Here is a 121,896-nt window from a genome sequence, read left to right as displayed (position 1 = left end):
CCATGTCATAACTCCAATAAACTCCTTAATCCCTAGTAATCTGTCTGTGTTCTCTGGAACTACTTACTAGCTCCATTCACAATTTAGTTCTGAGGGCCCATTTCCACTTGTGCTGAGCAAACTGAACCCCTCCCCAGTAGAAACAACCCAGATTGTGCATCCAGGAAGATGTGTCAGGTATCTGGGTGAATGATGAAACACTGGCTACAGGGGGTAGTAGCCATCTATGCCTCAAACATATCTGGCAACTTCTCTCACCTTTTCAGATAGAAGCAGATAGGGGCAAGGGGAGACTGACACCATAGGAAAGCATTTTAACAATGACAAACATGGGCCCTCATAGAGAAACAAATCAAGATTATTGCATTTGGGCCAATCAGATTAATCTGGCCTCATGGAGGTCAAACTCGAATTATGAAGGGGTAAAAACTAGGGGAAAAAAAGAAACAACTGTAATGGCAACACTTGAAATATCTCTGTTCAACTGATTTGAGAACACCTCTAAGAATCTGATTAGCATTTCCTGTGATAAAGGATTGCATGCAAAGAGAAACATTACTTTCACATTTAAAAATTATATTCAGGGCCAGCCTGTTCTACAGAGTGAGTTCCAGAACAGCCAGGCAGGGCCACACGCACACACGCGCAAGCACACACAAACACACACACTGTAAAAATGTTTTTAGATGATATTAAATGCAGAGAGATTAATTAGGAAAATGTTTTAGGAGCTAGATGAGATGGCAAACACCGCTAATCTAGCACTCAGTAGTTACAACCAAGAGGAGCGGAAGTTCAAGGCCAGTCTCAGCTCTGCAAGCTCTAACTAGCCTGAGTTCCATGCAAGCTTGTCTCCAAAACCAAAACGAGAGAAAGAGGTTTGTTCTGTTTCCGAGACAGGGTTTCTCTGTGTAGCCCTGGCTGTCCTGGAACTCACTTTGTAGACCAGGCTGGCCTCGAACTCAGAAACCCGCTTGCCACTGCCTCCCAAGTGCTGGGATTAAAGGCGTGCGCCACCACTGCCCAGCAAGAAGAGTTTAAAAATGGAATTACAAAGCTGGAAACTGAGTCAGAGGTTAAAAGCACTTGCTGCTCTTTGAGAGGATTGGAGTTCTCAGAACCCACAGCAAGCACCTCAAAAACCACTTATAATTGCAGCTCCAGGGGACCCCACACCCTTTCCTGGCCCCTCAGGGCCCTGAACATGCACATACATACATTCTTAAATATATAAAATGAAATGTAAGTATAAAAGGAACCCTTTCATTTTCAATACTGATTTTACCTCTGCTAGAGAAAATAAAAATGTCCAGTACATTCTGGTATAATCAAATTTGTCTTAATTACATAACTGTAGTATTATCAGTTATACACTTCAAGTACAAAGCATCAAAGTTTTATTCATAAATTTTCTAAGATTAAAAAAAAAGAAAGAAACTTAGGCAGGTCCAAGGATGACAGCAGAGGACATGCTAACAAAGGCCCAGACCTAGACAGAGAGCTCTAGGCAACTCAGCAATGTTGCAAGGGGGTGGGGGGGGTGGGGGGGGAGTCTTCCCCTGGGAAAGTTCATCAAATGGTTGGTTATCCAAAATACGGTCAGTCCTGAAACCATATCCATGTAACTAACATCATATGGACTGAGTAGGTTGTGTTTATGTATTTAGGAATAAACACAAACACATACAGAAAGAGGCTGTTAATTTGAGGAAGTGCAAAGGGAGGGGGGACAGTGGAGAGAGGGAGGAAGGGGAGAGAGAAATGGTATCATTCTATTTTGATTTTAAAAATTAAGAAATTATATAAAAGTGAAAAAGATTTCAAAAATGTATTATAAACTGGGATGATAAAATGGCTCAGCAGGTGAAGGCACATGTGTGTGTGTGTGTGTATATATATATATGGAGAGAGAGAGAGAGAGGGAGAGGGAGAGGGGCGGGTGGGGGGAGACTGGCTGTTAAGATTGCTTAGATGGCTCAGTGGGTAAAAGCTCTTGCCCCCAAACTTGAAGATATAAATTTGATCCCAGCACCGCAGGGTCAAAGGAGAGAAATGACCCCTGAAACTTGTCCTCTGTCCTTCACGTGTGCATGCCTGCCTCCCAATAAAACATAATAAAAATAACATAATTCAGCTTTCCAGTCATAATTGAAAAAATTTGAAGTTTGCCTTTTTTATTATCCCAGCAAATATTACACTAGAGGGAATGATTGGGAAAATACAAATAGATTCATTAAAAACAGACTGATTATTTGTTCTAGTACATTCAGAAATATCCAAAAACAGTTGTTATATTGCAAAGCTGTAATTTTTCCTAGCAAAGCACTGTTTTATAAAATGGTAGTGTTGCCATTGATTCCATTGTAATATAAAACCCTTATATACATAAGACAATATAAAAGTAAACTGGGTAGTGCCCTCCACAAAGGAATATACTAAGGCACTTTACAAATAGACCAATATGTTGACCCAAATTACAGTTTTAGATTCAAAAACAGACTGTTTTACTTTAAATATCAAAGGAATTTTTTTATTAAAGGAAAATTTCTAAAGTACCTTGGGTAACAGCAGCAGCATATCTAAAAACTCCTCCCACTGGGTTTCTAATTTCTAACATATTATTAAATCAGAATAAAACATTTCCACTCACAGTTTTGCACTTCTCAACAGCAGAAGGTAAATAACTTTTTATAAAAGTCAATCTCAAAGTGACTTCTTAGTCATACATTCTATAGTTTCTATTACAAATAGGAAGGTAGGACAGATACAGCAACAGGGCCTGCCTCAGGACATCACTGCACAACATATACCAGTATGTACAAGCACATAATTATAGAGCACATTTTATAAATACCACTGATACACACTGAAGGGGCACGCACAGGAGACGGCGGGTTCTAGGGGAGAGCTGGAGAGCAGCGTCTTTGCCGTTTTAATTAAGTGTCTATGTTTTCTATGCTGTGCTCATTGTTTGCTCAGAAAGCAGCAACTCCTATGCTGGGAGAACTGGGTGTAGTCAGGGGTAAAATAACCAACATGAGCATCCAAAATGTTAAAATTGTGAACAAAATACTAAAATTGCAGATACCGAATCCTTGTATACTGCCTCAGACAAACGCTAGAAGCTTATACTGTCCGAGGGAAGCAAAGAAGGACGTAGAATTAGTGTTTACATTCTGAGGCACCATGGTCGTGGGGAGGGGCAGCACCTTAGCAGTCCTGCGTTGTGAACATGATCCAGGTGTAAAACCACTAAATGAAAATGTCAGTCTGAGTGAAGAGCCCGAAGGTCAGAGGGCTGTCTTTCTGACCTGTGGGAGGGACCCAGGCCAAACCTCCCTCAATGCATGCTTTGCATAGGGCCTTCAGACTTCAGACGCTCCATGCTGTGAAGACTGTCTGGTGACAGCTCTCATCAGGAGCCCTCAGAATCACAAGACACCAGTGCCGTTAGAACAGTGTTATAGACATGTCTGTGTTGTGCTGCTTTCATGTTATAGACATGTCTGTGCTGTGTTGCTTTCACGGGCTCATTCCAAGAGCAGATCATTACTTGTTTACAAACGTGCTCATCTGAGCGCTGTGCAATAAAGTCAAAGGATATCAAAGGTCTTACTTTGATATAGCAATTGACTCACAGGATGTAGGTCTTTAACCTGCTGTCTGGGAAGTTTTATCACACCCAGGGTCTCTTGAGAGTGCATGCAACACTTTCTAATGTATGTGTGGATACACACTTTTTTTCAGTAGGGCCTGAGTTCACATAGTCTTTATCTCAAAATGATCTATGGTCTGAAGGCTCACTTGTACACGTGACAGGTTCCAAGCTCAACATGAAAGTGTAAGCTAATAATGTTTTTCTCTCTCCCCAATTCAAACAAATAGCTTTGCTTTTAATTTTACTATACATATGGTTTTAAACAAATTATCTTTTATAAGAAAGCTAGATAGGTAAACATCATTCCTAGCCACAAACATTAAGTCTGATAAAGCAATTCATGTCAATAAACCTTGAAAAAATGAAATAATATACATACAAACTTTACTAAGGTCAGAGTACAGCCCCATTCTTCTTCCTAAAAGATGTTCCTAAGATGTTTGTTAGGGATCCACAATTCTTCCTTAGAACCTAAACATTATATAAATAGGACATTAATCTTAAATAACTTAGGAAGTTTTCACTTTCTAAACTACTATGTATCTAATTAGGGATGCTCATCCCAATTAAGAGTTAATTAATAATTATTTTTAACCAATTAATCTACTCTTAGGTATAATAGTGCCAAATAGTTACATTTCCTTTGCCAACAATTTGTATTGTAGCACTGTTCTGAAAAAGGAAATCTATAGCATCAATGACACAATCAAGATTGGTCACTGTACAACAAAGGTACCTTTATGTGGCAGGGGCTAGGGACTGAACCCAAGGCTTTGTGTATGTTAGGCAAGTGCTCTACCACTGAGCCATATCCTTAGCCCCTAGAAAATGTACTTTCTTAGTGAGTACATACACGTAAATTAAAAAAAAAAATTACAAACTGAAAATAATTTCTTTACTTAGGAGATGGAAATTTTTCTTCTAATTTTAAGATACAAATATTACAGATCTTAGTTTCAGTTTGAAAATTCAATTCATGGCAACTTTGTTCCCTTTTAAAACTGGAAACAGCTGGGTGTGGTGGCACACACTTTTAATTCCAGCTCTCGGGGGAGGCAGAGTCTGGTGAACCTCTGAGTCTGAGGCCAGCCTGGTCACAGAGCGAGTTCCAGGACAGCCAGGGCTACACAGAGAAACCCTGTCTCAATCCCCTGCCCCCCAAAAAACCAAACCAAAACAAAAAAAAAAAAATCAAAACAAAACAATACCCCCACCCCTCGAAAAAAAACCCAAAACCAAACCAAAACAAAAATCCCAATAAAACAAAAACTGGAAGCAGCATTAATACCAATCTGGAAACAAAACTAGCAGTGCTCTGGCTTCTTTAAAGCCGGTATCTGAAAGAAAAATGCTAGGTTAGGTTGAAGACTTCTGGGGAGGGAAGGGGTAAGCTGCATTATTTCTAGTGAACATATTGTTTTTGCTCTGTATTTGTGATTACAGGATATGACTTCAAGATTAAAATTACTCTAGGAACACCTTACCTTCTAAAACAACGGCTTGATTTCTTTAGCGTATTGGGAACTAAACCCAAAGTTACAAGGGAAATATGGTTATATTTCATATTTGGTTAAAGCAAGATAAAACTGTCTTTCAAAAATCTTCAAAAATTCTTGAATTTTAAAATTATTTATCATATATACAAAAGATACCAGGCTTCTCTTTTTAAACAGAGCACTATTTTTTAAGTACTTTAAGTACCAAGAATTGACTATAATACTCAGTTCATAATTTACTTTCCTTATAACAATTTTTTCTAAATTACTGAATTAAAAGGGTGGAATAAATTAACATTTTAAAACAATTTCCCATAACTTAGGAAAATAAAATATTGTACACAGAGCACACAAACTCTGTCACATTTGCATAATTTTCTCAAAACTTCAAAAACCCCTGCACTTCAGGCCTCTTGCAAATTCTTACAATGATCTCCTAGTTTATTAAACATACACTAGATCTCGGTTGTTTCCATCGGAGCTTGTGTGTTGATCATCTTCATCAGACTGTTGTTCTGAGCCCTGTGAATGAATGTATTCATACTCAATAGGCTTTGGATAATTATATGGGTAGCCATTGTCATCAAAAAACCTCCGAAAGGTGAACTCATAGAAAGCGTGCTCGGGGTGCTTCCCATTTTTATACCATCCGTTCAGAGTGTCACTGATATTTTCCTCCTCGCTGCCATCGCTCCACAATTTATCAGGATCAACAGGGTCGAAATTGGATGTATCTGTTGGATGCGTGATTTTAGGGATGTATGAAGCAGACTGCTGTCTCAGATCACTAGAGAAATCGATGGTCTTAAAAAATGGATGAGCCTTTATCTCATCAGCACCGTTCTTGCCGAGGCGGTCTTCTGGTCCTCGACAAAGTTTGATAATGAGGTCAGAGGCTTCAGGACTCAGCTTAGCTTGAGGAGGGATGTGAAGAGAAGTTTGCCAGTTGATAACCTTTAGAGAAGAGTTTTAAAAATTAGGAAGAGATAAAACACAGTAATTTCCCAGGTTTTGTACCAAATGTCTTCCTGGACTACTTGGTTTTCTAAATGATCTGCCGGGTACTTTACCTTTAATAATAATCACTGCTGAAAACATATACTCTCCTGTCCTCTCCCCGTGAGAAGAGTCACAGTAAGGTTGTTTGCTTTGGTTTGATATTTGTTGTTTTGTGTTTTGAGACAGGGTTTCTCTGTGTAGCCCTGGCTGTCTGGGATTAGCTCTGTAGACCAGGCTGTCTGCTAACTCAGAGATCCGCCTGCCTCTGCCTCTGCTTCCTGAGAGCCTATGCCACTGCTGCCCAGCCATTTGTTTGATTTTTTTAAAAATATTTATTTATTTTATGTATGAGTACACTGTACCTGGAGAGATGGTTGTGAGCCATCATGTGGTTGCTGGGACTTGAACTCAGGACCTCTGCTCACTCCAGCCCAAAGACTTATTTATTATTATATGTAAGTACACTGTAGCTGTCTTCAGACACTCCAGAAGAGGTCATCAGATCTCATTATGGATGGTTGTGAGCCACCATGTGGTTGCTGGACTCAGGACCTTCAGAAGAGCAGTCAGTGCTGTTAACTGCTGAGCCATTTCTCCATCCCCATTTGTTGATTTTTGAGACAGGCAGGATCTAGTAGCCTTGGCTGTTGTGCAACTTGCTAAGTAAACCAGGCTATCCTGGTACTCACAGAGATCTTCCTCTGTCTAACAAGTCCTGGAATTTAAGGTGTGTAAAGCTATGCTAGGCTTAAACAGGTTGAACATTCCCAATCCAAAAACTTCAAAATCTGAAATACTTTAAAACATAAAAATTCGGGGGCTGGAGAGATGGCTCAGCAGTTAGGAGCACTGAGAGCTCAGAGGTTCTGAGTTCAATTCTCAGCAACCATATCTGTAATGGGATCTGATGCCCTCTTCTGGTGTGTCTGAAGACAGCTAGCTTACAGTGTAGTATATAAGTAAAATAAATCATTTTAAAAAACATAAAAATTCTTAATGTTGGTATGATATCATAAGTAGAGAGCTCTATACCTGAGCTATGTTGATTACATTCACAAAGAATTCACAGGAGCTGGGGTACAACTCAATGTTAGAGCAAAGGTCTAGCATATCCATGGCTTGAATCTTACTGCTCCAAAAAACCAAACCAACCATAAAGAAATAAAGGTACACTAAAACTACAATGTAAAATTACCATCAGGCTGGCTAACATATACAATGATGTCATGTTTAAAATCTTAGTGTGAATATGCAAGCATTTAAAAATCTGGAGGCAGAGGCAGAGTTCTACAAGTTTGAAGCCAACTGGTCTATATGGTAAATTCCAGATTACTCAGAGCAACACACTTGAGACCCTGTCTCAAAACAAAACAATATCTGAAAGAATGTGAATGGAATACTTCTGTCTCAAGTGTTTCAGGAAAGACACATGAGTACGAGAGCACACTTGAAGATTCACGGTTGAAGGGCTGATGACTTTTCATGCAGGCTACACCTTACCTTCATTTGTGTTTCTAATGGGGTTTGTGCCAAGAAAGGAGGTTGTCCCACCAACATTTCAAAAAGAATAACACCAACACTCCACCAGTCACACAGCTGTGTATATCCTAAAGGTACCAAAATTATACCATTATTCACAAGAATGCATTTAAAATGCTCAGAATACAGACATTAGCATTATGTTAACACTTTATAATGTAAAATAAGCACTTTTATCTTAAACCTGAAAGAAATAGGGTATATTCTAAAGTAAGGTTGGCTGCTTTAAAATACTACTGAAATACTGGTGAAAAAAATAAGTGCTTTACCTGTTCGCAGTAGCACTTCAGGTGCAATATAATTGGGAGTCCCAACCAGAGAATGGGCTAGACATCGCTGGTGCTGGCGAGCAGCTCTCCGCTCCAGTGGCTTCAGTCTGTCCCCACACCGACAATTGGAAGGATCTCCCCATTCGTTACTGAAATCCATGCTATCTTGCCGTGGGTGATCCCCTGTGCAAGAAAAAGGAGAAGCTGAAGTGAAAGCTACAGGACCAAAGCCACCCCAAGCCTGATAAGCCCTGGTCACGATGCTGGGTCAGTAATACTTCCCTGGGATGGCTAAGTGCATGAGGGACATCAAATCACTGGAGGCAGTGGTAATATTACTAATGGGAGACTGCTGAGGTAGCAACAGGAAAAGTTTTGAACTAAGAGAAACTGAGGACTCGATAATGTATTCAATGTTAAATGATAACAATATAAGTCATGAGTCGTGGCTAAAAGTATCTCATTCACACTAATTTTATTACTTTTACCCCAGTGGGATTTTAAAACACATTTCATCAGTTTTACTCATTCAGCAAGTGACAATAAACAGAAAGATTCTCCCCTCAGCTCACATTCTGGCAGGGAGAAGCACAACAATCCAACATACAAGTAAGAAACAGTTGATGATGAGGGTGGGGGTGGGTCTCAGCTTGCTCGGTGCTTGCCTTGCTAGGCTTCCATGCCCAGAGCTGCAATGATGGGGCGTGGTAGAATGCACCTGTGATCCTAGCACAGTTTTGCTGGCTCCTATTCATTTCTTTTTCTTTTTGAAGATGCCTTCATTATGTGTATACATACGGGTATATGCACATGAGTGTGTACAGTGCCCGGAGAAGTAGCAGGGTCAGGTCTGCTTGGAACTGGAGATACAGGCAGGTGTGCTCTAACTACATGGGTGCTGGGAACTAAACACTCAGGTCCCCAGCAAGAGGAGTGTGTACTCTCAGCTGCTGAGCCATGTCTTGAGCTCTAACTTTTTTTTTTTTTTTTTGAGACCATGTCTCATTATAACCCAGACTGGCCTCAACCTTGCTATGTAGCATGATTTTAATCCCAGCACTTAGGAGGCATCTGTGATTTCAAGGCCAGCCTCATCTACATATTGAGTTCCAGGAAGTCAGAGCTTTATAGAGAGAGAACTTATCTCAAAAACAAGAGGACAACCGGGCTCATGCCTTTAATCCCAGCACTTGGGAGGCAGAGGAAGGCAGATTTCTGAGTTCAAGGCCAGCCTGGTCTACACAGTAAGTTCCAGGACAGCCAGGGCTATACGTAGAAACCCTGTCTCGAAAACAAACAAACAAACAAACAAACAAAAAACCCAAGAAGACCAGCAAGACAGCTAGTCCCTCAGGACTCGAGTTTAATCCTTAGGTGAAGAAGCAACTGTGGCAATTGTCCTCTGATGTCCACACACACACACACACACACACACACACACACACACACACACACACACAATAAAGGTCGGTGGTTTTTGGGTTTGTTTTTGTTTTTGCTCTGTTTTGTTGTGGTGGTGATGGTTGTTGCTTAAATGGGAAATGAAAAAAAAAAAAAGAAAAGCAGAGTCTCAGTCAGTAAAGTGATAGCTGCAGACGCCTAAGGACCCCTAACACCCCTGTAAAAACCAGTGCCATAAGCCCGCCCCAGGGAAGGCAGAGACAGGGTGGACCCCTGGAACTCCCGTCCAGCTAGCCTATCAAAACTCATTAGTTCCAGGTACAGTACCCTGTCTCAAAAATAGGGTGGGGAAAAAAAAAAAAAAGGTCTGTCGACATGTCTCAGCTGGTCAAGGGGCTTGTCACCAAGCCTGATGACCTGAACTGGATCTCTGGAACCTTCATGGTAGATAGGAAGAACCAACTACCACAAGTTGTCCTCTGACCTCCAAACATTATGGCATATACACACTGTGCCCATAGACAGATAAATATATAAACATAACTGTAAAAATTAAGATAACCATCAAGGAAGGCACTTGACATAAACCTCTGCCTCCACACATGCCCATGAAAACACATGAACTGTATATACACAAGCCCTTGTGTTTAGCATGGAAGATGCCCTGGGTGCCAGCCCCTAGGGCATGAACACAAAGGTATGGCATGGACCTGCAGTCACAGCTATACAGAAAGCAGAGGCAGGAAGATTACTTGAACCCAAGTGTTCAAGACCAGCCTGGAGAACACAGAAAAACCACAGAGTATCCTTCACAAATGTGACTTGACAGTCACATTAGACTGGATGGCAATGGAGATGGAGGAGAAAGTAACATTTGATAGGATGTAAAAAAAAAGGCAAGAACTCAGTCCCATGAAAATGAGGACAAGGCTTCCCACAGAGAGACAGCAACAGAAGGCAGGCCAGTACATTCAATGCGGGAGAGATGCAAGGGACACACATTTACACAGAAAAGAGACAAGAGAACTGTAAGGTCTGAGACAGACCGAGGAAAAAAGACCCACAGTGTGGAGGCCGCGGCAGGAGAACACTGCAACTGTGCCGTGGAAAGCAGACCCCAGGGAGAACAGCAGGCCAACTAGGTACTACAACTAGGCACTACAGGGAGCTTGGCTGAGGACAGAAAGGATGGAGCTGCAGAGCGCCTCAGCCACCTGGGCAGTGCCAGTGCTCCACTGTTCTCGAACAGGAGGATGGAGTTGAGCAGACAGCTGTGGTAGTTCTTTAAGTTTTAATAGCTACATAAGATCCACGTGGAAACAGGAAGAGACCATTTCTAGAGACACAAAAATCATTAAATATATAGGGTATTTAAAACTATTTGTAGTATCTGAAATTAACCTAGTTGTAATAATCTCCTGGGAAATTTCATTAAAATATAATTCTCATTTTCCAGAGAACATTCTTAAATCTAAAGTCTAGAACAGAGCCTAGGATTTCTACATTCGAGAAGAATCAGAGGTAATGAAGTTAAATGTTGGAGATAGTTAATGATTCCATTCAATGTGCTGGCTATGGAAGAACGTGCCTATAATTCCTGAACTTGGAACACTGAGGCAGATAACTGCGTTTAATAGTGACTTCAAGACTAGCCTGTGCTGCATAGTGAAACCCTTTCTCTCAATGAAATACATGAAAAAGAAAGAGGTCAGTCTGCCTATGTTCACAGACGCACAGAAGGCTAACACGTACCTTAGAGGATGCTGTCAGCACTAAATTAGAATTTATGTAAAGCACCTAGGATACAGTAAGTATTCAACAAGCATTAGACCAACTTACACTTCCATTAGCGCTTGAAGAGTTCTTGTCGAGGCAGTGTGGTGGAGATAACATAGGCCCTGTAATCAGACAAACCTGGATTCAAAGCCTTAGCCCTTACACTTAACTTCTGTCTGACCTTGGACAAGTTACTTCACCTAAGTGTGTGTGTGTGTGTGTGTGTGTGTGTGTGTTGCGAGACAGGGTTTCTCTGTGTAGCCCTGGCTGTCCTGGAACTCACTCTGTAGACCAGGCTGGCTTCGAACTCAGAAACCCGCCTGCCTCTGCCTCCCAAGTGCTGGGATTAAAGACATGCGCCACCACGCCCAGCTTCACCTAAGTCTTTTGTCCTCATTCTGCTTCAGTGGGTTAAACAGGTTATGTGACAGTTAAACAGGCTGTATGCTCTAAGTAGCAGTGAAAACAAATATATACACTGTCACAGAGAAACCTCAAAAACTAAACAAGTAAACAACAACAACAAAAAGAAACAAAAATGGGCTGGTGAGATGGCTCAGTGGGTAAGAGCACCCGACTGCTCTTCCGAAGGTCCAGAGTTCAAATCCCAGCAACCACATGGTGGCTCACAACCATCCGTAACAAGATCTGACTCCCTCTTCTGGTGTGTCTGAAGACAGCTACAGTGAACTTACATATAATAATAAATAAATCTTAAAAAAAAAAAAACACAAAAATACATACAGAATGATCATAAATAGTTTCAAGAATAGAAAAAAAATGAAGTAATATACTGTTGACAAATACAACATTTAATGCTATAAACTATGCACAGACCTCGTCGCACAGAATGGCCATTACACAGAATGAATGAACCTGAGGCTGCAGGGACCCGAGTTGAGGGCTTAGACCAAGTACAAGTTCAACTATAGTCTGGGCAACCTATTAAGATATTGTTTCAAAATAAAACCTATGAAAGGTGAGGCTGCAGCTCAGGGGTAGAGGACTTCTCTAGCAGGCAGGGGCCTGGGAAACAACAGCAGCAACAAATCAAGGGAAGTAAAGAATGGATTACAAAGTTCTAAATAACAGACGTCTCTGGAGGAGAGAAGGGAAAAGAGTTATTAAGGGTGTTTATCATCTACTAGTTAGTTTGGTGGACAGAGAGACTTCATTTAAAATTATTTTTAAAACACACATTTCAAAAGTGACAAAATTTTGTAGTAGTTACTTATTAAAAGTTTTAATAATATTTAGAAATAAACTTTATGAACTCTTTAACTTTATAAATGTACACGCCTAAGGGATTCATCTAAATTTACTGAGTAAGAACCAGCCTATGTCTACTGGTCTCATTCAGTGTTGAAGCCACTGTAAATTGTACTGCATAAACGAACTATATTAAATGGAATTTACAAACTCACTTACCACTCTGGTAGTACTTGGAGTCATGTGTCCATCTGAAGCCAGTGCACAAGCCAAAGTCAGTCAATTTAATATGGCCATCACGGTCAATCAAAATGTTATCAGGTTTAATATCTCTATGAATAAAACCCATTTTATGAACACTTTCAACTGCACAGGTAAGTTCTGCTATGTAGAATCGTGCCAGATTTTCAGGAAAGATGCCCATTCTAATTAATAGGCTCATCATATCCCCCCCAGGAATGTAGTCCATCACAAAGTACAAGTTGTCCTTGTCCTGGAAAGAGTAGTACAGGCGGACCACCCACTCATTGTCGGCTTCTGCTAGGATATCCCTCTCCGCTTTCACATGAGCCACCTGATTTCGGAGCAGAACGTCTTTCTTTCGAAGAGTCTTTGTTGCATACAAAGCTTTAGTATCGACTTTTCTTGCTAGACAGACTTCACCAAACGCTCCTATTCCTAATGTCTTTATCTTTACAAACATAGACTTGTCCATTTTAGCCCTTTTAAGACGAATATAGTTAGACTCTTTCTGGCAAAGCATCTTTCTCATTTGATCCTGGGCATCTTGAGATAATCCAACCTAGGTAAATAAACTAGAGGTTAAATGAGGAATTGTACTGAATAGTAAGACATAGCTTAAGAAACAATGCAGGCATATTTTTGAAAGTTAAATGCACAATAATTTTTAATAAAGCATGTTAGAACTCAGGAATGTATTTCAGAGAAAACTTAATGATCACAGTCAAGCTTAAGAGACATTAAACACTACACAAAGTGAGTACGTGTGCAAACTCAGCTGTAGGGAGCAAGAAGCGGGAATCCACAGTCAGGCTTCCATTCCTCTAAAGCACTCAAGGAGAGCTGCCAATGCACAAGAAAACGAGTGTCTGTGAACACGCACTCTCAGCCCTCTCCACGTGTCTGTGAACACGCACTCTCAGCCCTCTCCACGTGTCTGTGAACACGCACTCTCAGCCCTCTCCACATGTCTGTGAACACGCACTCTCAGCTCTCTCCATGCACATCCCCAGACTACAGGGTTACACGCCTTCACTACATCCTTTTTGTTTAATGGCTATGCTTCAAGGGGGAGAGGGAAGAAGAGGGGGAGGGGGAGGGGGAGGGGGAGAGGGAGAAGAAGGAAGGAAGGAAGGAAGGAAGGAAGGAAGGAGGGCGGGCTCAGCTGGTAAAGGCACTGAGGCCAAGCCTGTTCCCAGTTGATCCCTAGGACCCACATGGTGGACAGAATTAACTCCTTCATGTTCTCCGAGGCTATAAATATATAAAAGCCATGGTAATCTTCTTTTTCTTTCTTAGGGCATCAGCATAAAGGTGAGACTCCTAGTCCACCTCTAAGAAAATACAAAGGGGACAACGTGCTTACCTTTTAGATGTTCTGAAATTGTTTCTAAAGTTATTGTGAATAAGGGCATTATGAAAATAGGTGAACACAGAGATCAACTGTCGGCAGTGACAGAACCCCTGGACTTAGAAGGCCTGGAGGGGTTCCTTAGCTAATGAAGAATTTACTCGAGGTGAAAAGGACAGACTTGGGAAAGTAGAGTCTAATTTTAGAAATGCAAGACTGTTCTCAACACAGCAACCCCATGCTTCTGTTAGGATGTGCATCTGCATGCAGTCTTTTCAGAGTGGTAGCATGCCAAACTTAGTACAGAACTCTTTCTCTTAAAACCTTACTTGCCTACACAGTAATGGAGGCTACAGAAGTCAGCAAAGCTTCCAACATCATGAAAGTTTAGGTCAGCTATTAGTGAAAGTGAAGAGGAAAAAGGAAAAATAAACTAAGAAAATAGACAGACTTAAGTAAGAAATTCTAAGAACAATATGAATAAGAGAATTCGGGGATTTAACACAATGACTTCTATTAGAAAATCGGGTACTGAACTATGACATGAGCTTTGACAGAAGCCTAATCTTCATACACTTCGAGTGACAGATGTCAAAGGAGGGAGGAGTCAAAGCTTGACATTCTGAGCATATGACACAACCATGATGGTGACAGCGCCACCGTGTACCTACCAAGGACAGCTACCCAGGAGCGAGCAAAGCCTCTGAGGAGTGAGCTCTGTACTCTGCTCTCCTCCCTCCCGCACTCAACATTGCAGCACATTTTCCTCAGATACAGTTAGCAGAGGAAAGTAACAGTAAAGCGGTGATTTTGAAACGTCTTTTTATATTTCTGCTGTTACTTTTTTTCTTTGTGTGTGCATGGTGTTTGTGGGTATGCATGCTTTGCTATATAGCTGTGGCTGCCTTAGAACTAACAATGCCAGCCTCTGCCTCCTGAGATTAAAGTGAGAACCACCATGCCTGGTGATTTTAGCCCTTTCTAATAATATGTATGTAAAGAATAAACACCAAATTCTCAACCAAGTAACAATGTTTTTTAGAAGTATCAAAAGGTAACTCAGATATTTCTAGCTGATTTTTGTATGTTGTAATAAAATGTGTAAAACCTAGGAACTGTTGGACACTGGTGGCACATGCCTTTAATCCCAGCATTTGGGGAGCAGAGGCAGGAAGATCTATGTGAGTTCAAGGCGTCTGATCTATAGAGTTCCAGGACAGCCAGGGGTACACAGTGCTCTGTCTTGCGGGGTGGGGGGGTGGGGGGGTGGGGGGGTGGGGGTGGGAGTATAAATTAACCGTTGTCTCAATTTCCATATTTCACATACTTTATATAAAGTATATAATTATATAAAGTATATAATTTAAAGTCACATAAGAACTTTATTACAGGAAATGCTGAATAACTGAAAATGCTATGATCAAAAATTCTCACAAAGTTTACTCAAATTATTGACAACATACTACATTTTCCTACAAGAATACTGGAGCCTACTACTTTAAAATACCAAGGAAAGAGATGATCAAGTCTGAGAAAGTTTAAAGCTTTACCCGCATCATTTCATTTTCTAGCTGCTTCTTCCGATGCAGACGCTGCTGATGAGACTTCAGGACGTTCTCTACGTGCTGCTCCATGAAGAACTTAAAGGCCTGTGGGGAGTAACTCTGAATCCGAGACTCTCTTCGTTCTTCATCTTTCTTGTTTTTCCGAACAGTGATAGGTGAAGTTGTAATCTGTTTCTTTTCTTTATCCCCAGAGTCACCACTGTCCGCACTCTTCTCACTATCATCTTCCTTGGGTAAGCTAGGCTGTTCATCTTTGCAGGGCTTACTTACTGACTCATATGGAGGGACAGATGGGTTTTGGTGTAGCAGATGTTTTGGATAAGGCGGTGGTGGACCTTGATAGCTTGGAGCTTCAGCAACAGGTGGGATGACAGGCACACTTGAAGCTGTACCCTCAGAAAAAGGGGTAGGCTGAACAGTCTGAACTGGCTGTGGCATCCAAGAAGGATGGGTTGGGGCTAAAGCAGTCTGCAGCTCTGGTTTCAGGACGCGCATGCTTTTCACGGGCTGTTGAATAGGAGCGGGTGTGATGGCAGTGACTGTAGTGGCAGAAGGCTGAGAATTAGCAGAGTGACTTGCTCTACTTCCTAATGGGTTATTAAAAGAATTTGACCTCACTGGTATGTTAGGTTGCCATGTAGGAATTTCATGCCCACCGCTTGGGGATGACTGCGCAGGAGCAGAAGACGACTGGGGCCAGGCTGTTTGCAGTCCAGGGACATTAATATTATAAAGCTCCATGTTATGACTGTTCCTGTTGGGCACCATCATCGACTGAGGAACGTTTCCATTGGCGAATGATGGTGGAGCAGCAGAAGCCCCTGTTTGTAAAGCAGAGGGGCTTTGTCCATTAGCTGGGGTCAGAGGATATGGAGGTGGTGGCTGCCGAGTCACAGAACCAGTGGGGACATTTTGGTGCACGATAAAATCAGACTGACCACCACCATTCTGAACTCCAGGTCGCCCTGGTGTAAAGTTAAATTTGCTAGTACTCTGCATGATGATGGGTTGTCTACCAACTGGAACAGAACTAATGGCCCTCTGAGCCTGGCTAGGGGGATTCATGGGAGAAGTGGTAAGAGGTGGTGGAGGGTAGCCCTCCTGCCACGCCCCAGGTGGAACAGGGGAGATTCGGGAGATTACGTACTCCATGTTCCCAGAGTAGCGCTTTGTCTGAGAGCTTGGTTCCCATGAGGGGGGAGGGGGAGTGGTGCCTCGGGGAGGTGGGGTCTGGCCTCTCGGAGGTGGTGGAGGAGTAACACTCCTAACTTGAGGTGGTGGTGGGGGGTTCACTCTCTGTCCATTGCTTGGGTGAGCTTGAGCAAATGCTGCAATGCCGGATCCAGACAGAGGTCTTCCTACATCCGCCTGTGAGTTGGGGCTTTCAGAACGATAAACCACATTTTCTCCTAGAGATGGGCCGTGTCTCTGAGGAACTAGAGACTCTTTAGAACCTTTCCAGCTTTGTTTTCGGTTAATTGAATGTTGCACATTTCCTATGATTACAAAAGAGAGAATAGTCATGATTTTAACCTCTTCTTTTAAAATAATGTATCTCAGAATTAAAAACAGTAGAAAAGGGTTAAGTCAAGAGATCAACGTTACAACACGATGGCTATAGTTAATAAACAGTGCATTCTTGGGCTGGAAAAATGGCTCAGGGTTAAGAGTGCCTGCTGCTCTTACAGAGGACCTATGTCCAGTTCCCACCGCCCACATGACAGCTCAAAATGGTAACTTCAGTTCCTGGGGATCCAACGCCCACTTTTGAGCTTCACGAGCGCTGGATACTGATTTGTCACATAGCCCAGGGTGGCTTCAAAGTCTGGATCCTCCTGCTATAGACTGTCATGTTCTGGGAAAGCAAGGGTATATCAGTCCTGCCCGGATCTAAGAGAGCAGGTTTTAAGGATTTCCATCAAACCTCTCCCAACAGGTGCGATAGTGCACATGGTAGTTAGCTTGATTCAGCCCTTGTCCTCAAAGGGTCTGGAATACAATTTCAGCAAGTGGTTTTATGATATCTTGAGGCATGTGTGCAGATGCACATGTGCCACAGTGCGCACGTCCAGAGGTGAGAAAGTAACTTGAGGGAACTGGCTCTCTCCTTCCACTGTGCAGGTCCCAGGGGTCGAGCTCAGCTCCTCAGGCTTTGTGACAAGTGCCTTCCCAGTGAGCTGTCTCTCCAGCCCTTACTGTACTCTCTGTCGGTGCTGAGGAGACACAGGGAGGACTGTTCTGAGACATCCAGGATGATCTGGAACTTACAATTACACACCAAGTTTGAGGCTGGCCAAAGCTACAGAGGCCTTGCTATTATTGTTATTGTTATTGTTATTTTTGGGTTTCTCTGTGTAGCCCCAGCTGTCCTAGAACTCACTCTGTAGACCACGCTGCCCTTGAAGTCAGAGATCTGCCTGCCTCCCACATGCTGGGATTAAAGGTGTGCACCTCCACTACTTGGAATTATGTGTATATGTCTGTGCCCTCGAGTGCAGGTGCCCTTCCAGGTCAGACGCATCAAATCTAGAGCCACCGGACAGGGGTGCTAGGACTGAAACTTAGGTCCTCTGCAAAAGCACATTCCCTTTTGGTTTTTGCTTTTGTTTTTATTTTAATCTTGGTGTGGTTGGTTTGAATGAAAAAAAATGAATGAGCCCCATAGGATCATTGGAAGTGGCCTTATTTGAATGGATTAGGACCTGTGGCCTAGTTAGAGGAAGTACGTCACTGGCAGAAGATCTAGCCACGCCTTCACTGTCTTCCTGTTGCCTGCTGATCCAGATGTAGAACTCTTGGCTCCTTCTCCAGCATCATGTCAGCCTGTGTGCCACATGCTTCCCACCAAGATGATAAGAGACTGAACCTCTGAACCTGTAAGCCAGCCCCAATGCAATGTTGTCCTTTACAAGAGTTAGCGTGGTCATGGTGTCTCTTCACAGCTGTAAACCCTAGCTAATACACTTTTTTTTTTTATTCCCCACATTTCCGACTTTAAAGTACACATTCTTAACCCCTAAGCTTGGAGACCTTGTCTCAAAACAATAACAACAAAAATTCTAAGGGAGAAATTTAGTTCTTTTGATGTTCTTTTTTTCAAAACAAAACAAAATAAAACAAAAATGTGGGCCCTAAATTGGGGTTGCTTTTGTTTTCGATTCCTTTTAAAAAGCTAGCTCTTCGGAAGTATTTCCTACCTATGGGGAAACATTTAGACTTTCACACATGATAAGCCTCCTTTCAAATACTAAGGCCTGAACCCAGGGACTCCCATTTTTTTGTTTTGCGTTTTGAGACAGGGTCCTACAGGATGGCTGAGTTAGCTCTGACTTGCAGCAATCCTGCTCCTGCCTCGAGTACTGGGATTACAGACACAAGCCCTCGCTCAGCTTCACTCTGTCATTTACCTACAATGTTGGCATTTGATCTACCCTCCCAGGGTATCATTATATAACTGCAACATTAGATGGATCAATACCCACTGCCTTCAGCTCAGCTTTATACAATTATGAAGCTGACTGTGGTAGTGCATGCCTTTAACCCAAGTGTGTGAGAAGCAGAGGCAGGTGGATCTCAAATTCAAGGCCAAGCTATTTTACACAGAGTTTCAGGCCAGCCAGAGTGAGACCCTGTGTCTGTCTCCATAATTCATGATTAACTAGAAATTGAAGAAACCTGAGCTCTTCCCTCCCCTCCCCCGACAGTTTGATTTGCACTGTTCTCTTCAATGTCTTCAGTCTGTGCTAAGAAAAACATCTCACAAGAGTTGTGCACACGTTTGTTCCTCAGTCAGTTCCGGCTGTAATTATGGTCCTACAAATGGATAGCAATGAATTATTAAGTGTTATCTACCAAACTGTACCTGCTCCAAAACCACTCACTATGCTCAAGTCCTAATGCTGCTCCCTGTCCCTGACATGAATAACACACGTTGTTAGTGAGGTGAAATGATATTGCATGGGGTAGGCTCCATGCAGTATCACCTGTGTTCTACAAGAGGACATCTAAAACCAGGGTAATGGTTTCATGTCTATAATCCCAGCATTTGGGAAGCTAGACACTACTGTCAATTCAAGGCAACCTGTACTATTGTGAATTCTGGTCCAGCTTGAACTACACAGTAAGGTTCTGTCTCAAAATAAATAAACAAAAAAGCAAAATAAAAACAACCTACATACTACATAGTACACACACACACACACACACACACACACACACAGTATCCAATTCTATCTTTAACTTTTTTTTTTAAGATACGTTTGCTATGTAGCCTAGGCTGGCCTCCAGCTCATGAGTTATAAATGTGACCTACCATATCCAGCTTGATCTTCTCGATTAAGACAAGGAAAAAAAATATTCCCTCTCAAAGTAATTCCTCCCTCTTCACTCAGAGAAACATGATTGAAAACAGTTAAGCATATACTTATTAGTATGTGCAAGGCCTCAAATTCAATTTTTAACACCAAAAAACAAAACTACAAACCCCCACTAAAAAGGGCTGAGGAAGTGGTTGTAACTGCACCCATGTAAAAGCAGAGTGAGACTAGGAACCTATAAACTAAGCACTGGGGAGATGGAAATAAAAGAAAGATCCATGGGGGCTGGAGAGATGGCTCAGTGGTTAAGAGCACTGACTGCTCTTCCAGAGGTCCTGAGTTCAATTCCCAGCAACCACATGGTGGCTCACAACCATCTGTATTGGAATCTGATGCCCTCTTCTGGTGTGTCTGTAGACAGCTACAGTGTACTCAAATAAATATAATAAATCTTAAAAAGAGAAAGAGAGAGAGAGAGAGAAAGAGAGAAAGAAAGAAAGATAGATCAATCTATCCACGGGGATTGCCGCCCAGTCAGTCAAGTGAAATTCCTGAACTCAAAGTTCAGTAAGAGACACTGTCACAAAATATAGTGTGAAGAATAATTTAGGAAGACACCTGACAGTCATCTCTGGCCTCCAAACACGTGTGCAACTACACATTACTACCAATACATGTACACACACACACACACACACACACCAAACACGTGTGCAACTACACATTACTACCAATACATGTACACACACACACACACACACACACACACACAGACAAAGCCATTGAACAAATGCTCAGCAGTGCTCAAAGCACTGTGAACATAAAATGAGAGAGAGCAGGGCATGATGGTGTTTGTCTTTAATCCCAGCACCCAAAGGCTCAGATATGTGAATCTCAAAGTTTGAGGCCAGCCTAGTCTAAACAGTAAGTTCCAGGTGAGACCCAGGCTCATACATAGGTAGACAGACAGAATGGAGAGCTGTTGAGGCTACTTCTAGAAATTTGGCTAGAATCTGACTTTGGGCCAGGACAAAGAAGTAGACTCCAGACGAAAACAGCTGAGGAAAGTGTCCTTTGTGTCTTGATGGATTTGACAGATGCAGGTATTTTGAAGAGAGGAGGAAAAAGATGATGAATCACCTGGTTTCATGGTGGCATTAATAGGCCTGGCAGCTGCTGCAGACATCTGCTCTCGACGAGGGTCTTGGTAACTCATTTTACTAATGAATTCAACAGCGGCTTCTATGCTTCTGTTATTGGTTTTCTGAAGAGCTTGAATAACCATGTCCTGATAAAAAATATTTACAAAAAGAAACCGTTTAAGTATAATTAACAACAGGAAAGAACAAAAGTAGTAAGCACAAGATAAGCACACAAACTCCTAGATATGAAAGAGTGTGTGTGTGTGTGTGTGTGTGTGTGTGTGTGTGTGAGAGAGAGAGAGAGAGAGAGAGAGAGAGAGAGAGAGAGAGAGAGAGAGAGATGAATGCCAAGGTTGAGACCTGGCTGTGTCCTATTTCATTCTCATTTTCTTTGTGTGTGTGTGTGTGTGTGTGTGTGTGTGTGTGTGTGTGTGTGAGAAAGAGAGAGAGAGAGAGAGAGATGAATGCCAAGGTTGAGTGTGTGAAGTTCGGAGGACAACTTGCAGGAAGCAGTTCTCTCCAAGGGACCCAGCCAGGGGCCAATCTCAGGCCCGAAGGCACCTTATCTATTGAGCCAACTAGCCAGTCCCCAAACCCTATTTTAGTGTCTTCTTTGCAATTACTAAAAATAGCCCCATTAACCTCAAATACTTAAGAAACAAAACAAGCCTTCAAATCTTAGCAGTGTTTTTCTAATTTATGTAGCACACCTGCCACTTCCTTCCCGCAGTATGAGCTTTTTTTGGAGTAAAAACAATAATGTAGTTTTATTATTGTTTTTACTTTCATTCTTGCATAAAAAATGATAATCATTTTTAAAAAGCAGTAAAAATACTGAAGATGGGGAGCAGATAAATGAGCTGGCAGACAGGCCTGGCAACTTGAATTCAATCTCTAGAACCCACAAAGATGAAAGGAGAGACTGAATCCACAAGGTTGTTCTCTGACCTTCAAGTGTGTAAGAGCATATGCCTGCCCCTTATCATGTACACACCCAAACAATAAAACATTAAAAAAAATATTTTAAAACTCTAGAAATGACTTTTTATGTATCATTAAAGCATTTTATTAAGTACCTTTGCTATTATGTCTAACAGTAAAGGAATTTTTTTTTTTTTTTTTTGAGACAGGGTTTCTCTGTGTAGCCCTGGCTGTCCTGGAACTCACTCTGTAGACCAGGCTGGCCTGGAACTCAGAAATCTGCCTGCCTCTGCCTCCAAAGAGCTGGGATTAAAGGCATGTGCCACCACTAGTTTCTTCTCTTAAGAGGTTACATCTGCCAAGGATGGAGTGAAAGCTGGCACTCATGGGGTCCCCTGGCACTCTGGCCGAGGACTTGGGTGTGATTCCTATGTCAGAAAGTTCACAATCACCTTGAAGTTCAGTTCCAAGGAAGCCAGGGCCGTTTTCTGGCTCAGATAGCACCTGTATATACACATAATTTAAAATAACAAATAAAATTAAAACAAAATCTTTAGCTGGGCAGCGGTGGCACACACCTTTATTCACAGTACTTAGGAGGCAGAGGCAGGCAGATCTCTGAGTTCAAGGCCAGCCTGGTCTACAGAGTGAGTTCCAGGACAGCCAGGGCTACACAGAGAAACCCTGTCTCAAAAAAAAAAAAAAAAAAAAAAAAAAAAAAAAATCAAAAATAAACAAAAAACTAACCAAACAACCAAATCTTAAAAATAAATTTAAAAAAATCTAAAACAAAATAAAAGCTGTCCCTTGTATTTCCAGTGAGGCAGAGGTAGGTAATTCTGTAGCCTGGTCTACATAGCAAGGTCTAGGCCAGTCGGGGCTATACAGTGAATTCCTGTCTTAAAGAAAGAAAAATGGGCTGGCAAGATGGCTTAGTGGTTAAGACTGCTCCTCCAGAGGTCCTGAGTTCAATTCCCAGCCACCACATGGTGGCTCACAACCATCTGTAATGGGATCTGATGTCCTCTTCTGGTGTGTCTGAAGAGAGCAACAATGGTGTAGTCACATACATAAAATAAATAAATCTTTAAAAAAAAAGAGAGAGAGAGAAAAATAAGGGAGTTGGGATACTGGCTAGAGATAGCTCAGTGGTTAAGAGCACTGACTTCTCTCCTAGAGAATTGGGGTTGAACTGCAAGCATCCACATGGTACCTCCCAGCTGTCTGTACCTCCAGTTCCAGGGGATCCCATGCCCCCTCTGGCCTCCCCAGGCACTGCATTCATATGGTACACAGACATAGATGTAGGCAAAACCCAAATACATAAAAGAATAATTTGTTTAAAAAATTAGGTTTATATTTCAAAGAGATATATTTATAGAAACAATACAGAATGACAGAAAGATATTTAGACTAGATATGATGAAGACTTTTAGGTTAGATACTAGCTGAACCAAATAAATACTTATATTATATTATATTATATTATATTATATTATTTATTTATATTTTATCTGGAGTTATAGGCAGTTGTGAGCTGCCATGTGGTTGCTGGGAGCTGAACCTGAGTCCTCTGGAAGAGTAGCCAGTGCTCTTAACCACTGAGCCATCTGTATTATTAGTATTATTATTAAATGTATTTGTGTGTGTGTGCACCACCGGTGTTCCTGGGGCCTGAAGAGGACAGAAGAGGATGTCAGCTGTCAGATCCCTTGTATTCTAAGTATGGCAGAGGCAGGGAATTCTATCTCTATGTCTGAAACCAGCCTGGTCTACATAGCAAGGTCTGGAACTGGAAGGGAACTGGAGTTACAGACCACTGTGAGGGGTCATGTAAGTGCTAGAAATCAAACCCAGATCCTCTGGAAGAGGAACTAGCTGCTCTCTAACTGAGCCATCTCTCCAGCCCAGAATTACTATCATATTCAAAGCATTAATTAGAATTTTTGTTAGAGGCACCCAAAGTCAATCTGTAACTGAAACAATGTATATTGTGGTCATGTTTTATGCCAATCAGATTTTGTAAATTTGTAATAAGATATGAAGAAATTACTCTCACTTTAAATGTAAGTTTAATTTAAAACTGGTTAAATCAAGCAAACTGTAACAATGCTATTATGTTTACCAATACTGTGGGAATCCTATTTTTGTTCCATGCTCTACAATTTCAGCCTATAGTTTTGGTAATGATTACCCTGGCTTTTGTTTATTGGCTCAGGATCTCTAATAGCACACAGTAGCCTCACATAGGCTGTAAAATTTAGGATGACCTTGCTCATCTCACTGCTACCATCCAAGTGCTGTGATTGCAAGGCAGATAATCTCACACAGCCAGTTTCACTACACTAGCTTAAATAGAGCCCTCAAATCAGCACCTTTAATACAAGTGCTGTCATTAAAAAAACAAAAGCACATAATTATGCCTCCATTTTCATGTTTGTAGAAAAGACTTTAGTGATTACATATTTATGTCCTCCAAAAGGCATCAAATCAATCTCCAAATAGTTACCAAAAACATTCTCAAAAGAAAAGGAAAAAAAGGAAAAGGAAAAGGAAAAGGAAAGGAGAGAAAAGATAAGATTGGGCATAATAGCATAAACCTATAATCCCATTATTTGGGAGGCTGAGGCAGGTGAATGGTGAAGCTGAGGTGAAGCTCAACTAGACAGAGTTCCAAACTAATCTAAGCTATACAATACGACCCTGTTATAAAAACCAACCAAAAACCAACCAACCAACCAACCAAGCAACTAACTATGTTGCCTAGTTTTATGTCAACTTGACACAAAGCAGCGTCATTCGAGAAGAGGCGGAAGCTCAATTGAAAAATGGCCCAGTAGACTGGCCTGCGGGCTGCAAGCATCATGTGAGAGGGCCTAGCTCACTCTACGGTGCTACTTTGGACAGGTGAGGTGATCCTGAGTGCTCTAAAAAAGCAAGCTGAGAAAGCTATGAGGAGCAAGTCAGTAAGCAGCACTCATTCACAACTTCTGCTCCACTTCCTACCTCCAGTTCCTGCTGTGAGCTCCTGCCTCCCCTTTCTGAGTGATGGACTTATAAATGTTAGGGTGAAATAAGTCCTTTTCTCTCCAGTGTGCTTTTTTAGTCATGATGTTTTATCATAGCAAAAGAAACCACAACTAAAACAGAAAACTGGCACCAGGTTAATGGGATATTGCTGAGACAAGATCTGACCATGTCTTATCCTTCATTCTTAGGGAGGACTATAGAAAGACTGGAATTCTGGGTAAGATAAGCCATGGAGAAAAGCTCATCATAGCTTATGAACTGCTGTAGTAACCTGGAAGATAATGCTGGGACTTAAAAAGATCTGTGATTAAGAAAAGACCAGCGTCCCTGAGGTAAACTATTCTAGGAAGTGTTTCCTCGGGATAAGTACGCAGAACCTGGGGTCCACAGGGAGCCAAGGACTGACCTTGTGCTAAGAGCCAAACTCGGCAATGTGAGGTTCCCAGGTGGTGTGAATGTTGAAGGTGTGTTGCAGTAGCTGAGGCTTTGTACTGGGAGAGGCAGGAAGGTCAGTGATGAATGTGCTTGAAGTAGAAGCCCCAGGAATTTGAAGAGGACATGGAGAGAAGTTGAAGCTTGACATCAAGCAGCAGAGTTAGAGTCCCTGAAAAGTGCCCACAATATGTAGCCCAGTTACCCTGGAGACCCAAATACTTTGGAGATGCCAGTATTAACTGGATGAATGCCAAGGACAGTAGTTGCTGGGGAGTGGGGCCAGCCTGAACCTAGGGGACAAGCTACAAGCAGTGTGGATGGCAGAGCTAGAGAAGTGCCACTGCCCAGGCCCCAGGAGCCCAGAGACTCATGAGTGGGGTCTCACACAGTAAGCACTGAACTGTTTTTATACTGCTGAGCTTTGCTTTTGGTTTGATCTGACTGCAACTCTGCCCTGAGCCTTCCTTTTTTGAAATTAAAATGTAAGTTACTTTTTTATTTTACAAGAGCCCACAGCTATCCCAGAACTTAAAATCCCCCTAACTCAAGTGCTCCCAGAGCTAGCATGAGTCGCTGTGCCTGGCTGTGACTCCTGACTAGTTACCATTAGTTACATTTTTAACAATGAACGTGTGTATGAGTATTTGCCTGAGTGAGGAGGCCAGAGGGTAAGGAATCTTGAAACTGGAGCTATATAGATGGTGGTAAGCATCCATGTAGGTGCTAGGAATCGAACTTGGGTCCTCCACAAGTGCAGTCAATGCTCTCAACCTGTGAGCCATGGTCTGTACACAACTGATTTTTATCTAAAATAATTTCTGCATCTAAAATAATCACAAAGTATGTTGCTATGAGAAACAAATTTTACTAATAAACAAAATGTGATTAACTATGCTATGAAAAAGTTTCACAAGAAGATCTGGAATAGACAGTAAGGACTTGGTTTTCTTAACCTGAACTAAAATGTAATAGTTTGGGGGAATTTAAAACTAGATCTGAATGATATAAATATACTTCTTAGTTACTGTCACTCTCTCCTTACGATGAATCTAGACTTCACAGCCATGGCACTCTCACTCTCAACACCAGCTGAGATCAGTGTCTATATCTCAGGCTGCGACCAAGCCCGTCCATCCTCACTTGCAGCCTCCCTCAACTGCATCTCCACTCTGGTTTCATGACCTCACCAACAGAAACTCCAGGCTTTGGGGATAGCACAGAAGAAACTAAGGCAATAACAATCATTCTGTCATACTAGTTAGTAAGAGTATTACTGTGGTAGTATTCTCTGTTAATGGAACACACAAACTTAAATGTACAGGTAAGTCCTCTCAAAAGAAACGCCCTTATGAGCTCCCCTTGAACTTGTTTGCCTCACAGAATAAGAAAAACCATTTGTGATGGTGTTTGTTTGTTTGCTTTTATTTTTGTTTTTAAAAGTTCTTACCTCATCAAAGCCAGCAGCCTGCAAATCCTGAAACATCTGTGGATTAACTTCTGAAGGGCTCCGGGAAGAACTTGTTTCATTTGCAAATGGTAGTAGAGAGTTTCGAATTTCTTGCAAGGCTTTATGATGTGTGCCAAATTTGGGTGGATTTCTCACCTGCCTGGGATCTTCAGTCGACATCTTATTCAGGTTATGCTCGGCCTTCGAAGCATCAGATGGTTTTGATAAATTCCTCAGGGATTCTCGGATCTCCTGCAGCATCTGTCGGCTGCTGCCAGGGTAGTTGCTGGCAGGAAAGGTCTTAGGCCTCATCTGTCTGTACCCTTCTGGCTTTTCACCCCTCTTCATGAAAGCATCTATATGTGGCCCCTGCAAAGCACTTCTTAAGGAGCTAACTCAAAGACTCAGAGCTTCTTCTGAGCCAAGGTGAAAGGGGAAGTCCCAGGAATGTTAAAATCCTTTACAGTGGAAGTAACTAACCTAGGAAAGAAAATACACAGCTAGAGTTATTAATGAAGCAGTTCGTTGTATTAGGGGAAACCCCCACTGCTATGGGAGTTGCTTGCTCAGACTTCATGACATAGTACTGTAGGATCAAGGTAAGTTACTACACCTCTCTGTGCCAATTTCCTAGTTTCTAAAGTGGATTTACAATATTTCTAGCCGGACAGTGGTGGTGCATTCCTTTAATCTCAGCACTTGGGAGGCAGAGGCAGGCGGATTTCTGAGTTTGAGGCCAGCCTGGTCTACAGAGTGAGTCCCAGGACAGCCAGAGCTACACAGAGAAACCCTGTCTCGGGGAAAAAAAAAAAAAAAAAACCCAAACCCAAAAAACAATATTTCTAACTAGCAGCATTTGTGACAAATAAATAAATAAACAAACAAACAAACAAACCTTCTAACTGCTTCAGAAAGTAAGGCTTATACAATCATAAAGGATACTAAGTGAACCTTAAGCAACTCCCTCCTCCAACTTTAAATCTTGGAAATTAGACTTCTGTTTAAGACTTACTTAGAAGGGTATTAGCTCTTTTAAAAGGGTGATACATTAGTTTTTCACAAGATTCAAAACCTATGATTGGGTTTACTTCCCAGACTACAGGATGTGAGTAGGAATATCTATAACCTGGGGTTAAAACCCAGGCTCAGGCTTGCAGTAAATGCCTTTTCTGGAAGAGCCATTTCAATGGCCCCCAGTTATTTTTAATAAATACCCTGCAGCAGAGGTTGCATTCACACAGTACCTCCTGTCTTCCTGGGCAACTCCAACAACAGTCTTTTGAACAGGGGTCACATGTCTCAGTTTTGAACTAAGGCAATTAAAAATTTGAGGGCATTCCTTGCTTCAAGGATATTAACAGGATTCATTTTGAAATAGTGGGATTAAAACATGACTGACTCCCATTAGACATGTGAGCAAGACAGAAACCTCTGTTGGATTAAACCATTAACATTTTCTTATTTTGATTTCTTTTCTTTTTAAAGATTTAAAAAAATTTATTTATATGAGTACACTGTAGCGGTCTTCAGACACACACTAGAAGAGTGCATTGGATCCCATTCCAGATGGTTGTGAGCCACCATGTGGTTGCTGGGAATTGAACTCAGGACCTCTGGAAGATCAGCCAGTGCTCGTAACTGCTGAGCCATCTCTGCAGCCCCTTATTTTTATTTCTAACAGGCAGTATTGTTATAGCTTGAACATGACACGTCCCAGGGACTTTAGGAAGTACATCCTAAATGAAGGCTATCTTTTGTTCCTGATCCCTTTCTGTCCTCCTTACTGGCTGTCATGGATCCCGGATTAAAGCCTCCAAAACTATGAACCATCACATTTTTCCTCCCCTAACTTATCCAAAATAATTTGTCACGGTGACCAATTTGGAGAGGGCCAGTCACCTGTCTCAGCAGGTGAAGATGCTTGCTGTCAAGACTGATTACTGAGTTTGATCCTTAGGATCCACCCTGATATTGCGGTGCCTCCAGACAATCATCCCTTCAAGGGAATAAAAACAGTAGGGGCTCACTTTGTAGCTAATAATAACACTCTTGAGGTCTTACTTTTTATGTTGGAAGAGCATATATGCTTTGTAGGTAACCAAGTGTGTTTAAACTCAGGAACTGTTTTTCGACCCAGGTTATAAAGCACACACAAAGGCTTATTTGTGTGAAAATAGTCTTAAATTTAAAAAAAAAAAAATCTGGGCTGGCAAGATGGCTCTTCCAAAGGTCCTGAGTTCAAATCCCAGCAACCACATGGTGGCTCACAACCATCCATATGAGATCTGACAGCCTCTTCTGGTGAGTCTGAAGACAGCTACAGTATACTTATGTGTAACAATAAATAACTTTTAAAATACACAGAAAGTATTATATGTTTTTGTTTCAATCCCAACTGTGTGGATATGGGGCGGCTTAGGACTATCTGAAACAAGTTGACTATGATTTACCTCATGCTCTAGCAGAGGTGTGGTTCTGTCAGCTGCAGATAGTTTCTGTGATTTTGTGCCACTTGGAATTCTGGAAACTTTTCAGGTTATATAAATACTAGAGCCCCATAGGTGGAGTTTCTGGTCATTCAGGAGGTTGATTGCAGTTTGTTATTAGTAGTGTGTAGGAAATAAGAAGAAAGAAATTATACTCAGAGCTCTCTCCCCTCAATTCTTTTTTCTCTCCTATCGAGTGATAAGGAGTGAACCTGGGAGGGGTGGGAAGATAAAGGGTACCAAAAAGACCATAGGAGACTTTTGGTTTTTTGGTTTGTTCTCCCAACTTTCACCCCTGAAACAGAGTTTCTCTGTGTAGCTCTGGTCATTTTGGAACTTGCTCTGTAGACCTTCATAGTACTCTCTTCATAGACCAGGCTAGCCTCAAACTCAGAGATCAACCTGCTTCTGGCTCCTAAGTGCTGGGATTAAAGTCCTGTTCCACCACCTCCTGATGAGGGTTTTTTTTTTTTTTTTTCAAAAATTATAGACACTATGGACATACAGCATTTTGAAATAAACACAAGCCTCTGGGGCTGGAGTGGGGAATGCCTCCAGAGGCTCACTCATTAAAGCCCATGTGCCTAGCTCGTGACTTCTATTTTGGGAGGTTCCAGAAACTTAAGGCAGTAGAGCTTAGCTGGAAGAAGTCAGTTACCTAGCTTTGTCCTTGTAGCTGCACCTGTTCCCAGCCTCTCTCTATCTCTACCTCTTCCTAGCTGTCATGATGTTTAATGTTTTGCCATGTCCTTATTAAGTTGGACTAAGACCTCTGAAAGTGTAAGCCATAATGTATTTTAACTCCTCTGTTTATCTGAGGTATGTTATCAGTAATCAAAGTGTATCACAAGTATTAATAGTAATGTGGAAAATAAAGATTGCCTAAATAAGAACAAGCAGAGGCTATTGAAAACTTGCCATAATGAGAGAGTCAGCCAATATGACTGTACAGAGATAAACAGGCAGCAGGAATGAAAAAAAATCATAGGAGAAAAAGAAGGGGAGTGGAGAGAAGGCTCAGTGGGTAACATCACTTGCTGCTCTTTCAGAGGCCTGGGCTTCCTCAGTTCCCGGCACTCACATGGTGCTTCACAGCCATCCCTAACTCCAGTGCCAGGGGCTCTGACACCCTTTCTGGGTTCTATGCATGTACATATTATGCAAGAAAAACACTCCTACACATAAAATAAATCTATTTTTAAATACAAGAAGACTTTAGGTTAAACTCTTTTTGTTGTTGTTTTTTTTCGAGACAGGGTTTCTCTGTGTAGCCCTGGCTGTCCTGGAACTCACTTTGTAGACCAGGCTGGCTTCGAACTCAGAAATTCTCCTGCCTCTGCCTACCAAGTGCTGGGACTAAAGGCGTCCGCCACCAAGCCTGGCGGCTTTAGGTAAACTCTAATTGTAAGTCATTAGCAAGAGGAAGAGGCTAGCTAGAAGAAGGCATCTTGTGTAGTTAGTTTGAGGAATATACTTGACTTTTAAAAACTGGCTTTGCATTAGAAGTAGGCTCAAAAATTAAAGAAGCTAAGATATGCATGGTGGCTTTCAGTAGTAAGCCCAGCTCTTAGGGAGCTGAGACTGGAGGTCAGCTTGAACTTCCAGCTACAGTAGTTAGAATCCTAGTATTCTATATAACCCTGCCACTGTTGTTTGTATATTTGTTATCCGATTATAAAGTAATGCTGGAGGCTAGGAAAACAGAGAACTGTTTCATAGTGACAAAATATTTCAACAAGCCACGCTGTGGTGCCAGGCACTGTGGCACTGTGGGGCATACCCGTAACCCACAGCTAGGATGCTGAAGCACCATTCCCAGTTCTGATCCAGCCTGATCTACATAATACCCTGTCAGAAACAAAGTAGCTGCTGCTTGTTAAAGCTAACATGATGACCAAGAACCCTACCTTATAGTCCTATGGAAAGATTAGAAGAGACTCTTAGAAGATTATATTGACTGCTATTGGCTAACTGATAATGTCGTATACCATATATTGATCTTTCAACCAACAAAAGGCAGTGTCTAAGACAGTAGTCCTAATGCTAAAAAACAAAACCCCTATCACCAGGTGATACCATCTCACCACACATCAGTCTCGTCTGTGGTGATCATGTAAACACACTACTGTGCTGACAACTGTATAAAATGATGACACACAATTCTGTTCGGTATGTACTATTCGGCAATAAAGATAAAAGACTGTTATTGGGCTCTGTACTTCCCATGCTTATCAGCACAGTATAGCTGGTAGGGATTACGTGAAGCCCTGAGTGGATATGTGCTGTTGACATGGGCACTGCCACATGAAGGACCAATGCCCCAAACATGTACGTGTGGTAACATTTTCCCTAGATGAGGCTCAGAGGGAAGGTAAAGCGTCCCTTGGGTTTGTGTGTCATGTTGACAGTGTGCACAGAAAAATGTCCACCATGGCCCCCAGCCCCACCCCAGAAATGTTTACAGCCTGAAGGATGCTCCCCTAGAGGTGCTGCTCTTAAGATTGGCTAAACCTGTCTTCTTGTTCAGTTGTATACCACAAATCCAGACTCCTATGCAACTGTATATAATAAACAAACACTGAGCTTCTGGGGGTACCTCAGCTTCTCGGAGAGCCCAGACCACCAAATGTCAGTTTTTCTGTGACTCGGTGCACATCCTTTCTAATTCCCTCACTGGCCCCTCATCACCCTTTAGTGGGGTTCCTGGACCCAAGCTGTGCAAGGATGTGACACTTATTAAAACCAAAGTTTGCTGTCATACAGTACGCCAAGGGCCAAGCATGATGTCTCCACAGAAACGGTGCTCGCCACCAAGTCTAAAGAGCTGAGTTCAACCCCTAGAAACGCTGTGGTAGAACCAGCTCCCACAAGTTGTCCTCTAATCTCCACATTTGCCTGTAGCAAGAGCACACAAATACATGCAAAATAAGCAAACAAAAGCTCCACTACTATGCCAGGTGATGCCCTCATATAACTTGTGTTTACAATCTCTCCTGAGATCTAGTCCAATCTGAACTACCGAGAACCTGTCTCAAAATAAAACAAATGGGGTGGTGATATCAGCTAGTACAATGCTGGCCTAGAAAAGGCCTAGGTTCTCTCTCCAGCACTAGATTAAACTGGATGTGATGGTACTTTGTTCTGAAATCCTAGTACCTAGCACCTGGGAGACAGAGACAACAGGATCAGAAATTCAAGGTTAACTTTGGCTACTAGGATAAGTAGGGCCAGATGAAATGAGACCCTGCCTTAAAAAATAAAATGAAGTAATAGTTGGTAAAGTGCTAGTCTAGCAAGCATCTAGCCCTGGATTTAAATCCCTAGCATCATATAAAGCAAGTAGAATAGTGCACACCTGTAATAAAAGTCCAAGGACATCCTTAGCTACAGAGTAAGTTCATGCTATGTAAGACTGGTAACCTCAATTACAGGACTATTCTAGTTCTCAGAATGGGTGAAGTCAATGGATGGTCATTAATTATGCTTTATAGTTTACATACATACAACATGGTCCTTGAATGTATCAAAGCCAGCTAATAAAAATATACTACAAGCCAGACAGACACAGAGGGACCAGGTCTGCAACCCCAGAACTAGAAAGCTGAAGGAAATAGGAACATGAGTTCTAGGCCAGCCTGAGTTACATGGCAAGATCATGCCTCAAACAAAAGAAATCACCTCCACCAATCATGCAATAAACATTTTTGTGCACACGGTGCTGAGTATTCCTTAAGGTAAATTCTGAGAAGCAGAATTGCTGAGTCAAAGAACTAATGGCTGTAGGTGTAGTTCAGTGGAAAAATGCTTAGTATATGAAAAGTCCTGGGTTCTAGACCCAGCACTGCAAAAACAAACAACCCTACATATATATGTTTATGAAAGGAAACACATTTAAAATCAGGGCACTGGACTGACAATATACCTCAATAGTAGAGTAATTGTCTAGCATGCTCAGAACCACAGATTTGATGTACAAAACCACAAAAAAAATAATTAATAAAATTCTGGAAATGTAAGCTTATCTTCTAGGAAAGTATACTAGTTTACAACCCCTCCAACAAAGTATAGCTAATGCAGGTAATATCAAGTCTCACTAATCTTTATTACTATGATATGACAGGCAAAGAGAATCTTAAAAAGAACTCCAGGCAAAATAGCCCAACTGCATTAGCTCAAGGAACAATGGTGCCAGAATAGAATTGATAATGAACAATTCAATCATGTTATTTTCCTATTCCATAACTATAAATGACTCCTTCCTTCATGGGCTCTTTCAACAGCACTCTCCCAGGAAGAAAGTTTAGCCTTTCCACCCTAACCCTAACCCTGACACCACCCCCTCCCCAACTCCAGGGTCTCTGTGTAGCCCTGGCTGGCCTAGAGTTTCCTATGCAGAAGAGATCTGCCTGTTTCCGCCTCCAGTATGACTCTCAACTTTTCAACTGACTAGCTGTGTGACTCTGGGCAAACTACTTAGCTTCTGTGCCTGTTTTTCATCTTCAAATATGTGCAAACACTGGATCTATCTCAAGGTTGTTATGAACATCAAATAAGTTCAATCCTAAGTTTTCAACAAGCACCAGACAGGCTCCCTTCAGCACGGAGGAGTCCTGAAAACTGGCAGCCTTCCCCTTACCTTTGTATCTCAGGTCTATACTTATATCTCTGCACTTGTACTTCACATCCTAACCAAGCCAGATGATCGGCTCTCATGCTTCATGATTTTCTACTTTAATGACTTACTCTTCGCGTTCCTGAGAGAGCCTATGCCATATTTTTGTACAACTTATACTCAACGTTCAAGGCTTCATTTAAATACCTCCCTAACAGAGAATCTCTTCAGGAGCTGCTTATTACCCGAACACAAGACAGTTTACACGACTAGAGCAGAATGTCTGCTTTTGTTATATTCCTATTTTTCCTAGCTCACACATTCAGAGGATTTGGTGTCTTGAGTGTTTCTTTTAATGAGCAAAGAAATAGATCTAGAATTAAAATGCCTTGTAGCCAGCTAGACGTACTGCTAGAATGGATTCCACATACTCTAACCTAGCACAGGGCATTTTCATCACACCAATGTTTTAACCTTGCTAGATTACACTCAACCTTGACAGGACAGTTAAAATGCTTTAGATTGAAATAAAGCTTCCACTTAAAAAAAGAATGAAAAAAAAAAAAAAGAATGAACCTTCTTCAAAAAATGTATTAAACAGAAACAAAAAGAACAACAACAACGACAACAACAAAACCAAACTGGTACAACTACACAGTAAGATTTCAGAGCTTTACAATACTCCTTTAATCCCAAAACTCCACAGGTTGAGGCAGGAGGATGCCTGTGAGTTCAAGGACAGCCTAATGTACAGTGAGTTACAGGACTAGTTGGGCTATTGCAGGAAGAACCAGTCTCAGAAACAAACAAGAACAAAGTTGTACTTTGGGCTGGATTAAGTTTATAAAGACAACCTGCTAAAATACTTGGTGAATAAAGATAGAATGTATTGGGCTGAAGAGATGGCTCAGTGGTTAAGAGCACTGACTGTTCTTTCAGAGGTCCTGAGTTCAAATCCCAGCAACCACATGGTGGCTCATACCCCTCTGTAATGAGATCTGATGCCCTCTTCTGCTGTGTCTGAAGACAGTGTACTTATATATAATAAATAAATAAACCTTTTTTTTTAAAAAAAACAGATAGAATGTATTGCTCCCTAGTAGCAGTCTTAAGTACTAAGAGGGCAACAGTGACACATCTGTCCACTGACATTTTCTCCCAATTACTTTACAGGAATTAACTGATCAAGGGGCTAAGAGATGGCTCTCAGTGGTTAAGAGCACTAGATGATCTTCCGGAGGACCTTAAATCCCAACACCCATATCAGCAGATCATAATTCTCTGTAACCCGAGTTACAGAGGCTCCAACTCCTCTTCTGACTTCAGTGGCACTAGGCACACACATGGTGCACAACATACATGTAGGTAAGACCCAGAAAATACATAAGGAGGAAGGAGCCAAAGTGAAAACTGGGGCTGGGGGCGTAGGTTGGTTTGCAGAGCACTGCTGGGCTGCACACAGCCAAGGGCTGGATGGTACGTGATTGGTGGTACGTGATTGTAATCTCAGGAGAGTAAATTAATGGTCACCCTCAGGTACAAAGGAAATCCTAGGCCAGCCTGGGCCACAAAGACCCTGTCTCAAGAACAAGTAACAAAGTGAAAACTGCTGAGTGAAATGGCAACTTAGTGAGATCTGTCTCAAAGAAAAAAGGGTGGGTAGAGGGCTTCCTTACCACCCATCTATAAGGCCCTACCCACATACAGTGCTCAGTATGAGAAGAACAAATGGAAACTATCACTTACATTTTTATATTGATACTGAATAATTGTCATTTCTACTTGATAGTATGTATCACTAAACTTTTGTGATATACAAAAGTCATGTAAATATCACATCTAAATGAAATTAATAATCACAGTAGGAACCTCTCAAGATTATATGTATATAGAACAAAGACTAGCATGAAAAACAGAAACTTAAATGATGAAAATAAAGCCAAATATCATACACACAGTTTAGGAGAAAAAAAAGACTTCTGTGAAGAGTCTCAAGTCATAATCAATAATCAGGCACAGAAAGAGAGCGCCTTTTCCAGCCTGTGCCACTATCTAGTTTATTGCAATAACAGCCTATAAGAGAAACACAGATTCCTCGCCTGCCTGCCTGTCTGCCTGCCTGCCTGCCTTGGAGAATCACCTCAACCATATTACCTACCTGACTACTCACTAGGTAAGAGAAAACTTTAGTTAAGGTAATAAAAACTAAAGATATCTTAGAAGAGAGTCATACCTCATGGAGAAAATTTGATTTTAAAGGACTAAAAACCTTAACATTAGCGGGGCATGGTGGCTCACAGCCCAACCCCAGAGGCGGGCAGATCTTTTTGAGTTCCAGGTCAGCATGGTCTACATATTGAGTCCCAGGCTAAGGAATACATTGTGAGACCCTGTCTTAAGAAAAGTATAATAACCTTCAATAAATAATCCATAAACTTCTGACAACCTTCATGCCAGGCATTTGGGCTAATTTCCAAACCTTGAGTGATACCATATTGTGTGAGACTGTACTTACTGCTCATCTGACTTGTAACTTCTAGTGAATACACATATTTTAAAAAGTCATATTTACAAATGGAGACAAATATTTTAACCTCGTTCCCTTAGAAAAGTGATTTTCCAACTGCATTAGTGGGAGAATTGGGATAAGTCATCGGAGAGTTATTCTTTCCTTCGCTTCGACTTTTTTCCCCAGGTACAATAAACAATCTTCCCTTACTGTCTTTCCTTCGTTTTCCAGTACTTAAAAAGCACCCGAACAAGTGACACGTCTCTCCCACCCCCTGCCACTAAGCGGTGAGCTAACAAATTGCAGCGAGCTGGAGAGGTTCCCAGGACTGCTTCAAAGGTGGACCCCGACGGGAGGCCCGCTGCGAGGCCAAAGAAGTGAGGCCGGTTTGGTGCAACCTTGCGTGAAAAAAACCACCTTTCGCTCCTCTCCCCTCTAAAGCGGGGAGGGGTGGCTGTCGTCCCGAGCCCCCGCCCGCTCTTCCCAGGCCAGCTCGCACCTCGGAGGCCTCAGTGCCCCCGGGCTCTCCCTGCGGCGCCGGGTGCGGCCAACCTCCGCTTCCCCAGGGCAGGGCTCGGCTCCGGTCAGCGCAATCAGCCCCAGTCAGGCCCAGACCCGGCCGGCTCAGCCCGCCTGGCCACCGCGGCCCCTGGACCCCCGCCAGCGGGGATGGGCGTGGGCCCGGCCGGCCACCGCCCCGCCGACAGGGACTCCCGAGGAGCGCGAGCCCCACCCGCGGCGCCGGCTCCGGACCTACCTGCAGGGGACGGTGAGGCTTCTGGACAGCCGCTGCGGGCCCGAGGGCCGGCGCCGCGGCGGCCCGGAGCCCGTCCCCCAGGGCCCCTAGCGTCGCTCCGGGTTCGGGATGGGGCAGGGCGGGGACACACGCCGGGGGGCTGCGGCCGGCCAGCGCGGCCCGACGCGGGGTCGCGAGGACCTGGCTCTCCCCTCAGCACCAGGCCATCGCTGCCGCCGCCATTTTGCCTTCCACTCCGTGTCGCCGCCGCCGCCGTCCGCCGCGGGTTTCCCGGATGTGGGCATTTCCCGGCGTCGCTTGCGCGGGGGCCGAGGACTGGGGGCTTCAGGCCGCCCCGCTGGGCCCCGGAGCTAGCGCTCCGTTTGTGGCCTCCCGACCGAGACTCGCTCGCCCGCTTCCCCGAGCCGGGGTGAGTGTGGCCCAGAGAGTGGAGTCTGTACCACCACGTTCTGGCTCCGCACGGAGACGCGGGCGCGTCGCGGCGAGCGTGGGTCGCACCAGGAAAGGGCGGTGAACGGCGCTCCGAGACCGCGGACGTCACGAGGCAAGATGTCTAGAGCTTGAATAAAACTCGAGTCTTCCAGAGCTGGGAGCGAATGTGGTTTTGGAACTAGCCAGATGGAGTGTTCTTGAAACTGGACCTGTGGATTTGCAGAGTTCGGTCCAGCGGATCTGCAGGAGAGGTCATTGTAGCCATAACGAGTAACGGGGCCGCTGTCAGAAGTTCTGTTTCTCTTGAAATTGAATCTGCTGTTCGGGATGCATCACTGACTTTGGTCTTTTAATGCATTGTTCTCTTTTGCGGGGGATTAGGTCCACGTAGAGGATCTCTAGGCCGCAGCGTGTGTGCCAAAACTCCCATTCTCCTACCCCACTCCACCTTTCCTAGTGCTGAGAATCTAAATGGTGCCAACCAACACTGGGCTGTCTATCACCTGTAAATATGAACACAGTCCCCAGTTTTGCTGGTAGGTAATACATGCAATTATTTTTTTTTTCAGATACTCTATTTTGTGTTAGACCAAAAAAGTAAAAACGTTGACATCCCAGTGTAACCAGGAATTGAACCATGCTATGCCAGTGCTCTACCACTGAGCTATATCCTCAGAACATTTTATAGTTTTCATTGAGACTGGGCCTCACTGTTATCCGGACTGGCTTTGAACTTGTGATCCTTCAGCCTCAGTCTTAAAGGTAGCTGAGATAACAAGCCTGCTCCATGAAGCCCAGTTCTGCTTTTTTCTGAGGTACTGTATCCAAAAGTTCAACTATGAAAACCTCAGATGGTCAAATTTAGATGACAAGGGAATATTTTAATGTAGTCGCTGCCACTGCTTTAGCTCTGTCGTCATAGTAAAAATCCCTAATGTGGCTTCAGCCCCACTATGCTGTTGGGATCGTCCTACAAATCAAGGTCCCTACCTTGTGCTTTGGTAGGTAGGTACAATTTTAAGACGTGTAATTCAATGGACTATGTCTGCTAATTTGAACCATTAAAAATATTTTAAGCACAGAGAGCTGGAGCTGCTTCTTGAGAGGGCTAAGTCACCGCACAAGCCAGGGTGCAGTGAAAAGACCCTTGGGAAAGAAGCAGAGGAGCGGAGGCCAGGCCAGGCCAGGGCCTAAACTCAGGCCTCCAACCTGGAGCTAAGTCTGGGAGAGCACCAGCATTACCAACTTTGCAATGATGAGATGCAGTTATTGTGTAATACTTCCAACTTTTAAAAATCAGAATTACCTTTGGGACACTTTTTATATTAGGTCATTCTTTTTTAGATGTTAGAAAACTATCTAGAATGTATATTGTTCACAAGCATTGATGTGAAAACATTTGTTTTTGGAAATAAATGCATTGAAGGATGCATTGAAAAGCTGGGGAATCTTGGCATATGATCTAGGTAGTTTTCAAGAGGCAAAGCCAACATTTGCCATCTTTGAAATAGCTGAACCTCATATCGCCCTGTGTGCACAGCATCCTACCATATACCTGTTTCCTGTTGGCTAGTTTTGTGTTTGAATGTGTGTGCCACGGGTGCCTGGTGCCTCCGAAGGGCAAAGGAGGATGTCAGATCCCCAGGAACTAGAGGTACAGATGGCTGAGTCACCATGTGGATGCTGGGGACTGAACCTGGGTCTTCTGCAAGACTAGCGGGTGCTTTTCTTTTGTGTTGTTTTTGTTTTTCCAGAAAGGGTTTCTCTGTGTAGCTCTTGCTGCATTGGGACTTTGCTCCATAGACCAGAGGCTGGCCTTGAATTCACAGATCCACCTACCTACCTACCTCTGCCTTCCAAGTGCTGATTAAATTAAGGTCTACCAAGGCCCAGCTAAATAGCAAGTGCTCTTAATAACCACTGAGCTATCTCTAGCCCCTGGCTATATGGTTGGTTTTAATTCACAAAATTCTACTTGGATTCTACACTGTTTATTTTGTAGAAGTGTTAAGTTAAATGAAGGCATGTATTAAACAGCACTGGGACCCTCTGATGCTCTCAAGATTTTTTGTCATCAGTCATTGATCAGATTCTAATAAGTGTTGGGGGAGGAAGCAAGCAGCAAGCCAACATTGGGCACTGACATTAACAAACAGTTTATTGTTTCCTTACAAATGCCACTTTCTGGTGATAAAATTTTGATAACTAGGTTTTTTCACTTTCATGAAAATAGTTGTCTGGTAACATAAATGGCTTCTGCATCAGTTCCACAAACAAGACAGGGACCTAAAACATCCAAACTGTTTACAGACAGAGTCCTGCTGGGAAGCAAGCTTGTGATTTCAATTCGGTCTTTGGCAGGGTCTGTGCTGAGCCAGGAACTTACTAGAGACTGGTGAACACCGGCCTGGTTACTTAAGCTATGTGACAGGAAAGTACTACTTCTTCCTCCTGTGAGAAGAAAAGAGAAGGAAAGAAATGTTAAGACTGTCTTATGAGACACCATGTCCAAGGCAGTTTATAATGGGAAATGTTTACTGGGGCTCAGGGCTTGTTGTGCTTAGAGTCCATGAGGGAGCATGACAGCAGTCAGGCCCTGGAGCAGCAGCTCAGAGTTTATGTCCTGATCCAGACTGGAGACAGAGACACTGGAGAATGGCATTGGCTTTGGAAACCTGTGAGCCCCACCCCTTCCCACAAGGCCACACCTCCTAACCCTTCCAAACAGTTCTACCAACTGGGGACCAATCATTCAAATATTAGCGTATGGGCTCATTCATATTCTCATTCAAACCACAAGGCTGACTCTGTACCACTAAATATAAAGCTGCTATTGATATTTCAAAATCAACTTAATTTACTGTTAAAGCAGGCTGAAGTGGGAGGGGCGTGAATAAGCACAGATAATGAAAAGAATTCTATTATCATGTCATCTTTTTTTGTTTTGTTCTTTGAAATGCCTCTGCCTCCCAAGTGCTGGGTTAAAGGCATGCACTACCACATTCAGTTTTTATCAGACCATCTTATATATTTTTAAAAGATTATTTATTTATTTATTTAATGTAAGTACACTGTAGCTGTCTTTAGACACTCTAGAAGATGGAGTCAAATCTCATTACGGATGGTTGTGAGCCACCATGCAGTTGCTGAGATTTGAACTCCGGACCTTCGGAAGAGCAGTCGGGTGCTCTTACCCACTGAGCCATCTCACCAGCCCTTACATTTTTTATTACACCTATTTATTGTGTGTGCATGCACAATACACACAGCCACAGCACACATGTGGAGGTCAGAAGGTGTCCTGTAGGAATCAGTTTTCTCCTCCTCCACTTGAGTCCTGCCAATCAAACTCCGTTGTCAAGTTTGGTAGCAGTGCTTTTACCTACTGAAAGTCACCCTTATTCAGTGCCAGTAAGCACTCAACATTTGAAGGGAGAGTATGGGTAGGTACCACATCTGTAGTCTTGGGGAAAAGCAGGAATGTAGGTGTTCTGCATCTTTGCTTATTGTTTTAATGGAAAGTTTAATGGAAAGAGAGGTACCATAAACAACCAAATGTAAGGAAAGAAGAACCCAAAATGTACACAGAGATACAAGTTCCTCACTTGGGAGGTAGAGGACCTTTGAGTACAATGTCAGCCTGGGCTACCTAGTGAGTTCCAGGACAGCCAGGACTCCATAAAGAGAACCTGTCTCAACAAACAAACAAAATATAAGTTCCTAGTTCATGCGAATGAACTTCCAGGGCCCAAGAGATGGCTTAGCTGTTAAGAACACATGCTATTCTTACAAAGGACCTGGGTTCAGTTCCCAGTACCCAAGACAGACAGATGGCTTACAACCACCTGTAACTCCAGCTTCAGGGGATCTGATGTGGCCTCAGCTGCCAACTACACTTATATACACATTGACGAATATAAACATGCAAAAAACATAATTAAAAATTAAATGAGTCTTTCCTTTTGCATTCGCCCTTGGTTGTTTTATTTTGTATGTATGGGTGTTTTGCCTGCATGTATGTCTATTTCATGTGTGTGCCTGGTGCCTGGAGACTGGAGGAAGGCATTGGATCCCCTAAAACTGGAATTACAGATGGTTGTGACCTATCATGTTGATAGTGTGAATTGAAACAGGGTCCTTTAGAGGAGCAGCCAGTGCTCTTCTTAACTGTTGAACCAACTCTCCAGCCCCTCCTCCCCCTCTCTTGTTTTGTTTTTTGGAAACGGTCTCATGTAGCCCTGGCTGGCCTTAAACTCTATATATAGCTTAGAATGGCCTTACATTGATGATCCTGCCTGCAGCTCTCAACTGCTGAGACTACACTCTCTCTAGGCCTATCTTGCCCTTTTTCTTTATCCATCTGGTCTGCTTACTCTTCTACACAATAATTTTGTGTATTCTGCCCAATTATTTCCTGTCTTATTCCAATTATTTCCTGTCTTATTATGGTCAGTGTTCTTAACTCCTGAGAATGTTCAAGCTAGAGATGGTGTCTGTGGTCACTGTACAGATGTGGTACACCCACATACATGCAGGCAAAACATTCCTAGGCAGAGGCAGGTAAATCTCTTTGAGTTTGAGGCCAAACCTGGTCTACATAGCAAGATTCTGACTCAACATTTAAAATATCCTAAAGCAGCACACAAGAACCTTTACCTTGGTGAAAGAGAGAAGACTTTTCAGGTGCATCTGTGGAGGCATCCCAATGCCAGAGAGATCCATCTTCAGAACAAGTGAACAGGTGATCTGGGTTGGACGGGTGGAAGTGAACCTCCCACACTAAAAGACAGAAGGAAATCAATTTTAGTAATCCACAGAGGTTATTTTATGGCCTACCCACAAGTAGTGGCCCTTACCTATCTTCATGTTATAGTCACCAAAAGGTTACTTATAGTCTGCATCTCTTTACATTTTCTTGTTTTGTTGTTTTTTGTTTTTCCAGATAGGGCTCTCTTTTGAAGCCTTTGATTTTCAATAGACTTAAAGTTTATAGGTACCCCAGCTCATCTGCACAGGAATAAGATTCTCAGCTTTTATCTTTTAGTGTGATCCCAGCAGCTGTGACACAGGTTGGCCTTGAACTCTTAGTCCTCCTGCCTCTGTGACCTAGCTGCTGGGATCACACCTTTCTGGATGAACATCTCATAAACCAGGTCATGTTGCAGTACTGTTTTGATGTTTGCTTTCTTGTATTTCTATTTGAGTAAAAGCCAGAAGAGGGTGTCAGATCCCCTAGGAAAGAGTCTTTCTAAAAAGGAATATCAAACAAAAAGATCAGTTGGACCTTGTGATATAGCTCAGGGACAGAGTACACCCTTAAGGTCCTGGCTCATTCCCCAGTAATAGGGAATGGGAATATATTTTATCAAAGAGTGGTGGCTCATGCCTGTAATCTCAGCACATAGGAAGCTAAGGCAGGAGGACTGTGGTATAGTCAAGTCTAGTTTGGTATACAGTAAAATCCAGGCTTACCTGGACTACAAAGTGAGATCCTATCTCAAAACTGCACAAAATTAATGAATTCATAAATTAGGAAATATTAAGTGATAATTTTATACAGAACAGTCAGTAACCTGACAACATGAAGTATGACGGTTTGGTCCATAGGTTCTAGTTTTGAGAAAAAAGAAAACACAAAACAAAAAACCTAAGGCCATCAGCTCAGTAAGAGGAGCATGTAGTAATACTGACTGCAGTTGTAGATATGATGAACGAACATTAAAGGGCGTAAACAGAGGAAGAGATTATCTGGCTTATACGGGCCAGATACTAAAAGCGCTGATGTGAAATGGTCCCTATGAATCACTTCATGCTCATGAGAAACTCATTCAATGCAAGCTTTGTGTCCCCACAATACTTACTTTCAGCCTCATGAGCCTTCAGTAATGACACAGGCATGGTACCTTGTCTGACATCCCAAATACTCAACATTCCATCCTGGCCACCGGTAGCTACAACATGCTGCTGGTCTGGATGTCTGTCAACACAGTGGAGTGGCACTCGGTCACCAGTCCTTAAGGAAGACAGAACAATATCAAAAGATATGGTAAAAAACAATTTATCTTTGCCTAATAAGAAACATTTCATTCCACTAACTAAATGGTAAATAGTTATGTGGCTGGAGACACTAAATCTTAGTGAAAACAAAAAATTTCAACTAAATGGTAAATATATATATATATATATATATGAGTAATAAAAGTTTAGAATTAAAGGCTAGGAGGCAAAATAACATAATGGTAAGATGTGTAAGAAAGATTTCTATTAAAAAGTATGTGTCCAGCAAGAGAGCTGGCTCAGTAGTTCTGGGCAGATACTGTTCCAGAGGACCCAAGTTCATGCCCCCACATCAGTGGCTCCCAGTCGTATGTCAGCCCAGTTCCAGGAGTATCCTACAAACCTGGCCTGTGGGTACCTGCAATCACATGCACATAGCTAAGCCACGCCAATACATAGTCTAACTACAATTTAAAAGTAAAACTAAATATCAATTACAGCAGCCATTCTTTATGCCTATATTAATTAGTTCATATAAATTTTTTCTAGTCTGATAGTACATTCTAGTTTCTTAAGAAAGGAGCAAAGATTACACATCTAAAAAGCTCTGGAAAAATGACCCTGCCGGGCGGTGGTGGCACACACCTTTAATCCCAGCACTTGGGAGGCAGAGGCAGGCGGATTTCTGAGTTTGAGGCCAGCCTGGTCTACAAAGTGAGTTCCAGGACAGCCAGGGCTACACAGAGAAACCCTGTCTCGATAAACCAAAAAAAAAAAAAAAAAAAAAAAAAAAAGAAAAAAAGAATAATGACCCTGAATTTTATTTTATCTGCAATCACATCTACAGTGTATTTATAACCCTCTATCATATAATCATTTGATAAAAAGAAACAAGTTCTCTTTTAAACAATATATACTTCAAAGACATAAAGGCTCTGAATCAATACAAGTACATGCTAATGTAAGATGGTAGAATCAACTCCATTGTGTTACCTTGGCTTCATCAGTTTAATCATGGATCAGTGTTTCTGAAATTCATTAAAACGCAAAGCTGGGGGACTGGAGAGACATGGCTCAGCAGTTAGGACCCAGGTTCAATCCTAGTACCCACATGGCAATTCTATTTGCCTGTAAATCTAGTCCTAAGGCTTCAATGCCCTCTTCTGACCTCTGGGGGCACTACATTCTTGTGGTGCATAGATATACAAGCAGGCAAAACACTCATACAAATAAAAATACAGTTGACTACAATAACTAATTAAACAAGTTTTTTATCATAATACTGAGATGACAAAACTTACAGTGATAGTATCTGACAGGGTTCACTTCCTTGTTGTCTGAAATCCCATATTTTTAACTGTCCAATTGAATTTACTGTAACAATCTCAGGAGTTCGAAGGAAGGTTACGGCATGGAGTGTACTGCTGTCTGCATTATCTGCAAGTTTTAAAAATGCGTTAACAGGTTCCTTTTAATGACATTTCCAGCCAGGTGTGGCAGCACTTGCCTTCAATCGCTGTGCTCAGGAGGCAGAGGTAGGCAGGTCTCTGTGAGCATGAGACTATCCTGGTCTACAGAGTGAGTTCCAGGACACCTAGGGGTACACAGAGAAACCCTGTCTCACAAAACAAAACAAAAGTAAACCACGTCCCCCTACTGGTTGAAATATTATAAATAAATGACTAATGACTCAGCATAGTTTTTAATAAAGAAATAGTAAAATACATGTCTAAATACTCTCTTCCAGTCTCTGGTAGAAAGCTTCACTCCCAGGCCATCTGTTTTCTAAGTGCAGAGCTGATTGGCCGTTTGTTTTTTATACTGAATTCTTCCTTTTTACTTTTCTTTTCCTCCTGCCTTCAGCTTCCCTAGTGATGGAACTATAGTTATGTCTCACCCCAACAGGCACTGTGTCTGAGATAGATGTTCAAGCTCCTGTCTATCCAATCTTAGCTCTGCTAGTACTTGGCAGAAAACTTTACCCACTGACAGGCACAAAGCTTACTCTGATTCTATACTGTTGTTCAGACTCACACAGCAAAATTCTAGCCGAGCTTTTGTATCTGGCATGAATCTGCAGTGAAGGGACCTAAGCTTTGAAGTAGCCTTTTGTCAGTGGTTGTCATCTAAACTTTTATGGGGTTTGCAAAGTTTAGTCCTGAGATAGGCCAGGCAAACCAGGAAGAAACTAGGAAGTCTCCTTTAGCTAAGAACTGCTTAGGGGATGGGTCTTTCAAGACAACCCCTAGATCAAATAAGAAATTTTGGTATGCGGAAATTAACTTGCTAATGATGCCTTTTGTGTAACAATAAAAAGAGCTTGAGGGCTCAGTGCTTAAGAGCACAGACTGCTCTTCCAAAGGTCCTGAGTTCAAATCCCAGCAACCACATGGTGGCTCACAACCATCCATAATGAAATCTGACGCCCTCTTCTGGTGTGTCTGAAGACAGCTACAGTGTACTTAGATATAATAATAAATAAATCTTAAAAAAAAAAAAAAAAGAGCTTAAGGCTGGAACAGGGAGGGGGCAGAGCAGGGAGACAGAGGGAGGACCACGGTGGCAGGGGAGTCAGGTCCAGTTTGGATGGTTAGCTCAGGAGACTGTCCCAAAGCAAAAAAGGCTAGCAGACTTAGACTATACAGATGCCTGTGTCTTTATTATTCACCCCCAAGTGGGACCCCCAGGAGCCCCCAAGACAGACTCATGTCAAATCCACCCATCTTTACCTTCGTCAGCAGCTTCCTCACCTACATCCTTCCCCTTCATGGTTGCTAAAAGGGTCTCTAGGAAGCTTTGAGCCAGGACTTCACTATGTTGTTCAGGCTCACCTTGAATTTAGTATCCTCCTGCCTCATCCTCCAGACTGCTGAGATTACACAAGTATGCCCAATACCTTCCTTTTATAATGATTCTTTTCTTGAATTTCCTAAGTGTTTAGACTCGAGGCACATGATAGATACTTCCAAACTTAAACCTGTGCCACTTCTGTACATTGCTAGCAGGCCAACAGCTCTTAACAATTAAGCGAATGTTGTAACTCAGAAATTAAGCACTTAGAACAAAGAACACAAACTGATGCCTTGGTGCAGACCTGGAGATTCTGACCCAACAGGTCTAGGGTGGGGGGGCCTGGAATCTTCTCAGGCAAGTCTTAGTGAAGCATAGTAAGAGCCATCTCACTAGAACACTGGCCAAATCACGACTGGTGTCAGTCATTCCTCGTGCAAAGACGTTCAAGAGCAATCTGTTTACCACATACAGATCCCTAGCTTCTGTTGCTATGCATTCACAATACCTTTGCAATCCATCCCAATTTCCCTTTCCGGCTTCACCTGTCATCTCTCCAGTAACAAATATCTAAGGCCAGCTCACAGTAAACTTTGTCATTTGCTGTCTAGGTTTACCATCTCCATGCTATTCCCTGTCTGTCTGTCTGTCTGTCTGTCTGTCTGTCTTTCTTTTTTCTTTTTTTTTTCGAGACAGGGTTTCTCTGTGTAGCCCTGGTTGTCCTGGAACTCATTTGTAGACCAGGCTGGTCTCGAACTCAGAAATCCGCCTTCCTCTGCCTCCCAAGTGCTGGGATTAAAGGCGTGCACCACCACGCCCAGCTATTCCATGTTTTCTGTGTGTCATATATTAGTGTTATTTATGGTACAGAATCAAGAATGTACTAATTGCCACTTGTTCCCTAGTTATGTGATAATTCCTTTTAGCTAAAACCAAACACTGCCACCTACTACATCTTTCTGTTCTATTAGCAATCATTTATACCAGACTATCCGTACACTATCTTTTACAAGGATCCTGCCAAGTGTCATTTTCACACCCTTCAAGCTTTTAAGATCATGTTTACTTAGTTCAATTACTATGTAATGAATAGAAGAAATAGGACTCCTCACCTATAGTTCTGACAGCCTCCTTGTGATCAACTCTGAAGAGATTTATTCGGCCATCCTCTCCAACTGTAACAATTTCTGGGTTGTCACACACAATTCCTGTACATGGTGCACTGCTATAGGAGGGACTGCTGGGACCTGTATGGTAATGAGCTGCAGGCCACTGCTGATTGACGGACAGGGTCTAGGCATCAGAAATGAGCACTGTTAATCAGAGCAAAGTTCTAACAAAAGAGCCCTTCTCTCCAGGAATTTTTGATTTTTGAAACAGGACTTCCAAGTGTTTGGGATTATAGGTGAGCCACCATGCCTACCTAATAATAGTATTTTTCAGTTGTATTTCATGTCCTTGTAGAAGAAAGAACAAGTCTCCCCTTTCCTTTGTATTTGAGCATACTGATGTTTAGAAACTACTTCCCTTAATTTTTTTTATATTCTGAATAGACTCAGCACATTTATCTCAAACTAATGATTTTTGTTACTAAATAGCTGAATGTTGACACATTCTTTAAAGTTTTATGATTAAATTCATATGTAAGGAACTAACCTCTATATCTTTTTTACATGATTCCATTAAGAAAACTAATTAAAGCTGGTCACGGTGACATTGGGGAGCAAATGCAGGTGGATGTCTGAGTTTAAGGCCAGGCTGGTCTACATAGGGAGTTCCAGACTAGCCAGATCTACATAGTGATATCCTGTCTTTAAGACAAAAATAATAAAACATTTATGTGCACATATGTATGCCTAAGTTTATGTACAGGTGCCTGCCAAGGTCAGTGGGATTTAGATCCTCATAAAGTGGGAGCTATAGGCTGTTGTGAGCCACCTGATTTGAGGGCTTGGAATAGAACCATGGTCTCTCTCTCTCTCTAGGAGCAGTACACACTCAATTGCTGAGCCACCTCCCCAGCCCCAACAGAAAGGTCTTCAGGTAGTAGACCCTCTCTCTTAATGAAGGCGTGGCTTCTTTCAGCTCTTTGTGGTATCTGAGTTAGAAGCTAAGTGTGAACACATGATTGCTTGCATGCTTTCTCCCTTCATCCCTCCAAAAGACTATCGGAGGAGCTCACAAAGCAGCAGGAAAATTACCACCAGTAGAGCTAATTAACAGTTCATTTAAAGGAGGTCTAATTTCCACAGAAGCAAATGTAAGCATGATTGCAGTAATATAGGGCTGGGGGTGAAGCTCAGTGCAAGGAATGCATGCTTACTACATCTGAGATTCTCAGCAACCTCTAAAAAATTCGACAGCATATTCCCCTCTCATGACTTTTTCTCCGTAAGGTAAGGTTGTACATGTTGCCCAGGCTAGTCGTGAGCTACATTTCTCTCAGCTCTGGAAATGTCGGAGCTCCAGGAGTGCGCCCAGTGACTGCCTCTCCTCATGTTCCAACACTATAAAGCACTGTGCGCTTACTAACACAATCTTCTGTAAGCCTCCCCAGGAACAGTTAAAAAGACGAGTGTTCTTTCCCACAGAGTTCTTTACCTGGTTATTTGGATGGTGAAGAAAAACTGTTACACAGCCTGTTGACGAAGCAGCTACAATTCTTTCCTGGTCAAAAAACTAAACAGAAGATTTCTGCTTATTATTATAGATTACTTGAACATATTAACAGGGGGGAAAAGTCCACTGGTTCAACTTGACTAATAGCAAACCCTGTACAAATTTAAAGAAGCAAATAGCCCCCCCTCCACACACACACAAAGCAAATAAAATGTGTTAACATCGAAAAGTAAAAATTTTCGTACATAACAAAATTTTTCATGAAAGATAAAGAGTAAGCTTAAAATTTTACTCCAGATCTTTTATTTTGGGCCACAATAATAAAAGTTTAGAAATATTTCATTCCTAAGTATAGACAGCTTTTTACCAAGTAAAATACAGGACATCTGAATACATACTTTTTTTTTTTTTTTTTTTAAAGATTTATTTATTTATTATATGTAAATACACTGTAGCTGTCTTCAGACACACCAGAAGAGGGAGTCAGATCTTGTTACGGATGGTTGTGAGCCACCATGTGGTTGCTGGGATTTGAACTCTGGACCTTCGGAAGAACAGTCAGGTGCTCTTACCCACTGAGCCATCTCACCAGCCCCCATACTTTTTTTTTTTTTGGTTTTTTGAGAAAGGGTTTCACTGTATAGCCCTGGCTGTCCTGGAACTCACTCTGTAGACCAGGCTGGCCTTGAACTCAGAAATCCTGCCTCTGCCTCCCAAGTGCTGGGATTAAAGGCCTGCGCCACCCCGCCCAGCACGATTTTTTTTTTTTGGATTGGGGTGTGCTTATGTGTGTGTGGGTTTGTCTCTGATGCCCAAACTCATCTTGACCTCCTGTTGTCTCAGTTTCCTAAGTAGCTGGGACTAATATAAACGCTAATTTCTACCAAGTTGTTAAAGAATGACATAAGAATAATCCCACACGATATTTACCATGTATGTTCAAAAGACCCTGTCCATCCATCTGATCAGCGAAGCAGTGAGTCTTACTTGAGGGTGGGGATACAGACACTCAAAGCAGAGAGTTCTTGCCTAGCTCTCATAAGTGCTGAGATTATCTTCATCCCAACATGAAATGATAAACCTGACTCACAGACATGTAGTCTAAATTAACATACCTGTATAAAACTTACCAAACATCGTTTGGCACATAGATGGACAAATATTGTTATTTAAGATAAGGTCTTGCTATGTATATGTAGCCCTGACTAGCTTTGAGATCCCTCCTGCCTCTGCATCCCAAGAACTGGAATTAGAGGCTTGTACCACCATGCCCGGTTTGGGCAATTCATTTTCAAACTGATTTACCTGAATTCCATTTCCCAGCCCCACTTCTGAGACTAAGTGCCTAATATGATGGCATGGCAAATTTAAATTCATAGAGATTAGTGCTGTAAATCAGGGGTAAGGGTAGACAAACTATAAGGTGCCTTGTTACCTCTAAATAGTCTCAAATTTCCTAAATTAGCTTTGGCAGACAATCAGATTTACCTGTAAATCCATGACATCCCCATGATGTCTAATATCGCACAGTAACTGATGGTCTCCTTCAAACCCTCCGTCAGAATCCAAGTTTCCAAAATCTCCAATAGACCACAGTGAAACGCAATTTTCCTGCAAAGCAGACAGTTTTAGCTTGAGGTGACGAAAACATCAACTCTAGGAAAGTCAGATTCAGATTGCCTTTCGGGCGACCTTGCTTCAATAGCATCTCAGACAAACGATATGGTTAAGAGTTGAAAAGATCAGAGATATGGCCAAGTTTGGACGGTATGACTACAGACTTGGTGAGGGTTTAAAACCAGATCCCAGGCTCAGACACACCACCAGGGCTCTCAAGTAGCGGGCAGCTAAACCAGACCAGCAAGCCCGCTTTCGCGCGCCAGCGCGGGGGGCGTGGAGCAGAGCAGCCGGGGCCCGCCCAAACCCGGTACCTCATTGTCCCAAGAGCCCGTGGCAAAGGTCTCTGTGGTCTGCAGGCTCCCGGAAGGCACTGGCCGCCAGCGGGTTTTGCTAATTTTCTGAGACACGAACTTAGCATAAATTTCCTCCATGCTGAAACCAGCAAGAAGGTTCAGCAGAAAGCACACTGCGCGCTCCTCAGGCCCGCCCCTTCCTGCGCAGTTCTGATTGGATGAGACCTCCTGAAGGAGACGGTGGCTGCAGACAGCCAATTCTCGTCAGCAGGAGCACACGCCAGCCCTTGGGCTGAAAGAATTTGAGATGTTCTTTCATGTCGGCAGCTCTGAACAAAAACCCAAACCCTTTGGCAACAAGATACACTTCTGCCCGGCGTGGTAGCGCACGCCTTTAATCCCAGAACTCGGGAGGCAGAGGCAGGCGGATTTCTGAGTTCGAAGCCAACCTGGTCTACAGAGTGAGTTCCAGGACAGCCAGGGCTACACAGAGAAACCCTGTCTCGAAAAAACAAGAACAAAACAAAAAAGATACACTTCTAATGCCAAGTCAGTCTAGGAACACTGAAAATATATTTGTGCAATAGCTGTGTATGTAATTCTAGAAGAATTTTCTTTACAAAATTAGGGTTTTTGTTCTTTTAAATGAACTTTATTATAAAATGTTGCAAACAACAACAAAAACCAAAATTAATCTGACCCCAAAGACTAAACAGCCCAATGTACTTTTGTACTTTTAGCATAGTCATTCCGAAGCTGTGTAGCTCCATATTGGATTTTATACTTTTACTATCTAGTATATATTTATTTTATCATCAAATATATTTTATGCAATTATCAACCACCAAAACAATAAAATCATTACAGATTTAGAACTCAGGAAACAATTACCTTTAATATTCTTTGATAACTAATTTTTTTAAAAATTATTTTTAATTTTTTAGAAGAGATTCTAAAATCTTATTTTATGTGTATGAATGTTTTGTTTGCACATATGTATGTGTGTGTGCTGCGTGTGTTTATGCCTAGTGGTAAGGCCAACAGAGGGGACTGAAGTCCCTATAACTTGAGTTACACAAAGTTATGACCTGCCTTGTGTGTGCTGGGAAATGACCTCAGGTCCCCTGGCGGAGCAACATGTCTCCAGCCTTTAAACACAGCTTTCTTCTTAGTATTTTAATTATTCATATGTATGTATGTATTTGCATGTGTATATGTGCATGTGAGGCCTGGTGCCTGAAGACCTGAATGTCCTAGAGTGGAGTTAGAGGCAGGTGGGGCCATACCCTTGTGAGTGCCGAGAAGCCAACTCTAGCTCTCTGCAAGAACAGCAAATACGTTTTAACTGCGAGCCATCTCTCTCGCCCTGACAGAGAAAAATCTAAGAGTAAAAATTAAAAAAGAATGCAGGGGGATATATCTTGTGCCAGTCTATGCCCTTCGTTGTACTTCACTGAACATAAAAAAAAAAAAAAAAAAAAAAAAACAAAAACAAAAAAAAAACACTTTAAAAACCCTTAGGGCTGGAAGGATTGCTTAACCACTAACAGCACTTGTTTCTTCCACAGGGCCTGGATTGGTTCAGTTCCCAGCATCTACATCACCAGTGGCTCACAACCATCCATTGGTACACATAAGGTGCACATACATACATGCAGGCAAAGACATTACCGGGAACGGTGACACATGCCTTTAATCTCATCACTCTGGAGACACAGGCAGATCTCTGTAAGTTCCAGGCCAGCCAGAGCTACATAGTAAGACTCTGTCTCAAAAACAAAACAAAACACCCATATGCATAAAATAAACGTATAAAAACTTTCAGCCTCCTCAGCTAGGACTGGGTGTGTAGTTCCGCATTAAAATTATAGGTCCTGAGTCATACCTCTAGTAACAAGAAAAAGGACCCTTAAATTACCCTGGAAGTATTTTCATTAAGGTACCAAATTAATATCTTCCTCTTCTGATTCAAAGTTGACTCACAACAGTAGGAGGAGTCTGGAATTAGAATTTGGAACTCTAGTTTTATCTTCACAAAGATTTATGTGTATGAATGTTTGCCTGCACATACATGTGTGCACCACACGCTAGCCTGGTGCTCAAGAAGGTAAAAAGAGGGTCTAGGATTCCCCCTGGAACTAGGGTTACAAAGGATTGTCAGCCACCACGTGGGTGCTGGGAATTGAACCCAGTATCCTCTGGAAGAGCAATCAATGCTCTCTACTGCTGACCCATCTCTCCAGGCCGTTCGGCTTTTTTTCTTGCTTTGTCAACCTGGTGAGTTCATTTAGACACATAATTAACAATGAGTTTGCTGAGAACTGTGTCACTCGGCAACTTCCCATTCCTACGGTATGTCTGTGCTCTTGGTAACTCCTATGATATTCCTCCACTCCTATTTTGCATAATCTTGTCCACCCTTCAAGGCTCAGTACCCATGTGTACCTTTTCCTGATGGCTGCAGTCTGCGTTGTTCTAGCTAAACCCAGTAGCACTACTATCTAGGTCATTAATGGCACTCACAGTTATTTATTTTTTCTTTTTTTTTCTGCTGTTTGTTGTTAATGGTGTGCAAGAGGGAACCTAAGATCTTCCACTAGTTAGGCAAGACCTCTGCCACACCCCAGCCCAGTGGTGTTCTAATCAGATTTCCATGACTAGGATGTAAGTTCTACAATACAAGAGGAAAGACTTATCAGTATTGCTATTCTCCTTTATATTATAGGAGTTCCAAACTGTGTTGGCTGTTTCTTTAAAAGGAGTCATGATGTGAGAGTTATTAGATTATAAAGAGCTTGAGGGTTTGTTTTTTTTGTGTGTGTGTGTGTGTGTTTCGAGACAGTGTTTCTCTGTGTAGTCCTGGCTGTCCTGGAACTCACTCTGTAGACCAGGCTGGCCTCGAACTCAGAAATCTGCCTGCCTCTGCCTCCTACGTGTGCCACCATGCCTGCCCCCCCCTTTTTTTTTTGAGCTTGAGGATTTTTGTTTTGTTTCGTTTTCCAGCAGCAAGACTGTTACCCAACCTGGCTATTTCTTTTCCCCATACAAAATGCCAGTCACCGAAATGATAGGTTTTGCAAGATAGAATTTATGAGGTGACCAATCATTTGAAAATGGAGAAAACAAGGTCATCTCTGGACCACTTCACCTAAGCTGAGGTTGAGTGATATTTATGGACTGAGGAGCAGGAAAAGGTATTTGGATTAAACTCATCAGATGTAAACATCATGACCCATACAGAAAAGCAGTCAGATGAAAGTACCTAAGCACAAGGAGATTCTAATGAACTTTTACACTCAGACTAGAAGAGCAGGTGGTACTGGGTAGGAAAAAAACGGACGGTCTAAAACTCATCGCTTTACTCTTAATGTTGAACAACACTGACATTTATAGTTAGTTACAGGAGTCATGAAAATAGGTGATAGACATTTCAGGTTGGATGCAGGTTGAGTGTTGCAACTGATGAAGTTTGGTAAGAACTGTAATTTGGAAATTGCTCCTGACATCACAGCACAGCATAGGTGTCTTATCTTCGTTTCCTTCCTGAAAGTTTACTGGAGTCATGGCTGTGTCTCAGTTCAAGTTAGCACACGTTGGATGCGGCAGACAGTGTTTCCTGTCAATTCTTAGAATGTTGCAGAGATGAAAGCAGTAAAATTGGTGTCCAGTCTAAGGATGGAATTTGTGAGCTTAAGCTGAAACTCATACTTGGGTAGGAAGAATAACACTTCCACCACAGGGTACTGAGCTTATTTTGTAACCAATTATAGCTCTCGGCTACTTTTGCTCTTAACCAGGGAAGCATCCCTACCCCCAATTCCATGTCACGGTATTCTTCCACCTTGAATTTATGCCTTCAGAGCTGAAAACAAACCAGAGCCTCTGCTTCATCAGGACCGTGCTGAGACATAGGCTAGTGGACTTCGTACCTGAGAGGCCCTTTGCCCTTGGGCTCTGTTAAAATGATTATTTTGGCCCCATCCAGAAGCCTTAGGTTAGTGCACCGGGTTGGACGAGGCAAGACGGAGTCAGCACACCATCTAGCAATCTAGACAGCCATAGGAGCAGACCGGCCGCTCGCAACAGCTGACGGAGTGGCGATTGCGGAGCCCAAGAAGGCGGCACACGTCGGACCCGCCATCCCGCATCAGCCAGAGCCGCGGCTAGGAAGGAGCCTCATCACGCAGAACACCAGCTCGCCGGCCGCAGGACGGAGGCAGGTGCAGGCCTCAGGAAGGGGAACTGAGCAGCGTTCGTTTGTGCGACCTCGCTGCGGCCACCGAGCACTGGTTATCGCCCCCGCTCGCTACTGGGCTCCAGGACTCCCCCGCCGCGGGCCCCGCCTGGCCGCACCCCGGACTGCGCGGCGTCACAGAGCGCATGCGTGCCGCGGGGGATGCCGGGAGCGCGCATTGGCGGCAGTGGCAGCGACGGCAGTAACAGCGGCCGCTCGAGCGGGGACACCAGCGGGGCGGTGACCGTGTGGGAGGTGGTCTCACTCTTGGGGAAACTGCTAGGGACCGTCGCCGCGCTGAAGGTGGTTCTGTACCTGCTCCGGGTGTGCTTCGCGATGGCCTGGAAATCCGGCGGCGCCAGCCACTCGGAGCTAATCCACAACCTCCGCAGTAAGTGCCACCCCCGCCCGGCGTGGGCCAGGGAGCAGGGCCGGGCCTGGACGCTGTCCCCCCCTGACAATCCGGAACGTTCGGTCTGCACCCCTGCGCCTGCTGGAGGGCGTCGCAGCGCGGTTGCACCGGGAGTTCGGAACGCCGTGCGTTTTTGCAGTCTCCTCTCCCGGGACCTGTCACTCGGCGATGTGGATGGGAAGAGGGTAGTAGCCAAGAGGGAGCTGCTGCGGGTGGGACACGGGCAGTTGCCTCCTCGCAGGCTGCGGGGGACTGGGTGCGGCACAGGTGGCGGGGCTGTTGCTGGAGTCTGCGGTCCCACTAGCGAGGGGCGTGACTTCAGGGTGGGGAAGTGCAGGCTTGTTTCTGGTGACTGGACTAGCACCGAGGGGACACCACCTTCGGCCTACGGGTTCTCTCACTGTTCTCGGTTGATTCCCTGCAAGCTTTCTGTTTTCTGCCTCCCCCGCCCTCTGTTTTTTCCTTTGGAGGGAGATGCTGCTGTCTGATAGCAAGGGGAGGGGAGAGGAGGTTCCGACTATTGCGGTTGCTGGGAGCAGTTTCTCAGGTTGCTGTCCAAAGTATAGGCCCTTGGGGGGGGGGGGGCGGCGGGGGAGCGAGGGATTGTCAGAGCATGCTGCTCCTAAGAGACTTTGTTTGGAGTCTTTGAATCCAGCAGACCATTGTGTGTATAAAATGTTCCAACTTTTTTTTTCAAGAGTGTTCATTGGCTTTTAAAAGCGCGTTTGAAAAGTTTTTTGTTTTGTTTTTGTTTTTTTTTTTGTTTTTGTTTTTTTTTTTTTGTTTTTTTAAAGAATAGCATTTTCTGTAGTCACTGTATTGCTTCCTTTGATGATAGTTTCAGGATAGAATGAATGCTGTGTCACTTTCCTTTCTAAATTGAAATAGTGTTGTTGTCTGGCTCAGAGACCAAGAAGAGCTGCAAGTTCATAACCTCACCCTGATCAGAATTCACAGCTTCTTTTGCCACCAATTTTCAAAAATAATCATAGTCTGCTGGGTGATGTTTTTAATTTTCTTGCGACTTTTCTTTTCTCTTCTTCTTTTTCTTTTTCTTTTTTTTTTTTAAGCCTTTGAGGTATTTATCTTACTTCTCAACTCTATTCATAATCACCGTGAGGGCTGGAACGCTAAACAATGGAATTTTCTCAAAGAATCAATAGTCATCCCCACCCCCACCCCCACCCCCACCCCTCCCAGGAATGCCAATCCCCTTTGCATTAAATGCTGAGATCTATGTAAGGTACAAAAAAGTGAATGAGAGCCGGGTTTGGTGGCGCACTCCTTTAATCCCAGCACTCAGGAGGCAGAGGCAGGCGGATTTCTGAGTTTGAGGCCAGCCTGGTCTACAAAGTGAGTTCCAGGACAGCCAGGGCTATAAAGAGAAACCCTGTCTAGAAAAACAAAAACAAAAACAAAACAAAAAAAAAAGTGAATGAGAGAAATAAGTAGGACATTTGGTACTTAATATTAATCATCACATTTTAAGAATCATAGTTAAATAGACATTAGATGTTAATGAAAGGCAATGAAGTATGTTTAGATAGCTAAATGTTATCAAACTTTGTCAACATTCTCTTTGTAGAAGTATATCTGAAAGCAAATAGATATTTAAACACTGAGGCAATAGTGTAAAGTGTTGTTTATGTTCTTGTGGCTTACACATAAGCCCAGGATTAAGAAATGTTCTATAAAATTTGATAACATGAGCTAAGTGCCTCCTATTGCAGCATAAAACATTCTGAACATGAATTTTGTGACTAGGTAATTTTCCCCCTAAGAGGTTATCACAGTAGACACTTGGCTGTGGTAGACATTTGTGATCTGTCAAGCTTTTAAAGTCTCTTTTGTAGCCAAATTTGTGGTAACCCAACACTAGATCTTTTCCAAGTGGTCTTATTTTTATTTATTTATTTATTTTTAGTTTTTGGTTTTTCTAGACAGGGTTTCTCTGTGTAGTCCTGGCTGTCCTGGAACTCACTTTGTAGACCAGGCTGGCCTCGAACTCAGAAATCCGCCTGCCTTTACCTCCTGAGTGCTGGGATCAAAGGCATGCGCCACCACGCCCGGCTTCCAAGTGGTTTTATAATCACTTTACTGTATTGTATTACTTAACTGAAACTTCTAAGGATACAAAAAATATTTAACATTTATGGATGGTAGATATTTAGTTTTATACTATACATATATAGTGTATGGTATAAACATATATATGTGTGTGTATATATATTTATACATATATATGTGTGTGTGTATATATATATATATATATATATATATATATATATATTGCATGGTAGATATTTAGTTTCATACTAAGTATATAATTCATTAGTAAGAGGAAATTAGAGAATTCAAGCTATTTAGCTTTCTTTAAAAATACTTGGACACTTCTGAAACTTTAAACTTGAGATAATTCTAACTAATCAGCTTATTTTTATTTGTATAGCATTTTATTTTTAAAATGGTATTTACCCATATGAAATTTGCACTTGGCACACAGTTTGAAAATACCTGCTTCTGCAGGGTAGTGGTGGTGCATGCCAGCACTGGGGAGCCAGAGTCAGGTAGGTCTCTGAGTCTGAGGCCAACTTGGCTTACAGAGCAAGTACCCAGGGCAGCCAGGGCTGTGCAGAAGAACCCTGTCTTGAAAAGCAAACAAACAAAATCGAGAAAGAAAATATCTGCTTCTTTCTTTCTTATATATTTTTCTAAAATTTTATTTTTAATTGTGTGGTATTTGAGTTTAAACCTCGTGTCTTAGACATGCCTCCAGAATGAAGGGCTTTTAATTGAAGTCTTAGAAATATGATCAAAAAAAAAAGAAAGAAAGAAAGAAAGAAAGAAAGAAAGAAAGAAAGAAAGAAATGATCATGATGATACTGAAGCAAAGGGACCTCCAAATTGGAAGTGGAGGTTCGAGTTTAATTTTTTAAATTTTTTCTCAAAATGAACTATATGGTTTCCTTAATTTGAATACTGTAATTTGTTGAAATTATTTACTTTCCCTTTTGTACTTGATTTTATAGTAATACATCATTTGTACACTTTGAGAATGTGTGATAGATTTCTTACGATTCGTCGGCTTATGTGTGATGACTGTTCTTTGGTAAGTTTGAACAGTTTCTCTAAAGCTTAAGCAGGCCTTACAGTTGTGGATCACCTACAGAGCTTGTTAGACAACTAGAGCTGGAGACTATAGCTCATGAATTCTTGAGTTGTGCATGTTCAGTTGCAAACCCTGGGACTACATAGACACAGAATTGAAAATACAAGGACACATTCTGCCGCTGTTTCTGCGTTATCAGTTATATATTTTAAAATAACGTTTAAGAAACATTCTGGCCCAGTCTTTTAGAACTCCGTTCATGAATGACTCTGTGCTCAGGGGATTGATGACAGCCAGTTTATTTCTCCTGAAGGCACTCTTGCCAGGGAAGTTTGGGCTACCTACCACCAGAGCCCTAGTTTGTTGGGCTGCTGCAAGGTCGTCACCGTGGCTGTGGATGCCTTCAGCAGTGCCTTCTTGGTTTTCCGGGCCTTCCCTTTTCCTTTGGTTCTATGAGGGGCATGAGATTCCTGCCTGGATTTCAGTGTCATCTTTTAGCATTTAAAATGTTACTCTGGTTATTTAAAATAAGATGAGCAATTTCTTCTCCTTCTCGTCCCAACTTGTTTATTCATAAAAGGGGGAAAATTCAACCCACTTCCTTAGTGTCTGGGTTATGCCTATCTGTGTTTCCTTAGTGTCTGGGTTATGCCTATCTGTGTTTCCTTTGTGTCCTTGATTTCACTTTGCAAATACAATGTTTTGGGATTATCAATCACCCAATGAATACTTGAATACTTTCTCTTTATTTTTTAAAAAAAATTTCTGGACAAGGTCTCCTTAAATTGCCCACGCTAGTAACTGGCCTGTATTGCACGTGTGGGGTGGGTACTTTCTAATGCCAATCACTAGGACTCACTCGAGGAAGGAAACAAACACCCTGTCCACTGTTCTACAGTAAAGTGAATAGAACCTGGTAGGATGATCGTTGTCAAAGCATGGGACAGTGGGTTTGTGGTTGCAGGAGAGGATGCCTCACTAATACATCCTTAGAGAAAAGATTTGGTGGAAGGACAGACCAACCATGAAGACAGAGCTGAGGTCTGCAGAGTGTAGTCAGATTACATTGCTAGGTTTGGATATAGGGCGTGGGAAAAGACCGGGGACAAGACAAGTATATGACACCAGAAGTTTTTGGGCGCGGCACCTGGGGTATTTTGCTAGTTTCTAGGTTGGAAATAAGTGAGAGAACAGCAGAATTTGGTTTGGTTTGGTTTTTTTCAGGGAGAGGAGCAGATCAGGAATTTACCTGGGAGAAAGAAGAGATTTGATATGCTATGGTATACCTAAGTAGAGAGACCTTTATTGGTATTTGAATAAGATTAAGATAATTTATAGTTGTTGAATCCTAAAAACATTGTTATTGTTGTTACTGCTTCTGTCTTTGTCTGTTTGTTCTTTCTGTTTTGAAAGAGTTTCTCATGTAACCTAGACTATCCTCACAATTGGCATGTGGTTGAGAATGCCATTGAACTTCCGATCCTTCCGTCTGTACTTCTGAAGTGTCAGTTGTACATCCAGCCGTGGATCTTTCACATTCCATTTAAAGTGAAGTTAAGGTGTAGGAAGAGAAAATTGCACTGTGCTGTTTGGCGTGCCTATGTTTTCTGTCTGAGCTGGTGTATGTATGCCTGACCATGGAAGCAAGGACCACTGGACATGTGTGACAGACGTGGCAACAGAGTTGGCATTGTAGATAGTGCTTTGATGGACTGAAGTGTCCAGCTTAGCATATGGGAGGTCTTATGGAGTAATACTGTACTTGAAGAAATGTGTAAAGCCGGGCCGTGGTGGCGCACGCTTTTAATCCCAGCACTTGGGAGGCAGAGGCAGGTGGATTTCTGAGTTGGAGGCCAGCCTGGTCTACAAAGTGAGTTCCAGGACAGCCAGGGCTATACAGAAAAACCCTGTCTCGGAAAAAAACAAAACAAAACAAACAAACAAACAAACAAAAAAACAACCAAAAAAGAGGACAGAGAAGGCAGAACACTGTAAGATTTGTTATGGGGGCTGGGGGGGATATGTAGAAGAGGGTCAAGCAGGTGGCAGATTTGGGCTTACTATAAGGAAGAACTCACAGAGCAACCCTAACCATCAGTTTTCCATCAGGTTTGCCAGGTGGTGCTGGTACACACCTTTAATCCCAGAACTTGGCTGGCAGAAACAGGCAGATCTCTTGAGTTCAAGGCCAGCCTGGTGTGCTTAGTGAGTTCCAGGACAGTCAGGGCTACACAGAGAAACCCTATTTTAAAAAAGAAAAAAAAGAAAAAAGTTTGTTTTAACAATGATGCTTTTTTTTACTGGGTATGGTCAGAGGATAGCTGACCATTTTACTGTAAGGAACACTGCAGAGGGATTGGTTGTCAGAGAATACTAGTTCTTAGAGGAACCTTCTAAATACAAGATTGTGTGATTTTTTTTTTTTTTTTTTTTTTTTTTTTTTGGTTTTTCAAGACAGGGTTTCTCTGTGTAGCCCTGGCTGTCCTGGAACTCACTTTGTAGACCAGGCTGGCCTCGAACTCAGAAATCCGCCTGCCTCTGCCTCCCAAGTGCTGGGATCAAAAGCGTGCGCCACCATGCCCGGCCAGATTGTGTGATTTTTTTATAGCATTAATGATTAGTTGATGCTATGCAGTATGTATATTTCAGTCCAGACAAGCAAACACTTTAATACTGTCAGTGTTACCTACTTTTATATATGGGTGAAAAAGAACCCCAAGGAGCATAGCTTTCCTTGGGAAGTAATGTTGAAACAGTTTACTTTTTACAGACCAACTAAACGGACAGGTATAGAGGATGACAGTGTGTGTGTGAATAACAGCTGGTTCTTAGATTGCACACTTTGCTTTGCTTGCTGCTACATAAAATGCTTTGATTGTAGTGTGAATTTAAATCTAGTCTTTTTTAGTTTTTGTATCCTCAGTGTGTTTTGAGTTTGAGTTAACTGGTACCTTATTTAACCATTCTGGATAAGAAGTAAACGATGAGCCGGGCGGTGGTTGCGCACACCTTTGATCCCAGCACTCAGGAGACAGAGGCAGGCGGATTTCTTGAGTTCGAGGCCAGCCTGGTCTACAGAGTGAGTTCCAGGACAGCCAGGGCTACACAGAGAAACACTGTCTAGAAAAACCAAGAGAGAAATAGGAGAGAGAGGGGAAAGAGGGGAGAGAGAGAGAGAGAGAGAGAGAGAGAGAGAGAGAGAGAGGAGAAAAGAGAAGAGAAGAGAAGAGAAGAGAAGAGAAGAGAAGAGATAGATAGATTTAAAAGGTGAAAATGTTGTTAGCTTGTTGATACTTGCCAGAGCAGTGAAGACTAGAACTCTTGGAGAAGGACTAAATGTAGCCACCTCACAGAAAATACATTTAGTCCTTCTCCAAGACTTTCAGTCCTCACTGCTCTGGTGATCAATGCTCAGAAGTCCAAAGTCTCTGAGACCCAAGGTAGACTTAGCTCTGAGTCCCTGGAAGATATTAAAAGGGCATATCACATTCTTCTAAAATACAGCATTGGGACAAGCAAAGGCATACATTTACATTCCAAGAGAGAGTAATTGGGGCATAGAACGATGGGTCAGACAACCCCCAGGCAGGGCAAACAGAAAGCCCCTAACCCTGTCTGGTATTTAGGATGTTCCCTCGGTGTTTGTCTTCTCCCTCTTTCAGCCTGAAGTTTCCTTTGGAAGATGGTGCATGTTGCCAGCAACTCTGACTTCCCAGGATCCTCACTGCGGCCTACACTTCACTCCCTCAGCCTCACTGTTTTTTACATAGTTCAGGGCTCTTTTCAGGGGCTTCTAACTCTACCACAGAGTGCCTGACTGACTTCCCAAGTTTTTCTTTGTATTCTTAGTGGATATGTATATCGTTACATAATTTCTATTCTTTGTTTTGTTTGTTTGTTTGTTTGTTTTTCGAGACAGGGTTTCCCTGTATAGCACTGGCTGTCCTGGATAATTTCTATTCTTAAACAAAGATTTATTTACTTAATGTGAATGAGTATTTTGTGTGCACACACACATGTATATAGGTGTGTATGGGCATCGTAGTTTGCCTGGTGCCTATGTAATCCAAAAAAGCGTTTTAGATCTTTTTTTTGTTTGTTTGTTTCTTGAGACATGATTTCTTTGTGTACCCCTGAGCTGTCAGTAGGTGCTGGGGCCCATAACTTTGTCCTCTGCAAGAGTAGTAAAGTGCTCTTATCTCCTGAGCCATCTCTCCAGACCCAGAACTTGGCTTTCTCAGTCCCTGGAAAATGATCATCAGAATAATGCCACAGTCTGCCTCTGTGCCGTGGACTCACTACTCTTAAGACCTCTTGGGCCTTGTTGGTTGCAAACAGACTGAGTCCTAAAGTGATACTCAGTTTGCATGCTGTCCTAGGTCTCTCATCTATTTCTTGTTTCTTTTTCTTTTTAAAAAATTACTTTTATTTTATGTGCATTTATGCTTGCCTGATTGTATGTTTATGTATATTCGGTGCCTGCAGAGACCAGAAAGGGGACAATTTCCTGTAACTGCAGAGTCACAGCTAATTGGGAGCCACCATGTAGGTGCTGGGAATTGAACAAGCCGCAGGTATCCTTAACTGCTGAGCAAAATTCTCCAGCCCAAGTCTGTCTTGTTTTAATACAAGGGGTAGGGGGTTGTGTGCGTGTCCAGGTATATATGTGGGTGTGGGTGATGTATACACTCGTTTGGAGATCAGAGAGCCACCTTGGTGCTATTCTTTAGACACTGTCTACTTTTTTCCTGAGACAGGATCAGTCACTGGCCTAGAAGTCACCAAGTGAGCTCTGCCTTCCTGTGGAATTACAAGCACACATTACCATGCCTGCCTGTCTGCCTGCTTCCCTGCCTCCCTGCCTGCCTCCCTCCTCCTCTCTCTCTCTCTCTCTCTCTCTCTCTCTCTCTCTCTCTCTCTCTTTCTTTCTTTCTTTCTCTCTTTCTTTCAACCTTGGGATCTGAGGGTTATGCTCGGGCCCTTGTGCCTGCAAGGCAGGCATCTTGCCAACTGAGCTACCTCTCCAGATCCATGGACATTTACTTCTTTTTCTTTTGACTCCAGCTCTGCAAGGACAATTTTTGAGTAAAATTTTCATTGTAATGAGTGGGGTCTTCCTGATTACCCAGATGCTTACTGTTCCAATGCAAAGCATTTGGCTTATTTTTAGTGGTGTTCATCTTTTTAGCAACTGCACATTTTATAGGTGTTTCTCTGGCCAAACTACATGCTTCTCAAATTATTCTGCTCTGTTCTTTTTCCTCCTACTTTTAGCTATAAATCTGGCTAAAAGCATTTAGCTGGTAATATTCATACCACAGCCTGAATGCTGTTTTTGCTCTAACGTTTTCTCTACAGATGAACAACTGGTCTGCTGTCTTTAAGCTCAGGCTCCCAGTCTCAGGGCATGGATAAAATGTAGTCCAACTGTGTCCCACAGGTTAACAAGGGCGATGTTTAGCCCAGTTGCTGATAGAATCACTTCCATGGGCACCTCATTGGGGTAGCATTTGTGGTCTGCTTTCCAATCTGTACTCTAGCCCTCTGTGTCTCTACGGGAACCACCTGCTAAACTTGCTTTATCATCGTTAGGTTTTTCTCGCTTGCTTCTTCTGTCTTTCAGATTCTTCCAATGACGAAGGTTCCCCGACCTTGCTGCATTGTTTCAGGGATAGCTGTAGTCAGCTGTCCTACATTGCATACATTGCAATACCAATTTCTATTAGCTAGATTTCTCTTGTTATATAAGTACCTAAGATAATTTACCTAAGAGTATATATTCTGGTTCACAGTTTTGAAGACTTCAGTCCATATTCGATTAGCCATATGGTTTTGGACCTGTGGCAAGACTACCCAGGGATAGATGTCAGGTTGTCATGTTTGGTAGCAGAGACCTTTACCCACTGAGCTCCTTTAAAAAGATTTTTTTTCTTGTTTCTAAATCATTATTTTTAAACTGCTTTCTTATTGTATCACTTATTGTATCACCTGTTCTCTTGTCGATTTGTAAAGCCAGGCTCTCCTAGTCCCCATGCTCAGCTTATTTCTACTTTTTGACTGTCTATTCTAAATAGTGCTGTGATCATTTATATGTATGTTTTTGTTTGTTTTGTTTTGTTTTGTTTTAAGAGACAGGGTGTTACTATGTTGTCCAGGATGGCCTCAAATTCCTGAGAGGACAGGCGTTGCTACTGATGTTACTTTTTATTATAGCCATCTTAGTGAGTAACAAATGCTATTTCATGATGGTTAAAATTTGTGGTGGTGCACACCTTTAATCCCAGCACTCAGGAGGCAGAGGCAGGCGGATTTCTGAGTTCGAGGCCAGACTGGTCTACAGAGTGACTTCTGGACAGCCAGGGCTACACAGAGAAACCCTGTCTCAACAAACAAAACAAACAAACAAACAAACAAACACAAACCAAAAAACCCAAACAAACAAACAAAGATTTTTGTTTTTCTGATGGCTAATTATGGTTGGCATATTTTTATGTCGTGTGGATCATGGATTATGTATTGTGGAGAATGTCTAGTTAGATCTTTGCACATTTTAAAAATTGGGTCATCTTTTCCTATTTTCAACTTTCTTTTAGGTTTAAATTAAAAAAGAAAAATAACTGTGAACATTTCTACCTGGCCTCCTTGTTCCCAGAATAATGTCTCTGAGATGTGATTATGACGCCTAGGCCATAAGCTTTGGCTCCTTCCCACTTGCTAGTAACTCAGTCCTATTTAAACTAGTCTAAGCCTGATATAAGCTAGTTACCTTTCCTCATTTCATGTGTCCATCTTGCTTAGAGTCTAGGGCCAAATCCCCCAGCTCTGACTCTCCCCCAGAGTTCCAGTCTCTCTACCAGAACTCCCACCTATGACTTCTTGTCTTTTCCTAATAGAGCGTCAGCGTTTTATTGGGAGGTGATACTTTCACACAGTGCACAAGAGATTCTCTCTACAAATATGTTTTGTGGAAGAGGGGTTATGTGCATATGAATATAGGTGCCTGAGGAGGTCCACCTGCAGCAGGGGTTACAGGTGCTGGTAATGCCCCTGATGCAGGTGCTGGGAATCTAACTTGGGCCTGCTGCATGGAGCCATCTTTCCAGTTGCTGGGAAAGTTTTTAAAACTTCCTGGGTTTTATTTTTGGTAGAGTTATTGACTGAACCCAGAGCCATGCTAGACAAGTCCTCTACTACTGAGTCCCAGCCCTAGTGGACTGCTTTTAGTACTAAGTCCTAAGAGTTCTTTGAGGGTTTCATGTTGCCCTGCTGGCTCAAGTTCACTGCGCTGCAGAGGATGATCTTGCACTTGCTATCCCCCTGCCTCCACCTCCCAAATGCTAAGATATGAGACAAGCCATCATAACTGGCTAAGACTCCGCAGATAAAGGATTTATGAATACCTTCTCCCACCAAATCATTGGTCTTTTTCATCAGTTTTGAAGACTTCCGATTAGGGAAGGTCTTTTGAAGCACAATTTATTCTATTGTTGCTTTATTTTTGATGCTTTTGTTTTGATATTTAAGAATCTATTGTCAAATCTTAAGTTTTGAATACTTACCCAGTATTTTCTTTTATAGTCTTTAGATTTATTTTACGTGTTTTGAGTAGTTTACCTGCATGTATCTGCATCTGCTGCTTACAGAGGTTAGATGAAGGCATCACATCCCCAGGGAACCCAACCATGTGAGTGCTGGGAATAGAACTGGTTTTCTGCAAGAGCCCTCAGTGCTGCAAATCCCTGAGCCATCTCTAGCCCTCATCTTTTCTTCTATGAATGTTACCATATGGCTTTTATATTTAGGCATTGAATTTTGTTTTGTTTTGTTGGCTTTGAAATAGGGTCTTTCTTTGTAGCCCTGGTTTCAACTTGCTCTGTAGACCAGGCTGATTTCAAACTCAGAGATTCACTTGGCTCTATTTTTAGTTTTAAAAAAATCTGCCTTTTATTAATTTTTATATGTCACAAGGGAAGGTCAAAGCTAAGCCCTTTGCTGTGGCTCTCTAGTTGTCTCAGCATCACTTATCAAGAGTCTTCGTTTATTGTTGAATGGTTGTGGCATCCTTGGCCCAGTGACTTATAAGACTGTGTTCTTCTAAACCCTAGGCATGTGTTGAATGTTATAGTGTCTTTTGGGAAGAGGAGAAAGGGGAGCAGTCTCTGTGGCCTCAGTGGCCTCAGTGCAGTGCAGGGAGATGAGCTGAGGGGGCAGGAAGGCAGTTTGGTTCAACACAGCTCCTGATGGCCCTTCAAACTTCTGTAGTCGGACTCCAAGTTGTTTCTTTTTTTTGTTTTTTAAAGATTTATTTATTTATTATATGTAAGTACACTGTAGCTGTCTTCAGACACACCAGAGGAGGGCGTCAGATCTCATCAAGGATGGTTGTGTTGTGAGCCACCATGTGGTTGCTGGGATTTGAACTCTGGACCTTTGGAAGAGCAGTCGGCACTCTTAACCACTGAGCCATCTCGCCAGCCCCCAAGTTGTTTCTTGTAGGCATATTTAATCACAGCAGAGTTTGGTGAAAAAATATTCTAGTGGTAATTCAATCCTGGGTGCACAATAAAACACACACAAATCTCCTTGAGGAACAAAGTAAGTGAAATACAAGTCTGACATGACTGCATTGCCGCTTTGTTCAGTCTATAAAGATAGGGTCTATTGACTGAGAAAAACAAGCTTATAGCAAGGGCCCTGGGGAGCTTCAGGAACCAGGAAAGTCTCTGACCACACAGATATATCGCACAAAGGTCACCAGGTTAGAAAGCTCATCTGCTTCAGCCATCTGGGTGGACAACAGATAGAACACTCCTGTCCCTTGAAGAATAACTGTGCCTGCCTAACAACCCAGGTTCCCTCTAGAGCTTACCTGGGAGCAGCAGACCTCTGCCTCCTACCGTACTTACCTTTTTTTTTTTTTTTTAAATAAAGATTTATTTATTTATTATATGTAAGTATTCTGTAGCTGTCTTCAGACATCCCAGAAGAGGGCATCAGATCTCATTATGGATGGTTGTGAGCCATCATGTGGTTGCTGGGATTTGACCTTTGGGAGAGCAGTCGGCACTCTTAACTGCTGAGCCATCTCTCAGCCGCCCCCCTCCCCCCCACACACACTTTTTTTTTTTTCAAGACAGGGTTTCTCTGTATAGCCCTGTCTGTCCTGGAACTCACTTTGTAGACCAGGCTATCCTAGAACTCAGAAATCCGCCTGCCTCTGCCTCCCAAGTGCTGGGATTAAAGGCGTGCACCACTGCCGCCCTGCCTTTTTTTTTTTTTTTCCCTTAAGCTTCATTTTAAAATAGCTATTTATAATGTAGTTAAATAAAGTAAGTATGCTTTGGTTTAAACATTTTATTTATTCTGAACTTGCTGGCATTTCTGTAACCTCAGTGCTCAGGGTGTTGAGTAAAAATGGTAGGTTTAAGCCCTCCCTGGCCATATATATATATATATATATAGTGAGACCCTGTCTCTAAAAAGCAAAACAAAAACTGCAAGAAAACTATTTCTCTCCAGAAGTCAAGATCATAAAATCTTACTGCTTATAGATCTGTAACTAGGCCATTTTGTTTGTCCTTTTGTGGGAAAGAGTTTGTCATGTCCCATAGCCAGTGAACACAGTTAAGAGAGAACTAAGAGCATTATTGAGTAACTGTAAAACATGGTTTTATGAGAGTTATTGAAGTTTTTTTTTTTTGTTTGTTTGTCTTGTTTTGTTTTAAATAGATGAGAGTCTGTGGACTAGCTAAATAGACCAGGCTGACCTTGAACTCAGGAGTCTGCCTGTCTGCCCTCTAAGCACTGGGATTAAAAGTATGTTCCACCATACCCACTGGTTTTAACACACAGATTTAAACAGCTAGTTGCTGGGGAAGTAAACGGTTATTGACCTTCTTTTCCTTCTTGAAAGAGTCGCTTTGTAACACTGTGTCAGCTGGGCCTTTAGCTTGCCTCTGCATCTGTGCTTAGTCTTGTTTTCCTTTTTTTTTTTTTTTTAAGATTTATTTATTTATTATATGTAAGTACACTGTAGCTGTCCTCAGATACTCCAGAAGAGGGAGTCAGATCTTGTTACGGATGGTTGTGAGCCGCCATGTGGTTGCTGGGATTTGAACTCCTGACCTTCGGAAGAGCAGTCGGGTGCTCTTCCCCACTGAGCCATCTCACCAGCCCTGTTTTCCTTTCTTGTGCAGGGTTTACTATGTAGCATTGCCTAGCTTGGGCCTCACTATGTGGACCAGGCTGACCTTGAATCTCTGGCTTTCTCTCTGCCTGTCTCCCTAGGCTGGGATTGACAGGCTGGGCCACCTCCCCAGCCCCTCATTCTGAAGGCTCTGCTTTATGCTGCACCTACCTTGCACTTGCTTTTATTTGTTTCTCTGTGTGTTCTTCCCTGTCTACTGCAGTCCATCTGTATGGATGGAGACATAGATTTCTAACTCAGCACTCTCCTAAGCCTCTGGATACTCCTGTGTGTGTGACCCACAGCTCCCCATTCATCTTGATTTCTTTCTGGGGTTTCTCAGCTCATGGCAGGATTGTCATCTGTTACCCCACTTTTACTGCAGTTCAGTCATTCAGTCAGCTTGGTATACGTTATATATTACATGTAACTGAACCCTTTTCACTTTCCCCATCCTGACCACTGTCAGTAGGGCAAGTGTCATTGCCTGGATCATGGCAGGCAGCGGTCTCGTCTGCTTCTTTCTGACCTCTGCAGTGCAGCTAGAGTAATTCTGAAATGCATCTGATGTCACCACTGCTTAAAATATCTCATTCATTTCAGAGAATGGAATCATCAAGACAGATAAAGTATTTGAAGTGATGCTGGCTACAGACCGTTCCCACTATGCAAAATCTAACCCTTACATGGATTCTCCACAATCAATAGGTAAGCTTTATATTTCTAAAAAGAGCAGTATACATATATGGATTATAACCCCATTAATGGAAATTTTGTTGCCTAGTTTTATATCCCAACCTACCCCTTGTAGCAAAATGCATCTTTTTCTGTCTTTAAAAATATATTATGTGAATTAGGAAGTTTGGGAATATTTTAAGGAAAACCAAAAGTTTAATGGAAATTTAAGAGTTGTAGCTGAGTGCTGTTTATTGGGGATCCTTAATTTTGAAATTGCATATTAGCATTGATTTTTAAAGTCAGTATTTAAAGGCAATGAGTAACTAAGTCATTGATGGTTCTGCTTCGTTGGCCCCATGGATGCTTTGCCTTTCCTTTGTGTTTAGAAAGTTCCACATTTAATTCCTTGTCCTGAAGCAGGTTTTGCTGAGCTGCTGAGCCTTGGCAGTGGGCGCCTTTGAGGCTTAGAAGTGCCTCAGGATTCTGTCGGCCAGCTGCCATGTCTTCTTTTGAAGCACTGTGACAGTCAGCAAGAAGGCCCTGGGGATCTTCTGAACCCCGAAGGCACCTGCTCCCACCGCTCAGTGAAAACTGCTTCAGAGGCAGAGCAGCAGGTAAAGAAATGTGGAGAGTGTAACATCGGAAGGGAGAGAAACATGGGCTAAAATGCAGCACAGGACAGTAATTTACCGCTGATGGCAAAGAGGAGCATGTTGAAGTGCTTCACTGGTCTCCTAAGCTGGCTGGCTGCCTGGCAGAACGGTGAACTACATGTGAAACTAATTCTGCTAAGACTTTGCATACTGATTTTACTCAGGAAGGTTTTTCCGTTTATAACTATGAAGAAAATTCTTCCTGGTGTAAGCCTGTACTTCCAGCTACTTGGGAAGACTAAGACAGAATGATGCTGAGTTCAGGGTCTGCCTGGGCTCATACGAGACACTCTCAGACAGAAGGAAACCAAGAAAGGACCAAAGCACCCTAGCTGGCATGACCCATGTAAACTGAGCACTTGGGAGGCGAAGGCGGTTTTGGGGGGGGGGGGGGTGGATCAGGAACCCAGGGCCTGCCCTAGCTACAATGCAAGACTAGCCTCTACTTGATGGGGCCTTGTCTCAAACTAGTGGTTTATAGATTTATAGGTCTCTGCAAGATCTAAACAAGCGGGAATGCACTCAAAGCGGTGGTGTGGCTCTTTCCTTCATTAGCAACAATACAGAGGGCGTCTTAGAGGTAGAGGGGTGAGTGTGTTTACTAGATGAGTACATTAGCCTTTGGGGTGATTGTATTTTCTAACTTCTACCTATGTCAACTTTTTTAACAGACTTTGCTTAAAGATCATAAAAACTGAAAAAGAATTGTGAAAAACAATGTATGGCTGTTAGAAAAGGAGCTGAGTGCATTATGTGTTGTGTTCTTGTAGCAGAGAGTGTGTCAGCATTCTCTTTTTGTTTTGCAGGTTTCCAGGCAACAATCAGTGCCCCTCATATGGTGAGTTAACTTTGTTCATTTGCTCACAAACAGGGCACATGTCACTCAAGTCATGAACATACTTCTTTTCCTTTTTTTTTTTTGAGACCATGTCAGATCAGGCTGGTCTCAAACTCAGACAGGTATATGCCTCTGCCTCTTGCCTCCCAAGTGCTGGGATTAAACGTATGTACTGTCATGCCTGGCCAAACATCTTATTTATATTTGGTGTTTATAAGAAGTCTTCTTGTTAGAAGCTGCCATTATTAAAGGCTCCCGTGTTATTAGTACGTGTGACATAAAAATTGAACATAGCAAACAGAAGAGAGGATTTTACATAGCGCAGTGGCTTTATGCTGTCTGACTTTTCCTTGGATGATGTGAACAAATGTCTGTTCACTGCAGTCAGGCCCCAGCAGCAGACCAGAGACAGTTCAGCCAGTTGATTTGGTAAGCTAGAGAGCTTTTTGGGATTACTTAGATGAGCCTGGTAACTCCAAGGCCACCGTGTCACTGCAAGGGACACCCTCGCTGTAATGCACAAATCGACTGTAATGCACAAAAGCTACATCTAGGAGCCCCGAGATCTTTGGGCAATTCTATCAGACTCTTCACCCAAAATTGTTGACACTTCTTAGAACCTTGAAGAGAGAGGCAAGCAGTATGTTACCTTTCCTGAGTCCCCAGAGTCTTGGGGACATCCCCCTTCCCTCCAGTGGGCAGTGTTGCAGCGTAGAGGAACTAGCTACAGCCTCATGCCGTCAGGATCTCAAGCTTCCACAGCTTACTCGGAAAAGTCTTCAGAGAATAGTGATGCATAGCAGGTGGAAAGATATGTGACTTTGAAAAGACCTGTTTTACGTGATCTTGGTGTCTCTGTGTAGCCTTGGCTGCCCTCAAACTCTTTAGTCCAAGTTGGCCTCAAACTCATAGAGATCTGCCTGCCTCTGCCTTCCAAGTCCTGGCACTAAAGGAGAATACTATCACCATCCAGCTAAAAATATTTATTTTTATTTTATGTTTATGTGTAATTGCCTGCATGTGTGTATGTATGTTTACCACGTGCAGCTAGCTCCCAAATAATTGAGACAGAGACCCATAGACTTATTCAGCAAGCGTTAAGCAAAATAACTGAGCGGATATTCCTAACTCTCTATACTATCTACATTCCAACCACATGCTCCAATTACTTGCAGTTTTACGAATCCTGGCTTGTTCTGCTCCATGTGTGTCTTCATGGAGAACTCCTTGGTGACTCTTGCTCATACTTGACCTCATGGCAACCTTTTTCTTTTTCTACCTACCTTATAGCCCTTCTTCTCCTGGACCTTTACCTGCCTCATGGTGAACTCTTTCTACCTGGCTCTTTTCCCTGGGACCCCTGGTTGGAATTGGAAGTGCAGCCTTTCTGTCTCCTCTGATCAGTCATTGGTTGTTCAGCCTTTTATTAACAAATGAGAGACAGTTGAGGAGGGTTCTTTATATCATGTTGATTTCCACTAGATCTCAGGGAACGGAAATCAGCATCTGAATACAGAGCACAAGGCCAACCTCTAACACATGGGTACTGGTACAGAAGCCAAGTCTCCTCCCTACAAGAGCATCAGTCTCTTTAGATCGTTAGTTATCTTTCCATTGTTGTGATAAAACATCATGATCCAGGCTGTTTATTAAGGAAAACATTTAATTTGGGGTTCTTGGTTTCAGAGGGTTAGAACCTATGATTCATGACGGAGAGCTTAACAACAAACATACAGGCATGTGTGTAGGCTGCAGTAGTAACAGAGCTTGTGTGTGATCCACAAGAATGAGAGAGGAGGGAGGGAGGGAGGGAGGGAGGGAGGGAGAGAAGAGAGGGAGGGAGAGAAGAGAGGGAGGGAGAGAAGGAAGGAAGGAAGGAGGGAGGGAGGAAGAGAGAGGAGAGGGGAGGGGAGGGGAGAGGAGAGGGAGAGAAGAGAAGAGAAGAATAGAGAAAAGAGAAGAGAAAGAGGAAAGGAAAGAAAAGAAAGAGGAGGGGAGGGGGAGAGGAGAGGGAGAGGAGAGGAGAGGAGAGGAGAGGGGAGGGGAGGGGAGAGGAGAGGGAGGGGGAGAGGGAGGGGGAGAGGGAGGGGGAGAGGGAGGGAGAGGACAAGCCCACCCCTCCTGATTTTTCCAAAACATCACCAGCTGAGTACCAACATTGCAAATACATGAGCTTGCTGGGGCCATTCTCATTCAGACCGCCCCAATACTGTAGAAGTAAAAGTACAATTTTATCCATTTGCTTTTGCTTTTAAGAGTTTAACATAAGCCCTGTGGTGGTGGTGGTGGTGGTGGCGGCAGCAGCTCATACTTTAATCTCAGTTTTTTGGAAATAGAATAGAGGCAGGTGGTGGGTCTTTGTAAGTCGAGGCTACCCTGGTCTATGGAGTGAGTTCAAGACCAGCCAGGGCTACACAGAGGAATCTTGTCTCATAAAAAAGGGATTTGACATAGTTTTGTTTTGTTTGTTTTTTTGAGACAGGGTCTCAACATGTAGCCTTTGCTAGGCTGGAACCCACTCTGTAGACCAAGTTGACATTTGCCTCCTGAGTAACAACAGCGCACTCAGTACTTTTTATGACTTTTATGAAGTGCTATTATTAGCTTACAGTTATATTTGCTAACGTTATTTGTTTTTATTATAGAAGATTGGAGCTAACTTAAATCTCTTCAATATTGATACTTGTTAGAATTCATTTATACATATCTGACTATAGTCTAAGCTATAAAGAAGAACACATGGCTCTATAAGTATTGAATTTCCCTTCAGAATATAGTAAGTGAAACAATATTTGCTTGTACATAGCAAAGTAAATATTTTTCCAGAAAAGTTAGAAGAAACTGGAAATGTTGGTTGCCTTTAGGGAATAGAACTAACTGGATAGCTGGGAAGGCAGGGGCTGATGGTTTTCCACTGAGAACCCCCGTTTTTAACCTTGTGACTTGAGTTTAATTTATAGAGTTGTTCCCTAAAATCCCAGGAGCACTTTAAACGTAGGAGGACTAATGGAGCTTCAGAACGCTTACGTAATTACTCTGGAGTCGCTCTGTTCCCGGTGTCGTCACGAGAGTAGAGACTTTGGTAGAAAGTTACCAGCTGTGTTTATATGAGGTGGTATGTAGACTTGAAGAGAAATTCATGCTAATGTTCTTTCATCAGCACGCATATGCACTAGAACTTCTGTTTGACCAGCTGCATGAAGGTGCTAAAGCCCTGGACGTGGGCTCTGGAAGTGGAATCCTCACCGCCTGTTTTGCACGGATGGTAAGAACTTTATTCTCCCTTGTCATCCCAATAGAAGTGTATTGTGTGACTTACCTATGGTTTCTTCTTACTGGTGGTTTCAATTTGTTTGTTTGTTTACTTACGTTCTATTAAGATGGTAATCCTAGCCGGGTGGTGGTGGCGCACACCTTTAATCCCAGCACTCGGGAGGCAGGCGGATTTCTGAGTTCGAGGCCAGCCTGGTCTACAAAGTGAGTTCCAGGACAGCCAAAGAAACCCTGTCTCGGAAAAACCAAAACCAAACAAACAAAAAGATGGTAATCCTATAAGTATCATTTAGGATTATTGTTGCAAGTGACAAACCCAAACTGTAGAGCTCAAAGAAAATTTATTTAGCTTATCTAATGGTAAAGGGCTTTCCTGGCTTCTTCTTGTGGCTGGATTTAGAAGACCAGGCTTTATTTTATTTTATTTATTTTGGGTTTTTGGGACAGGAACTCTCTACATAACTCTTGACTATCCTCAAACTCACCCTGTAGACCAGGCTGGCCTCAGATTTACAGAGATTCACCTGTCTCTGCCTCCCGAGTGCTGGGTTTAAAGGCATGCGTCACCATGCCTGGCTGCTTGGTTTCTCTCTGGGTCTTTATTTACCCTTACATTTCTCTGCATGTGCATCCTGATTAGACAGCCTCTATCCTGTGCTCCCAATACGGCAGTCCACTTATTCAAACTACATTCTACTAAGTTCTCACTTAACAGAAAAAAGCAGAGCAAGCCTGGTTTTCAGGCCATCTTACTGTCTCTTAAAAATAGAGATGGAACTTTTCCCGTAGGAGAGGAGATGGCAGAAGCCCTGTTTACTGTATCCAGTGCCTTGTTTAGTGAGGCACAAGAGGCTTATTTGGTGACACTGTCAAGAGTGTAAGCTGGGACCACTAAGGCACAGGGAGCGAAGGTTCATCTGTGCTCAGAGTCTGATCAGGTTGCTTTGAGGAGGCCTGTGTCCAGAGCCCACCGCAGGAGGTTCTGGTCTACTGAGTGGATGCATCTGTCTTAGATTAAAATGTAAATGAATGTGCAGTAGCTTCTATAGTATAACTCTGCAGAGATGGCAATTTTGCCAATTTTTTTTTCCCCTTGTTGTTGATTAAATATCTAAGATTGGTGCCTGGCACACAGTGGGGTATCACAAACTTCTTTTCAGATATTTTGCTTGTTTTGTAGACTTTAAGTCCTCAGAGCTGGGTATCAGGAATTCTTTTATAAAAAGGGGCAGATAGCATTGAACTAATGAGTAGTTAGTTCTCTAGGGTTAATATGTTGCTGGTTTTAAAGGAATATTCATTTTAAAAATATCATTAGAGGGCTGACAAGATGACTCAGCAGGTAAAGAAAGACACATGCTGCCAGACCTGACAACCTAAGTTTAATTCCTGAAACTCACATGGTGGAAAGAGAGTACAGCTTCTATACGTTCTTCACATGTGCCAGGACTCGTGCCCCTTACATTGCAAACTAAATAAATACATGTAGTTTTAAAAAGGTCTCCGACTTATCTTTTCAGAATGATAGTGTTTGTCAAGCTTGTCAGTGCTCTGAGTACTTGCCATGTGTTCTTTTGTTTCTCAGAGCCTCTATGTGGTGTAGGCCCTGCCTCTTCTTACTTTGTATGTGAGAAACTGATGCCTGATTTCAGAATGATTCTGAATTCAGAGCCTTGATTCTGTTACCATGTTTGTAATTAGTACTGACACTTAAGTCCTTTTTATATGTTTACGTGTTTTCTCTTTTGAGACAGAGTCTTACTGTGTAGCCCTAGCTGCCCTGGAACTTGCCATGTAGATTGGGCTGGCTTCTAATTCAGAGATTTGCCAGGCTCTGCCTCTTGAGTGCTGGGATTAAGAGCATGTACCATCATGCCTGGTTTCTTCTTCTTCTTCTTCTTTTTTTTTTTTAAATGTGTCTTCATATTTTTCACTAGTAGTAATAGCATTGGGTATAGGAATTTCACCTCATCATTTTTTTTTGTTGTTTTTGACTTCAAACAACCAAGGCTTGCCTCAAATTTACTCTGTACTCAGACTGGTCATCCTGCCTCAGCTTCCCAAATTATGGGATGATAGGTGAGTGCTATAGTGTCTGGCTTCTTAAAAATTTTTATGTAATATTGGATTTTTCTAAAATCTATTTTATTTTTTGGAGACAAGATCTAAACGTAGCTTTGGCTGGCCTGGAACTTGTTATGTAAACTAAACAGGCCTCAAATTCATAGGAATCTACCTGCTAATAAAAGTAATGATAGACCATCATACCTGGCTCAACAGCTGCTGAGTAGTCTTTACATTACCTTTGTCTTAGTTAGGGTTCACTGTTGTGAACAGACATCATGACCACAGCAACTCTTAGAAAATAGTTCATTGGTGCTGGCTTACAGTTTCAGAGGTTAAATCCACTATCATGATGGGAAGCATGGCAGCATAAAGGCAGGCATGGTGGAGGAGCTGAGAATTCTACATCTTGCTCCTAAGGCAGCCGGAAGGATACTTTATCCACACTGGTCAGAGCTTAAGCCTAGGACCTCAAGTCTACCCCCACAGTGACAAACTTCTCCAACAAGGCCACACCTACTCCAATAAGGCCACACCTCCTAATAGTGCCATTTCCCATGAGCCAAGTATTTTCAAACCACCACACCTGGACCTTACCTTTTTTTTTAAAGGAAAAAAAAAAAAACCTTTTCAAGATCTTTATAAGTTCTGGATTATAGTTCACTCCAGATATAGTCAAGTTGAGAACTTAGAATAGCCATCAAAGTTCTGGATTTAAAAATATATTTAGTTTTTTGAGACTGGGTCTCACCATATTGTTGTGTCTGGAACTCACTAAGTTTGAGGCCTGCCTAGTCTACAGAGTGAGTTCCAGGACAGCCAGGGCTACACAGAAAAACCCTGTCTCGAAAAACCAAAAAACCAAACAAACAAAAAATTAAAAATGTAAGAAAGACACAATTTTTTTAGTATTATAAGTTTTTGTAGGGAATTGGGGGGTGGGTATGGGGGACTTTTGGGATAGCATTGGAAATGTAAATGAGGATAATACCTAATTAAAAAAAAAGGAAAAAAAATTAAAAATCAAACAGCATAGATAACAAAGCATTATATTTTAGAATATCTTCCCATTTAAGTGAATAGGTATTTAACCTTATTTGTAAACATGGACAGTTGTAAACAGTCAGATAAATAGCAACACAAGGGCAGCACACATGTGAAAACTGTTCACTCTCATTAAAAACCAAAAATGAAATGCAAAAAAAAAAGTTTTTGTAATTTAGTTTAACTTTATAATTGTTTAAATAAAATTACCTCAACAACAAAAAAAAGTTGTACATGGTAATTATGATAAATTGAGAGTTCAGCAGATAAAAGACTTAAACTTTTTTTTTAAAATTTCTCATTGCAGGATATGGGTTTTAATTAAGGAATTAATGAAACCTCAGAAAAGCAAATTTAGCCCTGTGGACTCTTGAATTATCTTTTGTTTTTCAGGTTGGAAATAGTGGAAAAGTCATTGGAATTGATCACATTAAAGAACTAGTAGATGACTCAATAACTAATGTCAAAAAGGATGACCCAATGCTCCTGTCCTCGGGGCGAGTGCGGCTGGTGGGTGAGTGGCAGAACGCTTACCGGTTCTTTTCATTTGCACAAGAACAATGTTTAGAGCTAAGAACAGCAGTCTTTGCTGGCACCGAGACACCAAGTAGAAACAGCAGCCCTCATCCATTTCAGCGGACACACATGGCGCGTGTGGCTTGATCTCAGCTCACTTGCCAGCTCAGCAGTGAGGCTGACTTTGATGCACTCTGCCCACTGGATTTCCCTTCCCCAGGGCCTGGTCAGCTCTCCGCTTGCTTGGATTCATCTCTGACATGCGTGTCGTAGTGATGACTCTTTTGTTGCCTTATATAATTTCTTCACTCCTTAGTGGTATATATTTGTATTTTATTGCTACTTTCCTTTTATTTTCTTGCCTTCCCCATGCTAGGTAGTGCTGTACCAAGCTACGTCCCCAGCCCTTGTGCTAAATAGGAATTCTTACCTGTAAGTGGTTAGGCTTACCATTCTTCCCCAGTCTTCAATGTCTTAAGGATATATGAAGTCAGAAGTCCTTACCCCCTCCATCTTCACAGCAAATGTGACACCGATTCTCAGAGTGTAACTTCTTTTTTAGTGGGTGATGGAAGAATGGGATACGCTGAAGAAGCCCCTTACGACGCTATTCATGTGGGAGCTGCAGCCCCAGTTGTGCCCCAGGCAGTGAGTTGGGATTTATTTTTTTATTTGTGTGTTTTAGCCCTATAAAACTTAAAATATTTTTTATGTAGCAATGTAGCAATGAGTTCCAGATAAAGTTCAGAATATATGTAGACATCCATGTATTGTAGTTAATACTAAATGCTAAGAGTTTATTAGATTAAAGGAAAATGTCTGTATGAAAGAATTTTTCAGAGTAGTCAAAGAGGATAGAATAGTGGAACTTGAACTGGGTCTAAGAGTCATTGGATGGGTGGTGGTGGCGGCGGCGCACGCCTTTAATCCCAGCATTTGGGAGGCAGAGGCGGGTAGATTTCTGAGTTTGAGGCCAGCCTGGTGTACAGAAAGTGAGTTCCAAGACAGCCAGGGCGACACAGAAACCCTGTCTCAAAAAAACAAAACAAAAAAACCCAAAAAACAAAAAAAGAGTCATTGGAACCTCCAGCTCAGTACTCAGACTGTGCCTACACAGTCTGAGCTCAGTACAGGGATTACACTCACCTGGCTTGGGAACGGGAGGTGGCATAGAAGGAGCTCGGTGCTTATGTAGACTTGAAGTGTACATGTGATGTCAAGAAGGTAGAGAAGAAAGGACTGGCCTTGAGAGCCAGCCTGGGGGTACAGGAAGACTCTTGTTTTTCATTAGAACTCAGTTATAACTCAGACACATAATTCAAAGGCAATTCAGTACTCAAGTATTACTTTAAAAAAAGCTGGGTGGTGGTGGTGCATACCTTTAATCCCAGCAGAGACAGGCTAATCTCAGAGTTCTAGGCCAGCCTGGTCTACAGAGTGAGATCCAGGAGAGCCAGGGCTACACAGAGAAACTTTGTCTCAAAAACCAAACCAAACAAAAAAATTAAAAATGTGAAAAAAAAAAAAAAAAAAGATCTGGTGACCAAATTTTAACCAAAAACAACCTTCTTGGGGATAATACTATCCAAAGTGTCGGATTTCTTACTTATGAATAACATAAGGTTGTATTATTCAAAGGATAGTATGTGATGTAACCGTTTTCAGACCGGAAGCATAGTCTTGGTGTATGTCCATAGGTCTGTTCTCATCCCAGCACTGAAGGCATCCAGTTTAACCTCCACATGCAGCCCTGCTCTGAGGATTCCCTTACCGTTGTCTGAGAGACGCCCTAGATCCACCGCAATCGGATAGCACTTACTTGTTGGTTCTCTGTACTTCTCCCTTCTCCATGCCCCCTTCCACAACAATCTGCAACACGCTCCACTGGCATTAGAGTTCTCTGTTGCAGTGTGTTCTGCCCAAACACACTGAGCTCTTTTGCTGTACCAGGCAGCTCTGTCAGGTGTTATAATGACAAAGATGAATATAACGTAGCTTCTATCATCAAATTACTTGTAGCTTAGTAGGGGAGGTGGAGAAATAAAGGGGTAAGTGGGGAATTAGTTACTAGAACTGTGCTTTGTGTTCTATGCTGAACCAACAGGGAATGAAAAGTATTTTTTGGAGGGGAGGAGGTCCAGAAAGTTGAAAGAGCAGCATTTAAGTTTGCTGTTACTAAGTCTATACAATGGAGGAATGCATAGGTCCCGTTAGAAAAACCAGTAACCTAGAGATGGCTTAAGTGTAGGCGGGTGTATAATGTATTATATGTAAGAGACCTGAGCCACTGGATTTTGTTAAGCCTGACGGGTCCTGAAATGAACCCCTGAGGACGCTAAGATGTTCCTTAGGAAGTGCCTTTCTGCTTCTGCCCACGGACATTGAATGTTACTCACTGCACTGTCCGATGGCATGGCTGTTTCACACCTGTAACTTGCTATGTGGGGTGTTTTGTTTTTTCTCCTAGTTAATAGACCAGTTAAAGCCTGGTGGAAGATTGATATTGCCAGTCGGTCCTGCAGGAGGAAACCAAATGTTGGAGCAGTATGACAAGCTACAAGATGGCAGTGTCAAAATGAAACCTCTCATGGGGGTGATATACGTGCCTTTAACAGATAAAGAAAAGCAGTGGTCCAGGTGGAAGTGATTTTCTCTTCTGCTCTTTCCTCCTCCACACAGTCAAGGTGAAAGGCTGTGGGCTTTAAGACCTTAGCCTGCAAGAGCTGATTTGAGTGGTTTCCTTCATGCTACCCCATTAAAGCATCAGAAACTCATGGCATTAAAGAGTGACAAGTGTTGCATGGTCAGTTTGACTCGCAGCTTTAGGAAGGGAGGGCGAGGCCTGGTCGGCACGGCATGCTTTGCAGGGTGACCTTATTTATTTATCAGATTTTTCTGCATAATTATGTCATGTTATAGCTGCTATATGGCTATGGAAATAAATGCTTTGATCTGGAAAAGAAGCCATCATTCTTGCTTTATTCACTCCCTCTAATACTACTGTGACAAGGAAAAAGAAAAATATTTGGAAAGGGCAAAGATATTTGTCCCAGTTTTCAAAAAAAAAGTCAGAATCCCAGAGAGGACGGTCCCAGAGAGGTTGATGTCTTTGGGTCAGTTCCTGGGCGTGCATCAGTGGTCTCAGAAGCACGGTAAGAAGTCAACGTGTCGGCATGCTGTAGATTAGGACAGCCAGTTTTGAGCACTTTTGGATAAACTTTGAGAGGAAAGGGATTGCAGAAGCTGTCCAGTGATACCTACGCACCAGGTCTCGTAGCTGCCTGGAGGGCATGCAGCACAGAGCTGCGCTCACAGCAGTGCTGTCCCCATAGCATCACGTGGCTCACTAGGAAGCCAGTGCCTGCTTTTGCTCAGTGCCACCGTCTCAGCCGAATGCATCTTCACTCCTCTCCCCATGGAGAGATGCAAGGACAGCATAGTGGAGTGCTGTGCCCTGTTGCTTGAAACTGGTGTCCAAATAAGGGCAATCTCTCAGTGTCTGCCTTAGAATCCTTCCTAGTTGACAAAAATTTTATTTCAAAAGGATTTTTGGTTTGGTTTGGTATTTTAATAAGTGGCAATTTTAAATACAATGGAACTTCTAATTTTGCTTTCTATACAGGCACCATTGAATGACTTTTTAAAATTCCTGTGTGTGTGTGTGTGTGTGTGTGTGTATGTGTGTATGTGTCTTTGCATGTGTGCATGTGTGTATGCCATTGCATGGGTGTGGAGCTCAGAGAACAACTTGGAGAAGTCAGTTCTCTCCTACTATGTGGGGCCCAGGGATTGAACTTAGATTCTGAGTATAGACAGTAAGTCGCCTTTACCCACTGAGCCATCTTGAGAGTTTAATTGCAAAAGTAATAACTTAATTGCTTAAAGCAGTGTTTTACTCTTGGATTTGTGATCATCCATGAATATATTAGACCAATCAGGGGCCTCACCCTTAAAAAACAAAAACAAAAACAAAAACAAAATATAACAACTCTCAACCTCCCCACAGCCAGTTGACAGTATTCTACCGTCCATGCTGGGACTTTGTCTGGCTTGAAGTTGTGTGTTGCTTTGTGCATGCTGTGACAGTTTCTGTGATTTCATATGTGCAACTGAGCTGCACCACTGTATCTGGGGAAAGCGGTTTGCTTACAGTCATCCACTGCCTCTGGCTCAGTCTTTGCAGCCGATCTCTGCAATGATCCCAAGGCTTGGGGAGGTATCATGTCCCATTTAGTCTTTGCAGCCGATCTCTGCAATGATCCCAAGGCTTGGTGAGGTATCATGTCCCATTTAGTCTTTGCAGCCTATCTCTGCAATGATCCCAAGGCTTGGGGAGGTATCATGTCCCATTTAGTCTTTGCAGCCGATCTCTGCAATGATCCCAAGGCTTGGTGAGGTATCATGTCCCATTTAGTCTTTGCAGCCTATCTCTGCAATGATCCCAAGGCTTGGGGAGGTATCATGTCCCATTTAGTCTTTGCAGCCGATCTCTGCAATGATCCCAAGGCTTGGGGAGGTATCATGTCCCATTTAGTCTTTGCAGCCTATCTCTGCAATGATCCCAAGGCTTGGTGAGGTATCATGTCCCATTTAGTCTTTGCAGCCTATCTCTGCAATGATCCCAAGGCTTGGTGAGGTATCATGTCCCATTTAGTCTTTGCAGCCGATCTCTGCAATGATCCCAAGGCTTGGTGAGGTATCATGTCCCATTTAGTCTTTGCAGCCGATCTCTGCAATGATCCCAAGGCTTGGGGAGGTATCATGTCCCATTCAGTCTTTGCAGCCGATCTCTGCAATGATCCCAAGGCTTGGTGAGGTATCATGTCCCATTCAGTCTTTGCAGCCTATCTCTGCAATGATCCCAAGGCTTGGGGAGGTATCATGTCCCATTTAGTCTTTGCAGCCTATCTCTGCAATGATCCCAAGGCTTGGGGAGGTATCATGTCCCATTTAGTCTTTGCAGCCGATCTCTGCAATGATCCCAAGGCTTGGTGAGGTATCATGTCCCATTTAGTCTTTGCAGCCTATCTCTGCAATGATCCCAAGGCTTGGTGAGGTATCATGTCCCATTCAGTCTTTGCAGCCTATCTCTGCAATGATCCCAAGGCTTGGTGAGGTATCATGTCCCATTTAGTCTTTGCAGCCTATCTCTGCAATGATCCCAAGGCTTGGGGAGGTATCATGTCCCATTTAGTCTTTGCAGCCTATCTCTGCAATGATCCCAAGGCTTGGTGAGGTATCATGTCCCATTTAGTCTTTGCAGCCTATCTCTGCAATGATCCCAAGGCTTGGGGAGGTATCATGTCCCATTTAGTCTTTGCAGCCTATCTCTGCAATGATCCCAAGGCTTGGTGAGGTATCATGTCCCATTTAGTCTTTGCAGCCGATCTCTGCAATGATCCCAAGGCTTGGGGAGGTATCATGTCCCATTTAGTCTTTGCAGCCGATCTCTGCAATGATCCCAAGGCTTGGTGAGGTATCATGTCCCATTTAGTCTTTGCAGCCTATCTCTGCAATGATCCCAAGGCTTGGGGAGGTATCATGTCCCATTTAGTCTTTGCAGCCAATCTCTGCAATGATCCCAAGGCTTGGTGAGGTATCATGTCCCATTTAGTCTTTGCAGCCTATCTCTGCAATGATCCCAAGGCTTGGGGAGGTATCATGTCCCATTTAGTCTTTGCAGCCGATCTCTGCAATGATCCCAAGGCTTGGGGAGGTATCATGTCCCATTTAGTCTTTGCAGCCTATCTCTGTAATGATCCCAAGGCTTGGTGAGGTATCATGTCCCATTTAGTCTTTGCAGCCTATCTCTGCAATGATCCCAAGGCTTGGTGAGGTATCATGTCCCATTTAGTCTTTGCAGCCGATCTCTGCAATGATCCCAAGGCTTGGTGAGGTATCATGTCCCATTTAGTCTTTGCAGCCGATCTCTGCAATGATCCCAAGGCTTGGGGAGGTATCATGTCCCATTCAGTCTTTGCAGCCGATCTCTGCAATGATCCCAAGGCTTGGTGAGGTATCATGTCCCATTCAGTCTTTGCAGCCTATCTCTGCAATGATCCCAAGGCTTGGGGAGGTATCATGTCCCATTTAGTCTTTGCAGCCTATCTCTGCAATGATCCCAAGGCTTGGGGAGGTATCATGTCCCATTCAGTCTTTGCAGCCGATCTCTGCAATGATCCCAAGGCTTGGGGAGGTATCATGTCCCATTTAGTCTTTGCAGCCTATCTCTGCAATGATCCCAAGGCTTGGGGAGGTATCATGTCCCATTTAGTCTTTGCAGCCGATCTCTGCAATGATCCCAAGGCTTGGTGAGGTATCATGTCCCATTTAGTCTTTGCAGCCGATCTCTGCAATGATCCCAAGGCTTGGTGAGGTATCATGTCCCATTTAGTCTTTGCAGCCGATCTCTGCAATGATCCCAAGGCTTGGTGAGGTATCATGTCCCATTTAGTCTTTGCAGCCGATCTCTGCAATGATCCCAAGGCTTGGTGAGGTATCATGTCCCATTTAGTCTTTGCAGCCGATCTCTGCAATGATCCCAAGGCTTGGGGAGGTATCATGTCCCATTCAGTCTTTGCAGCCGATCTCTGCAATGATCCCAAGGCTTGGTGAGGTATCATGTCCCATTCAGTCTTTGCAGCCTATCTCTGCAATGATCCCAAGGCTTGGGGAGGTATCATGTCCCATTTAGTCTTTGCAGCCTATCTCTGCAATGATCCCAAGGCTTGGGGAGGTATCATGTCCCATTCAGTCTTTGCAGCCGATCTCTGCAATGATCCCAAGGCTTGGGGAGGTATCATGTCCCATTTAGTCTTTGCAGCCTATCTCTGCAATGATCCCAAGGCTTGGGGAGGTATCATGTCCCATTTAGTCTTTGCAGCCGATCTCTGCAATGATCCCAAGGCTTGGTGAGGTATCATGTCCCATTTAGTCTTTGCAGCCGATCTCTGCAATGATCCCAAGGCTTGGTGAGGTATCATGTCCCATTTAGGCCTGAGCACCCCACAGGCACTCATTCCTGCATGCTAACTAGTTGTGGTTCTCTGTATTCATTGCTATCTACTGCAAAAAGGAACTTCCTTGATGACCAAATCTATAGGCACAATGAGAAGTCATTAGGCATCTATTTAATACTGTTATATTAGCAGAGTAATAGTAGTAAATTCTGCCTGCGGGCTACAGGTTCTTGGCCCTACTACAGAGACCAGATATGGGTTCCATTGTATGGAGTGGGTCTTAAATTCAAACAGTGTGCCTACTCCCATGGCAGTTGTGCTACTACTGTACTAGTGGGCACATCAGACAGTCATTATTATAGTTTGCAGATTTCACAGCTGAATGAAGACGATTCCTTTCCTTCTTTCAGTATAACATTTTCCAGTACTATAAAAGCTTGCCATTAGGGATAGTAGTGTTCCAGGTCAGCACTAGCTTGAGTTCCCCATAGTTTATGGCTCAAGTATGTGGTGTTTCAGCAGTAGGGTCTTACTGACAGTTTCTGGTAAGTAACCAAGAGCCATGGCACGAGCCCTTAGTAGTAAAACTGCCCCCACTTCTTCATCAACAGAATCTCTTTACATTACAAACAATCCCTGCATCTTCCTGATTCAAACTGTTAGGAAACAATAGTGTTTAAGTTATCTCCTCATAGTATATCTCATTTGTTCTTGAATGACTCTATATGATTCACTATTACTAACAGAGCTATTAAAACAATACAACAAACCTACGTGGTTGTAACCTACTGACGAACGTATAGCCATTTTTAAAGAGCCTTTCTAAGTCTTGGGCATGCTCCTTTTTATTGTAAATGATTAGATAAAGGTAAGCAGAATTTTAAACATTGGGGAAAATTTAGTAACTAGAAAGTTGAATGGGTTTGAGAGTTAGCTTATGTGGAAGTTGAGTATGTATTCACAGCAAATGTTACCTTTTCTTTGTACCCTAAAATTTAAAATTCTAGTCGAAAAGCTTGTTTTTTTCATGAGTACATGTGAACAAAGTCCAAATGGGCCCCAGTAGTAGATTACTTGCATAGCATGCTTATGATGTCCTTGAGTTTGATTGCTAGTATCCCCACAAAAAAAACAAAAACCAAACCAAAGCAAACCAAAACAACCTTAAAACAATCACCACCACCACCGCAGCAGCAGCAGCAGCCATATGGAGAGGGTATTTGGAGATGTGTTACGTTGTTGATGAGCGTTAGGATTTATTTATTAATTATTTAATGCCTTGCAAGAAATAAATACAAGTTTTACAGTTGGGTATCCTTATTCATGCTTTAATGAACTTAGTGAATAGAGCTTGGGAACCCTCTGTAGGCTGATAATCTAATATGTTCTTGAATTGCAGTTGAGACTGTTTTATGCTAATAATAAGGCTGTTGCTAGAAGACTAGTTTTGGATGGGATAGAACTGATCATTGTCATGTAAAAGATAACCCAGAGGCTGGAGACCTGTCTTGGCTTATAAAGCGCTTGCTGTGCCAAAAGGGGTTGGGTGGGGCTGAGTTCAGGTCCCTGGCACCACACTAAGTGGGTAGGGAAGAGCGAGGCAGGTGGATTCTGTGGGCTTACTGACTGACCAGCCAGTCTTGCAGTCTTGATGCTCCAGATTCAGAAATAGACTCTGAATCAAGAAATAGAGTAGACACTAACAGAGGAAGACAGCAGACACTAATGTCTGGCCTCAATGTACACACACCAGTCATGTAGCATAAAAAGGGGCTTACTAGAGAAATAATTATCTTGGTATCATTTCACATAGGCACATTATTTGTTAACCCTTGAACACAGCACCACCCCAGGAAAGCTCTCGCCTCACATCTCTATCATAGCCAAAGCATTCATCTTAGGTTTTGCCGAGACAGGTTGGTAGAGCGCCTGAGCTTTGGCCTGCAACCAGTTCCTGTTTGCCTGCTGCTCACACTTTCTCTATACATAGTATGTAATATTTCCCTGAGTCAGTTGAGATTTAATCATGATATCACACATACCCCTAAGGAATTGAGCGTTGAGTGATATCTTTATCATGCAAGTTACCCTCCGGGAGGCTTTCTGGTGCTTTGGTGTATTTCTGTGCTCGCTGGCTTCATGAGGTAGAGTTTACATGCTGTCCACTTGACTTTAGATGGCCCACTTCCCTCTCCTCTCGCTGGCAGCTGCTGGCCCCTGCTGCACGTGGCTGACTGAATGGTTTCCTTGGAGCTGATAAAGCTGCCTTATGAAGTCATCTGACAGGAATAATAACCTGCCATCCGACGATGCAGGGTCTCCAGAGAATTTGGGTTGCAAGTGCCAACAGACCCTCTAAGCAAAAGACTACTCTTTATCCAGTTTTGTGATTATATCTATTTAAAACATTGAACTCTAGATGTTTAAATTATAGTAAACAAAGTAGGTCAGCAAGACGATCCTAGACAAGCGCCATACGTTTTCTGAATTCTTTTGCCTCGAAAGGGAGAAGTTTTACCTTTAGGGTTAAAAAACCAACTTGGGGTTTGTGGTTTGCTTCTGTGTGTGGGAGAAGCATCAAAGATGCTCGGAATGACTGCTGTCAGTTCGCTTTGGCTTGGGGTTTAATGGGCTTTTATCTCTGTGTTGCTTGGAGTGTGCATATCTTACTGACTTGAATGTTGCGTCTAAATTGTTAGAGCGCCAGCCAGTTCACAGTGTGTAACCCCTAATTACATTTTTCTACTCTCTCCCCAGGGATGAACTGTGAAAGCAACGTGAGCTTGACCAGTCTATAAACCGCAGTGGGCCGCTCCTCTCGGTCCTTACAGCATTTGAGAACCAACAGCATCACAGCTTGTTTTGGACTTTGTTACACTCTTACTTTCAGCATGAAAACGTGTGGTTTTGTAGGATTTCCTAATTCCAAACGGCGCGGAGCCAAACTGATAGAGGAAGGCTGCAGAGCGTTAACTGCGTGTGTTGTTTTAACATGCCCACATTTCACTTTAAAAAAATATTAAAAGAAAGAGTTCTCCAACTGGAAAAATTAGTTTTGAAGAGTGGCTTTGCTTTTCTTGGGCACTTAATTCTGTTCCAATATTAATTCATCAGATTTATTTTGTGCATCAGATAACACCACATTCACAAGTTTAGCTTCTTTGGTAGCCAATGTCTGTTAGATGCTACTAAGAAAACAGAGATGAGCTTTCTTCTTAAAAGCCTTTGATGTGGCGTCATAGGATAGCATGTCGTAGATACAATCAGCTGCTGTTACCTTAAAACTAGGTGTTTGTAAATACTGAAACTTGAGACGACGATGATGGCAGGTGGTGTCCCAAAAACACTCAGCTGTTCCGATTGGAAATTTTGATGTAAATTTCCTCTCTCTAAAAATGCTAGGAGGCTTGTAGCTCAATATCATTTATTTGTTTCTAGTTTGCTGCTGGTAATGTATCTGCATCTAACATTCTGTGTAAGCGGTCGTGTCTTTGCACAGTTTATGCAGCGCTGCTTTGCCAAATAAAATTAAAAGCAAAAGAAGCATTGGTGGCCTTTGAATCTAGAAGGACACAGGTCTGCTAGGTCCAGATGCTGCCCACAGTCCTGGGGAAGCGTCGTAGTCTTATGATATTCTAGGAGGTAGATATGCATAGCATTCGTCCACTCTATGTGGCTGCATTTCTTCAGGATGGAGACTCTGTGTTCATTGTTTCTCTCTGCCTTCCTAGCCCAAGGCTTGCTTTTTAATAGCTCTGTAGTAAATGCTCAATGAGTGACTGGGTGAATGTAGTATGAGGAAGAATGTGGTTGAGAGTAAACATACTGAAATCCATGTCTCATCTATAAATAGATTCATTAATTTAATAACTGTAAAATGTCTGTGAAGGCAATGGCACTTTGAAGATCTTATTTAAATATGGTTTTATATTTTCTAATAAGACTTTAGTTTTTTGTGAAGATCCTAGAACTTGAGAGAAGATTAGAAGCTCCCGGTAAATGGGGCTAAGCAAAGCGAAGCCTTCCCTCTATGTGTAAGGGCACATGATTCTGACAAGAAGACTCTTAGTGTCTGAGAAGCCCATCCCCACTCTTCACATCTTAAATTACTGATTTAAAAGTCATGCAGACATCACCTGACAAGTGTCTCTTCTTGGCTTAGGTCTCAGTCCCAGGAAACTAGCATTACTGTGGTCCCGCAGACTTGAAAACCTTAACCAGCTTTGGTTTGCTGCTGGTTGTTGCTTTGGAATCCTGTCAGTGACCCCCTGGAGTCCAGGATGCATGGTCATTTGAAATATGTGTAAAGTCAAATGTTCACTCAGGCTTTAAAGCAAATAAATTCTTAAACTTACCCACCAGTCTGGATCCTTGGTAGTCATTGCACATTACAGCACGCAAATCTCTGTGCTGGGCTTCAGGACGGAAGAGGTGCTTCCAGGTCAGTTTGCCGTCCAGTGGCGGGGACAGTTTATAAATAGGCACCATACACTTCACCCAGTTTGTACAGAAACTCTGTGCCCAAGCCTTGCTCTTAGACTTGACACTTTTAGGAGGTGAAACTTTAGGATGTTGAATGAACAGCCAGTTTGAACAGCAGCACTAAGTGGGTAGAGATAGAAGAATGGTGTTAATGAGGTCTAAGCCCTTTAAAAGAGTTGAATTTATATATGTGTTTAAGACAGGTAAGAAATGCCTGATTTTCAGTGTGCATAATTTCCAGAGCATTTTATTTTCCTCATAGAAAGTACATCTGAATACACATAATGTAAAGGGCAATGAAGATACTTCGAGTCATTATAGGTAGTGTGATCTTGTGAATAAACTCTTCCTATAAATTTGCTCTTCCTAGAAGCTAAATCTAGTTGTCAGACTTGGGTTGCAGCAATAAGCTTATGTCAGGGTTGAGTTTCTCTTCAGGGCTGCTTGCTCTTTCCCAGCCAGGAACAGGACAAATCGGCACCCAGGGAAATAACTACTACTGGCCACACCAATACTTAGGACTTCATCCCCCTTGCAGCTGCCATGTTTTATTGTTTGTTTGTTTATTTGTGGCAGGTGGGGGTGGATAGCAAGATGGCTCGGGGTAAAGAGGCTTGCTGCCAAACCTGAAGACCTGAGTTTCACCCCTCCCCCCTCCCAGACCCACAGAGTAGAAGGACAGCTGACACCTGCAGATTGTTCTCTGACCTTCAGGCATGGTAGCACTTGCCTGAAATCCCAGCACTTGGAAGCAGGAAGGGTCAGAAGTCATCCTAGGTTACACAAGTTCAAGGCCAGCCCGAATTTCATGAGAGCCTGCCTTAAAGGAAAGAAAAAACCAAAAAGTTTCTACAGTGCATCTCTTCACTAAAGCATCGTAAGCATTGAGTGGATTCTAAAGGAGCCATTTTTAAAGTAATAACTTTGTAAACTCTTCAAGCTGTTCTTGAAGGAATTCCTCAGAGTGTTTAAGGCCTTTTATCTCTCTAGAGTTTTCTAATTTCTGGTAGTTTAGTGTGGCATCAAAGAAAGTCATGACAGTGTTGTCACCCAGCACTGATAGACAAATAGTAAGCATGAGTCATCTTATAAATTGTTGTAGAACTCAACCGGCTGATAACTTATTTTAGGTAAGCACTTAAACTCTTGTAGCATACAGATCATTTCTTATCGAATGCTGTGTTCCTGATGCCCTAATATCTTAATGTATTCTGTAGTGGAGATGGGCCCTGACTGGACTTTGGTTGCATCTCTGAGCTTCCACCATCTTTCAGAAAGATGGTAGTATTTTGCCCTTAGCATTGTTAAAGGTTCTCACTCAGTAAGGGGACCCACTTGAAAAGGGTACTGGCCCAAGGAAGCCTGGGACTGTGCACTGGAATATAATAAAGTGGAAATGAAGTCTAATAATTGGTTCAACTTGAATTCTTTAGTCATAACAGTTGTTGGTTGGCTCTCCCCCATCAACCCTGGGGTTCATCTTTTTAATTCTGTTTTTTGATTACATCAAGAGTTTGCTCAATTCTCTTCTTGTTTGTGGGGAAGAACACAGGATAATTGATGTTCCTCTGTCAGTACTCACAGGGTGGTTGCTGACCTGGGTTGGTGAATGCTGGGAGCCTCTGGGGTCTGTTTCACTTCTCACTCTGCCTTCTTTTCTGTCATTCAGCACTTGAGGCTCTTCAGGGCTGAGAATCTGAAGAATTTATTCAGACTGTACCAACAGGAGGAGTATGGCACACATGAAAATTGTCAAAAGGTTAGGTAGTGGCAGAACAAAGGACATTTGTGAGCAGGCTTGAGGCACCCCACACATTTGGCCATGTCTTCCAAAATGCATTGCTTGGCTTTTTCTTTTTTTCTCCCCTATCACTATTGATTTAAGCATTCTTATTATTTTACAAGGATTTTTTTCCCAGACATTATGTAGTGATGGGAAGAGCTCAGGTGGTGGTGCCGCGTGAACCCACAGCCTTGAGCCAGAGCACACCACGTTATGATCTCGGCTCCAGTGAACAGTTAGGAGATGGGCAGCAGACCTGAAGAAAATAAAAGCGGGAGGCATCATGGCCTTGGATTGGCTCATCCACTGTTCTGATCTATTCTTTGCACAGACCTCTGTGATGGTACATTTAGTGATGACAGTCTAGTTTTTTTAGTCACATAAAATGATAACAGTACCAACTGCCATTGGACAATAAAATTAAAATAAAACTTAGATGGGCTTAAAAAATGATAACACTATAAAAGAGCACTCGAAGCAGCCTTTATACCCAACAGTTTTTCCTAAGCTGTTTTGTAAATTGTTTTTATATTAAAATTAGGTTTTTGTTTTGTTCATACACAGGGTCTGTGTAATCCTTGTTAACCTGGATCTGCCTGCCTCTGCCTCCCAAGTGCTGGCTTTACTTCACCACCTGGTTAAAATTGCATTAAACAGGACTATACTTGGGATCTCAATGTTCCAATGCCACAAGGGGCTCTCTGACTTCAGCCCATTTCCGAGACACCTGCTGTGGATCTTAACTTTATTTCTGCAATCTTTGGTTTCCTGCTTTGCCAAGGACTCTTAACAGCATGTAGCCCCAGAAGTCACTGTGACTTTCTCTCTTTTTTGCACAGTGTCAGAAAAGAGACTGTGTCAGAAAAGTCACTGTGACTTTCTCTCTTTTCTTACCCACCTAGGGTAAGAGCTAGGAGAATAAAGCCACAGGCAAGACGTTTGAAGCCAGTTAAGCCAGTGTCATGAGGCCGCTTGGGAAGAAACCACTGTTTTCCCCTTGGTAGAGCAGGTCTTTGTGAGAAGTCCTCACTGAGGTTTAAACAATCTGAAGCTGTACAAAACTTGGGGTCCAGAAGCATAAAGGCTGTTGTGCTAGGAAGTGGTAACACCTAACCAGAAATGGGGCCTAGACATGAAGAGGTGAGGGGTGACAAGTTACAACCCCCTGTAGTCTCAGCAGCTCAGGGTCAAGGCTTATATTAAGAGTGCCCCTGGGGTGACTCTGAAGGAATTCATGAAGGGAAAGACTCCATCTGTGAGATGTTTACATGAGCAATCCAGTCAAAGCCTCCAACAGATAGACTGCCTTGGACAGCCATCTTGTTTGGATTGAGGGAAAACTACAGGAAAAGAGCAAAATCAGCAAGTTGATGTGACAAAAGAGCAAGGGGGACAGACAACTTCTCAGTCATTACAAGAAAGAGAGGGGGAAAGTTCCTACCAAAGAGACTATATCTCGGAAGTAAATGACAATCAAATATGGAAGGTGGGGTACCTTGTCTAAGAACCAAGCTTCTGGGTAGGCCTTAGGGAAAGGCTGTGATGCAGCTTGTTAAAGAGGTAAAGTGTCCTTTATTTTTATTTATTTTTTTAAGATTTTATTATTATATCTAAGTACACTGTAGCTGTCTTCAGATGAACCAGAAGACGGCGTCAAATCTCATTACAGATGGTTGTGAGCCACCATGCGGTTGCTGGGATTTGAACTCAGAACCTCTGGAAGAGCAGTCAGTGCTCTTACCCGCTGAGCCACCTCTCCAGCCCCAATGTGCCCTAAGTCACTGACAAGACGACTCTTAGAGGCCTTGTCCAGCTGGAGATAAGGAGCACCAAGTAGGGCCTGATCTCCAGCAGACTTCATGTGGCTTGGGGTGACTCACTTTCCTACAACCCTCAGGGTCCATTTGTGAAAACAGAGTTGGCATGACTAAATCCAAATACTAGAGTTTGGGCACATTTAGTAATCTATAATTTATAAGAAAGAATTTTTTTTAAAGGCATAAGAATAAAATAGTTTATTAAAGGACTGGTACATACAAGGCATCTTTTCTCAAGTACTTCAAAACAATAGCAATACTAGATTGTAGATAACTTCTTTGTATATAAAAGATGTGCAGAAAGAAACATGCCTTATCAGTTTCTATTTACTGGGTATGGCTATAGGTGACCTCTATGAAAATGAGCCGCACAGCATCACAGAGTGTAGGTAAGTTCACTCAACATTCATCTCTCAGACTGCTACTGTAACATTTACACCATTGATTAGCTCTAAATAGTCAGTAAGAGGCTGGAGTTAGAGTCTCAAGAGACAAAAGCAAACATTTGTTTTTCTAGAACTACCCTTTGATTAATACATTTCAATAGGTTATATTCCCTCACCAAAATCAAACCCCTTGTTAAAGGAACCACCTACTTTATATTGAGTCTAAACTAATGAGACTACAGTGGTTTTTAGTGTTTTGTAACGTTTGCCACTCAGGGTAAAGAACTAGGAACATCATGATTATAAACAGGCACCACACTGCAGTCCCCTCAGAGTAGCCTCTAGAGTATACAACCTGGCACTAAGTGGTGATGGGAAGGTCTGCCTTTACTGTCTACAAACTTAAAGGTGTTAAGCTGGATGCCAGTTTCCTGCAAAGGGGAACTTGTGCAAAAGTGCTTTCTGCTCTGGAAATACATCCTGACATTAGCTGATTGTACATTATAACATTTTAATAACATAAAGAACAGTGAGGGCTGGGGTGTAGATCAGTGGTAGAGCACTTATCTAGCCCAACCAGGCTCCTGGGTCCCACCTCCAGCCCTGCAAGACACACGAAGGGAAGCATCAGGACCCATTCCATTGAAAAGCCTGTGATACCTGGACATGGCAACATGTTTACAAACACCCAGACATCACCTTTTGGATTGATAATTCGCACGTTTTTTCATCAGAAAGGCTCATGTTGAAAACCAGTGCACATGTAAAGCAGCCACACCGCTCCATTCCATGAAGCAGCATTGAGTAGATTGTCCTTACGAATCCCACGGCTGGGGTTCTATTTGCTTTTGCCTGCCAGGTCCCTCTCCTCTGCTGCCAGCTTGTTCTCATTTCATAACCACCTACAGTTGCCCCTAGCCAAAAGGGATTCTTCTAAGGTCAGCCAGGTGTGGCAGCTACCACCTTGGCCTGGTCAGAAGCATAGGGTGGGGCTGGGTGGAGAACCTATATTCCTCCCCTGTGGGACATCACTGATCTAATCAGCATGCTTATAACATCCAGACAGACCTGCCATTGGTAACATCTCACTGAGGGTAAATTCACTTAAGATCCTTTTTCAGAGGTATTTAGCAGAGGAAAAGAAAGTGTAGCTCATGAGAACTCAGTGGAGAGAAGAGAGCCAGAAGATAAGAAAGCTGATAGGGGCCAGCAGTTGGCACCTCACAAATAAAAGGCAGGACTTCCATCTGTCACCTTGTCACATGCTGACTTTCTGTCTCAGCAAACAAGCTTCAGTCTTATGAATTCCTCTCTACCTTTGAAGACATTGTACATCCCAGGGAAATTATTTCATGATAAGTCAAGGCTTGTGTTTGCACTGTCTTCTAGCACAGTTTAAAACAAAACATCTTAATGATAGAACCCAAAGAACAGATTGTGAGTGATAGCCATCCTTGCCCCGAGCTGCTTAAATAGCGTTGTTACAGATACATCCCATTGATGAGGTAGTCCGATTCCTCAGATGTAATGGGCCGGGCTTTCTTGAGTTTCTGCTTCACCAGTCGGAGTCGGCATGTCACCATGAGAAGCAACAAAACAGTGATGGCCAGACCTAATGCCAGAGGTAGCACCGCACCTGTGCAAGGTTTGGAAAAAAAAAAAAGTGACAGTAAGTGATTGGCAACAGTGATTGCTACTGGCTACTATGTGATACTTGGCATGCATTAATTTACCCTGTCTGAATAGCTCCAGTTGATGCTAGTTTTACTGTTGCTTTTTGACAAAGGCACAGGGAGGTTAATTCCCCTGCATAGGTCAAGTCTTAAACCAAATTCTTTACAAATTGTTCTTACAATTTTTTTTTTCTTTACAAAATTGGCATCAGGAGTAGAGCCACTGCAGTGACATCATCCTTATCTCCAACTATAGTAGAGACTGTGACCATGAGAAATGTTTTCATTATCGTCATACATGACAGTTATGGCCAGACATGATCATCTTCTCATTAGCTGTAGTCTAACTCCTGATTTCTGGTTCTGGTAGAGCTTAAGATATTCACTTCCAGGGTATCATAGATGGCTCAATAGTTAAGAGCACTTATCTCTCTTCCAGAGGACCCAGCTTCAACTCCCAGCATGCACTTGGCAGCTCACAACCATCTGTAACTCTAGTTCCAGGGATCTGATGCCCTCTTTTGGCCTCCACAGGCACCAGGCGCTTGTGTGGTACCCCATATACATACAATTAACTTTTAACTTTTTTTTTTTTAATCTAGGGATCCTACTATCCCCCAGTAGACCATTTATTGAAAACTAACCTTAAATATGCTGGGATATTTGGTCAGCCCTAAAACCAGAGGCATATAGGCAACACTAAACAGACTAAGCAGATTGTATTTATGCAAGGTGTGCGTGCGTGTGTGTGTGTGTGTGTGTGTGTGTGTGTGTAAAACAATAATAAAAAGAGTCCATGAACTTTCCAGGGTTAGGGGAAGCATTTGAGAAAGGGGAGGTAGGGACTAATGTAATTATATTCTAATTAAAACTGAAAGTGTAAAGATCTGCTGGTGTAACTTTGGTTTCCCATGGGGCTGGTCCTAGGTGTCAGACCAGAATAGCCTGCAGTCTTGCAGAGTCTTGAAGGGGCATGGTAGATCTGTCTCCAGTCAGGCTCAGCAGCAGCTTCTATTCTTAGTCCCCTCCACACTTGAGTAGGGCCAGGTTGTGATGACATGGTGACACTATTTTTAGTTGCACCTTCTTGCAACTGGGCAAACTAGAGGAGCCAACATATCCGCGTGCAGTTCGATTCTGAAACATTTCATTTTGCTTATTTATTCTGTGCTCATTGATAGCTTTCCATGTGCCAGACACTGGCCTAAGTGCTACCAATCAAAGATAAACATTTTTTTTAATTGTTGCTCACAAAAATACCCAGCCCCAAGGATATACTAAGTGCTAGCTTTATAGCTGAAGTAACTCAACCACATGAGCTGGTACTAATGTTGTGCCCACATTACACACAATGAAAACTGAGGCATCTAATTCCGTGTCACCTGTGGTCTAGTCCCTACAGTGCTGATTTCCCTATCAGGGATGTGAGAACATATCTGAGTAACTTAAATCTGAGTAGACAGACATTTAGTAGAAAGACTACAGTGTAATACTGTTACAACAACAGAGTCGTGTCTGCCTGTAGGGAAGGAAGACTTTGCCCGAGTGACTTGGGTCTTAAGTTTGTTACATGTGTTTGTTCTTGAATACATGTGTATACTTTGGAGCATTTTCTGATTAACCTGCCTATAGGACTGTAGTTCTCAAATTTCCTAATGTTGAAGCCCTTTAGTACAGGTCTGGGTATCTGCATGTGGGCGGACCTGCCTGTGGTCTCACATATTTCCGATGGCCTTAGGTGACTCTTTCATTCAACCCCAAAAGGGTTGTGACCCACAGGTTGAGAAACCACTGTTGTAGAAGAGTCCAGCAATGTCCCCTGAGGCTCCTCTGTTATCTGGTTTAGGTATCTAGGGGCTGTCAGCACAGAGGCCGTGGCTGTTGCAGTGAACATGAGATCAATAGATAGAAAGGAAGATCCAGAAGACCCAACAGGAGCAGGCTCCATGGACAGGAGTCAGAGGACAGAGACAGGAAGGCAGCAGAAGACACTTCACGGAGATTGGTTGGGGAGCGAGGGATGCTCGACAGAGCATAAAGGCTCCCAGGGTGGGCCCTGGGGAGTCCGCTGGATTAGCAAATGGAAATTTATTTACAGGAGACTGGGCTATTGAATGTTTTGTGCACAGAAAAACACCCGAATGCTTGCAGCCACAGAGGTTATGAACCCGTGGAGAGAGGGAGACTAAGAGATGACCACAAAATACAGCTGAGGAGATGGCTACATCAAAGAGAGGCGGTCATGGGTGGGAATGCCCTTTTCCCATAGGAAAGGAAGAGAGGGTGGGGCAGACAGAACAGTCTGAGGGTAGCTGAGGAGTTCCCTCCAGACAGCCTTCACTTTAGGCACTTAAAACTGATCCCAGATACAGCTGGCCTCATCTTGACCTGGAGCTGATTTCACACGAAAGGGCTTTTTAAACTGCAGGTTAATAGCAGAACACCAAGGACAGTCCTGTGTCTAGAGCATAGGGAAGGATATGGAAGTGTCCAGGGGTAACAAGTTTTAAGGTAAGAAAACCTGCAGCCAATGCACAACTTAGAAGCTGGTTCTAGAACCATCTCCCATCCCACAGCCCTGCAGTCTGGAAGCATGCAGAACCCACTTCCCCTCCTTGCATCCCACTGCCCTGGGGGTTTAGAGCCACCGCTGGCTCCTAGTGCTATCCTATCCCAGTGCCCTGGGGGTTACAGCCACCGCTGGCGCCTAGTGCTATCCTATCCCAGTGCCCTGGGGGCTTACAGCCACCGCTGGCTCCTAGTGCCATCCTATCCCAGTGCCCTGGGGGTTACAGCCATTGCTGGCTCCTAGTGCCATCCTATCCCAGTGCCCTGGGGGTTACAGCCACCGCTGGTGCCTAGTGCCATCCTCATGAGAGGCATTTTCAAAGGATTAAGTGGCCTACAAGTGTCAGGACCAAGACAAAGAAAGAAACTTTGTTCTCCTGATAGGAGCTCAGACACCCCTAACCTCTTCAGCTTGGAATCTAACAGCCCCAGTTCTGCCTGTCCATGGACGGTCTGTTAGCCTCAGAGTCTGGGTTGATCAAAGATGAAAACCAGTGTTTAGGCTAAAGGTGGGGGGGGGGCAAATTTTGGGTGGACTCCTAAATCTCAGTTCTAATCCTGTGGCTCAGGCCCACCACGCATGACAAAACAGATATGAAATTCATGAAAATTTCTATTTTCCAAATCAGGTATGAGGTTGCTAATGCCTATTTAAGTCTCTTTCCCTCTCCTTCTTCCTCCCCACTTCCTCTCTCTCCATCCCTCCCCTCATCTATATCTTATCAGAATACTGAAACATATTCTTTTCCTTTTAAATGGAGTTGTGTGTCTGTGCAGTTGTATGTGTGAATGCCCACACCCATTTGTGTGGTGTGGTGTGGTGTATGGTATGGTGTGGTGTGTGGTATGGTGTGTGTGTGTGTGGTGTGGTGTATGTGTGTGTGGTGTATGTGTGTGTGTGTGTGTGTGTGTGTGGTGTATGTGTGTGTGTGCGCGAGGTATGGTGTGTGTGGTGTGGTGTGGTGTGGTGTGTGTGCGGTGTGTGTGTATATGGTATGGGGTGTATGGGTGTGTGATGTGGTGTGTGTGGTGGTGGTGGTGTGTGTGTGTGTATGTGTGTGGAGCCTCCCCCAGCCTGAAGCGGGCTGATGAAAACATTGCTGCCACAGAGAATGAGACCACCTGGGGTGGAGCCTTCTGACCTAGATGGCTCTATTGTTCTGTCACCTGTCGCTGCTCTTCTCCAGGATACATCCTATCCTGCACATCACCTACAGGCTGGCTCCAGACACCAAGAATGGACTGGCCCGGGGGGGGGGGGGGGGGGGGGGGGATGGGCCTTCCCCCTTTATAAGCACAGTCTCTTAGTAAACTCATGGGCCTTGATCAGAACCTTGTCTTGGCTTCATTATCTTTTCTCGCAGTCTAATCCTCTTTCAGCCCCAGCCTGCCTCCCAGGTGTACCTGGTTCATGTAGGCCGGCATGTAACAGATTGGAGTTCAAATCAGGGACATTGATTGGAACGGTGGGGAAACACTGAGGGAATTGCTGTCTTGTATGGAGCTCCACGAGAAGGAAAGCATCAGAAGATTGTATCGGGCACAGTGAGCAACTGGTATTTATGCTATCGCTGGTTTTAAACTTCATTTTTTAAAGTGTTGCTGGAGGTGCGATAGGATACCGGCTAAGTTTGAAGCAGTGCTGACCTGGTGCTGCTTCCACTTAGGGTTTGACAGCGAAACATGTGTGGGACTAGAAACTTCAAATCAGGCAGTTGTCTGCAGCTTTGTTTTTGTTTTTGTTTTTGTTTTTTTGAGACAGGGTTTCTCTGTATAGCCCTGGCTGTCCTGGAACTCACTTTGTAGACCAGGCTGGCCTTGAACTCAGAAATCCGCCTGCCTCTGCATCCTGAGAACTGGGATTAAAGGCGTGCGCCACCACCGCCCGGCTGTCCACAGCTTTTAAGAGCTGTTTCAGGCGAGAGGAATAGGGTTTAAAATAAAAAAATAAAATAAAATAAAATAGAGGAAAATGGATTTTGAAACTCTTTCAGAGACAGAGAGAAAATAGGGGGACACCCTGCTTTATTCTCTCTGGCCCCTACAGCAGAAGTTCTCTGCTCTCTTTGTGTTGTCTAATGTCTGGTGCATCAATCCGTTCAGTGTCAATTCATGTGTGTTGTCTCGTTGTCTGAATGACTGAATGTTCTGTGTTTCATGTTGGAAAATAAAAATGGCTAAGACTTTATCTGCTGGTTCAACAAAGCCCGAGAGTGGCCCACACTTTAGCCAAGAATCAGGCACAGCAGGAGAGCCACTGCTGAAAAAACTGCTTTTAAAGAAAAGGAGTCTATAGCTTCGTAGTTTTAAGGCAAAAAAGCTGATAGTTGTTTTTTTCCTAGAAAATTCTCTGCAATCATGATTATTGTGTTTAGCAAATGACAAAGTGCTTTTTTATCTTATAGCTATAAAAAGTAAAATTCTTTGATTGGTCTAAATTTATAAGATTCCTGTAGCCACTTAATTTGGTTTTTACTGGTCTTAAAGGTATAATATGTTTGCGTGTCTTCATCATAGAATATTAGCTTATAAGTTATTGGGTATGATTTAAAAGGTGTAACATTGGTAGCAGGACAGCTTTAAATTGGTAACTCAGGTTTGGAGTCTTTCAAACACGTGGCATAAGGCAGGCCAAAAAATCTAGGCCTCTAAGGATACTTCTAGTTGAGATAATATTTAATGTGATTCTTATCCTAAAAGGTAGACTTAAAGATAAGATTTAAAACAATGTCTCTTTAATGAAACATTAAAATTTGCACTATCATGCATTCATAGGTATAAATTAGCAGCCAAATTTCGTAACGTGATAGTGATGTTTCTAATATTGATTCTAAGATGATAAATTGTTTTAAAATTGGGTTTTGCTTTCCCAAAGTTGTAGTTATAGTCTAATATTGCAAAAGAAACTTAAAAATTCTGAAATCTGTCCTCAAGGCAAGAGGAACAAAGCTCAGAGCAGCCTCTGCTGGGCTTGTGTGACTTTCTTTTGTTTTGCAAACAGTGCCTAGAGAAGTTCTTGCCTGCCTTCAGGGGAATTTTCTTTTAACTAAAAGAACACTGTTGCAGATCTATCCAGATGTTGTTCTAAATAAAGTTCTAATTCAAAGTTTATAAAAGGTCAATCAGGCTGTAGAACTTATAAAGACATTACAATCTGGCTTGCCTACATCATGTAAAGGTTTTAAAGGTTTGTTTTTTCCTTTGTATCTTTACTTTGTATCTTTACTGCTACCTGCTGGGAGGCCGCTGAGCTATTCTGGAGACTACACCCTATCCTGCACGTTGTCACCTGCAGCTGCTTCCAGGCTCCAAGGATGAATTGGCGGGAATGCCCCCCCCCCCCTTTATAAGGGCATTTGCCATTAATCATTTGAGCCTTGATCAGGAACCTTGTCTTTTTTTTTTTTTTAAGATTTATTTATTTATTATATCTAAGTACACTGTAGCTGTCTTCAGTCACTCCAGAAGAGGGCGCTAGGTCTCGTTACGGATGGTTGTGAGCCACCATGTGGTTGCTGGGATTTGAACTCTGGACCTTCGGAAGAGCAGTCGGGTGCTCTTACCCACTGAGCCATCTCACCAGCCCCAGGAACCTTGTCTTGGCTCCATTTTTCTCTCAGCTGCCTCGTTTCCCCTCTCTTTTCAGCCCCCGCTTGCCTCCCAGGTATACCCGTTTCTTCTGAGCAGCAGGCCTGCTTCAGACAGTTTGGCATCTGAACATGGGACCTGAGGAACGGCAGAAAAATGCTGGAGGAACACTGCTTGGTATGGAGCTCCAGGGGAAGAAAAAGAAAAGGATCGTACTGGGCATGGTGAAGCAACAGGTAAAGTGTTGCTGGAGGTGCGGAAAGATACGGGCTAAGGTTGAATCAGTGCTAACCCAACGCTGGATTCACGAAGGTCAGCAGCGAATTATCGGAACTAGGAACTGATCAGGCGGTTGTCCACAGTTTTTTTTTAAAACTGCTTTAGGCGAGAGGAAAAAGGGTTTAAATTAAATAATCAGGCAGATGTCCGAAGACGGGAGCTGCATCAGGCATCAGAAACAGGGTTTGTAATACTAAAATAATATAAAGGATAATGGATTTTGAAACTCTCCCAGAGGAAGAAAGAAATTTCAGGGGATGCCCTGCCTTTTTCTCTCTAGCCCCTACAACAGAAGTTCTCTGCCCTCTTTGTGTTGTCTAATGTCTGGTCTAATGTCTGGTGCACCTCGTGTCAATCCATGTGTGTTTTGTCTCATTGTTTGAATGACTGAATGTTCTGTTTCATGTTGGAAAATAAAGATGGCTAAAACTTTATCTGCTGGTTCAGCAAATGAGTGGCCACATGCTTTAGCCAGGATCAGGCACCGCAGGGGAGCCACTGCTGGAAAAGCTGTTCTCAAAGAAAGGGAGCCTGCAGCCTCTTAGTTTTGGGGCAAAAAAACTGATAGATGGTTTCTTCCTGGAGGGTTCTCTGCAATCATGATTATTGCGTTTAGCTAATGACAAGGTGCTTTTCTTATCTCTTAATTATAGCTAAAAAAATTGAAATTCTTTGATTAGACTCGTGTAGCCGCTTCATTTGGTTTTTTTACTGGTCTTAGAGGTGTAATATGCTCTGAGTGTCTTCATCACAAGAGTATTTGCTTATAAGTTATTGGATATGATCAAAAAGGTGTAACACTGGTTACTAGAAAGTTAGCTTTAAGTTGCTAACTCAAGTTTGGAGTCTTTCAAACACATGGCATAAGGCAGGCCAAAAAACTAGGCCTCCTAAGGATACTTCTAGTTGAGATAATATTTAATGTGATTCTTATCCTAGAAAGTAGAATTAAAGATAAGATTTAAAGCAATGCCTCTTTAATGAAGCATTGAAACTTGCACTGTCATGCAGTCATACGTATAAATTGGCAGCCAAATTTCACAACATGGTAGTGAAGTTTTAATGTTGATTCTAAGGTGATAAATTGTTTTGAAATTGGGTTTTGCTTTCCCAAGGTTGTAGTTATAGTCTAATATTGCAAAAGAAACTTAAAAATTCTGAAATCTGTCCTCACAGCAAGAAGAACTAAGCTCAGAGCAGCCTCTGTGCAGTTTGTGTGATTTTGTCTTGCCTAAGGAAGCTCTCGAAACTTGCCTCTCCTTGCCTTCAGGGAAAATTCCTTTTAGCTAAAAGATAGCCTTTGCAGATCTACCCAGATGTTGTTCTAAATAAAGTTCTAATTCAAAGTTTATAAAAGGTCAATCAGGCTGTAGAACTTATAAAGACATTACAATCTGGCTTGCCTACTTCATGTAAAGTTATTATAGATTTAAAGGTTTGTTTTTTCCTTTGCATCTGGAAAATTGTAAAGAGCTTGCTTTTAGTGAGCTTGTAATCACTGGAAAATTTTGCCTCTAGGTATGGCTTATATAGCCTAACCTCATGTAATAAAAATTCTTAGTGTCTCTGCTTCAATACAAGAAGCTAAGAGTTTGAATCTTTCAGTGTATATTGTTTCCTAAGTGGAAAGTATTTTATTAACTAATGCCTCTCAAGGGAAGTTTACTTTAAATCCTTGCTCTCACACACGGAGCTTTTAAGTTCTGGGGAGAACTGTTGCTCCATAAGATTCAGAGGCAATATCTTTTTAATATTTAGGGTTTTAGTTATACTATAAAATTGTGGTACAGAAAATCTAGAATGAAAAATTGATTTGCTTCAAAATTTTATTTTCAAAAGCTTCCAGGAGATGTTAATTGGCTAAGACCTCACCACAGGAGAACTTACACTTTTGCTAGGTGCTATTAAGTGAGATGCAAATTAACTGCCAAAGAACAAAAGGCTTTGCAGAAAATAAAGAAAGCTTTTATAATTGCTATCAATTATAATCAATGGTAATTAAATATTAGCCATGCCCACAGCAATTCTTTGGTAAGAGAAAACATTATTGTAAAGTCCTTTTCTTCTCCTCCCAGCCGACCGTTGGTCCATGTGGAGCCAGCCAGCTGCTGGCTGCTGAGGGGCGGGGCCTTGGGGTAGCGGCGTTCCCTGAGCGGTGGTGGCACAGAACTCAGGGAAGGGCCGTGCTCACCATTGCCCCCATGAGCCTCTGCCTGGCCCTGCTGGGGTAGCTGTATTTTTCCCACTAGGACTTGGGGTGCTCTGTTGCTCTCGCTTGGGCTTCCTGGCCTAGAACAGATTGGTCTGCTTCAGCCTCTTCAGCCTGGGAGAAGGGCCAGAGGCAGGCGAGGCTGAGGTGGTGTTCACCTCAAAGCACAGTTTTAACATCTTATTAAGGTTGCTGTTGTGCTAATAAAGAATTGTAAGATAAATCTGTATATTTTAGAAAATCTATAACAAAAATTGTGCCTTAAGAACCTAAGTGTCTGTTCCTTGTTCAGAACAGCAATTAAATTGGTCATTACAGAATATTAATATTTAATCTATTGCATACCATCATTTTAAATAAAATTGACAATCAATATCCCAAAGATAAGTTAAAAATTGTTTTTATGCATGCTTCTGTATCTTCTATGAATTCATGAATGCATGCATCCCAATTACTGTGTTTAAAAACAGCCCTACTATGGGAGAAAAGTATATGTGAATTGGATCACACATTTATTCTTTTGAGTTTACTCCTGCTTCAGCACAGATAATTAAATTGTGTGCTGTAGATGGTGTTTTAAAATGTTGCATAATCAAGCTTTAATTTGTATATTTATCAATATATATATCTCAGAGCTTATAATTGCTTAAAATTGTTCATCCCTCAGATGCTATTAATTCTCAAGCTTGTAAATGCTTATGCAACTCATAAGAAAAAATACTGTTCCTTTAAAAGGACTGTTTTTGGACAGTTAAGAATTTGTCCTGGGTTGCCTGGAAAAGATCCCCAGAATTTGCTTTTGTGTTATAGAGATTTACATAAAGCTTTAGCTGATAAAGATTACACATAGCTCCTGAAAGGATACAAACCCAGGATCCTTATAATTATTTGAGTTTTAGACTTACTAATCAAGCTGTTTTTCCCCAGAAGATAGTTATTCGCAGAGACAACTTAAGGACTTTGAATGATTTTCAAAAATTGTTAGGTGATATTAATTGGCTTCGCCCCTATTTAAAGCTTAATACAGGGGAGGTGAAACCTTTATTTGATATTCTTAAAGGGAGTTCTGATCCTACCTCCCCTAGATCTTTAACCTCAGAAGGATTGCTGGCCTTACAACAAGTGGAAAAAGCTATTGAAAAGCAATTTGTCACTTATATAGATTACTCTTTGCCTTTACATCTGTTAATTTTTAATACGATTCATGTGCCTAAAGGATTGTTATGGCAAAAGTCTCCTGTAATGTGGATACATTCGAGGATTTCTCCTAAACTTAATATCTTGCCATATTATGAAGCAATAGCTCAGATGATTATCCTTGGAAGGAAGCAGGCACTAACTTATTTTGGCAAAGAGCCAGATATTATTGTTCACCCTTACAGTATAGGTCAAGACACTTAGCTGAAACAGCACAGTACAGATTGGTTGCTTGCTCAAATAGGGTTTAAAGTAACTATAGACAGCCACTACCCTCAAGATAGGTTGATTAAAATTTTAAAGGTATATGAGGTGATATTTCCTAATATGACCTCTTTACAACCCTTACACAATGCTGTTCTGGTGTTTACTGATGGCTCCTCTAAAGGGCAAGCTGGATTTCTTATAAATAATCAACAGGTAATCATAAAGACTCCTGGCCTCTCAGCTCAATTAGCAGAATTAACAGTCAAGTATTTGAGATATTTTGTCAACAATTTAATAATTCTCAAAGACAGGGTATTGTGGAACTTTCAAAAAATCTTTTTCTTAAAAAACAAAGAAAGAGGGAAATTATATCCCCATGCACATTATTTAATATATCCCTGTGCACATTATTTAATATATCCCTGTGCACATTATTTAATATATCCCTGTGCACATTATTTAATATACCCCCATGCACATTATTTAAATCATACTTTTATTTTAAGAATTTTGAATGTCAAGGACCTTAATAAATGCCTCATAGGATCTTAAAACCAGACATAATCATGTCTATGTGAGATGAAAGGGATCTAAGGGAAAAGCATAGGCTCTCTTCACAGAATGCTGCAGAAGCATGGCGGCTAATTCGTGTGACAAGCTGACAGGTGAGTTCGCTGAGTGTCCTGACTGTAGTGACAAGAAAGCTGAATTGGGTATATGTTTTTGACCCACCCTTGCCTGCCTTTATCCCAGATTGGACAAGCTAAGCTGCCTTGCTTCAAGCTTTTTAACCCTTATGGGACATAGAACATTAGAGACTGTGTAATCTGACTTAGAAAGATTAGTCACAAGAAAGAGTTATAGTGATTCTTCTCCTTCCCTCATTGTGACCAGTTATTCTACTCAATCTTGGGCTGGTCTAGTAATAATTCCAGTATTAGAGATTCCTAGAGAAGACAGCTAAAATCTTAATTACCTAGCAAAGTTAATTTGGAGCACATCCTCCACTTTCAGAGAATGCCAGGCTTTTCTGCTAATTCTCAAAGCCAGGTCCCCCTCAGGGGGAGGTCAGAGTCTGAGCTTGATTGTTGCTAATTTGCAACTGAATAAAGTACCTGGGCTTCCACAAAGAAGCTTTTATCCTGTTGCTTTTCAACTATCTGGACTTTGTTTTTCAAGCAGGTCTGTCTCTCCTTACAGCCTGATTTCATCAAGCATTCAGCCTCCAGCAAGCATGGGTGGCAGAAATTCATCAATATGAAGAAGCATATTCAGTATATATTGTGGCTTTGGTCTGATTTGGGAATAATGTGTGCTATGAGGACTGGACAGTCAATGATGGGCAACCAGATTTCGGAGCCATATCAAGCTAAGACAGAGGTATATGCCAAGAGGCTGCGGTTTGTTAATAATACACCACAGAGCCATGTTTGTGCAAAATAAACACAAACAAGCTGCATATATTCTCCTTGATGGATAAGAATGGCTCGGGAAAATCTGAGATTTCCTAAAACGGGCAGCCACCTGCCACCATAACTCCCAGGCAGAATTATAGAGCATAAATAAATTTTATGTCTCAGTCCAGCTATTTTTATTATATAATCAGAGAGGAAATTGTAGCCTCCCCTAGCCTGAAGCGGGCTGATGCAACTGAGAATGAGACCACCTGGGGTGCCACTGAGAATGAGACCACCTGGGGTGGAGATGGTCTCCTATTGTTCTGTCACCTAGATGGCGTAGCTTACAGGCTGGCTCCAGACACCAAGAATGGACTGGCGAGGGGGGGGGGGGCTTCCCTCTTTATAAGCACAGTCTCTTAGTAAACTCATGGGCCTTGATCAGAACGTTGTCTTGGCTTCATTATCTTTTTTCCGCCATCTAAGTCTCTTTCAGCCCCAGCCTGCCTCCCAGGTGTACCCGGTTCATGTAGGCCGCGGGCCAACATACAACATGTGTGTGGTGTGGTGGTGGTGGGGTGTGTGTGGTGTGTGTGTGTGTGTGTGTGTGTGTGTGTGTGTGTGTGTATGTATGTATGTTCGTGTGATTGTTCTCTATCTTACTTTTTGAGACAGGGTCTCTCAGTGAACCTGCAGCTCACCTAGCTACACTGGCTGCCTAGTGAGCTGTGGGATCCTCCTCTATCTACCTCAAAGTGCTGGTATCACAGACATATGCCACCACATCTCTCTCTCTCTGTCTGTCTGTATGTCTCTCTCTGTCATCTGTCTCTCTCTGTCATCTCTGTCTCTCTCTTTCTGTTTTGTTTGTCCTCATAGCCCTGGGAAAACACTGTGCAGCCCAGGCTAGCATTGACTTTGTGGCAATCATCATGTTTCAGCATCCTGAGTGTTGCAGTTACATAGCCACCTCACCCAGCTTCTTTGCTTTTTTTCTTAGATTTATGTAGTGCACATGTGTTTGCAGGTACATGTACATGTGTGCAGGTCAGAGGTCGACACTGAGTATCTTTTATTATCTCATTCCATCTTATCTTTTGAGACAAGGTCTCTCATTAAACCCAGAGCTCATCTATTGGCTAGAGTGGCCGCTCAGTGTGCCCCAGGGACCCACCCATCTCCAGCTCCCTAGGGCCAGGGCTACATACCCATATGACCATGCCTAGGTCTTCCCTGCTTGCACAGAACATATGTAGGTCCATGTTCTTACACGGCAGGGGCTTTGCTGACTGAGCCATATTCCCAGCCCCTTGTTTTTTTGAAACAGGATTTTACTGTATTGTCCATGCTGGTCACACACTTACGAGCCTCCATCCTACCTGTCTCCCAAGGCTACGATGCTAAGGGCTACAGGGATTTCGCTCCCTGCCTCATTTATTCCTTACTGCTTAACCCTTAGTTGACATAGCTTCTTCTGGACTTTCAGTTTGGGTAATCTGAAATTATTTTCCTCCCAACTTCTTCTGAAATACAGTGATAGAGTTGTTAGTAACCAGCTAAAGTGAATTCTTATTGATAGATATGCTTAAATGTGTATTAAAATGCCTTAGTAAATTCTAACTCTGTATCCAAAAAAAAAAAAAAACAAATCTAAGGTGCTGAAATATCTAGTGTGCTTGTGTGAATGGGAATGATATGTCAAAGCATCTAAACGACCAGAGTGAGCAGCAGTGAACGAGAACTGAGCCTCCAGAGACACGTAGCCATGGTGTCATTGTGGACCGGTGACAGGGAAAGACCAGCCAGCAGGCGCAGGGGGTGCAGACAGGTACCTGACAGCTGTACTTGTGCTCAGACATCAGTTGTTTATAATTTGTATTTTGGTGTTGTCCAGCTATGAAAAGGAGATGAGCGATGTTGTACAAATACTCCAAAGGATACTCCAGTTTGTTTTGATAGATTTGGCATGCAGGATTAAAGCCTATGGAACTGACAGTTGCTTCCCTTCCAATTAAAAACAGCCCAGTGATGGAGCTGTCCTCACAGGTGTCTCCTCACAGGTGTCAGTATTCTCCCTCCTCTGGTGCTTTCCACATCCCTGTCATGTTCTGTCATTAAGAGCACAGCATCTCTTCCTCACTCCCCTCCCTCATACATAATGCAATCTTCACAGCCATCACTAGATCCAAACCATGCAGTACATGCCAAACACTGTGTTGTGTTCACTTTCTACAGCGACCCTGTGAGGCAGGAATAGTCACTAGTGCCACCTTCCCCCTAAAGTCCCTGGGGTACAGAGAGAAGAATCTGAATGTCGTTGGTCGAGTTGAGTGGCAGAGCCAGAATTTCAACTGTGGGGTCTGATCAGTCCTGGAACTCGCTCTGTAGACCAGGCTGGACTTGAACTCAGAAATCACCTGCCTCTGCATCTTGAGTGCTGATATTAAACATGTTTGCCATCGTGCCTGGCTGAGCCTGCATATCACAAGTATGACTTCCAGAGTGATCCCTGGAAGTGTATGGGTGGAGAGATGGCTCAGTGGTTAAGAGCACTGACTGCTCTTCTAGAGGTCCTGAGTTCAATTCCCAGCAACTACATGATGGCTCACAACCATCTGTAATGAGATCTGACGCCTCCTTCGGGAGTGTCTGAAGGTAGCGACAGTGTACTCACATATATAAATCTTTAAAAAAAAAAAAAAAGTGAGAGCTGAACATAGTAGTCCAGTGTCATGGGTACCACGATACTCTGTGACCTTGAAGATAAGAAGACAGTCTGGGGACTACTGCTTCAACATGAACTCTCAGGTGTAAGAGAATATCTTATGTATTGTATGGACAAATCACCTGTCAATTAAAAAATCTATGGCCTATAAGAAAGGATAGAATAGAAAGTGGGAGACATCCAAAAGGTAGAAAGAATTCTGGGACAGAGCCAGGAGTGGGAGGAGTTGCTGGAGAAGATGTGAGGAGACAGACACATGGCACCTGAACAGAGGTAACCAGCCACGTGGCAGAATGTATAAGTTAATATAGATGGGTATTTTTACACTAGTAGTTAGTCAGGGGGCAAGCCTAGCTGTATGGCCTAGGTCTCTGAAAATATATTTTGAGACTGAGTCATTATTCCGGGAGCTTGGGGCCGAGAGGAAAAACAGTCTTACAACCCATGGCTCCACCTGACATCCAGCCAGGATTCAGGCAGGAAGTGCTTGTTCCTCACTGCTCCGTAGTGTGTTTCCAAGGTATGCACTGACCTGCTTCCGGTGTCGGGTGCTCCCCTAGACACTGACCTGCTTCCGGTGCCGGGTGCTCCCCTGGACACTGACCTGCTTCCGGTGCCGGGTGCTCCCCTAAACTCTGACCTGCTTCCGGGGCCGGGTACTCCCCTAGACACTGACCTGCTTCCGGGCCGGGTGCTCCCCTAGACTCTGACCTGCTTCCGGGGTCAGGTGCTCCCCTAGACTCTGACCTACTTCCGGGGCCGGGTGCTCCCCTAGACACTGACCTGCTTCCGGGGCCGGGTGCTCCCCTCCTGCTTGGCCACTCTTGGACTTGAGATCATAATTTCCTTCTTCTTGGTTCTTTCCTGAGGAATTGCTGTCTATGGAAGGTAAACAGATATATGTTAAAGGGACATTAAAAACTGCAGGAAGTAGGAAAAAGGTTTCTCCATGACACACATTAAATATAGAATTACAGCTTTATTTATTTATTTTTAATTCAGATATATGTTTGTCTGTGTATGACATGTGTGTGGGTACCCACAGAGGCCAGTTGTGAATCCCCTGATGTAGGTGCCAGGAACCAAACTTAGGTTCTCTAGTTGACCACTAATTAATCTTTCCAGTCCCTTGTTTACTTTTTAGAAGATGGACTTTGAGAAAGGGATGGTACTTAAAGGGTGTTTACTTAAAAATAATTCAACACAGGCCAGTTGGGCAAGGAAGCTCATCCCTTTAATCCCAGCATTCTGGAGGCAACGGGAGATGGATCTCTGGGGAGCAGGGGTGGGAGCAGGGGTGGGGAGCAGGGGTGGGGGGCACTCTATGTGAGGTGAAGATACTTGGTCAGCACCATTTCAGGTGCTGGGTCAAACCGTCAAGAATCTGACTTTGTGGTTTGTCTTTCTTACACATTTAAGCATGGTAAAACTTTGGAAAAAGGTTTACACATGACACATTCTAAATATTAAATTCAGGGGTTTGCACAGCAAGCTAGGCTTGTGCGCTACCACTAAGCGATTTTCTTGTTCCCTTTGTTCATTTTCAGACTGAGGTCCCAGTAAGCTTTGAAGAGGTTCTCTCCAAATGGCCTGGAAGTGATTTAAACAAAACATGATTATCATTTTTCTCTCCTGATGAAGGAAGCTTAATAACACACTTGGGGAGGGGGACACAGTGCAGTCCCAGAGCTGTGTTAGCATGCACAAGGCTCTGCCTGGTTTAAGTCCCTGGAACCCCCCCCCCCCCGTCATCCTTAGTCACTGCAAGGACTGTTTTCCTGTAGGGTAGTATTCTAAGATCGCCATCTCTTCCTGTGCCCAAAAGGTAGATACATAAAGAAGTCCACTGGTTGATATAAATGACGTTTTCTAAAGATGTAAACAAGGAAAGAGGGTCTCAAAATCCCATGGAACTAGCCCTTGAGTATCCTTTGTATTAGGTTTAGATGAGGGGTGAGCAGTTCAAGAGGACACTGAGATGGATTGTTGAGGACTAAGGAGTTTCTTAGAAGAGTTATTAATGCCAGGGACAGACAGATAGGCAGGCAGGCAGGCAGGCAATAGTGGAGGTTCTGAGGAGGCTTCTGGCTACAAACTAGAGACAGGTGGCACAGTGGAGGATCTTATGAATCTTTAAGGCCAGGTGGGGGTGGGGGACATGATGATGGATGGAGGGATGGATGGATGGATGGATGGACATAACAACACTACATTCTGCTGATGCCTTAACAGCTCTGCCCCCTGATGGGAACTCACTTCTCAGGGGATGAATCCTATCTATTGTGTCCCAGTAGGGTGTGTGTATCCATAAGAAGGCAATCTAACATTATGCTATTAGAGTTTGTGATAAATGAACCTCCTCACACTAGCCATGCTGTTGGATTCCTGACACCATCTTGGGAGGACACACGCTTTTACAGCTGCCTTATAGATCATACTTTCATAGATACAAACTACTTTCCTAGGTTTTCGATCATACAGATTCCAAGCAGTTCCCCCACAACACAAACCCTGAGAAGTCTAGACAAGAACGTAAGAGAGGGAAACCTTTAAAAACAAGTCTTTAGGCTCTTTTTTTGTGGCAACTTTAGGAGGCCAGTCATTTCAAGATGAAACTGAGTATCTCCTTCTCCACCACTGGCTGTCAGAAACTCATAGAAATGGGTGATGGATGCAAGCTTCATGCTCTCTCTGAGAGGCACATAGTCACAGAAGCAGCTACTGCCACTGGGTGAGGAGCACCGGGGTTATCTCTTCTGAAGCAGCGGTGAGAATGACAAGCAAGGTTTTCCCATGGAGTGAGGTGTCCTGACCCATGACAGAGTGTGCCTGCTGTTGAGTAAGGGGCAGTCTCATTATAGACCAAGGATAACTGGATAGAGGAAATGCAAGTCTGTTCAAGGATGCATTGGGGATGCCATCTGTGTGTTCTCAAACTTACATTTTCACTTATTGTTAAAAGGAGGGGGAGGATATTCCTGGACTGACAGATATCACTGTGCCTCGTGGTTGGTGTATAAAAGAGCTAGGAGAACCTGAAGGTTTTTAATCTCTCTAAGGAAGATGGTGTACACCAATATGCTGTCTGAAAGCCCTCAAACAAAGAAAGTAAGAAGCCCAGGACCACAGCACCCAAGATTTAACATTATTTCACATGTCCTTGACTTGGCACTGATTGCTCTAAAGAAACAATTCTCTAAGTCAAGCAAGGAGGACACTGCAGGATGTGCTAAACGTACAGTGAAGGGAACCAAGACTCCAAGGGAAAACGCCACAGATTGCCAAGAGGTGAAGGCTGTCGCCACCGAGCCCTCTACCTCTGAGTCCAGTCAAGGTAAGCCTTGAAGAGTAACAAGTGTCCTTTTGTATTTGTGGCCTCCTGACTGCTGTACCTGACTCCCCTGTCCCTTCATGGGCTAGCTCGGTCTGATCATCTCCACTCTGTACTCTCCCAGATGTCCCTGCCTCTGGCTTTGCCTTCCCATATATTTATAATAAACTTTCTCTTCTATCATAAAAATAATAATAAATAAATACATTAAAAAGAGTAACAAGTAAGGTAAGATTTGAATCTCAAAGTAAATAATAACATCCTTAAAGCTGGTAGAGTATTTTACAATGTATGAGGCTCAGAGTTGGACTCTTAGTGTTATATAAATAAATAAATAAATAAATAAATAAATAAACAAATAAATAAATATTCTAAAAACAAAGCCCTTTTATATGACAGGTAACCCAGAGATAAGCCATGGCCTGAGGCACTGGATATATAGTAGAGGAAAAACACCACACCTGTGTGCAGAAAATGTTTGTTTGTTTTCATGTTTCAGCCCAGTCCTCGAAGGACTTGGCTGATCTGCTACAGAACCCACAAACTCTTGAGTTGCCAATAACAAGAGCCTATGTCAATGGGTACACAACACTCCTTTATGCCACTCTGTAGGCCTGGAAACCTGACTTCCTTCCTCCAGCTAGACTGGATACAAGAAGACAGCATTGTTAGTGAGTGACTTGGACCACACAGAGAACAGTCCCTGCAGCTGCAACCACATTGATGACACTCTGCCCATTGTGCCAAGAGATGCTGAACAAACACAGGCCACACTGGAGCTCTGTACTCCCAAATGCCAGGGCCTCGGGGCATTCCAGCACACACTCCCTGTGCAACCAAACATTTATACATGCCCTATGTAATCTTTAGACACCTGTTTCTGAGGCCGAGGGTGCATTTCAGTGGGTCACTATGTTTTGCATGCATAAATCCCTGACTTTAATCCTCATCGCACACACAAAAATGGTGCCTATAACTGAACACATACAGAGATTGTTTTTCTTGTCATTAGTCCCTAAAATATACAGTATAAGAACTATTTATTTAGCACTTACATTATATAAGGAGTTATATGTAACTTGGGGATGTGTGTAGGACTGATGCAAATATCCTGCCATTAACTTTTTTTTTAACAGTTGTTTATATTGTATGTGTGTAGGGAGGGGGCATGCACATATGCCAGGGCCATGTGTGGAGGTCAGAGGATAACCTGCTGGACTCAGCTCTCTCCTTCCACCAAGTGAGGCCCTGAGTGTGGAATCAGGTTGTCAGGATTTGCAGCAAGTGCCTGTATGCACTGAGCTGTTTCTCAGCACTATATTGCTACTCTCACAGATGGAACGTGAGCATCCTTGAACTTTGGTGCTCCCCGGTCCTAGATTCTCACCATCCCTCAGGGACTTTTTACCAGGCATTCCTTTCCATTAGTCAACAGTTCATTTCTCTTCAGTGGTGGGGGTCAAACCAAGGCCTCTGGATGCGAGACAGGGGCTCTTCCACTTATATACAGCTCCATACTTAATTATAAATTCATTACTACAAATGCAGCGTTGTTTTTGTTTTGTTTTGCTTTGTTTGGCCAAATTCTTCATTTCAATTTTCATCTTTGGAGCATATTTCCCTGATGGTCTTCAAGTATAAAATATAACTTTGAACCATGTTAATATCAACGAATGAGAGACTAGTCATGGAGAACTCGAGTCCTTACCTGGCTGGACAGGATTGATCTGACTCTCTGGCGCCTTCTGGGTGGAGTGGATCCTCGTCTCTGGGTGGGATACAGTAGCGGGTTGGTTGTGGGTAGTGGCTCTCTGGGATTTTTCCAACTTGGGGTCTCCTTCACCTTCATTTAATCCCATGGCTCCTGGCTGGGCAGAAGTAGCCACTGTGTGTGTCACCAACTTGCGGTCAAGAGCCACTGTGGAAGAACTCAGTTACTTGCTGGGCCTTTCTCTCTCTCTCTCTCTCTCTCTCTCTCTCTCTCTCTCCATTGTATATGGCAGCCAGAAGACAACCCTGCTGTTCCTTAGGTGCCACCAACTCTGTGTCTGAGACAGATTCTCTTACTGGCCTAGAACTTGGAACTCATCAGGCAGGCTAGCCTGGGTGACCAGTAGGCTTCCTCAATCTTCTTGCCTCTGCCTCCCCAGATCTAGGATCACCATCACATGATGACACTCTTGCAGTTTTGTTTTGTTTTGTTTTGTTTTGTTTTGTTTTGTTTTTTTAACACGGATGCTGAAGAACTATCATCTCAGCTTTGGATTTCTCTTCTGAATGTTAACTAAAACCACCGTATCTACAGTTGATTTAAAATCATGGACATTTAAGACTACTAACTCACTCAGCTAAGACAGGCTGAGCCCACTAAAACTACTGCTTAGTTTGTAGATGGGTAATGTGTTCTTTTCTCTTCCGGTGGCTTCCTAACATGGATGAGGGCATACTCAACACTATACTCTTGGGTTTTTGTCTTGTTTTTCCAGTCTCTCTACTTTGGCTATAGTGGGGTCTGAACCTTGGAGCTCATGCACTCGAGGCAAGCACCTGACTGCGGAGCTACGTCCTCAGCTCCTCCGCCTTGTGTTCCTTACACCAGACCTGACTGGGTGACTTATTACAGCCCTTCTCTCTCAGGTTACCTTTAGGTACATGGCCTTATACAAAGTGATTTATAGGTCTAACTTGGCCATACTCCAATGTGTCATAAACAATCCTTAGAAATTATAAAAGCAATGCCAAGTGTGCCTATAGGCCCATGCCTATAATCTCAGAACTCAGAAGGCTAAGGCTAGAGGATTGTGAGTGTGAGGTCAGTCACATGGTAAGACTGTATTTCTCACATACACACACACAAACACAGTTATCAAGGCAATTATTAATGTACTTTAGGTTTTATTTTTTAAGTGTATTACACTACATGGTGGAGATCAGAGGCCAACATGGGCCCTGGGGCTTAAACTCAGATCATTAGGCCATTAGGCTTCAGCAATGCCTGTATTCACTGAGTCATCTTGCCAGCCCCGCTTCAGTTTTTAAAAAGTGCATGTTATGTGTGTGATATTTTACAGACACTGACCTGCCTACGCTACTACCCCTTCCAGGTCCCTGCCTGATAAGACCATGCACTGACTCACAGTTTTGACAGAAGTCTTCATCAGACCCGTCGGGACACTGCCTCACGCCATCACAAGCCAACGCTATGTCAATACAGCAGCCACTGTCACAGAAGAAATGGTAGCGCGAGCAAGCACTGGAGCATCCTGTTTGTGAACAAGTCTCAGGTCACAGGGATGCAGGGTGACTGGGAAAGGGGACACGAAGCAGGGTTAAGTGGCAGGGATAGTGACGTGACAGAATTGGCACAATAGGTCAGAGGGTCCCTCTGTCACCTCTCACTGGACTCTCAGGGCTGCCCCAGAGCTTTCTGCCAGAAGGTCCTTTGCTGCCCTGGTTCCTTTGACACCCACTTATTTGGCATCCATTCACTTGTTCATCTACCATGGAGCCCCATTCTCAGGTGGGTCACTTGACACTATCCCAACCATGGATGACCTGCTTCAGGAGCAGCACCATGTTATATAGTCTGTGTTCTCAAGTCTTGTTTACTTTTTTTTGGTGGGGGGAGGGGAGGATAGGGTTTCTTTATGTAGCCTTGGCTATCCCAGAACTAGCTCTGTAAAACCAGGCTGACCTCAAACTCACAGAGCCTGCCTCTGCCTCCCGAGTGCTGGGATTAAAAGTCTGCAGGGCACCACTACCTCTGGCAAATTCCTTTTCTCTAAGACTTTTTTTTAACTAGATTACCTTTCTGCTGTTGACTCCTATGCGTAGACAACCAGGTTGCTAGTGTTGTAGAGGAATATATTTTTGTGAAATGATGGTAGTTTTCCCTCTTGGGAATTTCAGGAGCTTCTAGTCTTGCAGTATAATTCAAAAGAGCTACAGACATTTTCTTGAAAGGCAGTTTTCTCTACTTTTGATTAAGACAACTTTGCTAAATAAGAATCAGATGGGGGGCTGGTGAGATGGCTCAGTGGGTAAGAGCACCCGACTGTTCTTCCAAAGGTCCAGAGTTCAAATCCCAGCAACCACATGGTGGCTCACAACCATCTGTAATGAGATCTGACTCCCTCTTCTGGTGTGTCTGAAGACAGCTACAGTGTACTTACATATAATAAATAAATAAATCTAAAAAAAAAAAAAAAAAAAAAAAAGAATCAGATGGGTTTGGAGAGATGGCTCAGGGATTAAGAGCATTGGCTGCTCTCCCAGAGGCCCAGAACCTACATGGCAGCTTACAACTGTATGTACCTCCAGTTCCAGGGGCTCCAACGCCTGCCATGGGCATGCATGCAGGCAAAGCACCAATGCACATAAAACTGAATATGTGTGTGTGTGTGTGTGTGTGTGTTTGTGTGTATATATATATATATATGTCTATAGTGTGTGTATGTACACACATACATATATATTTGGTCTTTCAAGACAGGATTTCTCTGTTCTGGAACTTAATCTGTAGACTAGGCTGGCCTCTAACTCACAGCGATCCACCTGCCTCTACCTCCTGAGCACTAGGGTTAAAGATGTGTACCACCATACCTGGCAAAAATACATAAATGTAATAATACAAACCAAATCAGGTAACTCGGGTGATAGTCATGAAAGGCACCCAGCTAGAAGCCGGCCTTAAGGAGTCCTACAGTTTCTTATTTATTTATTTACTTCTATTTTATGTACACTGGTGATTTGACTGCATGTATATCTGTGTGAGTGTATAGGATCCCTTGGGCCAGGAGTTACAGACAGTTGTGAGCTGCCATGTGGGTACTGGGAAATTGAACCCCTGCCCTCTGGAATAGCAGCCAGTGCTCTTAACCATTGCGCCATCTCTCCAGCCCCCTGGAATCCTACAATGTTATGGTAACAGGAATGACTAAATGGCTCTTTCAGGAACATGACTGGCAGATTATAAGACATTCCACTAACAGCAAAAGCTAAGCATAGTTGATGTGCACAGACGGAATCTAACACTGATTTTATTGAAAAGCTGTCAACTAGAAGACTGGAAAGTGACCCTGTCTGGGTGCAAGGTGATTGGAAGAGTGCTTGATCCTAAAGGAGAATTAAAGAAAGGAAGGAAATAACGCAGGAGCTGCTGAGACAGCGGTCAGTTTGGCCTCCTTGAAAACTTAGGCCTGCAGGGTCAGCGACAGCCACCAGGGGGAGCAAGCAAAAACAAAGGCGCTGATCACCAAGCAATCTTACTCATGTGACAGGAAATCCCCAGACTGCAGGGTTCTCCTTACTTCTATGTAGTTTTAGAGGCAGATCAGCATCTATATTTAATCTGTTTCTGGAATAGCAGTCTCCAAACGTTTTAAGCATCGTAATAAACACACACCTCAAATTTACTCATAAATAATTTGCATGTGCTGGTGTTCTGAGACACTGGACCCAAGGGGACTGCAGGATGGCTCAGTGGGTAAAGGTGCTTGTCACCAAGACTGAAAACATGAGGTCAATTCCAGGAACCCACAGGCTGGAAAGAGAGCAACATTCTCAGTAAGCTGTCCTCTGACCTTCACACATGCGTGTGCATGTGCAGGCACGCACACTGAGTGAACACACACGTACACACAGAATAAAAGACATCACACACCTTATTAAACACACTGAAAATTTTCAGAAGGTTGAAAATGAGTAAAATTAAAAGTTCAAGTGTCTTGTTTTCTTGCCCTAAAAATGTGCTCAGCATCAGGTGGGGTTCGTCCCTATTTGAAACCACTGTGCTAGCTCATGTTAAACGCTCTCTCTCCAGCCTGCTATCTGCAGAGAAGGTTCCTCACATGCATTCAAAAGGTGTTAGAACAATCAATATACTCAAAACCTGAACCAGGTTATAGTGTGTGTGTGTGTTAAAGGAGACAGAAACTCCTGTCTTATGTCCCCACCTGTTTGCCACTGTTTATACATGGTATTTCATATGTGACTTCATAGTACGCTCTCTAACTGAACCAGTAAGTGATCAGGTAGGAATAGCACCACGCTGACTCCTTTTTTGTTGTTGTTTTGGATTTGTCTTTTTATGTTGAGACAGGGTTTCTCTGTGTAGCCCGGGCTGTCCTGGAACTCACGCTGTAGACCAGGCTGTCCTGGAACTCACGCTGTAGACCAGGCTGGCCTCAAACTCAGAGATTCGCCTGCCTCTGCCTCCTGAGTGCTGGAATTAAGAGAGTATACCAGCACCACTTGGCTTCTGTGAAACTTTTTTTTTCTGTTTTTTATTTTTTGATAGACAGGCTTTCTCTGTGTAGCCCGGGCTGTCCTGGAATTCACTCTGTAGACCAGGCTGTCCTGGAACTCACTCTGTAGACCAGGCTGGCCTCAGACTGAGCAGGGCTTTACTACTTTTCCTATTTCAGTCCAACTGGAGTCATTAACCACATGTTTTTCTTTCTTATATTTTAAGTGGTTTATTATATAAACTATTGATTTAGTCATCTCCTTTCTAGCCTATCATATGCCTTTCCTCCCTACACCCCATATTTTATTTTTAATTGATGGACAATAGTATATAGATATATGGCACCCAAGGGTATATGTTGATGTGCGTATAATATACATACATATATATACATATACTATATTTGTATATATGTATTTAGTACTAACTAGATCAAGTCAGTAAACAATCTATATCACCATATCTACTAATTTTTTGTGGTAAGAATATTTAAACTTCGTCTTTTAGCTCATTCTATTTATTTGGAATATTTACAAGTATTTCCTACATACTGACCCTAGCTTTTAACCACCGTTCTACCCTCTGATTCCATTGGCTGGACTGTTTAAACTGTAGACTTCGGTTAAACACTTCAAACACGCATATCAGAAAGACCCTCTAACTTTACATTAAGCCCTCTCCTAGGAAAGACAGGCACTGTCCTTAACAAGGTCAAAGAGCAAAGGCAGAAGGTCAGCGTACAGGACCCCTACCTCATGGGCCATGTCCTGAGAACGTTCTTTACACTCTAACCAGCGGGATCCAAACGGTCCTAAACACAGAGCCGTGTTTGCTATTTCATTTTCAGCAAAAACTTCAAGCACCGAAAGTAAGATGGAGGAGCCCGTGAAACGGGACCCCAGGGTGTAAATCCCACTGACACCATCCTTCCGTGACCAGCTGGGCTTGGCTGGCCATGGGGGACTCAATGGAAGGAAGGACTGGCTTTCTCCTCACCTCCCGTGGAGTAGGGCCTGGGAAGCACAGTGACAGAGACGTTATCGGAGCTTCTCTGACCCACGGAGTCAGTCACAGTCAGCTGGAAGATGTAAGCTCCTTCCTTCAGGCGGGACAGCCTCAGGGTTCCTGGCTGAGGCACCTGCCATACAAACAGCTTTAGGGAAGAGAGTAGAGCACAGAGGCCCAGGAGCACCCACAAACATGGACACTGCCCCCTTCCCCACAAAGAGCCTTCAGCTCCTCTTTTCTCCCTAGATAATGATTAACTTTGGAACAGAAACAATAACAAATGATAGATGACACTCCAAGGTAGAAATGACTTCTGATGTACAAATTAAACCAAAAGTTTGAAATGTAAAGAAGACAGACAGACAGAAAGGAGGTCCTGCACAGGGGCAGTCAGTCATATATACAGTCGCGGGGAAGGGGAGGCCGTGATGGCGGCACTCCTGCAGAAAGAGGAAGCCGGTGGTAGAAACCTTGTTAGCAGGAGACTCAGCGTGACCCTATCCTGTGACACAGCTACTGACACAGTTCATGCAACTGGCTTCATTAACAGGCACTGGGACCAATGTTCAGAACACAAGAGCGTGTTAACATGGGTCAGAAGGAACCACAGCATACATGAGGAATTCAATTAGGGGCTTCAGATTTTTATGAAGAATATAAATCTAAGAAAATCTAGATGATGCTAGAAGGTAGATGGTCTGAAAATCAGTACAAGTTTTTTTTTTTTTTGTTTTTTTAACAGAATAAAAGGATGAGTTCAGCATTTTGTAAAGGGAAGTCTAGTGACATACAGCCAAGTACAGACTGTTTGCCTAAGTAGAGCTGATTAGCAGTACGCTAGGACCGAGGTTCTCAACCTGTGGGTCATGACCCCTTTGGGGGTGACATATCAGCTACCCTGTTGTAGTGTTTTGAATATATTTGGCCCGGGGAGTGGCACTATTTGGAGGTGTGGCCTTGGAATAGGTGTGTCACTATGGGCGTGGGTTTTAAGACCCTTATCCTAGCTACCTGGAAGACAGTATTCTGCTAGCAGCCTTTAGATGATGCAGAACTCTCAGCAACTCCTGCACCATGCCTGCTTGGATGTTGTCATGTTCCCACCTTAATGATAATGGACTGAATCTAAGAACCTGTAAGCCAGGCCAAATTAAATGCTGTCCTTATAAGAGTTGCCTTGGTCATGGTGTCTGTTCACAGCAGTAAAACCCTAACTAAGACACTTGTGTATCAGATATTTATATTATGATTCATAACAGTAGCAAGACTATAGTTATGAAGTAGCAACAAAATAATTTTATGGTTGGAGGGGTCACCACAACATGAGGAACTGTGTTAGAGGGTTGCAGTATAAGGAAGGGTGAGAGGCACCGATTTAGGACATGATGTATAAATGCTTCTGGGAAAGTTGAACGATGACTCTGGGGTGGTGAGCTCCAGGAAGGACTCTGAGTGACAGGCTGGGACCATTCTGAACATGTCCAATCCTAAAGTTATTTCATCGCTAAGCAAAAGCAGCACACTGAGATCAATGCAGTGGGACCAGCTGATTGTTGCTTTGTTGTGGTTCCGGTCAGGCACAAACTGGCTTTTCACTACCTCATCCTCTAAGGCAGTGTGGTTCTCAAGTCTCCCTGGTGCTGCAACCCTTTAACACAGTTCCTTATGTTGTGGTGACCCCCAACCATAAAATTATTTTGTTGATACTTCAAAACTGAAATTTTGCTACTGTTATGAATAGTAATGTAAATATCTGTGCTTTCTAATGGTCTGAGCGACCCCATGAGAGGTGTTGAGAACCACTTTTCTAATGGATGAAGCGTGTGAGACTTAGTCTGAAAGTGTTCCTCTCTAAAATGGCTCCAACCCTCTCATGGCTGGTATATGTAGGCATCCCCTCACTAATGGTTTGTTTTCACCCACCGCAAATCTAGCTGTGGCCAAGGGAGTCTGCTGGAGGGCAAGAGAGCAGGAGGAATCAGGATAGCCTTATGCTGTGCCCACCTCCCTTCTTAGCACAGTGTCCATGAGTAGGATTATCTGCTGTGTACAATGCCTCCAGATCACATAAAAAAAGAATTCATTCTATTATTATTGCCTCCCTCTTTACATTCCTTCCTTTCA

The 121,896-nt window shown here is 42.8% G+C and overlaps 4 protein-coding genes and 2 long non-coding RNA genes across 33 annotated transcripts in view; 2 read left to right on the top strand and 4 right to left on the bottom strand.

The window, feature by feature from the left end:
• Positions 1 to 2,147: 2,147 nt before the first annotated feature.
• On the bottom strand, positions 2,148 to 37,409 carry Lats1 (large tumor suppressor). Of its 2 annotated transcripts, NM_010690.1 has the most exons (8): positions 37,159 to 37,400; positions 26,795 to 27,274; positions 20,960 to 21,107; positions 15,489 to 16,999; positions 12,567 to 13,149; positions 7,962 to 8,144; positions 7,654 to 7,760; positions 2,148 to 6,108 (listed from the first exon to the last, which is right to left on the bottom strand). In NM_010690.1, exons 2-8 carry the CDS (start codon positions 27,140 to 27,142, stop codon positions 5,599 to 5,601), a joined length of 3,390 nt encoding a protein of 1,129 aa, NP_034820.1. In that variant the 5' UTR covers positions 27,143 to 27,274; positions 37,159 to 37,400; the 3' UTR covers positions 2,148 to 5,598. The 2 variants fall into 2 exon arrangements, with proteins under 2 accessions (NP_034820.1, XP_006512630.1); XM_006512567.2 differs by lacking the exons at positions 2,148 to 6,108; positions 7,654 to 7,760; positions 7,962 to 8,144; positions 12,567 to 13,149 and adding an exon at positions 13,883 to 14,334 and having other exon boundaries at positions 37,159 to 37,409.
• On the top strand, positions 37,272 to 90,764 carry Pcmt1 (protein-L-isoaspartate (D-aspartate) O-methyltransferase 1). Of its 22 annotated transcripts, none has more exons than XM_017313832.2 (9): positions 37,272 to 37,702; positions 37,972 to 38,126; positions 69,454 to 69,558; positions 70,988 to 71,019; positions 74,180 to 74,284; positions 77,794 to 77,914; positions 78,479 to 78,564; positions 80,384 to 80,553; positions 87,633 to 89,229. In XM_017313832.2, the coding sequence occupies exons 2-9, from the start codon at positions 38,102 to 38,104 to the stop codon at positions 87,643 to 87,645; spliced, it is 657 nt and encodes a 218-aa protein (XP_017169321.1). In that variant the 5' UTR covers positions 37,272 to 37,702; positions 37,972 to 38,101; the 3' UTR covers positions 87,646 to 89,229. The 22 variants fall into 22 exon arrangements, with proteins under 22 accessions (XP_017169321.1, XP_011241442.1, XP_030100803.1 ...); XM_011243140.2 differs by adding an exon at positions 54,895 to 55,129 and having other exon boundaries at positions 37,300 to 38,126; NM_001358649.2 differs by having other exon boundaries at positions 37,451 to 37,702; positions 80,384 to 80,600; positions 87,633 to 90,764.
• On the bottom strand, positions 39,723 to 51,105 carry Nup43 (nucleoporin 43). Its single transcript, NM_145706.2, has 8 exons — positions 50,928 to 51,105; positions 50,485 to 50,607; positions 48,979 to 49,056; positions 47,490 to 47,670; positions 44,889 to 45,024; positions 43,452 to 43,603; positions 42,247 to 42,369; positions 39,723 to 40,041 (listed from the first exon to the last, which is right to left on the bottom strand). The coding sequence occupies exons 1-8, from the start codon at positions 51,045 to 51,047 to the stop codon at positions 39,812 to 39,814; spliced, it is 1,143 nt and encodes a 380-aa protein (NP_663752.2). The 5' UTR covers positions 51,048 to 51,105; the 3' UTR covers positions 39,723 to 39,811.
• Positions 53,986 to 55,238, bottom strand: A630066F11Rik (RIKEN cDNA A630066F11 gene). Its single transcript, NR_030698.1, has one exon. It is a non-coding gene; the product is annotated as an RIKEN cDNA A630066F11 gene (long non-coding RNA).
• Positions 90,765 to 93,840: 3,076 nt separating the features above from the next.
• Lrp11 (low density lipoprotein receptor-related protein 11) overlaps positions 93,841 to 121,896 on the bottom strand; it is a 34,952-nt gene continuing 6,896 nt past the window's right edge. The window contains exons 3-7 of one of the 6 annotated variants that reach the window (NM_001379151.1): positions 119,761 to 119,917; positions 115,655 to 115,780; positions 114,226 to 114,435; positions 109,970 to 110,065; positions 93,841 to 94,979 (exon numbers count right to left, since the gene is read on the bottom strand). In NM_001379151.1, the coding sequence (NP_001366080.1) occupies positions 94,825 to 94,979; positions 109,970 to 110,065; positions 114,226 to 114,435; positions 115,655 to 115,780; positions 119,761 to 119,917 (744 nt within the window). In that variant the 3' untranslated portion in view covers positions 93,841 to 94,824. The remainder of the gene's footprint in view (positions 94,980 to 109,969; positions 110,066 to 114,225; positions 114,436 to 115,654; positions 115,781 to 119,760; positions 119,918 to 121,896) is intronic. The other 5 variants (NM_172784.4, NM_001359743.2, NM_001379152.1 and 2 more) reach the window with 5 other exon arrangements.
• Positions 109,934 to 121,896, top strand: part of Gm16254 (predicted gene 16254) — a 12,715-nt gene continuing 752 nt past the window's right edge. Inside the window, exons 1-2 of the long non-coding RNA NR_165256.1 lie at positions 109,934 to 112,520; positions 115,622 to 115,801. This is a non-coding gene — a long non-coding RNA (predicted gene 16254). The remainder of the gene's footprint in view (positions 112,521 to 115,621; positions 115,802 to 121,896) is intronic.

This window comes from Mus musculus, chromosome 10 (genome assembly GCF_000001635.26).
Source record: "Mus musculus strain C57BL/6J chromosome 10, GRCm38.p6 C57BL/6J".
NCBI classification, from domain to species: Eukaryota; Metazoa; Chordata; class Mammalia; order Rodentia; family Muridae; genus Mus; species Mus musculus.
Note: the sequence above shows the minus strand (reverse complement) of the source record. Positions and strands in the feature narration are given on the sequence as shown.

Excerpts from the sequence above, each read along its gene's own strand:
- Lats1 (NM_010690.1), bottom strand. The coding sequence starts at position 27,142 with ATGAAGAGGGGTGAAAAGCCAGAAGGGTACAGACAGATGAGGCCTAAG. Across the intron at positions 21,108-26,794 it reads AGGCTGCTGGCTTTGATGAG|GACATGGTTATTCAAGCTCT; the intron begins GTAAGAACTTTT and ends ATTTTTTATCAG. Across the intron at positions 8,145-12,566 it reads CTCCAAGTACTACCAGAGTG|GGGATCACCCACGGCAAGAT; the intron begins GTAAGTGAGTTT and ends TTTCTTGCACAG.
- Nup43 (NM_145706.2), bottom strand. The coding sequence starts at position 51,047 with ATGGAGGAAATTTATGCTAAGTTCGTGTCTCAGAAAATTAGCAAAACC. Across the intron at positions 43,604-44,888 it reads CCCTGTCAGATACTATCACT|GACTGGTGACCGAGTGCCAC; the intron begins GTAAGTTTTGTC and ends GTCTTCCTTAAG. Across the intron at positions 40,042-42,246 it reads GTCTTCTCTCTTTCACCAAG|GAGGAAGAAGTAGTACTTTC; the intron begins GTAAAGGTTCTT and ends TTCTTCTCACAG.
- Pcmt1 (NM_001347228.2), top strand. The coding sequence starts at position 55,306 with ATGCCGGGAGCGCGCATTGGCGGCAGTGGCAGCGACGGCAGTAACAGC. Across the intron at positions 69,559-70,987 it reads GGATTCTCCACAATCAATAG|GTTTCCAGGCAACAATCAGT; the intron begins GTAAGCTTTATA and ends TTTGTTTTGCAG. Across the intron at positions 78,565-80,383 it reads CCCCAGTTGTGCCCCAGGCA|TTAATAGACCAGTTAAAGCC; the intron begins GTGAGTTGGGAT and ends TTTTTCTCCTAG.